At 32.2% G+C, this 122,788-nt stretch overlaps 19 protein-coding genes across 28 annotated transcripts; 9 read left to right on the forward strand and 10 right to left on the reverse strand.

Moving 5' to 3' along the window:
- Positions 1-691: 691 nt before the first annotated feature.
- LOC101203935 (plasmodesmata-located protein 2) lies at positions 692-2,652 on the reverse strand. Its single transcript, XM_031881631.1, has 3 exons — positions 1,589-2,652; positions 1,141-1,248; positions 692-1,034 (listed from the first exon to the last, which is right to left on the reverse strand). Exons 1-3 carry the CDS (start codon positions 2,376-2,378, stop codon positions 1,027-1,029), a joined length of 906 nt encoding a protein of 301 aa, XP_031737491.1. The 5' UTR covers positions 2,379-2,652; the 3' UTR covers positions 692-1,026.
- A 2,051-nt stretch (positions 2,653-4,703) lies between these two features.
- Positions 4,704-7,510, forward strand: LOC101204182 (oxidation resistance protein 1). 2 transcript variants are annotated; one of them, XR_004215227.1, is made up of 9 exons: positions 4,704-5,041; positions 5,513-5,931; positions 6,017-6,089; positions 6,194-6,274; positions 6,392-6,455; positions 6,567-6,639; positions 6,790-6,877; positions 6,968-7,052; positions 7,167-7,510. XR_004215227.1 is itself a non-coding variant. In XM_004133994.3 (8 exons), the coding sequence occupies exons 1-8, from the start codon at positions 4,934-4,936 to the stop codon at positions 7,203-7,205; spliced, it is 957 nt and encodes a 318-aa protein (XP_004134042.1). In that variant the 5' UTR covers positions 4,704-4,933; the 3' UTR covers positions 7,206-7,510. The 2 variants fall into 2 exon arrangements, 1 of the variants encoding a protein (XP_004134042.1); XM_004133994.3 differs by lacking the exon at positions 6,567-6,639.
- A 565-nt stretch (positions 7,511-8,075) lies between these two features.
- LOC101204424 (pre-mRNA-processing factor 19) lies at positions 8,076-16,985 on the reverse strand. Its single transcript, XM_004133995.3, has 18 exons — positions 16,826-16,985; positions 16,646-16,731; positions 14,743-14,814; positions 14,392-14,448; positions 13,632-13,718; positions 13,151-13,298; positions 12,946-13,067; positions 12,679-12,795; positions 11,745-11,840; positions 11,595-11,654; positions 11,002-11,076; positions 10,664-10,768; positions 9,494-9,610; positions 9,333-9,410; positions 9,154-9,250; positions 8,998-9,049; positions 8,788-8,858; positions 8,076-8,643 (listed from the first exon to the last, which is right to left on the reverse strand). Exons 1-18 carry the CDS (start codon positions 16,836-16,838, stop codon positions 8,528-8,530), a joined length of 1,569 nt encoding a protein of 522 aa, XP_004134043.1. The 5' UTR covers positions 16,839-16,985; the 3' UTR covers positions 8,076-8,527.
- Positions 16,986-25,341: 8,356 nt separating this feature from the next.
- LOC101209831 lies at positions 25,342-29,104 on the forward strand. Of its 2 annotated transcripts, none has more exons than XM_004134351.3 (3): positions 25,342-25,923; positions 26,660-28,522; positions 28,649-29,104. In XM_004134351.3, the coding sequence occupies exons 2-3, from the start codon at positions 26,789-26,791 to the stop codon at positions 28,817-28,819; spliced, it is 1,905 nt and encodes a 634-aa protein (XP_004134399.1). In that variant the 5' UTR covers positions 25,342-25,923; positions 26,660-26,788; the 3' UTR covers positions 28,820-29,104. The 2 variants fall into 2 exon arrangements, with proteins under 2 accessions (XP_004134399.1, XP_011650914.1); XM_011652612.2 differs by lacking the exon at positions 25,342-25,923 and adding an exon at positions 26,023-26,498.
- Positions 29,105-30,422: 1,318 nt separating this feature from the next.
- LOC101210075 (acid phosphatase 1) lies at positions 30,423-33,731 on the forward strand. Of its 2 annotated transcripts, XM_031882678.1 has the most exons (4): positions 30,423-32,184; positions 32,258-32,355; positions 32,902-33,127; positions 33,223-33,731. In XM_031882678.1, the coding sequence occupies exons 1-4, from the start codon at positions 31,985-31,987 to the stop codon at positions 33,398-33,400; spliced, it is 702 nt and encodes a 233-aa protein (XP_031738538.1). In that variant the 5' UTR covers positions 30,423-31,984; the 3' UTR covers positions 33,401-33,731. The 2 variants fall into 2 exon arrangements, with proteins under 2 accessions (XP_031738538.1, XP_004134400.1); XM_004134352.3 differs by having other exon boundaries at positions 30,424-32,355; positions 32,918-33,127.
- Positions 33,732-34,013: 282 nt separating this feature from the next.
- LOC101204671 (protein PROTON GRADIENT REGULATION 5, chloroplastic) lies at positions 34,014-34,978 on the reverse strand. Its single transcript, XM_004133996.3, has 2 exons — positions 34,476-34,978; positions 34,014-34,391 (listed from the first exon to the last, which is right to left on the reverse strand). Exons 1-2 carry the CDS (start codon positions 34,752-34,754, stop codon positions 34,287-34,289), a joined length of 384 nt encoding a protein of 127 aa, XP_004134044.1. The 5' UTR covers positions 34,755-34,978; the 3' UTR covers positions 34,014-34,286.
- Positions 34,979-35,528: 550 nt separating this feature from the next.
- LOC101204911 (actin-related protein 2/3 complex subunit 2B) lies at positions 35,529-39,184 on the reverse strand. The gene is made up of 10 exons (XM_004133997.3): positions 38,546-39,184; positions 38,278-38,344; positions 37,988-38,195; positions 37,593-37,759; positions 37,277-37,354; positions 37,048-37,180; positions 36,781-36,872; positions 36,610-36,666; positions 36,447-36,495; positions 35,529-36,133 (listed from the first exon to the last, which is right to left on the reverse strand). The coding sequence occupies exons 1-10, from the start codon at positions 38,602-38,604 to the stop codon at positions 35,940-35,942; spliced, it is 1,104 nt and encodes a 367-aa protein (XP_004134045.2). The 5' UTR covers positions 38,605-39,184; the 3' UTR covers positions 35,529-35,939.
- Positions 39,185-40,612: 1,428 nt separating this feature from the next.
- On the forward strand, positions 40,613-42,540 carry LOC101205158. Its single transcript, XM_004133998.3, has 2 exons — positions 40,613-41,357; positions 42,079-42,540. The coding sequence occupies exons 1-2, from the start codon at positions 41,125-41,127 to the stop codon at positions 42,134-42,136; spliced, it is 291 nt and encodes a 96-aa protein (XP_004134046.1). The 5' UTR covers positions 40,613-41,124; the 3' UTR covers positions 42,137-42,540.
- Positions 42,541-43,401: 861 nt separating this feature from the next.
- On the forward strand, positions 43,402-47,447 carry LOC101210328 (protein unc-13 homolog). Its single transcript, XM_004134353.3, has 5 exons — positions 43,402-44,414; positions 44,518-45,402; positions 45,487-45,930; positions 46,021-46,207; positions 46,333-47,447. The coding sequence occupies exons 1-5, from the start codon at positions 43,854-43,856 to the stop codon at positions 47,304-47,306; spliced, it is 3,051 nt and encodes a 1,016-aa protein (XP_004134401.1). The 5' UTR covers positions 43,402-43,853; the 3' UTR covers positions 47,307-47,447.
- Positions 47,448-47,675: 228 nt separating this feature from the next.
- On the reverse strand, positions 47,676-51,025 carry LOC101210572 (protein NRT1/ PTR FAMILY 5.2). The gene is made up of 5 exons (XM_011652614.2): positions 50,601-51,025; positions 50,282-50,499; positions 49,254-49,822; positions 48,687-48,962; positions 47,676-48,608 (listed from the first exon to the last, which is right to left on the reverse strand). Exons 1-5 carry the CDS (start codon positions 50,746-50,748, stop codon positions 48,014-48,016), a joined length of 1,806 nt encoding a protein of 601 aa, XP_011650916.1. The 5' UTR covers positions 50,749-51,025; the 3' UTR covers positions 47,676-48,013.
- A 1,141-nt stretch (positions 51,026-52,166) lies between these two features.
- On the reverse strand, positions 52,167-55,943 carry LOC101221882 (protein NRT1/ PTR FAMILY 5.2-like). Of its 2 annotated transcripts, XM_031881929.1 has the most exons (5): positions 55,658-55,943; positions 55,359-55,576; positions 54,244-54,812; positions 53,610-53,885; positions 52,167-52,946 (listed from the first exon to the last, which is right to left on the reverse strand). In XM_031881929.1, the coding sequence occupies exons 1-5, from the start codon at positions 55,794-55,796 to the stop codon at positions 52,349-52,351; spliced, it is 1,800 nt and encodes a 599-aa protein (XP_031737789.1). In that variant the 5' UTR covers positions 55,797-55,943; the 3' UTR covers positions 52,167-52,348. The 2 variants fall into 2 exon arrangements, with proteins under 2 accessions (XP_031737789.1, XP_031737790.1); XM_031881930.1 differs by lacking the exon at positions 55,658-55,943 and having other exon boundaries at positions 55,213-55,492.
- Positions 55,944-57,330: 1,387 nt separating this feature from the next.
- On the reverse strand, positions 57,331-62,444 carry LOC101210814 (protein NRT1/ PTR FAMILY 5.2). The gene is made up of 5 exons (XM_004134355.3): positions 62,181-62,444; positions 61,825-62,042; positions 59,060-59,625; positions 58,585-58,851; positions 57,331-58,214 (listed from the first exon to the last, which is right to left on the reverse strand). Exons 1-5 carry the CDS (start codon positions 62,305-62,307, stop codon positions 57,644-57,646), a joined length of 1,749 nt encoding a protein of 582 aa, XP_004134403.1. The 5' UTR covers positions 62,308-62,444; the 3' UTR covers positions 57,331-57,643.
- Positions 62,445-66,313: 3,869 nt separating this feature from the next.
- Positions 66,314-70,028, reverse strand: LOC101211063 (protein NRT1/ PTR FAMILY 5.2). The gene is made up of 4 exons (XM_004134356.3): positions 69,606-70,028; positions 67,863-68,428; positions 67,202-67,477; positions 66,314-67,097 (listed from the first exon to the last, which is right to left on the reverse strand). Exons 1-4 carry the CDS (start codon positions 69,975-69,977, stop codon positions 66,440-66,442), a joined length of 1,872 nt encoding a protein of 623 aa, XP_004134404.1. The 5' UTR covers positions 69,978-70,028; the 3' UTR covers positions 66,314-66,439.
- A 2,386-nt stretch (positions 70,029-72,414) lies between these two features.
- On the forward strand, positions 72,415-74,716 carry LOC101205401 (cyanate hydratase). The gene is made up of 4 exons (XM_011652615.2): positions 72,415-72,776; positions 73,060-73,131; positions 74,084-74,192; positions 74,348-74,716. The coding sequence occupies exons 1-4, from the start codon at positions 72,505-72,507 to the stop codon at positions 74,390-74,392; spliced, it is 498 nt and encodes a 165-aa protein (XP_011650917.1). The 5' UTR covers positions 72,415-72,504; the 3' UTR covers positions 74,393-74,716.
- Positions 74,717-75,452: 736 nt separating this feature from the next.
- Positions 75,453-78,426, forward strand: LOC101205637 (multiple organellar RNA editing factor 2, chloroplastic). The gene is made up of 4 exons (XM_004134000.3): positions 75,453-75,940; positions 76,041-76,138; positions 76,228-76,293; positions 77,838-78,426. Exons 1-4 carry the CDS (start codon positions 75,516-75,518, stop codon positions 77,978-77,980), a joined length of 732 nt encoding a protein of 243 aa, XP_004134048.1. The 5' UTR covers positions 75,453-75,515; the 3' UTR covers positions 77,981-78,426.
- Positions 78,427-79,152: 726 nt separating this feature from the next.
- Positions 79,153-80,128, forward strand: LOC101205872 (50S ribosomal protein L28, chloroplastic). Its single transcript, XM_004134001.3, has 2 exons — positions 79,153-79,438; positions 79,672-80,128. The coding sequence occupies exons 1-2, from the start codon at positions 79,219-79,221 to the stop codon at positions 79,902-79,904; spliced, it is 453 nt and encodes a 150-aa protein (XP_004134049.1). The 5' UTR covers positions 79,153-79,218; the 3' UTR covers positions 79,905-80,128.
- Positions 80,129-80,795: 667 nt separating this feature from the next.
- LOC101206105 (protein NPGR2) lies at positions 80,796-85,915 on the reverse strand. Of its 6 annotated transcripts, XM_011652616.2 has the most exons (7): positions 85,680-85,914; positions 85,165-85,395; positions 84,359-84,639; positions 83,716-83,968; positions 82,401-83,611; positions 81,665-81,818; positions 80,796-81,411 (listed from the first exon to the last, which is right to left on the reverse strand). In XM_011652616.2, exons 3-7 carry the CDS (start codon positions 84,614-84,616, stop codon positions 81,089-81,091), a joined length of 2,199 nt encoding a protein of 732 aa, XP_011650918.1. In that variant the 5' UTR covers positions 84,617-84,639; positions 85,165-85,395; positions 85,680-85,914; the 3' UTR covers positions 80,796-81,088. The 6 variants fall into 6 exon arrangements, with proteins under 6 accessions (XP_011650918.1, XP_011650921.1, XP_031738456.1 ...); XM_011652619.2 differs by lacking the exon at positions 85,165-85,395 and having other exon boundaries at positions 85,680-85,915; XM_031882596.1 differs by lacking the exon at positions 85,680-85,914 and having other exon boundaries at positions 85,165-85,456.
- A 22,284-nt stretch (positions 85,916-108,199) lies between these two features.
- LOC101206345 (phosphate transporter PHO1) lies at positions 108,200-114,906 on the forward strand. Its single transcript, XM_004134003.3, has 15 exons — positions 108,200-108,491; positions 109,133-109,222; positions 109,344-109,572; positions 110,240-110,582; positions 111,244-111,292; positions 111,403-111,474; positions 111,739-111,868; positions 112,539-112,659; positions 112,747-112,996; positions 113,084-113,188; positions 113,280-113,324; positions 113,417-113,569; positions 113,699-113,977; positions 114,057-114,202; positions 114,331-114,906. The coding sequence occupies exons 1-15, from the start codon at positions 108,291-108,293 to the stop codon at positions 114,419-114,421; spliced, it is 2,304 nt and encodes a 767-aa protein (XP_004134051.1). The 5' UTR covers positions 108,200-108,290; the 3' UTR covers positions 114,422-114,906.
- Positions 114,907-115,003: 97 nt separating this feature from the next.
- LOC105434388 (long-chain-alcohol oxidase FAO1) lies at positions 115,004-119,861 on the reverse strand. Its single transcript, XM_004134357.3, has 3 exons — positions 119,550-119,861; positions 119,193-119,465; positions 115,004-116,937 (listed from the first exon to the last, which is right to left on the reverse strand). Exons 1-3 carry the CDS (start codon positions 119,757-119,759, stop codon positions 115,204-115,206), a joined length of 2,217 nt encoding a protein of 738 aa, XP_004134405.1. The 5' UTR covers positions 119,760-119,861; the 3' UTR covers positions 115,004-115,203.
- Between the last annotated feature and the right edge of the window lie 2,927 nt (positions 119,862-122,788).

A 122,788-nucleotide genomic window follows, 5' to 3' on the forward strand; every position in this document is an offset into this window, starting at 1 on the left:
ACAAAATTATACACGTAAAAACTATATAATGTCTAAATTTTTCCTGCCCAATTTTCAATATGTTACAAAGTTTTAAGTTTTAATAAAAACTATAGGTAGGTTCTACAAATTTATACGTCCTAAGTTCACTAGGCTTATTAAGATTTTATATCAAATGCCCACTTAAATTATAGGTCTGAAAAAAAGTACTAAATAAATAAATAAAAAGAGTACATGAAATTTTGGAATTTTTGTTATTTAAAGCTAAAAAGATATAGCAATAAGTTTATAAAGAGAAGAAGAGGAATATTTTCTTTTTCTATGTATAAAACAAACACAAAAAGTAGTACATTTATTGAATTTATGTAATATAAATTTCAATTTCTTTTTTAGCTCACCAAACGAGTTTGAAGATTTGAATATCAAACCTTTTGAAAAATCATAATTTCATTTCATTCATTACTCATTTTGAAATAATTTTAAACATTTAAAAAATAGTTTCCTCACTAATTTTATGCGTTTTCAAAATTGAAATTCAATACAAGATTAAAATCAAAATTATTAGATCATTCAATTCATTAGTGTCATTGTGAACCCCAACTTAAGAAAGAGGGCTCAAAACAGAACAATGTGTTGGGGGGAGACAGAGAAATGGAGCAACTTTGTGAAAAGAATAAAAAAGTAATGTGAAAAGAGAGGACAGTGGCCTAGATTCAAGCAAAAAAAAGAGATATATAATCTCCATTATAGATAGATTATGTATATAATAGAACCAAATAAGTTCAAAAGAATGAATGGGTTACCACCATTTTTCATTCCCTACATTCTTCATCTTCACTTTCTGTAAAAATTATTTCAGTTTCATACACATCATTCATTTCATTCTTTCAATTTTGAACAAAATCCCTATTCACCACCAAAAAAAATCACATTCCTTTTTAGAGAAAAAAAAGAAGGGGACATTCTGTTCATTAAAAAGGAAAAAAAGAAAGAGAAAGAAAAAAGAATTGTTTTTGCATCTTTGAAGATCTTCTCATCTTGCTTCTTTCAATAATCTGCACAAAAGAAGATCATCCCAATTCTCAATACTCACAGAAATTCAGAGAAGAAGATTTGAAAATAACAATATAACAAAGAAAGAAATCTTATGTGCTTACTTACCATCATGTTTTTTCATTAACCCTCTTGCAAAAAGCAAACAAATGACAACAAATGCCACTCCTGCTGTTGATCCAAGAATTATAGCCACTGTTTTCCCTATATTTCCTCCTGTTGTTTCACTTCCAATATTAGACAAAACCAAAATCTCTTTGCTTTAAAATATTGATATAACTAAATTCGCCATAACCCAATGCTAGTTTTTGGATTATTTAGCATTTAACATAGTATTGAAGTGGAAGTCTTGTATTTGAACTCCTATAAACGTTGTGGGTTATTGATTGATTTAACGTAGTATGTGGAGGTGTTACACGTAATATTCGAGCTCCGTTTTCTTCTCAACTAGTAATGATTTTCATTTGTTAGGTGTCGAATTTTCAGACCCAAGTGGGTGAGATTTAACGTTTGAGTGTTGTTTAAAAATGGAATATACAGGCCATTGGAGCCTTACCTGATGAGGAGGAAGATGAAGATGATGGTGATGATGATCTTGTGGGCACCCCATTTGGGTAATAACTGTAACTTATAAAGCATCTGTGGAGATAAAGTTGGCCTGAAATTGAGCTTCCACATTCAACTTGAGCTCTTTGAACAGCATTTTTAACACATTCGCCGCAATCTGAATCCCCCAAATCCCCTTCACATTGCCCCAAAACATAAACAGATTGGTAATTTGTGGTGTAAAATCCATGGCCACTCACAACACCATTCTCCAAAACAGACAGAGCAGTATCTCGACGCTCTTCAAACCCACTTCCAGCAACATTCGTAGAGCCACAAGTTTTATACAGCATTTCAAACCCTGAAATTTGAGCAAACCCAGAAACCTCATACAACAAATAGCAGCCATAGAGTTGAACTCTTGCAGCTATGGTTTTCCCACACAAGGACTGAACGATTTGAGGGATTTTACTCACACAATTGTAACAATCGCCATTGCTAAGGTCCCCTCTACATTGGAAAAGACCATTAATGGTGGATTGACCACTTCCAGAGCTGGTTTTGTAGAATCTGGCTTTGGTGGATTGTGAAACTAAAGAGCCAAAAAGGGCTGAAAGTGCTTGGGTGTAAACCCCAGTTGGATCTGAAAGAGCTTGCTTAGCACAGCCCTTATAGACCAAGGAAGTGTAATCAGAACCAGATTGTGCAGGTGGGATTAGTGTGAAAATGGAGAAGAAGGCCAAAGAAAGAAGAAGAGTACAAAAAGGGTTGAAAGAAGAAATCCCCATTTTCATTTCCATTGAAGACTCAAAACATGGGAACTGTAAAAACCTCAGGGAATTTAGGGGAAATGGAGGAAATGAGGGAAATGGGTATTGTTCTAAAGAGAGAAATGAGAATGGGAAATCATTTTTGCAAAAAAACTTGTAGTTTATTTTGTACCTCAAAAATGGAGAAGGGTTTTTGCTCTCTTTCCTTCTTCTTCTTTGTTTGGCTGGATTTGCCTCTTTAGATGTGCAGAGAAGGCATCTTTTTCTTCACTCCAAAAAAGAGTACAATTCACATTTGATAAGAGAAAACAAAAGAAAAATATATATATATAAAAAAATATATATATACACAAAAATTGAAAATATAGATATTTTTAACAGAAATAGTGAAATGGGTTTTCTTCAAAATTCAACTTTTTTTCCCCACTTCAAATATTGTTGTGATTATTGAAAATAATTTTATAACATTGAATGCTTAGAGGAGATAGGTATGGAAGAGACTATGAACAAAGAAGGAATCTGCTTTGATGAAATGTACAAGAAGAAGTTTGACCATGAAGAACATTTTGAATGAGATTATTTAATAATCACTTTTCAGAAGTTTCAAGGTTAGAACTTTGGAAGAAAAAGCAATAAATTTTGAATTGGGTCCAAGAAGAAATAGGTGAAGTTCTTCAATTTTGAAGCTTTTTTTTTTTTTTTCAATTTAAACTTGAAGAAACATCATGCTTCACTCATGAATCATTTAAAGTTTCCTTCAAGTAAGAAAGTTTTTGCAATAATTATCAATACAAACAAAGATATTTGAGTTTTTTTTTTTTTTTAATTTAATGAAAGTTGTTTTTGGTATTTTTCATTAATAGTTATGAGTAATTATTGAGTGTGTGTTAAAGTTGGTGGAAATTGAAAGTTATTTTGTCTCCTATTGTTTAAAATTTATTGTTTTCATAAATGAGAGTTTTAAAATATATTCTTCTTAATATGGAATTATTTACATTTAATTCCAACACCTTTATCTATAATGTAAGCATTGCCCATTTTTCCCCACACACATCTTTATGATTCTTTTTTCTTTTTCTCTTTAGAAAAAAAAAAAAACAAGTAATACATCAATTTTTAAAAAATTAAATAGTTCGTTATCTCATTAATTTAACTTTAGTTCATGAAATTTAAATTTGGTCTCTATTATTAAAAGTTATGTTTTGTATAATAAAAAGGAAATTGTTGGTTGAATATTCCATATACCTCTAAATTCTTCAAAATTAAAGAATGTGGAGAGAATATGATTGAATTGTTTTCATGGGTCAAAATGGAAATGACAAATCCAACTTTAGCCCTATGATGATGTAGATTGCAACCTATTTGAATGAGACATTAGGTATATAATTTCTAATATTAATGAATGTAATTTGAATTTAAAGTAACTAATTGTTTAATGGGGAAACAAACTTGGTCAACCCATGTGGCTCATTGGCTTTTCTTCTTCTTTTTTTTTTTATAGTAAACGACCAATCAATAGTTAAGTTTGAGAATTGCTACGTTGCTACATGACAAATAGACTATGATAAGGTTATTAAGTTTGGCTAAATTTTGATTCATGTCTTTATATTTGTGTTGTTTTTGATATTTTAGTCCTTTGCAAGTATAAACACAACTAAATTTTATGTAATATCTAAGTTTATTATAAATTTAAATTAAAGCAATAGTATCACTTGATTTTAGGGAAAGAAATATCTTTAAAAAAAGATTCCCTATGAAAAAAAAAAAAAAGCATTTAACTTGAAAATAAAATCACTTTTTTATTGGGTTGAATTCAAGCCTCCATGTTGTGTTTGTTATTTTAAGTCAAAAGAAATGAAATGAATAGTTTTTGCAAATGTTAGCCATCAACTTCAACATCAAAATATTATTATTATATATATAGCAATATTTTGATTTTTTTTGTTCTAGATGTCGATAAAAATAAAAATAGTAAAAAAAATTGTGATAATAATGTCCATGTAACGGCATATTTTAAATTACAAAAGTTTTCTGGTAGATGTGTGATAGTATGATATCAGAAACGCAATATCCAAAAAGAGGTGTCATTGGTCGTTTTTTTCTAAATGTTATTGTCATTCGATGTAATTTTTCATTTTTGTAACTATAGTAAAATAGACCTACGTGGTTAGTAGAGTAATTATGAGGTATTAGACGTTTTTACATATGAATTTAATTTGAAAAGGATAGGTTTTGGGTTTGAAGTTGAAAGTGTATGGTTTAGTAATGAATTAATGTTGGATTAACCATATTTAAGGTGCAAAAACAGCCAATAGTTATGATGAGGTATTAGCAATTAGCATATAATACATAGAGGAAATGAGTTGTAGTAACCAAACTTCCTTTTTCCTATTTTTAATATCAAACAATCGCTTTCCTTTTTCTTTTATTTACCCTCACATTTCTCACTTCCTCGTCGTTCATCTTCCTTCCAATTTCTCCGGCCATTTCTCTCCGCCGACACTTCTCCTTCATTCCAAATTTCAAGCAAAGGGGTAGCTGAACCCACTACTCTCTCTTTCTCTCTTCTTTCATCACTCTTACCCATGTTCGCCCTCAAAGACAAAGTTACCGACACCCTTTCCCGTCTTTTCGCCGATTCGCCTGATTCACCTTCTCATTCCTCAACTCCACTCCACGGTGACCCTTCTCCGGTAATCTTCTTATTTGCTCCGTTTCGATTTATTTCGCTTATACTCTTTCCGCTTTATGATCTTGCCGTCATTGCTGATCTGGGTTGTTTTCAGATTTGAGTCTCAATTTCTGTTCTTGCATTGGTGCTGATTGAGATTCGCTTGTTTAAGGGTTGGGATTTCGGCATTTGATATGTGTTGGTTCTATTAATTAACATGACCCATACACATTAACCCCTTTTTAGTGGTATGTCAATCAATTAGTAAAGTTGGTACCAGCTCGTCGTCAATAGATTCAATCTAAATTTTCTACGAGTAATAACAGTTGCTTTGTTACATGATATCACAATGTGAGGTTGTATTTCATTCTCCTTTCTTTGGAACTACAGTAGCTCAGCTATGGTATTTAGATGGAATTTATGTATTTTTTGTGCTATGGACTTGTATTGAGTTCTAAGCTGATTTTACTATGCTGTTTGTTGTGATACATAGGGCAGCAGGTCATTCTCTAAAGAAGGAAATGCTTTGTCTTCCTACTTTTCCTATATTCTCCCGTTCTCGGGTTTTGAAGGACCCAAATCAACCCAACCTCAGAAAAATTACAAGTTACATCAGCCTCGCCCCGTGCCATATGATATTGTCAATTTTGATTCTCTAGAACCATTAGAGTGCAGTTTAGTGTGTGAGAACAAAGGCATCCGAGACAATGAGGAAGATTTTGATGACTCTTTCTCTGGAAGGAGTACCAGTAGTTCTGAAGTATTTGAAGAAGCAACTTGCCAAAGTAGTCCAGAAAAGATTGTGACAAATCTCACGGTTGATTCTGTTCTGATTTCCACTGACACCTATGATTTCCTGCTACAACGTCTTCCTAATATCGTGAAAGGGCGACAATGGATCTTGTTATATAGGTAATGTATTTGAAATTCAGATATATGGAGACAGTAGTTTGATGCATTGTGACCTTAACTTGAGTTTCTTTCTAATGAAGGGCAGTACATTGAGACATGGCATATCTCTTCGAACACTCATTCGCAAAAGTGGTGAACTTTCTGGTCCTTGTTTGCTGGTATGTTGATTATATGACTTCTCAATGTCCCCGATCTTAATCCTATTAATAGCTAAACCAGGGCTTCACTTAATAATGGTCTTGTGTTTTCCCGCAATCCATAGGTTGTTGGTGATCAGCAGGGTGCTGTGTTTGGTGGTCTTCTAGAATGCCCACTGAAGCCTACTGCAAAGAGAAAATACCAAGTTAGTTGACTTTATGTCTTCTGAGGATGCTTATTAGTTATTTTCACTCTGTGCCCCGATTTTTATTTTGTTTTGGTGTTTAAAGCTTGTTTGTATTGTCTAATTTTATGGTGATAGGGAACAAATCAAACTTTTGTCTTTACCACCATGTATGGTGAACCACAGCTCTTCAGACCAACCGGTAAGTTCTCCTTTTCCTCCTTAGTTGTAAGCCCGTCACTCCTGTGGTTTCTAGTGAATTTAATCGTTTTCGGAAGTTGATGTTTTGTATTAATCACAACTATTTTGCTAGAATGCACGAATAGTGATGGTGAGAAATGGCTGCAGATATCTTACATATGCATCTGTCTAATGAAATTGAGATGGTAGTTATCTATATTATCTATGCCCGCAGAAGTAGTGTATTTGGATGCAACACCCAATCCCTTGCATTGGAAGAAAAGAGTGAATGAATGAGGGAAAGGATTTCCTCTTCAATTTATCTTACTTTTTTCTTGGTTTGGAAATATTAATAGGAGCAAACCGCTATTTCTACATGTGTATGGATGATTTACTAGCACTTGGTGGTGGCAGTAACTTTGCATTACGGCTCGAAGAAGATCTGTTAGTATTTCTTTTCTCATCTACTACTCCATTGTAAACTGCCAAGTACTACTTCTGTCAATAACCAAATCTTATTTCATCTTTAAAAAGATTGAATGGAACCAGTGGACCATGTGAGACGTTTGGTAACTCATGCTTGGCACATACCCAGGAGTTTGAGTTGAAGAATGTTGAGGTAAATTCCAACACTGAAAATAAATGTCATTGAACTTATGATGAAAATCGCTACGTACATCGGTTTTTAGTGATAATATGCCTATGCCTCCATTTCTTTTGCTTATGTATGCAGCTCTGGGGTTTTGCTCATGTTTCGCAATACGTTTCTTGACGAAGATGGGATGGAATGTTTTGCAGTTTGTTAAGCATTAAGTTATTGGTTAAGCATTATTTACATTCTCCAGTATTCTTTTCATTTTTCCACTTTCAAATTTAGATTCTCAGATTCAAATGTCTTTAGCATCTTATAATTAGCGAGAAGGGCAATAATAGATTGGTTCTTTAAATTAACATCATACACAGGCAGTTTCACATTCAATTTTAATTGTGGTTTGTATGTGAACAACAGAATCACTCTTTCGAAATTCATGGACTTTTCAATACATACAGTTCCCTTATCCGGGAGATGATACTAAATTATTTGCTTTGATTGCAATAAAAAGTACTTGAAATGAACACATTTATAATTGTGATTGATGGCAAGGCAACCAGAAAGAGTAGAAAACTTACCATACACTTTTAATTATCAAGTGTTCTTTGAAACATTAGAATGTGAGAAGGTTAAAGAGGTAGTGACTTGTTTGAAGTCCCACGATTTTGTGTTTTCAAGTAAAAACATGATTTTAAAATTACTTAGCACCACATTTGACAATGTTTTGTTTTTTACTTGATTTTCAATAAACACTACTTACTTTCACACCCAATTGTTATCTACATTCTATCATAGGTATAAAAAATAAAACCAAATTTTGAAAAGAAAAAAAAGAAGGTTTTAAAAGATTCTTGTTTTTAGAAATTGACTAATAATAAGAATATACAAATCATGAAGGAAAAATTAGCTAAACAAAATAGTTACAAAATATGAAATTAAATTTCTAAGATCATTCAAATTCTTGAGGCAAGAGGGTACTTAAAGTCCGTGGGTGAATTAAAGCCTCAAAATCATAAAGTTCGAAAGAGGCCATACAGTGGCCTCCCTAAATAAACATCTAATGATCATAACTAGTAATAAATAATGATGATAATAATAAATAGAGAGCCCACAATATTTCATTGGGCACGAAGCGTCGAAAGCAGGAAACTCTAAGAAGGGTACATCTACTACCAAAAAGTAACAGAACGGTAAATGAAAAATGTCAGCCAATATTAACAGTTCTATGGTTACCGTTCTATGGCTACATGAAAATGGCAAAGCACACACCTCTGCAAAATCATGCATTCATAGAAATGAGAATCAAACCTAACTCGTCCAAACTATAACGGAAAAAAAAGAAAATAGTGAAAATATTTAGCTCAACTTGTTGATCTTAGTGTACAGAACTCTCCGCTTTGCTTCGAACATTCAAAACAGGCCTCTGCTTCAGAATCGTCTTGTTGAATATAATGAGAAGCTTGCGTTCATCTTTTCAGGATTTTTTAATTCTGGATGCCAACTCATGTCTCCATGGCGCCATCTTCCCCAGGCACACCAAAAATTCGAAGATTCCGATCCATTGACCCAACGGCTAAGTATTTTGCATCCGGTCCAAATTTAAGACAAGTTGCTTTCCCTGAAATAACGTAGAACCAGAATTTTTATCAACAGCAAGTTTAGATTCTTTGCAAAGTTGGTTTAGTATCTATTCCCCATTTATTAATTAAGGTGAACATATATACGTACACATGTTTGCACATGTGAAAGAGGGATACGTTACCTGTGCCAGACAAATCTGGAAGAGTTTTGATGCAATTCCATTCAGATTTCACACTAGCAACTTGGTAAACCCTGCAAGCTCAAGCAAAGCCTCATTGTTAGACTTTGTAGAAAGTGCTAAGAACAAAGAAAATGAAGTGGTAAATAAGTGAATACACATTTCATCAATGTGAAGGAAAGTTCAAAATGATTTGAAGGGCCAAACGCTTACCTTATGTCTGAGCCAGCAATCGCGAGGTAAGATCCACTATGATCAAAGTCCACTACGGAACAAGAAACAGATGTTCAGTTACACAAAAAAACAAGACATTAGAAATTAGCTTCCTAGTTATGTTACATCATTCAGCATCCACATAAAGCAACGTACCAGAGTTTGTTGGAGTGTCTGAATCATATGGTGCAAATGTACGGAAGTTCTTCAATTTTCGAAGGTCCCACAGCTTTACTCCATCATGAGCTGCAGTCTGCAGTTTAGGTTTTTATTAGTTTTAATCATGTCTATATTAAATTATTAAACCTTTTAACTTTAACCAACTTAACACATACCGCAAGGAAATAACCATTTTCAGAAAAAGATATTGCAGTTACTGCCCCAACATGTCCATCGAATTTGGCCACGTTTTTCTGTAGGCAATAGCATTAAAGCAATTATTGCACAAAATTCGAGATATGGGAATATATCTTTGATAAGTTAGAGAATCTCGCACCTGACTTTTTACATCCCAAATTTTAACAAGGGCCTCTGACGTGCCTGTTCCAAGGATAAGACCATCAGGATGAAAGGCAGCAGATGTGTAGCCCTCTGTTTCTGAATCCTCAGCAACCTGCAGAGGATAAGATAAATAAATTTTCTATAAGCAACATACCCAATTCCAGCCGACCAACCAAACAGGTCATACAAATATAAACGGGTGGCCTTATTTAAAAACTACACCAAGATTTACTGTCATCCATTGTGACTGTAAAAAAAACTGTATCTCAGAAAAGAACCTTGTGATTATCCTAGAAGTCACTTGCGTGTCCTCAAGATCGGATGGTTCACAGCCTTCTTAATGACATTTATCAACCTCCTCTATTATACTCTGCGATGGTCACCCCTTTACAAAGGAAAATATGACCATGTGCTTGCATTTAATTTGTATTTTTTTTATGGATTATTTGGAATGAGAGAAACAATCGCCTATTCTATGATAAGGGAAGCACTTTTTCATGGCTTTTGAAAACTTATTATCCAACATTGTGTAACTTGGTGCAAACGTTTACAATCTTTCTTCTCTGTTGACCAAATGGAGGAATCTTTTGTAACCCCGTTGGATTGGGCTACCAACCACTTATGGTAAATTACATACATCAGCGAAATTTGTTTCTTGTTTAAAAAACAAAACATGGGCAGGTTCATTTCATGTAATTTTTGTAAGTACTTGAAATACACTAGGCTCCTTGCATTTAACATATGAAATCGGACATTTTTAAGATAAATTCTCAACCTCAATAGTTTGATCGATTCTATAACACTATTTTGCTTTGGGTTATCACTGTTTGAATAGGATTAAATGTGGAGCATCAGATTTGAGGAAATATGTTTGAGATTCTTTACTGCCCTTGTATTTGATAAATGCTTGAAATATCTCTATTTATATAAGTTAAATACTCTAAGACCAACTGGCAGACTTGTATCATACATTTGGAAATATCTCAACAACCAGTCGCCCATCTTTGAAAAACAAAACAAAAAAGACCTAGTATCTGAAGTGTATACATAATAGTGTGGCACATTAAAAAATGCAGTCAACTAGAAGAATACCACAACGCATTCAAGACAGTCAATCTCAGAGTAAGCACATATACATTTATGAAAAGTTAAGCAACTTACTAACCTGGGTCAGGCATAATCCTGAAGCAAGTTCATAAAAACACCATGTGTTATCAAGGGAGGCGGTAACAAAGAAGTCATTGGTAGCATGGACGGTAACAGCTTGGACCTGTAAGATTTTGGAAGTTGTCATTACTTTACAGTAGGTTAAGGCATGAAATTGAGTTGTACTAAATCACAACTGATTTGCTCCTATTTTAATCCTTTAGTGTTATAGACTGTCATAAGACTCTTAGCAATAGAGACAACATAACTCACTTGGCTGAGTGTTTGAACCTTATTTCATCTATAACCAGCATTGACAATGAATGATGGCCACTGAAGTAAAAAAAGATGACTTACCTCAGCTGTATGATCCTTTAAAATGTGCCTACAATTGTAGTTCCCATCATCAGATTGTTGCCAAACACGGACAGTCTACACAGTTTAGAACAAGGAGTTATTATTACTCAGATGCAGTGCAGAAAATAGCTACGCTACAGTTTAGATTAGAGAAATATAAAAGACAATTCAAATGATATGAGATGATCCTTCCTTGGTTAAGTTGAAATAACTAAACGTTCATGAGGTATCAAAAAAATTTATTTATTTAAAAATTACACGTTCATGAACCCAAGGTATGAAACCTAAAGCCCAAATTCGGAAGTCAAAACCAAGAATATATGGACAAAGGGAGATGCAGTTCATTTATAAGTTTATGTTATTAAACCTAGCACTTCCTAATTAGTTTCTGAGGACTTTGACACTGGCAGTTCATTTGTATTTCAAAAATTAATTTCATTTGGTAAGACATCAACTATGCTCGGCGAAAAAAGAGAACACGATCTTCAAAAGTTACCTGGAAACCTCAAAAGTTACAAATAGAAAGTTTGAAACATGCTTTCTCAAATAAAAAAATAAAAATGAAGAAGAATAAAGAAAGAAAGAAAATTAACCTTATCAGCCGAACCAGTCAAGAATAGATCATCTCGGCCCACAAATTTGACACTAGTTACCTAAACAAACAATGTTCCACATTCCAATTAGCAAAAAATATCAATAATGCATGTCCCAGGCAGTTGAATGCTAGTATCCAGCGAAGGAACCTTCTTCGAATGGCCACTTAGTGTAGATAAAATCTCCCCAGATGATCGACCAAAAAGAACAGCATTTGTGTCCAGCCCTCCAGTCGCAATGACATCCTAAAACCAGGAAAAGAAAATTTTTTGCCTGAGAAGTAAATTAGTGCAACTATTTTTAGCAACGGCTATATTCATCTAGAAGGAAAATCAACCTTGTCACATGGCACAACAAGCACACAATGCATTGTAGAATGTTTTTAAAGAAAAGGCAAAGTATTATGATATTATCTAGAACTCATTGTGAGGGCATACTAATAATTAGTTAGGAAGTTTAGTAGGGTTTTTAATTACAAATAAAGGAAGTGGTTAGGCCTTAGTGAGAAGGAGGAAGAATTTTAGTAGGAATTTCTATTGTGAGAATATGGGAGAGATGGCCCACGGGAAAGGCTATTCTTATATTCTAATTCCTATTAGATAGCAATATAAGTTGACTGTTCTTGTGTCATTTGTTGCTCTTGGAGTTTCATCGTTACATGGTATCCTAACAAAAATTCACCATATAATTATTAAGCTCTTCTGTTAATTTGCAAGCCACGTAGATACGATCCCTAAGTTTAAAACTACATTCCTAATTCCATGTAAAAATTAATGAGTTTCATTTTTCATCAAAAAGGAGGGGAAAACAAGGATCAAGCTTTCTAACTATTTGAAATATTCATTTTGTGGCTTAGACCTCCAGTTTTCAGACAGTTACCATGGAATGTGAACCAAAAGGAATGAACCGTCAAAAATATTACATGCAAGCTTCGTTATTCACCCAAAAAATCCCATTGGCCAAATTGAATAAAATAGTCCATCGCATTAGCAAGTATGACTTCAAAAAATTGTTTTAATGAGGGCTTAATACATATTTAAGAAAAACTATACGGATATAGGCTGATGCACTTTAGAATCATACCTTCTCATGATGGATGTCAAGAGACATAATGCCCGGTTTGCTTGTTTTATGAAGTGGATGACTAGAAATCTGGGTGTAATTTTCTAGAGCCTCAACAGGAACCAACGTGGCAGGTATCTGAGACCAAAGAATCAATCAACAAATTAATGCCCGTTTATCAGGAAAGCCTGTCACTGACATCTCATAAACAGTCACATCATACATCAAACAATTATCCTTTTATTTAATAGGAAATAATAATATTTAATTGACATTAATTTTCACTACCTGCCGCCTCTTCCTTTGTTGTGATAGAGCAGCATTACATTCTGTGAGCTCAGAGATAACAGCGTCTGATATTCCTGGACGTATTTTCTTCCCATCAGGACCCAATTCCTCATCCTCATTAACTGGAAAAATGAAAAATCGGCTCAAATTAGAACAAAGGAATTCATGAAAATCCATGCCGATATGGGTGATTGAGAGGACAAACCTCTTTTCCCATTAACATTGACAGCAGCAGCATTGGAAGAAAATGAGGTTGATGACAAAGGCATCTGCCTCTCTGCCAGAGCAAGCAGGGACCTAGCCTCATCCCTTTCCTTTTTAAGTCTTGCAATCACACGACATGCAGCATCATGCTAGAATAACAAAAATATATCAAACCAATAGTTAAGCTTGCGAAAAACTAGCTATCTCATCATGACTTCACCACATAGCAAAACATAAATATGCTTAATCTAAGGCTTGGAAAACATTGCTGGATTACAAAGTAAGTTATTAAGTATGCTAAAAAAATTCAAATCTGAAAATGATGAAATCAATTGTCAAAATCGTGGCAAAAATATATAACAAAATCATGGATGGACTAGGGAACAGATATATAGATGAAAAACAGATACACTGTTCTTTACTTTACACCTTCGGAAATTTGGAATTAACAAAACTAAATAATAATAATAATAATAATATACCTGATACAAGGCATGACTAAGCTCCTGTCTAGCTGTATGCAGCTGTTGTTCTAATGCAAAATTGGATAGCACCAAAACATCCCATTCCTATCATTAGAGAAAAAAAAAGTATTTTTTTTTCACTTTGATGAAAGAAACAGTATATGCAATGATGCAAACAAAATGACTAAATAAATAACAATTTGTGTTAAGCCCATATATCTAATAGAAACAACAATGATGAAAATGAAATACATTCTAGAACCTAAAACATGAGAAAGCTTAAATTTTGACACAGTTTCTATAGAAGGATACAAATCAAGAACTCTATAAAATACATTTATATAGTTTAACAACCGAAATGTAAACATGACGTGACACTTGAGCTTGAAGGATACTGATCGTTAGTACTCAATAACCCCATTTTTTCTTTTGTTTTTTCTTTTTTTCTCTTCCCTTTTTCTTTGCAAAATCATGCCATCAATGACATTATTTCCTTTTCCGGTACACAATAACTAAGGATATAAGATAGTAATCTGATAGAGATAAATTACTAGAAAATAAATGCTATAAACATTAATTATACATATATTTCTCATTATATTGGGGTTTAACCTATATCTTACTAAAGAGTTGATGTCCAGTTACACACGTGATAGTAATGCAAGATAAACAAAAAAAATGAAGAATACTGAATTTCCCAGGAGCACGAGAGCATCAAAACAATGGATCAAAAGGACAACTACAGAGGTAAAATAGATTATAGACCATCATTTCATACATTCTGGAACATTCCAAGCATTCCAGGGATACTAGCAGCTTGCCTGGGCTTGACTATCTGCAGAAAAATTGATAAACGAGAGTGAAGTTAAAGAAGGAGAATTGGAAAGGAGGGAAAATTCAGAAGAAAAATGTCTTAAGGCTATCTGATGTCTCTAGCATTTAAAACCTGCACTTTTCAACTTCATCAAATAGAGCTAGGTAGATTACAGACCACTTGACATTTAAATTCAGACACTGCTTCTTCAAATCTACACTAACAATAGCATTGGGCATGCGTGTTTTACAGATAGATCAAAAAGGTCCAAAATATTTAGAATTGAACTAAATAGAATCAAAGACATATCCATACCTTTCCAGTTTTAATTGGAACAATGTCATCAATGGAAAGTGGTTCGCCTGTAACAGGACATTTCCCATAGTCCTGGAGATGCAATACAAACCATTTACACTAATCAAACGCAATATTTATTTTGTTAAAAAATAATTTTAAACACATCTCAACAAAAGCAAGAAAATTTCTAATTTCAATTAAAATCCCTTGGAGTAAATCCCTCGAAATTCAAGGTTGTATTAGACTGAAGCAAATAAAAGCACTACGAATAATTTGTTGAAAAATCAATACTGTATGGATCAAATTATTTGGCGTAATCTTCAAATGATATTAAATAGAGAAAGATCCATTTTACACATTAAGAAGTTGAAATAATACATGCAAAATCACCACTCTTCGTTTTCCCCTACTTGCATTTTCACCATGTCAGATTTATCTGATTCTAATAAGACTAAAATACAAGCATTTACTAATAAATAATATAAAATGCAAAAACTGAGGTCCAATTTGATAGCCAGTGGCCTTTTGATTATTGAAATTTATGGTTATTTTCTAACAATTTCTACTGTGGTTTCGTCTTTTGCAAGTAAACATTTGAATTGTTAACTAAATTCCAAAAACAATAACAATTTTACAAACTACTTTACTGGATTTTGAAGACATATCTAGAAAGTAGATAACAAAAGAAGGAAAGCAATAGAAAAAAATAATGTTTACAAGTTTAAGTTTAATAAACCAAATGTTATCAACGGGACTTAAGTTTTGTCATCTCTGAATAAGAAATATGGAATCTCCAAAGGATACTCTCTCGATGGCTCTATGCTGCCATTCTCAAATTGAAACCAGACAACAAAATTCAAACTTCAAAGTACAAATATCCACGAGATAGTCAGAAAACTTATTGAATTGTAGAATTATAGTTCTAGTAAAAATATATTTTTTCAATAAGACAGGAAAGGGAAACGAATAAATATTTGTAACGAGGCTCAACTAATAAGTAGCAAATCCATGCAACAAAAACAAAGTCCTGTTTAACTCCCTTCCTGAAAAAGTTGGAAAAGAATGTAAAAACGTACTTCAAGTTTAGTCCTTAGACGTGACAAAATATTATTTTTTAGAAAAAATGGAGGTGCATATTAATCTTTAAGTTAAAAATACTTTTGGTCCCTACACTTCCATAAACATAATAGTTTAGTCCCGAACTTTGTTTGTAACGATTTAGTTCCCGTATTTTAAATTTTGTAACAATTTATTCCCTAAACTTCCATATGGAACAATTTAGTACTTCCATTTCAAATTTGTAACCATTTAGTCCCAAACATAAATAAAATTTATCAAAATTAGTTGCCAATTATTAGTATTATGATGTAACCATCTTATTTTATAAAATTAAAAAATCTCATTAATTTCCACACTTTTAGTGGGAACTAAATTGTTACAAAGTATAAATTACAAGGACTAAATTGTCTCATAGTAAAGTTTACAAATTAAATTGTTACAAAATTGGAAGTTAAGGACTAAATTGTTACCAACTAAACCTTGGACTAAACTGTTACATCTTTTAAAGTTCAGGGACTAACAGGTGATTTTTAGTCGAATTTTTAATATATTCCGACCGTGTAAAAAAACAAACTAAAATGGCTCCAAGTTTCAGAATCCGCATCTGCGGAAAATCACCTCGAATAAAATATCCTACTTTTTGAAAAATGAAGGAAGAAACGAATTAAGAAGCCCTTAGACCACGAAGTTCCAGGAAATATAATCCCACGAGCCAAAAGAAGACGGAAAAGGCACGAATAAAGAACCAAACAGAGCCTCACTTTACATTACACAGAGTGAAACATAAGCACAGTGAAAAATGAACCCTAAAAAAGTATGGAGAAACGAGTCGAATGGGAAGGGGAAGAAAAGGCGAACATACCAAAATGTGTCTCTCGATTAACCGCTTCTCGAAGAGTAATCCAGAATTCCTGGAGACAACTGGCTCTTCCGGAATCTCACCGGAGACTGTAGAGCAGCACAAGATATCAATAACAGAGATCAACACAAAATGAATGGAACAGCAAGGAAATTACCAGAAATGAGAAACGATGAGACTTACTGGAGCAGTTCATTTTAGCCGGAGAGATACGGTTTACAAGTCCAGCAGCCGCAGAGCAGGATTTTCCCAGACAGCGGACGGCAACCGGCAGCTGGAGACGAAGCGGAGATAGAGAGATCGGGGGAGCAAAAAAGAGAAGCAGTAAGCTGATACTAGGGATTTTCAAAAGCTTAGTTCTGATGGGCCGGATTTCTTGTATAATTTTAGAATTAGACCCAGCCCATTAACCGAATCCACTTGTAACCTGGGCTGTTTCTTTGCTTGAATGAGATGTGTATAATTAAGTTAGCCATTTATATTCATTTAATGTATTTAGATAGTTTTTTATTAAGAATTCGTGCACTTGATCGACACAATAAACGTACCACTAAAACTCGTTTAGTTTACTCTTTAATTGATACCTTTTGATAGTTGTGTGCAACCCAGGTGTCCTTTACTTTTGTGTGATGATAACGAGTTGCTTTAAATACAGTAAACATTTATAAAATGACTATATTCAAAATTTATAAAATATCGCAATCTATTTATAGTAGACCAACGTATACTACTGCTTTGATTTATATCATAACAAACATAGGGAATAGTCTATCTTACATATAGATCGTAAATTATATTATATGTATAAATGTTTTTTATAAATTTTGTCATTCAAATCAAAGTTTTCCTTATAAAATCCACATTCACAAACTAAATGAATGGCATTTTGATCAACTTAAATAGCCACTAGGGTTTAATGGAATTATTTGTCAACCAATGGTTGCAAGTTGCAACACGTCCCCCACCCCACCCCCACCAATGTATAGTGCTTTTCACTAATGTTAGTGATACCTCCTTACACACGTTTCGTCGCAATTGAAAACCATTTTCATCGAGGTTCTTTGTCATTTACCAACATTCTCCTTTTTCCACTTAAACTACCTTAAATCCACAACCAAATAGAACGAATTAGTGAAATGTAAGTCTCTTGGAATGTTTTAACAATTCAAATTTTCTTTACGACTTTGTTTAAATTGTAATTCTTAAGTAAACAGTAACACTATTCGTATTGATCGATACTGAAAAAACGTGAAAGAGGTTATCACGATAGAGCAGCTAAATTGTTCAATATAAACTTACATTTTTTTTTTATTTCAATAACATAGAAGAGGAGAAGGAATTGAACCTCTAATTTTAAATTTAACCATGTAAATATTGCGTTTGTTGAGTTATATTCATTTGGACATTACATAATTTATCTATTAGAATGGATAGCTAATTGTTTTTATTTAAGATTCGCATGTTATGTTAAATAGATTTTTTTTAGGCCAAACAAAGCATTAATTTGTGGAACCATGGTTGTATATGAAATAAAATTTGGTTTGGCTTGACTCCGTACGATTCATTTTTCACACAAATTTTAAAACTAAAATCAAAAGTAGCAATGGATTTGAATACATTTTCAAGTATTTTAAATGTAAAAGCAAGTCACTTTAGAGAAAAAATTAAGGTACTTCTATTCAATCCACACACAAAAAAAGGTAATAAAATATGTGTTTTGAATTTCACGAACAATTTTATCATAATTCAACGCTAACATCCGATAAGTACTACTAACCAAAACAAGAAACAAAACGATAAATTTCAAAGAAAGAGGGGCCCCAACACAAAGAGCTTAAATCATGTGGAGTGAAGTAGAAAAACAAAGTAGGAAAATAGGGGGAAATGGGTTGAAAAAGGAGTAGACATGTGAAGAAGTTGGGTATTGTAAGAAATGAAGGCAACCAAAGAGAGAAAGCTTTTCAAAAAAATTCAAATATGGGATATGGATTGATTGATGGCTACAACTACGAGGCTACAAACAAAACAACCATTTTTCGCCCTTTTGTCTCTCATCCGCTTGTGTGGGCCGATAGCGTCCAACATAAACAATTCAACCGGTTTTGATTAATAACGGAATAATCACATACCAATTAGATTTAAAATAATTGAGTATTTAAATAATTTATAAATATAGCTAAATTCGTTAAAGTTTATCAATGATATGAGTTCATAGACCATAGTTAAATATTGGCTTGTCATTGGTAAATCATAATAGTTTATTAGCAACAAAAGTTTATTAAACTCGGATGTATTTGCAATTTGTTTAAAACGGTGTTAGATGCTTAATAATTATTCACAAAACTGCAACCAATTATAATTAGAGATTAGGGGCATACTAACCATGCATCATACAAAAACTGGACTCCTCAGCGAGGGCCAAAATCCAAATTAAGCCCATTGGGAACCAACTGGGCACCTCGGTCTCTATCTGAGGCTGAATCGATCAGTCTCGATCTAATTTTTTTATTTACTTATTGACGTTCGAAATTCAATCAAAAGCCAAAAAGTGAAACTTGAATTTATCATTATTATTTTGGTTCGTTCTATTTATTAAAATATCTAAAGAAAATGACACAGTTAGTACATGGAAAATGAATTAGAGAAAGTGAAGGAAAAGGGGCCCATTTTTGCATTGTCATTTTGGAGATCTAATAATTTTTCAATGAAACCACAAACAAAAAGATTGAGATTTTATTGAAATTTTTTTAGTGGGCATAATCTTTTTATTGTTCAAAGTCTATACACAAAGCAATTGAGTAGTGATTTAATTGAAAACTTTCAACCACATGAAATGTGAATTTTGCTTTTCTTTAATTTCAGTGTAACAGTTAAAATACATAAAGAAGGAATAATCAATCAGAATTCACTACTTATGTTAATAATCTTTTGACTACTTTAATTCGTAGATCTATTAGCTAAAATAAAAATTAATTATTTCAACACTAGTTGATTTATTTAGTTACTTAAAGAGAAACCTTAATGTGTTGCTAGAAAATAAATAATGTGATTATTTGAAAAGACATTAGTGTTCATTACTAAAAGAAAGGCACCCTATAATGCTTCTAAGTTCTAGTGAATATCTCACCCCTATAAGCTCAATTCATGGGATAATTATTATATCAACCAAAAAGAAAAGTGGAATAGTTAAATCTTATAAATAGTTATCATAATTAAATTAAAACTAACATTTAATCATCTGCAATGGCTAAAGTGAGTTTAGGGTAATAATTGACATGTTGTTCATGTTTGTTGTAACATTATTTTTATATATAGTTTATGAGCACTTCTGTATGTATAAGAGAAAACTAGTTTCACCCGAAATCATTAGATATAAATCGAACTCAAAATCTCATTATTATATGTTTATAAAGTTTTAAGGAGCATCGAGTAGAAATATATTTTATAATATATTTACAATTTAACTCTAATATAGTAAAACGAACCAAGTAAAATATTACTCATCTATTTATGATCGATCATGATAGAATAAACAGACAAATATTTGTAATCATTTTTACAAGTTGTATTATTTAAAATATTTTTTTATGATTTGTTGGAGAAAAGGTAATTTTATTTGCTACAATTATCGGTCTTTGTTTATTTTTGTTTTTAAAATTTTCTATATAACAATTTCTCCCTCGATTATTTAGCATGCTAACAAGTTTTTTTTTAAAATATATATAAAGGTAAAACTTTGGATTAAAAAAGAAAACAATTTATGTTAGTTAATATTGAACTAAATATAATAAAAAAAATGTATCAAATGTTAGTAAACTATATAAGAAACGAATCATACGACTTCTCGTGTACGACATACAACAATCTATACGTAATAAAAATTGGTAGCTAAAGCCTAACCAATAAACAACATGTGATGTTAAATACAAATATTATTGCAAAGGTCCACCAAAAAATGTGGCTTCTCAATTTACACATTAATTTAGGAGTTTCAATAAAACCCAACCATAAGTTTTATTTTATTAGAGTGTCAATATAAACATATAATAAAGTCGTATAAATGCATTCCATAAATGTATTTCCAAATACCAAACTTATGTAATCTGTTTATTTATTTTGATTACAATATAATAAATCCCTAACAAGGTCTGCTTAATAGCTTTTTCAAATACTATTATATCTAATATGTTTTTATAGATTGATTATTGAATATGACTAGCTATAGCTAAAATTTGCACGGTCTATTTGAGAGTTGTGTTGTTTTCTAGTTGGATTTTTTGGACGGATAATCTGAAATGCTTTAAATGAAATTTAACCTAGTGGTTGAAAATGTAAGTTTTTTTGGACTTAAGCGGTAAAATTATCACTTGAAAAATTAACCTTACACGCTCGTCTCCTTTTGATTGTCTCTATTCTCTTCTCCGTCTTCTTTCACCACCACGGCACATGCACACTGCACACCAGCCCTCTGTTGCGGGTTTACATGCACAAGTCTTTCCTTTTCAACTTTGATGACCCTTCAGCCATTGACCCACGCTATCCTCCGGGACCAGCAGTGAACTTGTGATTACAAGCAAAAACCCGTGCGCACACTTACACCCATAGACGCCAATTCGCTCCTCACATCCACTGTATGGATTTTTTTTTGTAGAAAACAGTAGAGATTGACAATAAGAGAGGGTTGAGAGAAAGATGCTCGAGGAGCAAGGATCGAACTTTTAAACTAAAGGGTGAAAATAAAAATTATATATATAAAAAAAAAAGATTAAGAAAAGCGTGGAAGAGCAAGGATTGAAAGACGAGTAGCGAAGGTGGAAGAGTGAGGGTATTAAAAGAAATGGATTTAAATTGAAAAATAAAAGAGAAGGATTTGCTGATCCAAAAAACAAAAAGAAAAAATTTGTGAAATATATATATGTCGATTGAAATAATTTGTTGTGGTTGGCCATTTGTAAAAAAATAAAAGAAAAGAAACTTGCAATCACCTCACTCATAGGTTCTTTAATATTACAGTCGTCGGTCAAATATTTTTTGCATGGAGCCCAAAGACAAATGGGGGAGGGGAGGGGGGTGATCGTAGAAAGAAATTTGATTAGAAAATGACCAAGAAGTTGATAGAATCGACCAATCAAGGTTAGAGAGACTCAAGGAGGTAGGCAAGCATGAGAGGTTAATTTTTCGATCATTTGGTAATTTCACGTTGTGACAATATATGCAAAAGATCGAAATACTTGAATTTTCAAAGTTTAGATCAAATTTTGGTTTGAGCGTTTGTCATCCGTAAAAAAAAATCTTTTATAGTTAGTGATTACAACTTTGATAGACTAAAAAGGTGAATAATATCAATTCATTATACTTTAATCTAAAAGAATGTAATCGCATGTGAATAACTACTGCCAAGCAATTTCACAAATAAAGATGTGTTTGTTGTTGTAGTTTCCAACTGAGGTGAAATCCTTTAAATTGTGTCTCATGTTTTTAAATCTCTAACAACGTCTAGAATTGTAAGTTACTATCATATGAAATATTTGACCAATTCATCTTAACACGTAGATGTCAAATATCAAACTCAGTATTGGTGACCACATATATAAACTATTTAAAACAATATGGATATAACATGATATTAAAGTGTATATAACTTTAGATTCCTTTGATGCTATAAGTTTATAGCTAATTTTTTAAAATTACTAACTTTAAGTTCCTTCCACGATACATATGGATATAATATGAAATTTTATTATATTTTAAAAACATTTTGGTTTATTTTTTAATATTTAAAAATGTTATATTTGAAGATTAGCAATACACTTGCTTCTTAATAGACATGTATATATATTAAACAACGTAACAATTCCACCGTCCAAAACCAAAGCTCCCAACATAACACACAAAACTAAAACAAAACGTCAAAACGGACGACCCCAAACCTAAACAATCCCATAGAAAATTATGTTTTTTTTTTTTAACATACAAATATATATTTTCAAAACTAAGGGACTAAGTGTTTTTCTTTATTTCTTAAATTAATATTGTTAATTTGACCCAATAAACTTTGAATCGTTTCTTTATTTTCAATTGGGCGGTTGATCGGAACGTAAGCACGAGGTAGCCGCTCGTCGTCAAGTAATTCTTGTCCTTTTAAAATCTAATAATAATAATTAATAAACCATACATTATTTACATAAAACAAAAATAAATTTAAATATGGAAAATAAAGATTAAAATATTCCCGAAATTAAAAAAATGGAGGAATGTTCTGTCTTCTGTGATAAATTATTTGAATAATTTCACACTTTGAATTTTTCTTCTCTTACAGCTCAGCACAATCGTTCGATATAATAATTAATAGAAAGAATTTTTGATTTCTTAAATTCCAGAAAATGAACTTCAATATTTTAAAATCAAATTATTCAACTCAGTTTTTATTTTATTTTATCATTTAAAGTTTGACTAAATTATAAACATTACATTTTTAAATTGATAAAATGCAAATTTGACAAATCATTTATCAATTCAATAGTCATTGAAATACTCCAATATTTATTTGGTTAATTTCAACATTTTTTATAATTTATAAATATTTTACTAATTTTAAATATGCAAGTATGTAAATTAATTTTTAAAAAATTACAGATAAAGCTAAAATTCAAATAATATATTTTAAATTAATTTAAATAGGTTATGTCTAATTTATTATTTTAGATAAAAGAAGGTAGGGGTAGATATTAAAACTTAAGTGGACGTTTCTAGATAGTTATCAATTATTTTTTTTAATCACTATTTTACTACGCATTTATATCATTCACTTCAAATTAGTAGATAAAATTACTCGTAAATAACATAAATAAACTGATAAAAACACATTAAATACAAATAGCAAACATTTCAATTGTGTTAGTGGAGATTAAATAATTTTTTTAATTAAATAAACGACAATAATGATGATTTTTTTCCTCATCGTTTTATGATTTTGTAAAAATTAGTCATTGTGTCAAGTTTCAACTACAACTACTTATCAAATTTGTTTATACGAACAAATTTCACCCTCAATATATATTAGAACAATTTAAAAGTGAAAAGGCAAAAATGAAAAATTTAATTGAGATTGAGACTTATCTTAAATTAAATGTAACTCTATCAATTGTACATTGCATAAATTATTAATTATACATGGGAAAGGTGACGTGGAATTTGATTTTTTATTTTTTCTGACTTGGGATAGATAGGCTTAGGCATGTTGGTTGCTGACTGCTTGTTCTCTCTCTCTTTCACATGCCCAAACACTACTTTTTCTCTTTTCTTCGGTACAATCCAAATCAAAATTTCATACTAAACAACCAATAATATATAATTTTTAGGATTAGGTACCTTTAGTTCTAAATCTCTATAAATATATCATTTTAGCCTTCATATTTAAAAAAAACGTTTTAAAACATTAAATTGATTATTATGATTTAGAGTCGACAGTGTAAAAACAGTAAAAAGTGAGATTTTTAACAAAAATATATCTAAATTCTAGCTACTATTTACAAACAAAATTGTATTATAAAAAACAATTTTTTTTTCATAGGTTAAATTTGACAAATATAACTAGTAATTGACGATAATTAAACGATACCCACTTTAAATTTTTTATTTTTGCAATTTAAAAGTGGTAGGTGATATAGACTATTACCATAACTTTTATTTTATTTTTTGTTATTTTACAAACTCGCGCTATTTACAATCATGCAAAATAATAAAAAGTAAAATAACGATTTTAATAATAATAATAAAACATAAAAATTGTATAAAATATAATATTTAACAAATTATTTACGATTAAGAAAAATCAAATATAATTAGTTTTGTTAGGTCATTTTTTTAAATTTTTTAAAAAACTCCTTAAAAGGAAACAAATATGAAATTTTGTAGCCGATAATTACGATTTAAATTATTTAATTACCATTTTGTACTTTCCTAACAACATATGTCATCTAGCTTTTTGTTCCGTGTGAGAATGGTTAGAGAAAAAGATAACATCACATGGGAAAAACAGTTCTACTACATTCAATAAAGAACAAACATTGTTTTTAAATTTGCCTAATTTGACTATTAACATCTTGAAATAATTCAATTCCATTTTATTTAATTATATATAAAGCTTATCAATTCTCTATTCATTTTTATCAACAGGGATAGCTTTTCTTTATTTTTTTTTTTAGCTCATTCTAATTTCAAATCCGTGACTTATTAGTTGACGATACAAAGTTATTTATAATTTGAAGACCGTTTATGAGATATTTTAAATAATGAGCCTTTTTTATATTTAAGTAAACAAAAGAAACTAACACCACGTTGGTTTAAATTATATATTGATTTGTAAATGCGATCGAGCCTAATTTGAAAAACTAGAAAATAGTTTTTTTAATTGAAATTGAGTCAGCGATTCAATTTTTATGGATAGATTCTTTATTAACAAATTGAGAGATTTTATTTGAAATTATTTTAGAAAAGAGAGGAAAGAAAACATTTTGATGAAACAAATTGGAGGAGCAAAATAAATAGACAGAGAAAGGATTGTTTTGTTAGCGGTGAAACAAATTGATGGATCATCAAAATTGGAAATCCCAATTTCCCACTTTCCACCTTAAAAGGGAACTGTTCTTTCTAAAATCCTCTGCTCCTAAAGAACAATACGCGTAGTGGGCTCCATTTCCATAGTGGACTTATATGCGCACCAGCTCACTAACCCCCATTTCTCCATTTCTTTTCGTCATCATCTCCCTCTCTTCCACCCCTTAATTTTTTTTTGTAGTTTCTTAAACTGGGTCGTCTCTGAAAAATCAAACATTTCTCTGCCTTTTCGGCCATGGCTGTGGGACCTTCAAACACCGCTATTTCTGTTCATTGACTCACACTCGTTCCTCCATTTCTCCATTAAGAAAAAAGAAAAAGGGGGGTTTTGCAGTTTGCAGCCACGCATTATCATCGTTGGCCGTTTTGGTTTTAGGGGGCCATAAAGCTTTTTTTGCTTTTCCATGTGCGAACTTGGTTCTGTTCAGTTCTGTTTTTATTTTCTAAAAAAGAAATTTATTTATTCCCCCCCTCCACTAAGGCATTCGCCTTTCTAGTGTTTTCTTTTCTTTTCTTTCTTGTATCGAATATATGCTCAAACTTCAAGGCTTAGAGGATTTCTGAGGAGATTTTTGGTGCTTCCTATCTTGTGGGTCTCTCTGTTTTTCTCTGCTTCTTTGACTGGACTCATATTTTGCTTCTCCTTGGATCTAATTCTTGAGGCAAGTTGAGAAAAGCTGTTCTTTGCTTTGTTTATTATTATTATTATTATTATTGTTATTGTTATCGTTATTGTTTGTTGTTATTATTATACTTCTCTTTTCCTTTTCATCATTTCATCTTTTGTTTTGTACTTGTTTATTGAGCTTACTTTCTGTAAAAACTTTGTGTTTTGGTTTATGGGTTGTGGGTTTCTCTCTTAATCATGTTTTAGCCTTTAAAGCTCTGATTTCCTTTCTGGGGTTATAGAAAGACTGTTCACTGTGTCTTTTGCCCTATTTTCCCTTCTTTGTTTGATTAGATTGAGTTTCTTTCACCTTCTGGGAAATAATCGGGAGCCATTCTTTATATTGATGGAGATGCTTTCCATTGATTCTTCGTGTGTTTCTCAATCTTTTGATTCTGGATCGCATTTCTCCTTTCATAGTTCAATCCCTCTGAGTAAGTTTCTGATTTAGGAGATTCAGAGCAGGTTCACTTCAGCTTCAACATTTAGCAGTCAATCCAAGACAGACTTCAAATGATTGACCATGGAGGACGAGAGAGAGGATGAAAGTTCCATTTCCTTACATGTTATGTTAGTCACAGCCCAAAACTCAATACCACATCTCATTTTCAGTTCCTAGATTTAAGTGGCTGTTGACGTTGTTGTTTATGAAATTGCTGTGTTACTCTTCTTTTTCAGATTCGATCCACGATTTATGGTCTTACGAGAATACTTTGAATCATTGTGTACAGGTCTTAAAGAGCTATGTGATTTGGACAGGGAAAAAGGTGAGTAGGCGGTGTTTCTCTTGAATCTAGCCTGGTTGTGAAGTAGAAAGATTTTTCAGTCATTCATGATCCTTAATTTACTGGAGATAGGATATGGAACAAACATCTGTTGATGCTCGGAAAAATCTACGAAGTAAAATCGGTTCTTTCTGTGGTAGAAACAAAGACGAGGAGAATTTAGAAAATGGTGATTTGGGTCTGTCAAAGTACTCAATATCAAGAGGGTTGAATAAGAAGTTAATGCTGCCTCATGCATTGTATTTGAAGTTGAAGCAAAACCGAATCAGTAGAAGCTATGTGCATGATTCATTTTTTAACTGTAACATAGGGTTAGACTATAAGGTTCCGAAGTATATGGTGACTATAGATGAGAAATATCTTCGACGATGTTTGGAACTGATTCAGACTAGTGCATTGAAGGCTGCACGTTGTAACGAATCTATAAGCCTTAGCTCTGTGAAGACGGGTGCTTTGACTGAAAGCTTGAGTGTTGATAAATTGCAAACGAGAGGGATGGCTCATATGGAAAGATTCATTATCACGTGCCCTTCAGCAGGCGAGGATAGCAATACAGTCCTAAGCTCGAACAAAATGTGGTTTGTTGGTTCAATTATGGGAAGCAAGAGCATGATCAACATATTGAAGAGTCCTTTATTGCATCAACTCGGTATCACAGAAGAAACTTCAAACTTGATAAGAATGGACCTGAATGATATCAAAGGCTTCACTGGCAGCAATTTTATGGATTCTCCTGGTGATGTGGATATATCTTCATTGAAGAATCTAGACAACACAAAACCGGAAAGCCATCAAGATGGATCTGATGCAGCAAACGAGAGGTTTTTCTCCACACCCAGCAGAAATTCTTTATGTTCTGATCAGTCTTCTTCGGGCTCAGCCTCCACATCACTTTGTCAAGGTATGCTTCAGTTTACATGGAAGGATGGAAGTCCTTATTTCATCTTCTCTGTAGACGATGAGAAGGAAGTCTATGTGGCTAGCTCATCAAAGGTCACATCGGCAGATAATAACGCTTTGGACTATGTTTATTTGTTCTGTTCTGCAAAGAGCGGTCTTAAGGATCATGAGGTTAGAAATAGCAGACCCTGTATTGTTGGCAAGATGACGGTGTCAACTTCCTATGGTGTCTGTTCGAATAATTCGAAAATTGCAGATACTGAATTTGTGTTGTTTGGTGGTATTGAAAATTCTGACTTAGAGATTAGTCCTTCAAACACTGTCCTCAAGAAGAATAAGGTATTTCCAAGGAAGGTGGCTGAAGTATTTAGGACAAGTAACTCATCTAAACATAGAAACATACCCAATTTGAATAGATCTAGTGTCATGAAGGATTTTTGTCCTTGGGAACCATACTCAGATAAACTAAACAGCTCCGATGACTTAATTTGTGCTCGTGATCTTCCTCCCAATCTTGAATTGGCTGCCATTGTTGTGAGAGACCATCTCCCAGAAGATCATGGCAGTAGAGTTGGAGGTTGGGGTTTAAAGTTTCTCAAACAGGCCAAGGCCAAACAAACAAACAATTCACTGGATACTTCAGTGCAGGCTGACTGTTGTGTACGAAACAGTGGAAAATGTTCGACGAGCATGGACATTCTCATCCCTGCTGGTCTCCATGGCGGGCCTAGAACAAGGAATGGAGGTCCTTCCACCCTCAAGGAGCGGTGGAAATCGGGTGGAGTATGTGATTGTGGTGGTTGGGACATAGGATGTCCTCTAACAATACTTGAAGGCCAATCGGTCAACGATGATACTTTACGCCAAGCAGACACGCAAGAGTGCAGGGCATTTAACATACATGCTAAGGTATATAAACACACCTTCTCTCTTTATGTTTTTGTGCCTTTTGGAGTCATTTGATATGTTGCTTCTCGGAGTATGGAAACTGCATTTAGCTAGATTCATGATGAGAATGCAATTGATATGTTTCAGGGTTATGAGAATAGTCCTCCAACATTGAGGATGGTGAACATCCGCGACGGCTTGTACTTTGTTCATTTTCAACCAAAACTATCTTCTCTGCAATGTTTCTCGATTGCAGTGGCGATTGTCCATTCAAGAAGTCCCAGTCTCAAGCCTCGAAATGTACAGGAGTTAAAATAGCTAGCAGGATCAAGGAAAGTAAGTTTAATGTAATAGTTGACCTTTTTTTTACTCTTCATAGCATAAAGCATTAGGCAAGTTTGAGCATTTACACATGAAAATTAGAAGTTTATAACTGAATTGTAATATTGTTTAAACAAAGAAAAAAAAAAACCTCCACAGCTTGTTCCATTTTTGACCCTTACAACCTTTTCATCTCTACGAAGCCCAGAAAACATAAATAGAGAAATAATTCAGTGCAGTTGATGCAATTTGATTTAATGTTAATTTTTCTTCATCTGAAAATCTTTGCTTAGAAAGTTATGGATTGGAGAAGTTCTAAACTTTGTTGTCAAATGTTAGATAAGTTTGTGCTGTCTCCATTCATCTGTGGGCACATGTTTGAAGAGGAATTGGGTTAATGTCTTTTGACATTTTGGTTTTGAAGTTGACATCCATTTACGTGTCTCCAACGTCTATCGTTGAAGACTTTTTGTTTTTATTTCTTGATATTATAGTTTTGTAAAGGCTATTTGTGTTATAATAAAATAATATGATTTGGAAAAGTTATTTGAAATATTTATGCCCTTTAGAAAGTATGGTTATGAGAGTCTCTTTTTTCCAAATACGTTTTTGAACTGAGCTTATATGTTTATTTATTTATTCAAGTTCAACAAGACCTTCCTTCCAACATGAAAAAGCTTACTCTAAAACGTTGTTTCTAATGGCATGGTTTATGATATGAGACTGGTCAAATAGATAAAATAGCAGTGTGATACAATCATATTCAAACAACATATCTCCTAATACCTAACCATTACGGTCCTATATGTCAACAAAGTTTTTGTTTGCTTTTGGCATTAGAGTTGGTAGACCCATTATATATATATATATATGCACTCCTTTTATGTTACATTGTGCTAAATTACTATTACCAATCAAATACTTTTTTGAAATGGTTTGAATATGTTTTTTTTAGCATGTCTTGGGGGCTTTGGACAATACTCTCAAAACCTATATTGTAATATGTAATTTGTAATATTGGACATAGGAGTTGCATATATAAACCCCTATCTTAATGACCTCTTTCAATTGGAATAATTGCAAATTTAGCAATTAGATTCAAAATAATTAAGTGTATAGCACCATATGAGTCTATCAACGATAGTTTTGTCATATTTGTATTTTTTTAAATTGTTGCTACACTTTTAATTATTATTCATAAAATAACTATCAATTACAATTTTTCTTTTGAATTTTATACTCAATTCAAATAATATAATTGTTTTTTCTTAGTATGCGACCATAACTAACACAAGTTAAATAACTTATCATTGTCATGATACATTTAAAATTTAAGTTAAATAAATAAGGAATAAAAAATGATTTTAATTGAAAAGGCAAGTTTGAAAATTTATTAATTTATCATTATTATTAATTTGTTTTGACAAAAGGGAAAATGAGAAATTTGTGATTAAGCATAGGAGATCTTGGATCAAGAATATAGTGGACTCATTACAGTTAGGCCCACAATTAGCCAGCCACTTATTAGGCCTCGATGGACTCTGGGCTTCAAAGCCCACGTCCGTCCATCATCTCCTCTCTAATTGCGTATAAATAAAGGCAAAACCCTAATGCTTATCATCGGGCGGAAGCATTCCATCAGGTAGAACCCTAGTTTCTCTTCGTCTCCTTTTCACCTTCTCCTGTATTCTTCTCCTTCTCTTACTCTATTCCCATTGTTTTCCCCTAATTGCGAAATCGCTGGTGATGTGGTGCCTAGGATTTTCTATATTTTGTTTCTCTGCACCTCCCATGACCAGCTAGATTGCAGACCAACCTTACCCCTTTTCCAGATGGTAACTTTGAATATCATCTCTGTCAAGGTTGGGACATTCCTACATGGATAGTCACTCTCTTTTCTTATGCTATGTTGCATAATGTTAGGTCTAGGTTAATTTGACAGCAAGTGTGTTTTGTGAGGAATGTGGTGCTCCCAGATTTAGTCATGTATCATTTCTTAATTATAATGGTTTGATACAGTTACAAGTCTGGAAAATCGACGTAGTCCATCGTTACAGATGTGTGTAAAATTTCTAGCTCACATCTGTTCCATGTGGTCTCTACATTATGTCTTATTATTTTTCTTAAGCTTACCACGTTCCTCGTTAGAAACCTTCTTGGGTCAAATATATTAAACATATTAATGCGGATTTGAAAGTGTGTATTCAATTAGAAACTATTTTTCAATTTTGGCTTGCTCAAAGTTGCTTTGCACGTTTAGGGATATGATACCGTTGATATGGGTTTTAGACTTGAAGAATTCTCAATAGGATTTTGAATTGGTTTAATAATAAAGTGTAACATTTCTGGATAAGAACGTTTTGATATAAAAGGTCATCTTTGAAGAGAGGTGTGATGGTTGAAACATAAGAGCTTGAAGAGATCGCGTGTTTAAAAATTGGATTTGATATGTAGAAACCTTCATATTAACGTGTGATTTAATCTGACTTTAGGCTGGATAATGCCTGTCATTACGTTTGTTAATCGTAATCACTGAAATAATTTCATATTTCGTTGTTAATAAAATAATTTGAAGTTAGCAGGAAAATCACATGTGATATAGGTTAAAGTCATATTATCAATAAAAATTAAGTCATTGTAACTTAATATGTACCCATTAGCGCGATAATTTACTAACTTTCAATCCATTTTGTTACTAAATACTACTAATATTGAGCTACGAACTAAATTTGTGAGGGCCAATGACATATTTTGGAGACAGCAATATTGGATCATGGTTTTAAATCATTTCAAATTTATCACAAACATGCATGAAATTATTTGATTGCTCACAAGAAGACTTAAATTCGTGTGAATATAACAGTTTTGACAATGTTGATCTAATTGTAAAAATGTTTCATATCCATTTTAGCTACTTAACTGGAATTAATTTCATATGAAAGTTGGATCGAACACTTGGAAATATGAAAGTAGAAAAGCATACATAATTTTGAGTAAGTTTAGCAATAGAAAAGTTCGGTTGTGGTGTCACACTACACCTTACATTCAGGGTCATGTGATCTGATTTTGCTCAAATAGTTGACTCTCACCCTTATGATCATGGCCTAATCTTCCTACTTAAACGCTTCCATATCCCATTTCCATTTCACAATCCAAAACACAATGGCAAAATTCTTATTCATTTTTCTGGCCCTCTTGATCACTGCATCAGCTTCAGACTGGAACATTCTGTCCCAGCGGTCCAAATCTGGCCTCAAAATCAGCCTCAAGAACTACTGTGAAAGCTGGAGATTGAACGTTGAGCTTCATAACATTCGATTCTTTCGTGTGGTACCCGAGGAATGTGTTAGCTACATTGGCAAGTATGTTACTTCCACTCAATACAAAGTCGATTCCGAGAGGACGATTGAAGAATGTGTTGTGTATCTTTCTAAGGGATGTGATCTTAAGGGCGATGGCACTGATGCTTGGATTTTTGATATCGATGATACCCTCATCTCTACGGTGCCTTATTACAAGAAAAATCAATATGGGTATCTTTCTTTTCTTCTTTTCATCATACCCTTTACTTTGTTTTGTGTTTTGAATTGGCTGTCTAGAGATTCTGTTTCTGCTTTTCACTATACTATACATACCCTTTGTTTAATTCGGTGTTTTGAATTGATTGCCCAATGAAAATTACATGTCGGAAAGATGGATATCTTATAATCTATATTAAATACACGATATACTTCTGAATTAGTTATAGGATGAAACTCTATGATTACCTAATATTGTCTGTAGAACCTATTCAATTTCTATTATACCATACATACACCTTATTGGTTCTGTGTTTTGAATCGATCGTTTCACACGTTGGAAGGATGAAGAGCTCATGATCTTTATAAAAAATACGATATACTTTTCTCATTGTGAATTAGTTCTGGTATGTAACTTCTCCATGGTTATCCAATATTGCTTGAAGAACAAGGAGGTGTTTATGGGTCCATAGAAGCTGTTTGTGATTTTTCACGATACATACCCTTTATGTGGTTCTGTTTATGAGTTTGTAGAATCTGTTCTGAATTCTGAATGATTAGAATGGAATTATGATAGAGGTAAGAAATTGAACCTGACGGATTTGGAGGCTTGGATGAGCAAGGCGAGGGCACCAATTTTGGAGCACACATTGAGGCTTTTCAATTTTTTGAAAGCAAAAGGAGTGGACATCATCTTGATATCAGCAAGAAGAGAAGGACTGAGATCAGCCACCATTGAGAATCTTGTTCAAGTGGGTTACCATGGATGGACCAATCTCATCTTAAGGTAAGTCAGGTTCACAGTCCATAAATCAAAATCATCTCTGGGGTTCTTTTTGTGAGTAAGTGATTAGTTTGTTTGTCTGTTCGATTGATTTGTAGGAGCCCTGAAGATGAAAAGAAGGGAGTGGAGCAATACAAGGCAGATGTAAGAAGGAGATTGGTAAATGGAGGGTATCATATTTGGGGGATTGTGGGAGATCAATATAGCAGTATTCAAGGAAGTCCAAGTGGAAGAAGGACATTCAAGCTTCCAAATCCAATGTATTATGTATATTAAGCTATTGAATTTTGACTTGCTTTTGGATTTTTTTCACTCTCCATGAATGATGGTGAGGAAGGGATTGTATTTTTTAATTCGCAGAGAGAGAGGGAGAGGGAGGGATGAGAGAGAGATTTGTTGATGTGAGTGATGTGATGAATAAGTTGATGGTGTATTTCGTTCTGATATTGTTTGGTTTTAAACCATGTTGGATCTTTTCAGTGATGATTTAGATGAGAAGAGGGCGTTTCCTTCATTTCATGGAGGATTGACCCAACTCTGTGTTCACTTCACCTGTATTTGAATATTTGAATTATTCATTGATTAAGATATATATTGAGTTCATATATCTTCCTCTTGAAGACTGCCTGAAACCTCACCCCAGAAGGTTCAACACAATTGTACATCCTATCAATTCAACCAGTCCCTATACATTCAAAACTCCATTTTCTGTAGGGTAAAATTTAATGTATGCTAGTTGTAATGGAATTTGAGAGGAGATTTCTAACTTTTCTTTTAATTTCTGATCGAAAATATATATCTTAATCAATGAATATCCCTTTTTAAATTTTCAATTCTAGCAAGAGTTCTAGAGAAGCCATATCCCTTTTTAAAGAAAAAAGGCATTGGAAACTTCATAATATTGATGAGATGGACTGTTTAGGTCTTCAATCATCATCCTTTAGTAAAAATGGCCTGTCAAGTTGTATACAAGGACGATATTTTGCTGCCAAACTGAAGAATATGAAAGCATAAAGACAGCAGAAGGTAGAGCAAATTTCTCCTTCTCCTTGATTAACAAATGACCATGCCATACATTTGTGGAAGCTCAGACAAATCTATCATCTATAATTTATATAATGCATCCACTGTGATCACAAAAACATGATCATATCAGATCAGATCAAGCAAGAAATCCTAATTTTTCCCCATTCTTCTTAGCTAACCTAATCAATCCTTGCCTTTGCTTTGCATCAGCTCCTATAGATTTGCAGAACTCAGTAATTATCTGTCCAAAAGGAAAAACTTCAACACAACTTTCTCACTAAACCTATAAAGGAGAGAATTCAAGTGAAGGAGGCTAACTAATTACCTGCGAGTGCAGGGCAATGGCCTTGCCTCTCAACTGATTGAAACGTTTCTTCCCAATAATATTTCGAGCAAGAACAACAACAGGTGCAAATAGACCTTTCCCTTCATTAATATTCTTCATCATTGGCCGGAATCTTACCGGCTTTGCAACTCGAACCACGTCCGGAACTGACTTGATCAGCACAATGCTGTTGTCACCACAAATTGAAGTCCCCCAACCTCCATGGAAGGAGGAGGAAAGAGGTTTATGTAGTCCAGTTGCAGAAATTGAAGTTGCCATGAAAAGGGTGGAAGATCAAAGAGCAATTCTTCTAAGTATCTTCAATGATAGCTGAAGGGTTTTTACCAGCATGCTGAAACTTGAAATGGAAACATTGATGATGGGTTTTGTATGATCTGTGAAAATTGGATATTTTTGTGGAGTTGTGTGAGAGATTGGATGGAGCTGAGAGAGAGAGAGAGAGTTGAGGAGTCGTTTTTTAAGCCACACAAATTGGTGGCTTGGATTTTGGTTTAGATGTACATATGGTCCCTATTGGTTTGGAAAATGATCAGAATCTAGACTTCAATTGGCCCTTTTTCCTGATTTCTTCCATCTGTCTACCTTTTATCAACCCATTTCATTACAGACAGCATATTCCTAGCCTCTTAATAAATGTTATTTCTGAGGTTTAATTTACAATTTTTTTATAGAACCATCCAGATACATCTTAAAATCTACTTGAATGTAACACTTTTTGTAATAATATAAAAAAAAATGTACACATTAGTTCATAGGACTGTGTGTGCTTACAAGTTAACAAGTTCAAATGTTCATTAGTTGGAATGGTTATAGTTCGGGGGGTGGGATGAAATGGGTAGAGCTTCTGTAGATGATGAATGGAATGAAATGTTAGTGTTTAAATTGGGCCGATGAAATCCAATGTTATAGACCCATGTACAAATACCAAACAACTTATAGAAGAGAATATTAATTTTTCTTTCACTGACTTAATTATTGAGTGATGGAAAGTAGTATCTTTCAAAATTTCATTTGACCTACCATATTCTTTGATAAAGTACAAAGCAGAAGCCTTTTCCTGTTTTGTTAAGTTGCTTATTCAAGTATAACTTGCTTTCTTGAGTTGATCTGAAACAATACATTTTGGAACCCTTAACAACTCAACACATTAATGAAAATTACAATTAAATTATGAGTAATAGCAATCTTAAACATAGGCTCTCCATGATAATTGAGAATGGCAACATTAAGTGGAACTTTTTTTTTTCTTTTGTTCTAATGAGTACTAAGCTCTAAGCCACCTTGTAAGTAGAAATAAAAGTACCGATCTTGTGGTCATGGTAAAAGAACTCCTCTCCCATGATCTGTATTTCTTGTATTCAGCAACAACAGACCTTATTTCCAAAGTCATTCTATTGATGTCCTTGAGATTTAAACATTTCATATTGTTGCAATATTTTAAATTCAATCACTGCATTTTAATCTGGTGTATTGAATTGAAGAAGAAAACTTTGGGAACTTCAGCCATCTTCGGCGAAACCGTGCAAATCCGGGGATTTTAATTCGAAACCTGATTCTCTTGATCTTCCTACTCAAACTACGACATTTCTGTTTGATGCGTTTAGTTCTAGCTACCAATTTCTTCATATACTTAATGCCTGCATCAGAAATATAGATCATGGAAGACCTGAGATAAATAGTTGGTTTAATCATGACTCACCAAAGGAAGGTAATTCTTCTTTTTCCATAACAGATATAATCCTTACAAAATACACTCGATTCAAGATTAGAGTAAAATATGGTTGGGATCAATTACAATAAAGATCAGTGGACTTCAATAGTGATGGGTGGGGGGATGGGACTCATGGGAGGAACAATTATTAGATGATATTCAATCAACAAACAGAAAAAACCAACACGAATGAGAAGACAATGGTATTCCCATTTCTATATTTGTCAAGAGCACAATACCTTGACCTTTGTTGAGTACAGCAACATCTGAAGATTTCTGATGTAGGATCTAGACATTTGGGAAAATAAACTTAATCATATGACATAGAAACCAAATTATTTTCTTTGTTCTAGAGAAATATCTTCTTCCAAATATCACTGATATTTGGAAAGTTGAAATTACCTCAACAAGCCCTTCTAACCGCCTCCTCATCCTTCTCTGTATAAAACCTCTGGTTGTCTGTATGGAACATTTACAAAAGATGATATTAAACAGTGTCTTATAGTTATTCCCAGAAGAACAAGGGGGGAAGATTGTCATAAAAGACAGGTTTTTGATAGACAAACAGGATACCTTCACATGGTATTTAACATATGCATTAAAGTTCAGCAAACTCCACACAGTATTGTCAAGTCTTTTCCCTTCGACGTGGTGCAGAGAAATATCTGTTGACACATTATGAGTTTGAGAGGACTAGAGTGTCTAGTTTAGTGATACGAATATATCAAGTTGAACTAAGTGACAGCCATCCGTTGTTAATACAAGAGATCTTTTACTTTAATAAAACCAATATCGAATTCTTTACTTGTATGTAACACACATTTATAAAAATATATATACCAAATGTGACAAATCCTCCATTGGTGCTCAATTCTTCTAAAGGTTCGCCTCTCAGTTCTGGAGGGGGTATGGGTGACCAACAGCAGGGAGGCGCTTTTGACCATTTTTCAGAGCTTCCCACATCCATAAGTTCCTATTTCGACTACAGGAATTGTATTATCCAAAATAAAATCATACAGTCATCAAAATAATAAGAACAGATCCCAGCATTACAATGTCAGCAACATACCCGAAAGAAAGCTGTTGCAATGATCACATCTGTATCTTCCTTGAAACGAATGGGGTAGATTATGAGAATCTTTTGAGGCTGAATGCAAGAAATTTGTCTACTATGAGATATGAATATGCACAAGATGAATTAAGAGTGGAACTACTATGTCAAAATTTGAAATAACCCCAATCATATTTCTCTGTTTTCTCAGTCAGCTAGTATTGTTTGCACAAGAAGGGCTTTACAAAGAACGGGCACACTGAATTAAGTCAAAATACTCCCACTGTGGACTTCAGAGTTTCAGATTAAAGGAAACAAAATAATTCTGACTTGCCTGCTTGACGACAAAGAATGGTTCCCTTGGATGATATACAAGCTTGATGGGCCTAGAGATTCCTTGAAATAGAGTCGGTGAATTAACATTTCTCAATACTTCTTTCAGCCGAGAACTTATGATCACTGCTTGAACAGCAGCAATGTCTGTAATGATCTTTTCTGACTCTGCAAAAGGTAGATCCACATCAAGTAATCAACATCATGACCTATGAGAAGGCCCACATTTCAATTTGATACTATAGTTATCAGGACTTTCGGCGTAACAGGACAAGTATGAGCCTAAGCTCAATCTTCTGGAGATTGTCAAATAGTAAAAAAATCATCTTTTATTTCCACTAACTTTTTTCATCAACTAGTTTTCTATTTAATGAAGCTGTTCAAGTGTGAAACTACCTTCCCCATGCAAAATTTTTGCAGAGTTGATTCTTAGAGTAAGTTCGTATCCTTCTTTTGCAGGTTCAATGATCTCAATGGCATGAGAGCAAATTTGTTTTACCATCTCAACGGTGTAGGGTGAGAGCCCATCAGATAAAAGATCCCCTTGCGACAACAATGGAGTGGCAATTGACAAGTAAATGTGCTGTGGATCCGGCACGGAAGACTACCAAACAATCAGCAAGCCATCAGGACATTATTTCAAACGTTCAACATACATAATCCCAGGTGAATGACAATGGCTGTACCTGGATATGGTACTGAACAGAACCATATTCATGCAAGTGATGCTCAATTTCAGTGGGTTTTTCCAAACTGCAATAATATCCAACAAAAATCTTCAAAAGATCTATTTTCCAGCACAACATATACAATTTAATGCCAAACGACTAAAACCTATTTAAAGTTTCAACCAAACTCAATATTTCTCCCTCAAGGAACCTGTAGAGTCCAAATTTCAGCATATACTGATGCTCATCTGTTTACCTAAAATGTACACGTGAACTTGTTTCTCACCTGTACAGTTTAAGGAGGATCTCCTTCAAAGCTGGTGAAGCTCTTTGAAAGCATGCCATCCTCACAAGAACAAACAGCCTTCTCTACCTCCTTTGTTTTCATACTACATGAGAAGAGAGGACTCCAATACATATGCAGTGTAAGACTTCCCCCCTCCTTTTTGCTTGAGATAATGACACTATGAGTAAGTTCTAAGCTCCATATCCACTCAAAGTTTGGTAACAATGGACGCAACCTACCCATTAGACCATTACCACATCTCTTTTTGTCAGTGACTTATCTATAAAGCAATTTTAAGAATTACCCATTTGATGTTCTCCACTTCCTGAAGAACCCTTTGTTTGGTGGCGCTGATTGAAGTTGATTTTGCCGCTAATCCGCGAGCCCTATTTCGAGTTTTAAGTGGGTTTTGCTTCAACCTCATGCCATCGTTTCGATAGGCGTAAGTTTGTAAATTCCATGAAAGCAACAGTCTTTCTAAGTTTCCTTCTGGACGTGAGGCTATATAAAAGGAGGATGCAATAATTGATGACTTCCATTAGAAATGGGTCGGTGGCTTAACCTCCTTTTTGGACTTGGCGTTGTGCTTCTTCTGGATTTCAAACTTAGGTTTTTGCACAGTTCTTTTTCTTCCTTTCAAATAAGAAAACAATCACCTCCAAAACTATGGGTTAACTTTTAATTACATAACTCTTCTAATTTGCTATTAAAACTTTGATATTCATATGTTGACATTCATATTTTCATCATTGCTTTCAAATACTCCTTAACAGTGATGTTGAATCCATCCCTTCACAAACTTGTCCATATATTAGTTCTTTAATGTGCATCAAATCCTGATCTAAACTAAATTACTTTTGATCATATGAAAATGTCTCTTTTAACTTTGTTATTTAATTTAGTTGCATTCTACACTTTCAACTTCATCCATAAATTAGTTTCAAATATTTTTAAATTCTACAAAACTTTTAAACATAATTATAGTTTTAAATGTTTATCAAAATTTAATCTTTATTTTAAAATTTTCAATACTGTTTACAAACAATATTGATTCAACTTTAATTTTTATTTATATATTATATTATAAATTTTGATTTAATTAAAGACAGTCATCAAACAACTAAAAAGTGCACTAAGTACAACTTCAAGTGGTGGTAGTGTAACTATGAAGCAAATACCAACTCATCGGTTTCAAAAATTAAAAAGGCACACAACTATAAACTCAAGTGTCATATACACAATAGTATCTTATATAAATGACTAAAAAAACATAGTTGAAGGAAGATATGTCAAAATCCTATATATTTATTTTCAACTGTTAAGTTACTCACAAATTTAAGACTGGCTCGAGCATCGAGGTGCGTGTTTGAATTTTCATAAAAAAAATTGTAAAAAATAAATATAAAATTTTAAATAATATCAAATTCTTTAGTACATGAGCATCTAGATATATATTAAGTGTATAGTTGGGTAAATCTCATAATCTCTTCTTCCTTTAACAATAAATATACATAAATCTAGATATAGATAAGCTACCTCTTTGACCTAATAAGCCATAACTATTTATTAATAATGTAAACAACATTTGATCGGTAGTAGTTGAATGAGTTGACTTAGTAATAAAACCATCACGTCTCTATCATATTGTATATAAATATACTAAAAACGTGTAAGTGTAAATATTTAAATGAAAAGGAAAATGACTACAAAATTGACATGGTCATGCTCCAACATATACATAAACATTCATATTCATGTGTGTGTATGCAATGATAAAAATGGGAAATTGGGAATTAGTGGGATTACTAAGAACCCAATAATTTAATTGGAAAGAATTAATATTGAGGAGATGAATGGATTGATATTAAAATAACAAAGAAATGTATTATGTAAAAGAGAAGTGATAACCGACAGTTTATCAGCAACGAATTTAACGAACACCCGCCATTGGGACCCTCATATGTCTCTTCAATTCTTGATTCTATCCAATTTTAGCCGTCCGATTCCATATCACTATTCGCCAATCACACCAAAGTAAACGCCTTCGTCTCTCTTTCTTTTAATTGCTTTTTTTTTTTTTTCCTTTTTGTTTTCGCGATCTGTACAACGCATCGCTTCATACCAAATTTCACTACTTTTCTTTTTTGAGTTAAAATTTCGTTCCGTTATGTTATATTATGAAACACCCACTTTTTATTTTTTAATTTTGAAGATCTTTTCGATTTGGGTTTTGGTGTGGACTTGAGTTTCTGTCACTGTCTTTGGAATCTATCTATTCTAATCCCTTCTTTTTTTTGTTTTGTTCATAGCTTTGTTTGCCTGAAATTTTAGATCGGGGGTTTTACTTTCCGAGAAGGGGTTTTTTTTTATGGGGTTGTTGGGTTCATAAGTTTTTGAACCCGTGAGCGTTGACCCAGTTGTGAAATCGGAGTTTCGAGTGAGAATTTTTCATTGGGGGTTCAGATGAATTGGATTTCTGAGATGAGTCGATTCAGAAATCGCAAATCTGGGTCCGATTTTTGGTGTAGTTGATAGGGTAAAATTTCGATTGGATTTGTAGTTAGTGAGAGTTTTGAACTATGGATATTGGCGATTCTAAGGATGTTAATGGCTGTAAAGAGAAGACTATGGACTCTGCAGCTGCCGGAGAAGTTGGGGATCACAGTAACGGCGAAGAATACAGTGAATCGAATGCCCTATTGCCGCCGCGCCGCGGTGGAATGTCGAGGAAATTGAATAAGCCGAGGATGAAAGTTCGGTGGAATGATAGTAATGGTAATAACCTAGCAGAGATTTTGGAGTTTCAACCAAGGTAGCTAAAATGTCTTTTTTTTCCCTTTTTGGTTGCATTTTGATGGTCTTTTTGGGCATGTTTTTTTGTTGTTTAGGGAAGATGGGTTCACCGTTCTTGTTCTCTTTTTTACGTTTAGAGCATTAGAATCTGGGACTCAGAGTCGCCGTTTATATTTGAACTTGAGATGTTGAAGAAGCTGTAAGTTTCCATATTTGGGAACCGACACTCTGGATTTGGAACTTTGGAACTTTGGAACTTGAGTTTACCTCTTTTCAGTCTTCTTCTAGAAATCCTGTTTTGTAATATGCTGCCTCATGGATAGAGCTGATCTCTTCTTTTGGCTTTTTCTAGTTCATTGATGACATTTGATTGCTAGGACAACACAATTTCAAGCATAGCTTAGTTGAAAGAGCACTAATTATCCTTTCAAAAGTTGATGGTTCGATTCCCACCTCTCTATTTGTTAAGCTCAAAAAGAAAATCAATCGTCAGAACAACGGACTTCTCTTATCTCTGCATTGGAGCTTGCATACATTTCTTTAGTATCTACTTGAAGTGGCTTGAATGGTTTGTGCTTCATTTTGGTGATGCTTTCTGACATAATTGGTTGTTCTTAACACTGAAGTTTTCAAGTAGATGAAGTCTGTTTTGAACATGATGAATGGTGTTGTGGATATTGAGAATTTCATTGCTTTTAGATTTGTCATTTATTCTGGTCTTTCTGTTGTCTGTTGTACAGTGACGTGAGCGACTCCGGTGACGAGGAGGCTGATTCTTGCAGCTGTATAATCATGTAGATTATTACATCAGATATTAGTATATAATGACAAGAACAATGTGGTTTCTTTACGACTAAACTGATAATAATTGGAGATGTTTCTGACTTTATACCGGATTGCTTTGCTGCTACGCCCACTGCCAGAAACGTTCAAAGATCGGTTCATTGATATGTCGTTACATCAAGCAGTTTCTGGCGATGTGTCCCAGTGACATCTTGTACTGTTTCGGTTTTTCAAATTAGTAAGATGACCTTCCAGGTGACAATATACTATATGGATGGATGATGCTGATATATATTGATATTATTAAATCAAACATTCAGATTAGTTGAGCTTTTGACAGTGCAAATGATACATTGTGTAATGCAAACACTTGGAATTTTTCATATACCCATCATGAATTCTAGAGCTTCTCTTCTCTACCTTTTCCCTCTCTGCTTTATCACTCCCGATATCGAGATTTTGTGAATGTTCTTGTCAAATCTTCTTGTTTTCATCCCAAATTAACAAAACAACAGTGTTGTAATATAATAAGAAACTCAAAGAACCATGTGTTTCCAACCTTTCAACGATTAAGAGTGTCTCAATCGACTTTCGAAGTGCTTCAAAGACAGAGAAAACTAAAAACAGTCATCGAGCGGTAAATAAAATAACTATATGTTCTTTTAAGTTAAAGCTGTAAGATTGAGCATATATATTGTTCTACTGTACTGATAAAAGAGACAGAATTTAAACTCGATTTTGTTGTATTGGTTAAATTACACACTTAAAATAGCTATACTCCTAAAGAATTTCAATTACACCATTCAACAGTTTTCTAGATAAATAAATAACCTGACATTTACCTTTATTTTGTCATCTTTTATGGATGCTCACTCTACTCTTTCCTCTTTTATGATGGATTCACCAGTTAAAGTAATACACAGACATAAATATAAAAAGGGGTTGTAAATTCAGAATTGTAATGCGATGTAACTGATCTTAAATAATACGAACAAGAAAACTGAGAACTTTTCTTCCTTGCTAAATGATACCAATATATTGAACATTAACAAAAAAAAAGTGTCTTTTTTATTTTATTTCATTAAAAATATTTTCTTTTTTAGTTCTACAGCTCTGACTTGGTCAGTAGCTAGCCCAACTTTGTTTGTGCCAATGAATAATAGATAAAATTGTTTATTTGATTTGAAAACTATCTGTTAAAAAAAAAAATGATAGAAGCAATTCTCGAAATTTCCCCATTTTTTTCTTATTCATACTGACTTATTTTGCAATAACTGGTAGCAGTTTAAGATTAAGCAGAAAATAGATTGAAATGTGAAGGTATGGTTATTTTTAGCAAAAAAGTGTGTTGAATGCATGAAGCATAGAAATGAAAAGAAAAAGACAACTTGATTGAGTTGCAAGAATTAATGGCTGTTTAATCCCCAAGTCCTTGTTTCTCGTATAGTTGTTGTAATGGAGAAGGTTGAATCAGCCACATCTATCTCATGTTGTCCTCTGTCAAATAACTAACATAAGAAAAATAAGAAAAGAAAGAATCACCATTCAACCTCTGTCACCATCAAATCTCCTTAAACCTCTCTGTTTTAAGAGAAATGTTCGCCTCATCTTCCACTTCTCTCCCGTTGAATATCTAAGAGAAGGAAAGAGGAAAGAGGGAAAAAAAAAAAAAGGAAAAGAAAAAGAAGAAACAGAGGAAGAAGTGAAATTCGGATCGTTCCAGTCCTCCCATATGGGGCACAGCCACAACGTCCGCCGTGAGTCCTTGTCAGGTCACTTATCCGTGGCCCGACCGGACTACCACGTCGACGTTTTCGAGAACGATCTAGTATGGCCCTTCAACAAGCTCGACGGAATTGACCGTGATAACGTCCGTGAGACCGCCTACGAGATCTTCTTCACGGCTTGCCGCTCCTCGCCGGGCTTTGGAGGTCGGAACGCTCTCGCATTTTACTCCTCTTCTAATAATGATAATGCCGATGGCGCCTCGGGCCCGAAGCCTAATGGGGTTGTGATGACACCTACTAGTCGGATCAAACGAGCACTTGGGTTGAAGATGTTGAAGCGATCGCCATCTAGGAGAATGTCGTCCGGCGGAAATAGCGGTTCCAATCCATCTTCCCCTAGCTCTCATAGTTCCAGCGGGTCGAGCCCTGCTTTGTCGTATACTCTGCCGTCACCAAGACCGCGCCGGCCAATGACATCGGCTGAGATTATGAGGCAGCAGATGAAGGTTACAGAGCAGAGTGATAATAGGCTTAGGAAGACTCTCATGAGGACTCTTGTTGGCCAAGTACGTTTCTTCTTTCATTTCTAATTTCTTCTTAATGTATAATCTTTGTGCTTGTGTTTAAAAGCTTCTGGCTCTAGTTGTGACTTTTGCCTACTATGAACAGATGGGAAGACGAGCGGAGACCATAATTCTTCCATTGGAGCTTTTAAGACATCTAAAGCCATCCGAATTCACCGACGCAAATGAATATCATTTATGGCAGAAACGACAGTTAAAGATTCTTGAGGCAGGGCTTCTTCTTCACCCTTCCATTGCACTTGATAAATCAAACACATTTGCAATGCGTCTTAGGGAGATCATTCGTGGGTGTGAATCGAAGCCGATTGACACAGGGAAGAACTCTGACACTATGAGAACGCTTTGCAATTCTGTTGTGTCATTGTCTTGGCGCAGTGCTAACGGAATTCCAACCGATGTGTGCCATTGGGCGGATGGTTTCCCTCTCAACATTCACATCTACGTTGCTCTTCTTCAATCCATCTTCGACGTCAGAGACGAGACACTAGTACTTGACGAGGTAGACGAACTTCTCGAGCTAATGAAGAAGACATGGTCAACGTTGGGAATCACTAGGCCGGTTCACAATATATGTTTCACATGGGCATTGTTCCAACAGTATGTTGTGACAGCACAGCTTGAGCCAGACCTTCTATGTGCTGCTCATGCTATGTTGGCAGAGGTGGCCAACGATGCCAAGAAGCCAGATCGTGAAGCGGTATATGTTAAGCTTTTGTCGTCAGTGTTGTCATCGATGCAGGGTTGGGCAGAGAAAAGGTTACTTCATTACCATGACTATTTCCAGAGGGGGACAGTTGGTCAGGTAGAAAACCTTCTTCCCTTAGCCTTATCTGCATCAAAGATTCTAGGTGAAGATGTTACCATCACAGAAGGGGCAGGGAAAAACGAGGGAGATGTATTGGTGGTGGATTCTTCTGGTGATCGTGTGGATTACTACATCCGATGTTCAGTAAGGAATGCGTTTGCCAAGGTTCTCATCTCATCCATTATTAGCTTTAGCAATCATATTTATTCAATCATTTAAGACATTCATTACAATCTCACTTCAATTTAGGTACTTGAGAATGGGAACCTCAAGGAAGTAAAAGGTGAGGTGAGCGAAGCTTTGCTTCAGTTGGCAAAAGAAACAGAGGATTTGGCATTAAAAGAAAGGGAAAGCTTCAGTCCTATACTAAAGAAATGGCATCCAACAGCAGTAGGAGTTGCGGCAGTTACATTGCATAATTGCTATGGTACTATGTTGAAGCAATATCTAGGTGGTGTTTCTACGTTAACGAGCGAGACAATAGGTGTTTTGCATAGGGCCGGAAAATTAGAGAAGGTGCTAGTTCAAATGGTGGTCGAGGATTCCGCTGATTGTGACGACGGTGGCAAGGCTATTGTCAGAGAGATGGTTCCTTTTGAAGTTGATTCCATTATAATGAACCTCTTAAAAAAATGGGTTGATGAGAGGTTAAAGAGACAAAGAGAGTGTCTTAGCAGAGCAAAAGAATCAGAAGTAAGTGAGAACAGTGATAGTGTTCTTCAACTTGTATTTGGTATCAGCAAGTAATCGATCTTTTCCATTTTTTTTTTTTTCTTCTTGCAGACTTGGAATCCAAGGTCCAAAACGGAACCATACGCGCAGTCGGCTGTGGAGTTGATGAAGCAAGCTAAGGAAACTGTGGAGGAGTTCTTTGAAATCCCTATTGGAGTTACGGAAGATTTGGTTCAAGACCTAGCTGCTGGTTTAGAGCATATCTTCCAAGACTATATCACATTTGTGGCATCATGCGGTAACAGTTACACATGTTATTAGTACATTAGTTTATTTTCTTGTTGATCCTCAATGCATTGGTGCAATTGAACAAGATCAACTGTAAAACATGCTTCATTTTCCTAAAACTCTTATTTTTTTCAGGTTCAAAACAGAGTTACCTCCCACAGCTTCCTCCTCTAACCCGGTGTAATCGAGATTCGAAGTTTGTCAAGTTGTGGAAGCGAGCCACTCCTTGTAGTGTTGTTGGAGAAGATATGAATCATATTGGTCCTCATGAACCTCATCATCCACGACCATCGACTAGCCGTGGAACCCAACGCCTATACATTCGCCTAAACACATTGCATTATATATTTTCTCACCTACATTCACTTGACAAAGTTCTTTCCCTTTCTCCTAGAGTCACTCCTCCAACCAGCAACCGTTTTAGCAGTTCTAGATCTTATAGCAACTCATCTTCTTACTTTGAACTAGCCAACTCTGGCATTGAATCAGCTTGTCAACATGTATCAGAAGTAGCTGCTTATCGTCTGATATTCCTTGATTCAGCGTCAGTCTTTTATGATTGCTTGTACGTGTGTGATGTAGCGAATGCACGGATTCGACCAGCATTACGAGTGTTAAAACAGAACCTTACCTTATTATGTGCAATTGTAACTGATAGAGCTCAGGCCTTAGCAATGAAAGAAGTAATGAGATCCGCTTTCGAAGCATTTTTAATGGTTCTTCTAGCCGGAGGATCATCTAGGGTGTTTTATCGTTCCGACCACGAGATGATTGAGGAGGATTTTGAAAGCTTGAAAAAGGTATTTTGTGCATGTGGAGAGGGATTGATAGCAGAGAATGTCGTCGAGCGTGAAGCAGAGCCAGTTGAAGGAGTGATAGCATTAATGAGCCAAATTACTGAACAACTAGTGGAAGATTTCAGCATTGTAACTTGTGAAACAAGTGGAATTGGAGTTATGGGTTCCGGACAAAAGCTACCTATGCCTCCAACAACAGGACGATGGAATAGAGCCGATCCAAACACCATCTTACGAGTTTTGTGCCATCGGAATGATCGACCCGCTAATCAATTCTTAAAGAGAACATTCCAATTAGCAAAAAGAAAATGAAGCAAATCTTCTCTTGTATAAAGCAGAGAGAAAACAGAGGGAGAGACAGAGAGAGACAGAGTATGAGTGTGTTTTGTGTATATACCAACTTTGAATGAAGTTTGGGAGAAATTGAGGGAGGCACATTGCATACATTTTACATACCAAAGTTCCAAAGAATACCAAGTCATCGATTTGGTGGTGGGGGGGGAGAACAATTGGTTGCATTTCCTTTTGTCTCATATCTCAATTAACAAAACCACCTCTTCCAAAGAAAAAAAAAAAAAAAGAACAAAGAAAAAACATACAGCCAACATTCTTTAAAACATATCCATATATTCCTTTCCTTTTTTCTTTGTATAATGTTTAGGTGAAAACCAAATTCATATATTTAGTGAAATGAAAAGCAAAATCTTCAAATGTAACTACTACTACAGCAACAGCAACGCCAGTATTACAATTTTAATGGCATTAATGAACCAAAACAAATGTATTTGTATCTTATAACTTTGTCTTAGGCTCTTAGCTTCGTTGTTTTTTGTTCAGTATAAAGTGTCCAAATTCTTCATGTTTTCTGCTACCTGATCATTAAACTTACATATTTGCCCACTCGTCTATATACAATCAGGAACTTAACCTCCACATCAATCTTCGTTAGGCGACTGATGGTCCAAGGACCATTTACGAACTACACATTACAACTAAAAATCGTAGCTTCATATTTCAACCTAGCTGTTGGTGGCCATTGATTTCTTCTTCTTGAGTTCCTCAGTAAGCAGATTGATGGAATCAGAGACTTCAGCTTTGTAAAGATACAATTTGGAAATGATAAGAAAGAGGAAGAAGTTAACAGCACTCATAACTGCAAGTAAGAGATAGAAGTAATCAAGATGAGAAGCATTCAAGTTGTTCAAAATCCATTCTTTGCCTTGTCTTTTGGTAATCTCAGAAACTTTAGAAACGATAAGACTACTGAGGAAGTTCCCAATTCCAAGTGAAGTCATTGCATAAGAAGTACCAAAACTCTTCATGTTTTCTGGTGCTTGATCATAAAAGAACTCCTGAACAGCTACTTGAAGAAATGAGTCTGCAACTCCCGTGAGGATGAACTGAGGAAGAAGAGTAAAAATGGTTAAGGGAAGTACTTTTTGTTCTTGTGGTGATGATCCATTTTCTCTAGCAGCAACATCAAGTCTGTGCTTTTCCACTCTTGATGCCACTACCATTACCAATACATGACAAATCATTCCAATTCCCATTCTTTGCAACATTGTGATTCCCCTTGGATTTTTTGTCACTCTGCGCACTATCTTCACAAATATCCTGTTTCAACAATCAAAATAACTAAATTAATAATGAGGTTAACTAAGCATCATTTTTTCCAAAAATGATCGAGAAAACCTGTCATAGATGAGAATGCTGAGAAGCAATGAGATGGTGACAAAAGCATATAAACTCGCAGGAGGGACTTTGAAGTGGCTGCCAATGCTTCTATCCAAAGTGGTTCCTTGTTTGATGAAAAGGGTGTGTGTTTGTGCCGTTATTGTGTGTGGAATGAAGGTGCATATCAGAATTGGTATCATTCGCAGCATTTGTTTTGTCTCTTCCACTTCTGTCACTGAGCACAACCTCCATGGACCTCCTGAATCTCTTCTTATAGCAGCCTTGTTCAGAAACCTACATATTATACAAAATTAAATAATTTAGAAGTTTCATAACAAAACGGAGGACTAAGGGCCTATTTAGATTCATATACGAATAAATATAGAGATTTACGTGGTTCACTAATTGTGTATTTACTAACGGCAAAAGAAGAGAAAATATTAGATTATAGAGTCAGAAGGCGCCAACAGAGTTAGAGGGTTTACACAATGCAGACTTTTAAACCATGGACGTAAAATCGTAAATAAAGAAAATAATACAAAAAAGTCAATCCAAATAAAATCTATAAATAGTGATTAATGCCACCTCAAAGATGGAGTGGAATCAATTTTGAAATTTCCAGGCTTGGAGTAGTGTTGAATCTCAAGCTCATATAGTTGATTTGGGTCATTAGGAATAGGAAGTCTCCAATTCCAAGCAGCACCAACGATGACATTAGCGATTGTAGTAAAGGGGCTTCCACTGGGAGGCCTATGCCTATAAAAGGGAGTGCCAACAACAAATATGATAATAGCAACTCCAATGCCAATAGTGGGTATTCCATATCCTAAGCTCCACCCAACATTGTCCTGAATGTAAACCAAAATAGTAGAGGCAAAGAGAATGCCAGAGAATGCAGTAAAGAACCACCAGTTGAAGAAGGACAGCTTTTGGGCCTTCTCTTTCGGATAAAAATCGTCGAATTGGTCGGCTCCCATCGTCGAGATGTTTGGTTTGGTCCCACCCGAAGCAATCACCAACAAGTAGAGGGAGCCAAAGAACACTGCAAGCTGTAATTTGGAGGCTTGCTTGCAGTTTTGTTTAGTAATGGGTTGTAAACACGGTGGAGGCTTTAAGCTTGGCACTGACACTGCTAGTGTTAGAAGAGACATTGCCTGCGGTAAAGAAAACCATGTTATATGTACAAACTTATACATAAAAGGCAAGAGGTTTGGTTAAACATTCCTTGTGTGTAATTTTACCAAGATTCGAATAAAATGAAATCCTTACCAACTTGTTAAATAAAATCAGAAGGTATGCTTTCAGCGTACAATTATAACACTGTATACTTCATTCATTCATCTCAAATTTCTTTTTAATTTCTGCTTTTTTAGCAACTTTAGAAACAATATGGTTATTCTAGCTAAATAATAACAATTTATTATTATTTTGCCAGAAACAAATTATGTTATCTTAAAAATCCAACTACTGAGAATTATTTTAAAAGATGCAACCTTTTCAAACTATGCGTAACACAAATGTTAAAGCATCATTTTTTCTATCCCGAACGAAGGTAAAGAAGTCAAATCTTCATCCTCATAAAAGTTATACCACAAAAGTTCATACGAACATACCGTAAACCAAATGAAGGAGGAGATCAAGAAGGTCCGATAGCGACCAAGATGAGCATCAGCGATGTAAGCCCCAAAGATTGGCATAATCCAAATGGCTCCATTCCAATTGGTGACATTGTTAGAGGCAGTGACAATGCCTTGGTGCAACTTGGTGGTCAAATATATGAATAAATTAGCAGAAACTCCTTGGAACACAATCCTTTCCAGTAGTTCATACACTGTAAATTCAAACAAACATACATGTCAATTACTGCTAAAATTAGCTATGATGACAATATTTTCCGACGACAAATTGAGAGATTTGAATTGGATAGTTTACCGATAATGAAAAAACATGCTTTCCAAGAGCCGGTTTTGGATCGAAGAAGAGGTCTGCCTTTGAGATCAACGGTTCCATCTTGGGTGTAATTGTCAATGACACTTTCTTGATGTGTTGTGGTTGTAACCGTCATTAATAGAGTTTGCATACGTCTTATTACTTCTTACTCTCTTTGCTCTAAGATTTTTGAGGACGGACACTCTGCAATATGCATGCAGTATCAAGTTTGAAGCTTTTTTATATTCGTTTTAATAAAGTTCCAAAGAACAGTGTATATGATTCCTATAAAAAGTCGTTATACTTTGTGATCGAATGGGGAAAATTAGTTAAAATTTAAGGTCGATGTTAGAGCAATGAAAATTTAATGTTGATATTTTCTTGAGATCAGTTTGAAATCGGGTTTTCTCAATGTGTATAGATCAGTAAACCTTGCCATAATCTTCACATCAAACAATAATAAAATCAGTGGAACTTTGTCAACTTTGAGACATTGCTTGAGGAAGAATCAAAGATAATAAATGTCGAAATTAAAGGAATATAACTTATCTCATGAGGTGTTCTTTAGTAATTAAAGAATCTTTACCCACTTGCACCAATCCTACATTAACCACACACTTATCAATCCATCCAAAATATCTCATCTTTTTATAGATTATTATATGAATCAAATACTTTAAGTTAGTAAGATCATGTTTCACATTAAGAGAGTGATTAAGAAATAATATACCGATTGTCACTTTTTAGTCAAATTTGTGTAAATTATTATAATTAAAAATTTAAAAGTTGAGTTTGAAAATTATGAAAAAGTTAACTAAATTCAAACTTTTTTTTTTTTTTTTTTTGTGAATATATGATCTTTTGATGTTAAGAAAAAATGACACTTTTAAAAGAAACATTTTTAAAAATAGCAAAATAAATTATAAATTTTGAATTTTATTGATAGAATTTAAGTATTTGATCAAAATTTACTATTTTTTGAAAATTTCCTTTAAAAAAAAGATCGTGCTATATATATAACACTAATAATAAAGAAAAAGGAACAGCAAAATAAAAATAGAAAAGTAGAATTTCTTTATGACACTATCTCATAGTCTACAAAATGATATGTACAAATAAGATTACTACAAAAAGAAAAGAAAAAACTTTTTCCTTTCTTTTATATATGGTATAAAATTTCAACTTTATTTAGTACTTCCTATTGCTTTTAATTATAATATTATTTTATTCACACATTTTTCTTCCTTTAAGGTATATATTTTAATTTTTATAAACTTAGTACGATTTTTTTATAAAATTTTTTAAAGTATGTACACATAAATATAAAGATTTTAATTTCTCTGATTTCATGGATAAAAATATATGTTAATTATGGTTGAATTATGATGTTAAATTGATGGAGTTGTTAATGATAAATAAATAAATCCATGAATATACATTACATCAAATTGTCTATTTTTGTGTATTTGTATTAAAAATAAAAGTAGTGATACGACTCATATTAGAACTTCAATTATAAAATCGAAGATATCTTTTTGGTTTGATCAAAAGTAGAACTCGACATCCATATTTAAATAAAGATAACTCGAGGTCTTTTTTAATATGGATAAAAATCGCTCTATTTAGCTTCCTTTTTTCTCTGTATACATGAAAACAATACTACACAATATACATCCATTATTTGAAATTATATGCAGGGGAAAAACACAAGGGAACAATCTACAACTTGAATGGAATCTTAGCTTCATATTTCAACCTGTTTGTTGGAGGCCCTTTGATTTCTTCTTCTTTAGTTCATCAGTAAGAACTTGAATGGAATCAGAGACTTCAGCTTTGTAGATATAAAATTTGGAAATGAGCAAAAAGATGAAGAGGTTAACAGAACTCATAACTGCAAGTAAAGCATAGAAATAATCAAGATGAGAAGCATTCAAGTTGTTCAAAATCCATCCATTGCCCTGTCTTTTGGTAATCTCAGAAACTTTTGAAAGAATAAAACTACTGAGGAAGTTCCCAATTCCAAGTGAGGTCATAAAGTATGAACTGCCAAGACTTTTCATGTTTTCTGGTGCTTGATCATAAAAGAATTCATTACTGGCTATTTGAAGGAATGCATCAGCAACTCCTGTGAGGATGAATTGAGGGAGGAGAATGAAAATGGTCAAAGGAAGTTCTTTTTGCACTTCTGCTGATGACCCATATTTTGCTGCAATATGAAGTCTATGCTTTTCCACTTGAGATGCAACTGTCATTACTAAAACATGGCAGATCATTCCAATTCCCATTCTTTGTAACATTGTGATTCCCCTTGGATTTTTGGTCACTCTCTGCATTATCTTCACAAAGATTCTATACCAAGAAATGGAAATGAATGTTTTAGCTAAGGATCATTTCTTACTTTTACCTTTCTAGTTCATGAGGTTTTTTGGCACTTATTCTAAACCAAAAGACCATCAACATCAAGCAAAAACAGAAACGACAAAGTCAATGATATAAAGACTTCGGGTTATAAATGACAACTTAGGACCAAAATGCATGGGCTAGAAAAGGGGTTTGACTTGGCCCAAGCCAACATATTCGACCTCAACCAAGGCCGAGGCTGAGGCGAAGATCAAGGTTGAGGCCGAGGTTGAGGTTGACGCTAACAAAATGTCAAATGTGGCATGCCTCAACCTATTGAATCAAAAGATAACCGTAATGCAATTCTGAAACTCTATCAGAAAAGACTTATGTCAACTATACGTATAAATACAGCATGATAGTTCATGAGAGAAAGTAAATTCATTTTTATACTCAAATTTTCAACTGGTTGCGTAGATATTATTTATAACTTAAGCATCATAACTTCTGTAGCAAGTACCACGTAAGTGTATAGATATAAATTTACGAATCGTTATCACATAAATATCAAGTCTATTTTTCTAATTCAAATTTTGACATCAACAAAGTTTGGACAACGGCATGTGCTCAAATTCGTGCAGTCTTAACCAAGTTTAGAAGATACTCAATTACCTGTCATAGATGAGAATGGTGAGAAGCATGGAGATGGTGACAAAAGCATATAAACTAGCAGGAGGGACTTTGAAGTGGCTGCCAATGCTTCTATCCAAAGTGGTGCCTTGTTTGATAAAAAGGGTGTGTGACTGTGCCACCATTGTGCTTGGTAAGAAAGTGCATACCATAATTGGTATCATTCTCACCATTTGTTTTGTCTCCTCCACTTCTGTCACTGTGCATATCCTCCATGGATCACTTGAAACTCCTCTTAGAGCTGCCTTATTCAGAAACCTACATATTATACAATTCTGAATGTATTAAAACCTTGTTAAAAGAATTGTATTGATAGAATTATCAGATAAATTAAACATAGCATTAATTCAGCTCAAAATTACCAATTGACGATAACAAGAGTAATTGAGATACTACAACCTCAAATACTCGTTTGGGTTTTACAAGCTCTGGTGCCATACTAGAGAAACATGATATTCTAAAGTGGTGAAACCTCCCTATCTTTTCAACTTGGGATCTTCACCAGAAACGAAGACTAAAGGAAATCATTGGATTTCATCATTATAAAAAACACATTATCAAGGCTTAAAAAATCAAACAAAACAGACTTTAAAAGTAGTGATTAACGTCATCTCACCTCAAGGAAGGAGTGGAATCAATCTTGAAAGTTCCATTCTTGGAGTAATGTTGAAGGTCAAGCTCATATAATTGATTTGGGTCATTAGGAAGAGGAAGCCTCCAATTCCAAGTAGCAGCAACAATGACATTAGCCATTTTAATGAAGGGACTTCCACTAGGAAGCTTATGCCTATAAAAGGGAGTGCCAACAACAAATATAAGAATGGCAACACCCAACCCAATAGTGGGAATTCCATATCCTAAGCTCCACCCAACGTTGTCCTGAATGTAAACCAAAATAGTAGAGGCAAAGAGAATGCCAGAGAACACACTAAACAACCACCAGTTGAAGAAGGACAGCTTTTGGGCCTTCTCCTTCGGATCAAAATCGTCGAATTGGTCAGCTCCCATCGTCGAGATGTTTGGTTTGGTCCCGCCCGAGGCAATTGCCAACAAGTAGAGAGAGCCAAAGAACATGGCTAACTGTAATTTAGAGGCTTGCTTGCAATTTTCTTTACTAATGGCTGTTGAACATGGCGGTGGTTTTAGGCTTGGGATTGACACTGTCAGTGTTAGAAGAGACATTGCCTGTAGTTATGTCAAAATATAGTTTTAATATAGACAACAACAAATATAACAATATGTCTTAAGTATTAACATATAAGACACTATGTAAAAAAATTCATGAAATATCTATAAAAAAATGTCAATTTCGATTAATGTTTTTATTTATGTTATATAATTTTATGAATTTTTGTACAATAAAATAAAAATATCAATTCATTACATATATCGATATTGGACTCATTTTAATTGGAAATTGAGAAAGTTATTTTTATTTTTATTAGTATTGAAATCTATGTACGTCAAAAAATTAAATAAAATTAAAACCAATAATTATGAGGTAGAAGTTTTAACAAAAAGGAAGGAAAAGCCTTGGAAAAATAAAATAAAATATAAAGAGTTGGTGGCACGTACACGTTGTTACCTTAACAGTTAACACCCATTGTTTATATTGTATCCTAAGTTCCACTTGGATCTCAATTCCATACCCTCATCTTCACTTTTCTCCAATTAAATTTCTTTTCCAAGTTTAGGAGTACTTCAAATATAATCCTCACATACAGTACATACCATAAAGCAAACGAGGGAGGAGATGAAGAAGGTGCGATAGCGACCAAGATGAGCATCCGCCACATAAGCCCCCAGGATAGGCATAATCCAAACGGTTCCCGTCCAATTCGTGACATTGTTCGAGGCAGTGAGAGTTCCTTGATTGAGCTTAGTAGTCAGATATATAATGAGATTGGCAGCAATCCCATTGAACATCATTCTCTCGATCAGTTCGTACCCTGAAAAAAAAAAAAAACTTAGTTACCATCGGGTGAAGTCAACGGCGGAAATTTAACTGAAAAAAAGAAAGTTATATATACCGAGGATGAAAGAACAGGCTTTCCACCGCCCGGTTTTGGAGCGGAGAACGGCGTTGCCCTTCCAATCGACGGTTCCATCTTTCGTGTAGTTGTCTACGTCGAGTACTCCTGCTTCCTGATCTGCTGCAGCATCCGCCATTACTGGAGAAGGATAAGAAGCTGTAGTGGCTGTTTTTATTTGCTCTATGAAGCAGCTCCAAACACAAGGAGTATTTGTTTATGAAACGTTAGACCACACATCACCATTGCTTCTCTTTTATTTTTTATGATATGATTTAAAATACTACTTTCCTCCACTATTTTTTATTTTTAATTTGTAGGTTATTTGTATCTATATATAACCAATAATCATTTCCATTATTTTTACTTTTTAAAAAATAAAGTCACGTCCATACTCGAGTTCGTTTATTATAGTCCACTTACATAATCAAACTAAAAATAATTTGCATCTCAATACTTCAAAATATCTTTATCCTTCACTGTTAATGGAAATGGAAGGTGTAGAATAATAATGTTAGTATGTAGAAAGTATTATGCTTATGAATTAAATATGAGTTTGTTTCTCTTCCTCACGAGGCCTTAATGAGTATTATATTATAATTGGTGTTCATATCATTTAACATATTTAATCTTTTTTCTTAAGTATATTTAGTCAAATTGAGGGCTATTATATAGTTAATATTTGCATCTGATGTTTGACATTTGGGTTTCCTTTTAACTTTAAACAACATGCAAAATAGTCATAATTCCAATAATTAATTTACATTTCTATATAACATATCTTTGACTAACTAATTTCAAACAAAATAAAAAAGTATTTTAGGGGTTATAATGATAAAAGTTGATCTAATTCATGTATATTTTTAATGACAAAAATTAGAGATAGGTGAATGACGTTAATTATACATAAAATATAGTTTTATAGTATCATTAACAATATCTAGTAGGTTAGTATATTAATTGATATTTACAAGTGGTTTCATAAACAAATGCATTAAAACTTAATTTGAGTTTAATTCAATATTGTGATAATTGATGTATTGAGTACAAACATTTTTATGGTTTTTGTATATCAAAACCCTAATTTTAATTTGGATTTAAAATTCAAAATTATATTAAAAGAATCAAATGTTAATAAATATAATATTATAAACTTAATTATGTTTTTTTTTTCTCTAAAATTAAGACATGTACTATAAATTTTATTATATTACCAAAGAATAATAAATTTTATAAACATAAAACATAGTCATAAATAATTAATTAACAATAGTTTCTTGAGTATGGATACAACTTTATTTTGATTAATAAACTAATTGTTTTAGAACTACCTAGCTATTTTTTCTATATTTTTAGTAAATTTATCATTTGAAATTGCTTTCTTTTTATAGAGTACTATAGTGAAATTTTTATTTCGGTCAAAAATGTCATTGTAAAAATTGTTGACCATGGGCATGATTAGTGGGAAGAAGAATCTTAATCTCCCAACTTCGTCATGGCAAACGTACTTAAATTTTAATTATATTTTATTATTTATAGTTCCAATTATAGATTTTAAATTAACATTAACATTAAAATTTTATTTTTCTATATAATTACTTGATATCAAAATATCTAAAATAAATATATCTCTCGATGCCTACGACAATAAAAAAAACGATCAGTCGATAAAATATGATAAAATCAAATTCCAAATTTTATTCTTTTCCTTTTCTTTTATATCTAAAAGCAATGTTACAACACACCCTTAGAATATTTAGTGAATGGAAAAAGAAAAATACTACATACATATGTCAAAACACAACAAAAGTAAAGCTTCCTAAGTATACATATATATGTCTATATATATATATATAGTAAGAAATACTTACCTAATTCGCTTGTACTTATCTTCTTACTGACCACCATTAAAACTTTGACATCTATATTCATCTTTGTTGATCGTCAAAAACATAATGGTGGTCAGTAAGAACAATGGCGATTCATTCAACCCTTAAATTTCTTGTCCTTGAGTTCATCGGCAAGAACCTTAATGGAAGTAGAAACTTCGGCTTTATAGACATAGAGTTTGGAGATGATCAAGAAAACAAAGAAATTGATGGTACTAAGAACAGCAATTAAGGCATAGTAGTAATCAAGATGAGAAGAATTGAGGTTGTTGAGAATCCATCCATTCCCATTTTTGATAGTGATGTGAGAAACTGTTGAAAGAAGGAAAGTACTAAGGAAATTCCCAATGCCAAGAGAAGTCATTGAGAATGAAGTGCCTAAGCTCTTCATTGTTTCGGGAGCTTGGTCATAGAAAAACTCAATCTTTGCTACTTCCATGAAAGCATCTGCTGTTCCCATGAGCATGAATTGTGGGAGGAGTGTGAAGATGGTTAAGGGAAGAACTTGTGGTGATCCATTTTCTCTAGCTACTTTAAGTCTATGAGTTTCAATTCTTGATGCAATTGTCATTATTAAGATGTGGAGAATCATTCCAATTCCCATTCTTTGTAGTAGTGTGATTCCTCTTGGATTTTTTGTTATTCTCTGCATTACCTTCACAAATACCCTGTTGATTCAAGTGGAGAAGCATATCAAACATCTGCTTATTTTGTTGAAACAAAACAGAGTTATTGAAGTTGCAACTGAGAAATTTGAACAATATAACTACTTAGTTTAGTTTGTTATGTAATATGATTCAAAACTCATGTTTAAGTCAACTCTAATATCCCTATGTACTATATGCATACATTTTTTTTTAAAGTTCTCCACTTCGATTTTACTGTGTCTACGAGTGGGAGCCCCTGATTTACAGTAACAAAAAGTGGGGTGCACTGTAGACAGAAATTGAGGATGCATGATCAAGACACATCAAAATATAAAAAGAACTTTATGAAGTAGTGTAGAAATTGGGGTATCATAATTACTTGTGGATGTACCTGTCATAGATGACAACACTGACGAGCATGGAGATGGTGACAAAAGAAGCTAAACTTGCAGCAGGGATTTTGAAGTGGCTACCAACACTTCTGTCCAAAGTGGTGCCTTGTTTTATGAAAAGGGTGTGTGTTTGAGCCAACATTGTGCTTGGGATGAATGTGCATATTAGAATTGGTATCATTTTTAGTATTTGTTTTGTTTCTTCCACTTGGGTCACTGTGCATAACTTCCACGAACCTCTTCTTACAGCAGCCTTGTTCAAGAACCTACACAAATATATAAATGCACATATATATTATATTTTGTCTCACAAATTCAATCATTAATGAAACATGAAGCTTAAAAAGGATATTAAAAGCAAAATTTCAAGAACTTACATCTAAAAGTTGAATTAATATAATTGCATGAGATCATACAGCAGGAAAAGTGAAAAGTGCAAATAATGCAAAGAAAAAAAAAAAAAAGAGAGATCACCTAAAGGATGAAGTGGAATCAATCCTAAAAGTTCCTTGCTTGGAATATTCTTCAAACTCAAGTTCATGAAGTTCTTTAGGATCATTAGGAACAGGAATCCTCCAATTCCTAATAGCACCAACAATGACACTAACCATTGTAGTGAAAGGGCTTCCATTAGGTATCTTGTGCCTATAAAATGGCGTCCCAGCAAGAAATATCACAATTGAAATGGCAAGGCCAATTGTTGGAAGTCCATACCCCAAGCTCCATCCCACATTGTCTTGAATGTAAACCAAAATTGTGGTGGCAAATAGAGTCCCAAAGAATATGCTGAACATCCACCAATTGAAGAATGACAACTTTTGGGCCTTCTCTTTCGGATGGAAGTCGTCGAACTGGTCCGCTCCCATTGTCGATATGTTTGGCTTTGTGCCCCCGGTCCCAAGCGCTAGCATGTAGAGGGCGCCAAAGAACACTGCAAGCTGTAACGTCGAGGCTTCCTTGCAGTTTTCTTTGTTCACGTCTGAACATGGTGGTGGTTTTAGACTTGGCAATGATACTGCTAGTGTTAGAATTCCCATTCCCTGTCAAAATATCAATTATACCTTAATACTACGTTTTACTGATTAAATAAGTTTAGAGGTAAAGAATCAAATTATATGTAATTACCAAATTTGGATTTTTATTTTCAAGATTGATAAAGCAACTCAAGCTTTATCTAAGACCAAAAAATCTAGACCTTTGAATACAACATGAATATTAAGAAATTTTTTATGTATGTGGATACTTACAATACCATGCATGTGTCAAATTTCAATTACCACTTAATTATGCTATGGTTAGTAACTAAATCAATATTAATGAAATAATATTTGAAAAAATTGGTTGCAACCCAAAGTACCCAAACAAAACATTTCCATGTGCCATTTTTTTTTAAAAAATAATTATTTATTAATTCATATATGTATTTTTTAAAATATTTTCAAATATAACAAAACTTTAAATTTATTAATAATATTGATAGATTGAAGTCTATCGATAGTTATATTAAATTTTGATATTTTAATTCCTCTATGCATTCTAAACATTTGAAAAGTGAAATTGTAAATTATCATAATTTGACCTAACGATAAAAAAGAGATATAGTGTCGTTAACTAAGTAAGAGGTGAATTATCACATATATTTTAAAAAAAATAAAAGGGTAAGGACAAACATTGTGGGAATACATAGAAATGATCAAGTTGTATTACTTTTTAATAATGGACAAAAGCATTCATCCGTCCCAAGAAATTGATACCCATTTCTTGACTTTCAGCCCCCATAATTTAAGACCACAGATGACTACTACTACTACTTGCGCCGAGCCATAGCACACAACACAATATTTCTCTCCAAATTCATTTTGAACTTTTTTGTTTGTTTGTTTTTATCTTGTTTCCATTTCTCAAAATATTCAAAGCTCCAACATCAATTAAATGTATATAGCCTTATCCCATATTCCAGGCATCAATTATAACTTTTATATTATTCCCTTCTCATCTTTTTTTTCTTCAATTCTAAACTTTAGTTTTACCCTCCCAGTTTGAATTATTTGATTTTATTTTAATCCCAAGATTCAAGATCGTAAACGTATAAACATTAATTTTGAAATACAAGTTGGTAGATAGATAAATGGTGTCTCGATATTCCTCCTCGTGAAACCCAAAACTCATCGGAGAAATTAATCCTCGTTTCCATTAATTTTAAGGAATCTGTTTAGAAGATACTCTCTTACCATAATTAAACACACACACACATATATGATTCCCTTCTCAAAGATAATACTACAAAATTATTTTACTCCACATGCCATTATTTTCTTTTTAATTTTTTTTCCATATCTAACATATATTATATAATGAAATTTAACCATGGATATATTTATTGGTATTTATAATGACGTATATATATCATATCATGTTGATCTGATCTCAAAATATTTTAACTCCGATCTAATTTAGAAAAGAGAGATTTAACTATGATTTGTTTTATACTTTATCTTACCTATAAACATATATTACACATATATTAAGTTTACGTTAATGTTTTTTAAAAAGATAGTTGGTTATACAATACTTTAGATAATTGTATGTCTCCTCTCAGGAAACACCGTATAGTGAAAGCTTAACATTCGGATTAATTAGAGTTCTTTTAGACATTTGAAAGAAAAGTTTTTTATCATTAGACTTTTCTCTTATATTTAGTTGATTTCTAAAAGTTTTTAAGCTATATATGTGTCTATCACTTAATACTTGTGTTTATTTATGTTTTATATCTTAAAATTGTTCTCACCAATTTCGATGTTTTCAAATTTGTTTTTATTTGGTTAATTTGGACTTTCAAAATTTTATATATTTCTAAGAATATCTAACATGTTCATATATAAAACCTTCATTTAACTTGCATATATCTAACAATTTTGTGCAACTAATTAATAATTAAGTCTATCAATATAAATTTATATGTCATCGTTATATTATCATGTGTATTATATATATGATCAAACCTTCCTTCAGTGTGTTCAATTCAATAATTAAAATGAACTGAAACACATTATCTTTGGAAGTGTGAACATGAACATCCAAGGTGGTGGGTAAGAAATTAATTTTGCTGTCCCTTCCATATTTAAGAAGAGAAAACAACTCAAAATAGACAGCTTAAGGATTTCAATGGATAAACACCAATGAAATTTATGAGACTCATTACTTTAGGTCTGCAGCCTGAAAGTGATAAGAAAACATACCGTAAGGCAGATGGCCGAGGCGACGAGAAAAGTCCGGTAACGGCCGAGATGAGCATCGGCAACGTACGCTCCCAAGATCGGCATAATCCAAACTGTTCCAGACCAATTGGTGACATTGTTGGCCGACGTGACGGTTCCTTGATGCAACTTCTTCGTTAAGTATATAATTAAATTCGTCGATATCCCATAATATGCCATCCGTTCAAACACTTCGTATACTGTCACATATAACACTCCAGATTATCATACTAAACCCTAGAACGAATTATGACGTACGTGACAAAATAGTTGAATTTTGTTCATCTTAAGTGCTTGAAGAAGTTGAGTAAAAATCTAGAAGGGAGTGAGAGAGTTACCAACGATGAAGGAGCATGCTTTCCAACGGCCTCGTTGGGAGCGGAGGACGGGGTTGCCTTTGAGATCAACAGTTCCATCTTTGGTATAGTCATCGAGGCCGGTTTCTTCAGCAGCAGAGGCAGCCATACGGTTACTACTAGTTGTTGGGTACTTTAGAGAATAATATAATTTGAAGGCTTAGCTTTAGTTCAGTTCATCTTCAAAAGACTCATAAACTATATAAGTAAACACCCAACTCTCACTTCATCCTTTTATATACTACAAAACATATCCTCTCTCTCTCTTTTGTTGGTCAACCCGAAGTGCAATATGGAAAAGTTAAACATTTAAGAAAAAAGATCAAAATTTCAGTGTATGTTGAGCTGTCCACGTTATTGTGTGTAATGTATATAAATCTAAGACGTTTCTTTATTTCTTTACATCAAACAGTGAAAAAATGTCATGTATATCGTTCTAATTAACTGATATGGAAATGGATTTATTATTATTAATTTAGTTTCCAACGTATAATGGAGTGAGAGAATTGTAGAAGATTATAAATATTATCTTGTCTATGTTTTATGTCTATTAAATTTAAATTATATAAAGAGAATCCAGACTAAATTTAAATTATAGGAATTAAAACATATGGAAATTAAAGTTTTTCTCTACTCCATATTTTTTAAGTGAAAAAATAGAAATTAAGAAAAAGAAAGAAACTTTTCAAATTTATATATAGATTTCAATTTTATTTTTTACTAAGAAAATAATTTGGCAAGAATTGAATTTTTTGGATATTTTTTATTGGGGAAGGATCTCCTACCTTTGATTAACATGTAAAGGCATTAAATCTATAAGGTTAGGGTGGTTGGACTACCGCTATGTTAATTTATTTATTTTTATTTTTATTCACATTTTTTGGGGAATATTTTAATTCAGTTATTGGTATTCCATCGAAAATAATAAATTAAAATGTTATACACCAATAGTTTTTTTAAGAATTATTTTAATATAACTAAATATTAGTACATTTTAGTTTATATCATTTACTATATTTTAGTTCATTTAATTATATTTAAAAGAATATTTCAAGATATGTAAATTTGGTATAAAATCATAACAAAATTTAAAATTTGACAATAAGATTGTAAGATTTTCTAACATAAAGACTTTTGTTATAAAATGTAACATCTAGGGATAAAAGTGTATTTTCTATATCATATATATGTGTGTGATAGAAATTGTGTAGTTGATAAGTAAAAGGGAATGGAAGATTGTTATGTGACATAGGGAAGAAAGTTGACTATTAAAGTCTAAAGACAATATAGAAAGTAAAAGTTAGACTGGTCAATGACTAAGACCTGTTGCCAATATTCAGTGCTTTTATTGAATTTCCAAACCTGCCTAATTAATTAGTAATTACTACTCATATCATGAAGAATACTATTAATAATAGTACTCCTCCCCATCTACAATTTTACTCACTTTTCATTTCACACCACCTTCAATTTAATGTTACAACAATCACAATAATGTAGCTATCGGATTCAACTTTGACTTCATACACAATGTATGTGTTAGAGCTCATTTCGTGTTACTATTTAAACTCCAATTCTTTTACTTTTAAATTATTGAAACAAATACCTACTTTTTCTTTGTTCTATACCAATTCAATTTTCAACCTTATATTGGTATCAGTTTTTGTTCTTAGATGATCTTCCTTTAAACCAAAATTATAAAAGAAAAAAAATATATAGAATTTTCATGGTTTTGGATATAGAAAACAAGATGTCACAGAAGTATGTGAGTATAATATAAATATTTATAAAGAAAAAAACTAACACATAGTGGAGGAAAATAAACAATAATACATAATACCCTAAACATTGTAATTAAGAAAAAAAACCTAAGCTCACTAGCTATCACATGAATATATAAAAAAATGTAATGATATATGTTACTAGAACATGAATGATCGTTGGAAAAAAAAAAACATTCACGATTATGAAAATTTTAAATTGTGAAAATCAAATTGAAATTAGGTTTAAACCCTAAATTAAGACTCATTCTTTATTGATAACGGAGTTTACACTCTAAAAAAATCATTCTTAACTTAATCCTAAAAGTAATAGTAAAATAAATTAAAAACCATTATATTTTGTATTTACAAAAACTTCGTCTTAATTAATTTTAAAAAATGTTCTTAATTTACAAAAAAAAAAAAAAAAAAAAAAAAACAACAACAACAACAAACAGTTTATAGCAAGGAAATCGATTTTAGTTTTAAAAAATTATTTAATCATTTTAACTTTTATATTCTTTATTTTAAGAATTTTACTTCTCATTAATTTTTATATATTTATTCATAATTCCCAAAAATATATATATACATATTACATTTTTCTCTTCTCAATATGACAACGGTCAATATCTTTGTAGTCTTTGTCAAACAATAATAATAGTAAATGGCAGACTTTATGACTTCCAATGTATTCAAGAAATTTTATATAAATGTTTATATATATATATAAGAAAGACATTTTTTTCTTTGAGCTTTCCACATTAGAGACTTAATTGGGAAAAGGAGAGCTATGAGTTTTTTCCTAAGAGATGATACAAAAGTGATTTATATAGAGTGCTATTGTCAATATTAAACTTTAATTCATCCACTAAAGTTTGATTGATACTTTATTAAGCTATTAAAACATTTTTTTATATTTGAATCTTCCAGTAATGTTATATTTAAAATTCAAACAAACTAACATATATGAATAAAAGAATGCACATTATACGATATTTCGTCCAAAGGCATGTGATTTGCAATTTGACATTTAAAAATCCTTATTAGGAAATTAAGAGGCTATGGTCCCATTGAGTAGAGGTATAAAGATGGACTTTTTGTAACCCTAAGTTAGTGCAAAAGTCATATATAAACGTAAGAATATATACCTAAGTTTCTTAAATACTGTTCTATATGCATTTATGCATGCTTGACTAATTGCAAAAATATCTTAGATTAAGTACTATGTAGTTCACTTTATGTGAATAAAAAACCATATGCTTTAGATTAGAGTATGTTTGTGAGTGATAGTTGGAGTAATGATTTTTTTCTAAGAAGTAGGAACAATCCGTTTTTAAACTATTAAAAGTAGTTTTCATATATTTAGAATTGATTTTTAATTATTATGTTTGATTTCTATTTTTTCACTTTTAAAAATATTAAATTAAATAATTATGGTAAATATTCATTTCTATCTATTTTATTGTTATTACAAGGGCGCTTTCAAAAATAGCAAAAAAAATATTTATGATAATATGACTCATGTCACTCCATTTTCTAAATTAACGTTTTTATTATTTGATGCAATTTTTTTGATTCTATATGCTTGTTTTTGTAAGTAAAGTGAGTTGGGAAAGGACGGCTTACAAGTCTTTCCTCTCAAAGCAAAGATATGGAAAAAGTAAGTAATGGAAAGCTCCAAAATTAAGTTAAGACTATTAGTTAGAGTAGTTTTGAAGCTTCGAAAATATATATTTCTAAGCACCTTTCTTTTTTCTTTTTTCTTTTATAAAAATATATAAAATTTCTCAATCCTTCACGTAATTGTATGGTTAAAAAAATCAATATTATAAATAAATAAAATAAATTTAACTACAGAATTTATCTAGAAAAATTATTACTAAATTGAAAAAAAAAATGTTTTTTTTTTCTTCTCTCTTTTGATGAGTGTTTAAAAAGAGAAGAGAAGAATAGCAAAAAAGAACCCATTGGAAATTTTCTCCTTTAATGTCACATCTTATATGACCAACACAATTTCCACACACCACCCACGAGAGAGAGTGAAAGATGGATAATGAAATATTTGGTTTTTGCTACTTGTAAAAGAAGTATGAAAGTTCCATCCATTTTGACCTTTTTTTTTTTAGGGTTTGTCAAAGACAGGATATCTATAGTTTAGGAGAAAAGTAAGAGAAAGTTAGTACAACTAATACAACGACAAATGTAATGTTCTTTTATTTTGTCAAAACTACTCTTACCAAATTAATAAAAAGGTTGTTCTTACTAATATATCGTTAATTCTTGAAATGGTATAAATTAAATTTTATTTTAGCTATGAACTTCCTAAGAGTGTTGATGTTTAAAATAGCAAAATAGTATTTAAAACTTTACATTGTCAAGAAAAAAGATATATTCCTATAGTCTTTACATTCCCAAATTTGAAAGGTGTCAAGGCCAGGGAAAACTATAACCTCTGTTTTTCTAGCTAAAATTTTTAATCTACAACAAATTAAAGGGGGGCAAGTGCCCTCTTCCTTCATCAGCTCTGCCTCTCATCATAGCTGGTTTTTCGTTTATGTTGGAGGCCTTAAGTTTGTCACTCAACACTTTTATTGAATCAGATACTTCTGCTTTGTACTCATACATTTTGGACATGACCAAAAAGAAGAAGAAGTTGATGGCACAAAGCACTGCCAAAAACGCATAGTAGTAGTCAAGATGAGAAACGTTTAGGTTGTTCTCAATCCATCCATTCCCATTCCCATTCCCATGTTTCTTTGTAATGTGAGAAACTGTTGAAAGAAGAAAACTACTTAGGAAGTTTCCGATTCCGAGCGAAGTCATCGAATACGAAGTGCCTAAACTCTTCATGTTTTCTGGTGCTTGATCATAGAAGAATTCAATCTTTGCTACTTCTGAAAATGCATCAGCAACTCCCACAAGCATGAACTGAGGGAGGAGAGTGAAAATGGTCAGTGAGAGTTGTTCTTCATTTTTTTCCAACCCATTTTTTCTAGCAACATGAAGTCTATGCCTTTCAACCAAAGATGCAATTGTCATTATCAAGATATGGAGAATCATCCCAATTCCCATTCTTTGTAGCAGTGTGATTCCTCTTGGATTGTTAGTTAGTTTCTGCATTATCTTGACAAAGAACCTTCCAGAAAGAAAACACCAAGTTAATGGTATCACAAAAAATCAATCTTCAAGGCTTCATATATGACTTGACTTGTAGCATTGTACCAATAAGTTTTACCAAACCTGTCGTAGATGATGACACTGATTAGCATGGAGATGGTTACAAAAGCAGTTAAACTTGCAGGAGGGATTTGAAATTGGCTACCAACACTTCGATTTAGCGTCCTGCCTTGCTTGATGAAAAGGGTCTGCGCCTGTGGCAACATTGTGCTTGGAATGAATGTGCATATCAGAATTGGGATCATTCTCAACATCTGTTTTGTTTCCTCCACTTGGGTCACTGTGCATAGCTTCCATGAATGAGTTGAGCCTGTTCTTATGGCAGCTTTGTTGAGGAACCTGCATTTGCAGTCAAGAAATCCCATATATTGTACTCAATACATACACCAATCCAGGAACTCCAAGATTTTCTACATTCATAAACACTTCAAAACCAAGTTCAAACTAATTACTAGGATTCATACATATTGATTTTTATATGAAACATAACTACTAGGACAATAGCTTCCATATTTCATATTTTTACTTGCGTAGATATCTATAGTATACTTTTGCTTTTGGTTTCACCTAAAATGGTTCGTTGACAAATGAAGTAGTTGTGATTTATATACCATGAATCTTTTCTACCTTTGATCACTGTGTGACTGTGTAATTTGGATCCGAAAACAAACGAATGTTGGGTATGACAGCATATGCAAGTGATTCTAATTTTAGAGATAGTGACCTTAAGGATGGAGTGGAATCAATCCTGAAAGTTCCTTGCTTACTATACTCCTCAAGCTGAAGCTCATAGAGTTGCCTAGAGTCATCAGGAATATCCTGCCTCCAATTCCAAGCAGTAGCTACAATGACTTTAGCCATCCTGATGAAAGGGCTTCCAGTGGGGAGTTTGTGCCTGTAAAAGGGTGTGCCAGCAGCAAATATGAGAATGGCTATTGCAAGGCCTACAGTGGGAATGCCGTATCCCAAGCTCCACCCCACATTCTCTTGTATGTAAACAAGAGTGGTGGTGGCAAAGAGAGTGCCAAAAAAGATGCTGAACATCCACCAGTTGAAGAAGGATAGCTTCTGGGCCTTCTCTCCGGGATGGAAGTCGTCAAATTGATCGGCTCCGATTGTGGAGATGTTTGGTTTGGTTCCGCCCGTGCCGAGAGCCAATATATAGAGTGCGGTGAAGAAGATGGCAAGATGTAGCCTGGAGGCCTGCTTGCAATTTTCTTTATTCGTGTCCAAACATGGAGGGGGCTTCAAGCTTGGCATGGACACTGCCAGTGTTAGAAGAGACATTCCCTGTGAAATTAATTGTGTGTTTGTTCCTATTAGAGTTTAGAGTAATGTTGTTATCGAAATGCAGCTCTTTCTTTGTGATTCGTTTTGAGTTTTGGCAAATTGCTCATCAACTCTGTTTTTGCCATTGATTCTATATCAGATTTACTTATGTCAATACTGTCATTTTGTGTATCGGTTCCTATTGGGATATGAAAAACAAGTACTTCGTTCAAAAAACAGAAAACAATTACATTCTTTTCTAGCTTCCTGATCAATGTCATGAAACTTCGTTCATTTTTCTCACCATCTTCCTTTTGAACTCTTTTGTCTCTACTTTTCCTTCCCTGCACTTCATTTTCAATATATTTCTTTCCTCTCTCTTTAAACCTCAACATCAGAAACTTCTTCGTTTTTTACATTGGCAAATTCTTCATGCATGTGTTTATCATCACACAAAGGAATCTAATGGACAAAATTCTTAATTCAATCACAAATACTATCCTACTTTTAAATTCAACAAGGCACCACTTATCTTTATGAAATAAATATTAAATTGTTTTTTCTTCTTTTTTTTTTTTTTTGTATAATTACAATAAATGAGAATAGTGTAAGATCGAAAGATACCTAATTATCGTCTAGAAACAACGGTAAAAATTTTAGTTATATTTACTTTTTGTTTGGTTACTATTTTGTTTTGTAAAATTAAGTCTATAGATACTACTTTTAACTCTCAACTTTTTTTCTCTCTTTATTATCTATAGTTTACCCATATTTTAAATGCAAGTGATGTAACTTTTTTGTTTTTAATTAGGAATTCAACTATTTTACTTGAAAAATATGCAAATTCTTCTAAGAAATAGGTAGAGAAAAGACATAATTTTTTAAAACAAAAATAAAATGATTATCAAACGAGACCTTGAAGATTTCAATTTTAGTTTTTTATTTTTTTTTTAAACTTAGCTTGTTATCTCCAAAATTTCATAATTTGATTTTCACATTTCTACAAAGGTTAAAACACATCCTATTACTTCACAAAGTTGTAATTGTAATATATATCACACACTCAACTTTTGATGAATATTTAGTATAATTGTGATTTAGAACTTGGTTGTAGTAGTGTTGTGGTCTCAATTTCTTTATCACAGAAATGCATTAAATTGTTGAATATAATGAGACTGCTAGAATAGAATATACATACAATTAGGCAGACGAGGGAGGCGACGATGAAGGTGCGGTAACGGCCGAGATGGGCGTCAGCAATGTAAGCGCCAAGGATGGGAGTGATCCAAACAGTTGCAGTCCAGTTGGTGACATTGTTAGAGGCTTGGACAGTTCCTTGATGGAGCTTATCCGTCAAGTAGGAAATAAGATTGGAGGAGATGCCGTAGTATGCAGTGCGCTCGAATACTTCGTAAACGATGATGAAGAAGCAGGCCGACCAACGGCCTCTGTGGGAGCGACGGACGGGATTGCCTTTCAAATCTACGCTTCCATCTTTGCTGTAATCGTCTTCAACCTCACAGCTAATTTCTTCTGCAAAGAGAGATGATGATCTTTGGGTTACTCTCATTGTTATTATATTCTCCCTTTCTTTTTGCCGCTACAAATCCATCAAAATAATACCCACAGCCCACACACATATATACAATAATATTATGGCTTACGGAAGAGTGCTTAATTCTCATAATTTTGGTCAAAGTTTTACCAATTCAATCTTTTCATTTTCTTTTGTTTTCTTCTCTCCACAGTCAACCAAATTACTATTGTTTTTCTTTGGGTAATTAAAGAGAGGTTGGAATTTAGATACTATAAGCTCTTAATTATTCTTTTAGTATATACACATTCAAAATTATATATACACAATTTTGATGATCTCCCATGCATATTTTTATGAACCAAAACATTTTTAGCCATTGGCACCAAATAATGGTGCTACACAAAGTTTTCAATTTTGTCCATCGTTTCTATGATATATCACTAGCTAACTAATAAGGTTATACATACTTTGTGTTTAATTTTGTGGGTTGTTATATATACATATACATCTCTAGCTTTGATTTCCCTAGTGGTTTATTCTCCTTTAAAACAACACATATTATAACCCTAGGTATGATATGTATATATCAAAGAGATGTGGTCTCATTTGAGAACCTAAGTTGTGTAATAGTGTTGATTTTTACATTATAACTTGTTCTATCTCTCCCCCTCTTTTTTTGGGAGGGGGTGTATCATTGGGTATACATGGAAAATAATGATTGACAATTTCAAATATTCAAATAGACTTTTTCCTTGATATATATATATATTAATATAGATGTATTATGTGTAATTTTTAATTTATAAACAATTGAGATCAACATTATAATTAAAGCACAGAAGACCAATGATGATGTAATTGTATTTTGAATCTCTACAAACCCACATAATTGATCTTCTTAGTCAATATGAACTAGCGATCCTTTTTATATATACTATTCTAATTTCAACTCTCCTTTCATATACACTAAGATCAAGATGAGTATAATTTAATAGTTGTCAAATATATGTGTTACTTTTTTTTTATCCTATATTAAGTTGTCCAATTATGAGCTCTATTTTACTGTCAGTGCATATTTTAAAATTGTTTGTTGATTAAATTAATACAAAGACTAATAAGTCGTTGAAACTAAAAATTTGAAAACGTGATACAATACAGTATTTCTCAAACAATAACATAAGGAGAAAATCATCGGATGCCATCCATAAAAATCACCAAAGACACATGCTATTCTTGATCAAGTTAACGCTTAAGATTTTAAGAGATTCATTTAATCTAAAGCGTTTGTTCTAATAATTTGTAAAGTGTAAACAAGTTAAGATGAACACCTTGTCCGATTGACTTTTGAACCGTAAGTTACCTTTAATACTAATTGTCAAATAACGTTGACATAGGTGGGTGTATCCATCTTAATACCGTCCATTTTCATCTCCTTTACATTCTTATTGCATGTCGCATTCCAAGCTATAGTTGACATTTGAAAATTAAACATTTGATTCTATCTAAATGAACGTTTTATTTGTTAAGATGTAAGCATGTTAAGTTAATGATTCACATGACTTGACTTTTCGAACTATACGTTTACATGACATAAATATACCTATAACCATTCAATGCCATGCATTTTCGTCATTCACATCTACATTCTTTTAAATTGTTCTTTTATTTTTTGTCTAATAGTTTGTTGGATGGTAAATTCAAACTTCTAGCTATTTAGACGATGGACTATATATAATATATTTATATTATATGGTGAGTTATACGTGTATTGAATATGTTTTTAAAATGTATTAATATTAATTTGTTTAGCATAAAAGGAAAGACGACTATGTCTTATAGTATACCATTGACTTGTTTTTATTTTATATACAAGAATTTAGGGTTTAGGTGGTGTTTTCCGGCCAGCTGGCTTGACTAATGACAGTGTTAGAGGCCAAAGAAGACATTGAAGAAGGGGAAAAAACAAAAGTCCTAAAGAAATTAAATGTACTAAGAAAAAGACAAGAAATCACTCAATTCTTATTCATGTTTATATGATGGTTCAATATCAATATCAATCTCATATTCTTATCTTTTAGAAAAAATGATACACTTACTTTCATGGAAGCTGCCTATCAATAATGGTTCAGTCCTTAATTGTATTCAAATATTTATACTGTTATGGACAATTTTATAAAGAAGGAGTCCTAAGGCATCAAAATGAACGAAAATGTGAAGTTTGGGCCACAAAGTACATATTAGGACAAAAATAAGTCTTGAGAAAGTTAATACATTTGGGCCAAAGCCCAAAATAAGTTGCCCGCGAAGCCCACCGGTGGTTTTTGCAAGACTCACTGTCACAGAGTGCCGACGATGAACGTAAGAAGGAAAAGGCAAAACTGAACTTTGCTTGATCGAACGGTAAAGCCCCACTACTATGATCCAACGGTGGTAATAAATCCGTGATTTATTTTTTTAAAAATTATATAATTACTCGTAACCTCCACGTGGCGGCAGTCCTCCATCCATCATCTTCCTTCCTTCCTCCGTTACAGAGAGATATCCAGAAAGTTCCATTGAAATGGAAGAGAGTAGCAGAGCCACCGTAGTCCGCCAGCTGCAGAACGCCAAGTGCTCATCCGGAAAATCTTACAACCAGATAGCACAAGAGACTGGCCTCACCAACGTCTATGTCGCTCAACTTCTTCGCGGGCAAGCCCAGCTTAAGCCTGATACTGTCCCTAAGTTGAGGTCCGCCTTGCCTCAGCTCACCGATGATCATATTCAACAGATGATGCGGCCGCCAATGAGGTCTTACGATCCTTGTTTGATTCAAGAACCCACAATTTACAGGTTGTTTGTTTGTTCGCTTTTATTTCTCCTTTTTTTTTTTTTTTTTTTGTGAAACCTGTTCTAGATTTTAATCGCTTTGAAATTTGAATGCGTTTTTTATTTACCTTCTTAATTAGTTGATACTTGAATTCCTGTATATGCTGTTTGGATAATCCCAGCTATCTGATCGATTAATTAGCCTCTAATTTCGATGAATGCTTGGGATTGAGTAATCGGTTGATTTAGCTTACTTCCAGTGGATTTGTTCGTTTCTACTGACTTGTGATCACATCCATGCACTTAGATTGAACGAAGCAGTTATGCATTTTGGCGAGAGTATCAAGGAAATTATTAATGAGGAGTTTGGCGATGGAATGTAAGTTCATTTGTTTTAATTTTTTTTTTTTCTTATCAACCTGAAATCCGTAATAGTTGGTTTTTATTTGTATAGAACTTTAACGTTTGTAAGTAAATCCTGAAATCTCAAGTTTGATAACAACCTTGTTCTAATATGGCTGTTTACGAATACATAATGTTCTGTGTTCTACTGTCTTACGTAACGAATCAGGCGTTGATTTCTAGTTCTTAATATCTTGCTAGAAAGAAAAAATAAGAAATAAGCTTGCCTTGTGAAAGCAAAAGAACTAAAACTAAAATAGCAATGAATTAACAAAAGGAAAAGAAGCACAAAACAAATTCTATTCCTTTTTCCAAGAATTCTTCGTCATGAAAAGTTGAGAATCAATTACATGACAAACATTAATAATTCAAGGACTTAAGACCCTTCAACTGATGCAGGAACAGAAACGTTCTGATATGATTAGTTTGAATTGGTTCCTGGTGGGTAGCACATGAAACGGCATTAAGAAATGTAGAGGTCCACTGAATGTTAGGATATGGAAGTATTGAAATTTTAAACTTATTCGAAAATTTGAAAGTTACCAAACGATGATAGTATAGCTGTTTGTTGCTCATGTTAGTCATCTTGTCAGACTCAGAGGTCTTCAACTGTTCTTTCAGTTTGATGATAGGAATATCAAATCATTATGTAACTTGTGTCTCAACTTCTCGCATATAACAAGTTACCAGTCAAGATTTTCATGTGATTCCTTGTGATTTGTGAATAAGATTTTTTAATGATTCTTTACATGTTTATAAGACCAAACACTTCGTTATAAAACAACCTGTTGTCCTTCAATTCCATAAGCCTCAATACACGTTTCAGCCTAAACCAATGAGCTTTAATTTTTTTCACAGTAGTGGAGACTCTGTTGAAGAAGCTAGTATATTTAACATAACCATTTCGAGGACTAATTTATGTTTATTAGTATGTCAGCCATAGACTTCTACTGCTCAGTTGACAAGGTCAAGGGTGTTGATGGGAAGGATCGTGTCGTGATTACGTTCGATGGTAAATATTTGCCCTACAGTGAGCAGGTTAGTTTACCTTTCAACATCCATGACCATTATTACCCTTAATATTTTTCATGAAATGAGTAAACAACAGAATAGCATCAAATACCTGTCTGTGTTAACTTCTCATGGATTCTCGTTCTAATTTTACCCATCTTGCAATTGACATGAACTTGTAGAAGGTAGAGCACATGGCTTCCAAACGACCGACGCAGGAAAGCTGAACAAGATTCTAAAGCTGGAATCTGTATTGTAATTGCTTTACACCTTTCATCTGAAAATCTTGTATGATTAAATGTGAAGCTGCTTGTTTTTGAGTATTAAAACCGCGCGTCCATGTTTCTTTTGGCTTCCAAGTGTTTGTATGTGATCGAGTCATGACCAAGTTTGTCCTGGGTAATTTTCAGGTCTGCTTGTGCTCGGTGAATAACATGTATTTCACCATCTTTATTTACGTTGTTAGCTCCATAAATCGATTGCCTATCAGGACGTAAGACGTGCAATTGTCTCTTCTACCAAGTCAATAAAGTGTCTTTAATTGTTTAGTAGCTTTGTTCTTCGTTTCTCTAGTTTTTGCCTTCAAATTGTATCAAACAAGAAATGAGAGGGTTATTTAGATCTTGTTTATAAGAATTCAACATGTGTCTCAACTTAAGAACAAGTGGTTATTATTTCCTTAAAACAGTTAATATTTGTAGACAATATTTTTAAATTTAACCTTAATAGTTTAATAACTTTTACCATCTCCCTTACACCTAATCAACTTTGAAAACTACACTAAGAGAGAGATATTATCATTTACCACTGTTGACTTATTAGAATATATGAAGACAATCGACAATACTAATAAACAAATCCAAACAAACAACTTCAATTGTAATGAAATTTTGTGATTTATAAATCATCCTTTAATAAAAAAGTTCATTACACTTAACTAATTTTAAACATGAATCTCTGCTCAAATATTGAAAGAACAATTATAAATAGTTTATAACAATTATATTCAAAATACTTAAAAGAATGGTAACATTTTATAAAAATTGGAAATATAGTTAAATATTGATCTATGACTAGTAACCCACGACTTAATTATATTTGCAATTTTATAAAAATGTTACTGTATAATTAATAATTATTTCCAAAACTACTAGAGAATATTTAATCCAAATATAAATAATTAAGTGAAAATTAAACAATATTGGGCCGTGAAGGTCTGAAAGACAGGCCCAATAAAAAGCAAAGAAACTCCTCACAAGGAGACGGAGCCTTCATCTATTAAAACCCTCGAAACCCCATAGCTTCATCCACATTTCCATTTTCATTAACCCTTTCTCTCTCTCGCCGGCTATGGGGTTATCCCTTCTACGAGCCATGACCTCCGCCTCCGTATCCACCTCCGCCGCTCGCCTCTCTATCCTTCCCAGACGCCTCTTCTCCTCCTCGTCTACTCTTACACATCCTACTTCGCCTTCTTCTTTCACTCTCCGCCGTCGATCTCTCCCTCTGCTTTCCCATGCCGTTCGATCTATCCCTTCCACCTCCAGGTTCGACTCGTTGCGTTGCTTTTCCTCTAGGCCTGGTAACTCCTCTTACTCTCCCCTTAACTCTAATTCCAACTTCAATGAACGTCCTCCCACTGAGATGGCGCCTCTTTTCCCTGGATGTGACTACGAGCACTGGCTCATTGTCATGGACAAACCTGGTGGTGAGGGTGCCACCAAGCAGCAGATGATTGATTGCTATATTCAGACTCTTGCTAAAATTGTTGGCAGGTACTGTTTTTTTTTTATTATTATGTGATGATTTTATTCTTCCTGACTTTTTTGCGCGTGGGTTCTGATTTGATTTTGTCCCTTTTTGTGTTTTGAGCAGTGAAGAGGAAGCAAAGAAGAGGATTTATAATGTTTCTTGCGAGAGGTATTTTGGATTTGGCTGTGAGTTGGATGAAGAGACCTCCAACAAGCTCGAAGGTCTGTGTGATGTTTTGAGGTCAAGTGTAGACAGTTTTCTAAGGCATTGATAAGTATTTGATGTTTTTTGTTTCAATCTTTCTGAACAGGTTTGCCAGGTGTTCTGTTTGTTCTTCCTGATTCTTATGTCGACCCAGAGTATAAAGACTATGGGGGTAAAAATCTTACTAAAATTTTTCATTGTGGAGATGAAACATAATTCCATTCCGGCCTATACTACACTAACATTCATTTGAACATACTATGTTATATTATATTGGCCTGTTTACGCATTGTTGTAACCGTAAAGTCCATCTTGGCAAAACTATTTCAGTCTCTTAGACTATGTTTAGTTTTGAATGCTAATGGACTGACAATAAATGTCACTCTTGACTGTCCTGCACTTTATATTTTTTCTGGAGACGCAGGTCAGTAGAGTTGAAACATTATTTATGTTTAGCACTGCATTGAGATGTGTGTTCTAACTATAATAGTCCTTCTCCTTATTATTGTGTTCATATTTTGTATATATTATCTTGACATGTTAAAAGGTGCAAGAAGCATGAACTGTGGATGCAAACAGGACAAGCTAGGATAAAATCCATCTTAGCATAGGCAAATCTTTCATTTAGGCAGTATTTAGTTTTGAATGCTAAAGGACTCGCATCAACTGCACTGTAGACTGTTGTGAGTCTTACTTGTATTGTGGGGATTCAGGTCAATAGAGACATACATTGATTATGTGGATATTAATGAAAGGGTTACAGTCCATCTTGGCAAATCTAAATTAGTCCTATGGACAATGTTTAGCTTTGAATGCTAATGGACTTACAACAAATGTCTCTCTAGACTGTTCTGTGCTCTTTAATTCTTTGTGGAGATGCAGATCAGTAGAGATGAAACATTAATGTCCGAGTACAATGTCTTTGAAGAATATATAATAATTTACTGTGACAGTATGGAAAAGTTTTTGAAGATAAGTGATTGATTGTTGAACGTGTACAGTCCATCTTGGCAAAGCTAAACTAGTCTTTGACAATGTTTAGTTTTGAATGCTAATGGACTTACATCAAATGTCTCTCTTGACTGTTCTGTGCTCTTTTTACTTTGTAGAGATGCAGATCAGTAGAGATGAAACATTAAAGATCGTTTAAGTCTATATTCACAGTGTTTAGTTTTTATCTAAATTATGCCAAATACAGTTGTTTTCTTGCATGGCATATTCGTTAGTAGTTGAAGATGAAGCTTGTGGTTGAAAGTATGAACGAGAATGAGATCTTTTTCTCCAACTGGTTATTTAATTAATGTATATAGTCCATCTTGGCAAACCTAAATCAGTCTTCAAGACAATGTTTAGTTTTGAATGCTAATGGACTTACAGCAAATGTCTCTCTTAAACTGTTCTGTGCTCTTTATACATTGTAGAGATGCAGATCAGTAGAGAAGAAACATCCAATCTTTCTAATAATGTTTTAAAGTTTTATGATTGCAGTGATTACTTTTCAACGCTGATGAATTGTAACAAATAGCTTTCTAGTACATCTTATATATTTGGTGGAGTTGGGAATATCTTTTTCACCTAATACCATGATTTCGTTCATAGAAACCATCTCAACTCATGGACCCTAATTTTGATTGCTCATATTTCCCTTTGTTAGTAGTTCATATATGATAAGTGTCCTAATGATTATGCTAACCCCATTGATTATGCTGGGTGCAGCTGAGTTGTTGGTGAATGGAGAGATTGTTCAAAGGTCACCGGAGAGACAGAGAAGGGTGCAGCCACAGCCTCAGAGAGCTAATGATAGACCAAAATATACAGACAGGACCCGCTATGTGCGACGCAGAGAGAATATGTCTTGATGCACTTGAGACATTGAGGAAATGTGCACATATGACTTAAGGGAAAGGGAATGTCGAATATCTGGGAAGGCGAAAAGGACAACTTAATACAATTAAAAACATTAAACTGAAAGTTAAAGTAATTTGGTACGTGAAAGAGTGGTGTTCAGTAGATGTTAACTTTTGTGTTAATGAACTGCATAAATGTGTATGTGGGCTTGTCGCAGTCTACCTAGTTAATGTTCATCGACTTTGGTGTAGTTGTAAAACCGTGCACATCTAAATTTGATAAGAACCAATCTTGTTATTCTTTGGCACTGTATGTTTTTCTGTAGTGGGCTTTTGATCCTTTAGGGGAAGGTTAGACATAGCCTAATTCAAAGGCTTTGTACTTCCAGTTTTATTTTTGGTCAAGCTACAATCTAACCTTCATGAAAATTTAATAACGAAATTGTCTTTTATCTTTAGTTTTGAAATTGTCTTTTATTTTAAATCTATTCCCAAGACTATCTTTTTAAGTTACTGCCCCCAAATTTCAATAGTTTTTTTTCTATTTCATATGAAAGATTTGAACCTTTTTTCATTATGTGAGAATAGTATATCTGCCCATGAATTTGACAACCCAAGTAATTCACATTATAGAAACTAAAATAGTTGGATTGGGTTAATCTTGTTCAATGTCTAATGCCATTTATCATAAAATATTGCATAAACCTAAAATTAAAAGAAATTTGGATACTTTTAAAAAATGGCATAAAGTAACATAAAAAAGACTTAACACTTATTTGATGAATATAAACCTAAAATTAAATTTCATGTTAGTTATTTAAGAGCATAATTTGACCTAAAAAGATAAGATAATATTAGTATAGCTAAAATCACTTGCTTCCAGATTCTAATTTTCTTTTTTCTAAGAAAAATATAGAAATCAAAAGTAAGCATAAAATATTGTAATGGAAAATTATCAAAATTAAAAAATTTGAGAAAATATTTACGATAAAAAAATTTCAAATCCAAAATTTTGGTCGTAAATATTTTGTTTTATTTTCTTATTTTAAAAAATGCTCCTTAATTAATCCTTTTTCATTCTATTGAAAATAAATAAATAATAAAATAGGTGGGCTTTTGTGGGCTTTTACTCAGCCCAAACACTATTATCCAGCTCAAGCCCAACAGCAAAAGAAGCTTATCCCCTTCTCCTCACAAAAACTCAACCAAACGCTCTTCCCATTTTACAAAGATAAACTCAATCGGTAACAATGGCAGCTTCTGTTGTCTTTGGCTTCACGCCGGCGGCCACTTGTTCCGGTGTAATGACAACCTCCTCAACCAAACTTCACTTCAGAACTAAACCCAATTCCGATCTAGGGTTCCTCACTTCTCAATTGAGCGGCATCAGAATCTCCTCCAACCACTCACTCATCTCCCCCGCTTCCATTTCTACTGCTCCTCTCAGGCCTTCCCTTCAACCTGTTGCTCGTAATATCTCCCTCTCTTGTCTCTCGTTTATTGTTTTGCTATATTTCATTTGTTTAACTTCAAGCTCTTTTTGGGCTCTATTTGAATTAATTGTATGGCTATGGCTGAAGCATTTTCTATTTCAATTAGGTTTCCTAATTCACCCATTATTTTCTGATTCCATTTTGGGCTATTTATAATTTCTGAATTGGGAACCTTCTCAAACCTTGTGGATTCATTATTTGTTGTTTCAGGTAGAATTTGTCCATTTACTGGAAAGAAAGCAAATAAGAAGAACTTAGTTTCTTTCTCCAACCACAAGACCAAGAAATTGCAGTTTGTGAATCTTCAATACAAGAAGGTTTGGTGGGAAGCTGGTAAGCGTTTTGTGAAATTACGTTTGTCAACTAAGGCTTTGAAGACTATTGAGAAGAATGGACTTGATGCTGTGGCTAAGAAGGCTGGAATTGATCTTCGTAAAGAATGATATGGTAATTCATGACACTCAATCTTAACTCATTTAGAATTTGAGGAAGATTTGTTTGTATTCCTGCTGTTTTTGCCTCTTCTTGTTGTTAGTCATCTGTTTATTTTTCATGGTCACAGTATTCTTGTATCTTTGCTTTCCTTCCTCCATTTGTCAATGAAGCTGAAAAATCCATCCTCTTTCCCTTCTGGGTTTTCTGAATGTTACATTTTCTTAGAAGTTCAGCTAAAATGATCTTACAATTTTCATAGAAAGCTATGAGAAGCCAAGAATTTTAAACTTATTTAAGAAGATACAAAAAATTGTTGGTTCCTCATCGCTTTCTCGAATCATCTCTATGGCTGAAGAAAGGGATTAGGCAAATTGCTGCACTTTATATTGATGTGTGATAATCTAAGAATTGAGAGTTCTTCAAGCAAACAGTTTTATCATTTCTAATTAGGATTTTTTTTTTCTTTCTATTTTTGAAGAAGTCCTCCTTCTAAATGGTTAAATAAATATTTTCTTAAAAAAAGAAAATTCATTCCAAACATGCTTAATAATTGCTTAAGAAAACGAGTTGGAGTTGGATCCAACATTTATTATGTGTATTTTAATGAAATTGAGAGTAATTACGTAAACTAGAGATTAGTAAATGAAAAATATTTAGTATGTTAGATGAGCATAGTATAGTTTAATAGTAATTAGTATGTAGTTCCGTAGTCTCGTTCTTCAAAATAATTGAGCACTACTCCATATTTTGATTATCTTATGTCAAAATGAGTAGGTGTTTTAGGATGGTTAGTTCAAAACTTCACTCAATTTGTTCTACTGATTTTCTTTTTACAAAATTATAATTATCATAAGAAAAATACTAATGTTCGAATCCACAATTGAATTGAGCTTCTCCTATTTACATTGTCAACTTAGGGTATAATATTTCACAAATTCGTGTTACAGATCAAACTACTAAGTTTTAATGTTTATATTTCTATAAAAGAAAGGGGAGAGAAACACAACAGAAGGTCAGCTACAAAAATTTGTTAATATATTTTTGCTCTTATATTTACACACTATTTTGTGAAAACCATCTAATTAATGTCCCTAATCCTGAAAAAAAATGCGGCAATCAAGATGTTGAGTAAAAACTTAGAATTAGGATCGCAAATTCCCAATTATCTATATGTTGTAAAGAAAGCAAGTGTTCATCTTCTGAAAGGTTCAACTGGTGCCGACTCTTCAAGTAGAGTTGCAGCTTCAAAGCATTCAGCAACCTCCAATGCCGATGCTCCAGCGTCAGCTTTATATAGCATCCCAAGACTGTACCATGCAGATGGATTTGCTCGATCTAGTCGAAGGGCATCGGTTAGCAAGCTTCTTACCACAGGAAATGACTGACTACCACCTAGCTGTTGGAGAAGACGGGCAGTGGATATCAAGCTGGGAACATGGCCAGGATCAATGTCCAATGCTTTGTTGTATGCTTGCAAAGCATCTCGTGGAAGACCCTTCGACTCGTAGAGTAAACCTAGCAGATTCATCATTGAATATAGATATCACAGGCTCGATTACATTCTTTATTAACACACTTCAACGGGGCAATTTGAACCAAAACTAAATTGATTACCCGTAATGAATCAAAAAAGGAGAACCAACTCTATGATGTATCAATTTAATTCTTGGTAAATTTCTACGCATCATGGAGAACGTGAATGGAGCAACTGATCTAAAAGTTAACAAATTGTGTGCACGCCAGAAAGTGAACGGAAATAATGTTTTACCTGTGGAATGCCACTTGGAAGCAGAATACGGATCGATTGCTTGCAATTTTGACAGACAGATCTCAGCATCCCGCCACTGAGACAAGCCTGTGTAAATATTGGCTAAGTCATGCCATGTATCTACTTCTAAACTTCTATCGTATTTTCTTACATCCTGCATGAAGGTGAAACAAAAGGAATAAATGAACTAATTACTAACTCAGCTTGATGGTCATAGTTTCTGAAGCATGGATATGGATACAATTTTGTATGGATAAGGGATATGATACATAGATATGAAAGAAACATGGTGACAGCTTCGTTTTTTACAAATCTATGATAAAGATACGTTTGTTGAAATGAGTTTTTAAAGTATACATCATTCTTATACAATCTAAAAATTCAAACTCACTAAGTTCATGGATATACATATATGCTTAAAAAAGAGATTTATGTATTCTAAGCTTAAAATTTACAAATTTTGTCCTCATAAATGTTAACATTAATACGATTTTGTACAACTAATATCTAACTCATATTAATTGTACTACCAAGTGCTCAATTTGTGGCCAACAAATGTCCGAGTGTCTAACAAGTGATTTGTCAACCTAACCAACTAAATTATGGTATAGTTATTAATTCACAAGAACTACAGTGAGATGTTTCTAGACTCTAGATAGAAATCACTAGACTGTGATATCTCATTCAAATATTTCACTTAATAAGATCAGAAGAAAAGGGTCCTAAAAGCCATTACCTTTGGAAGCATCTTTCCACTACTTTTGTTCTGGACTTGAATTATAGCAAGAAGATGACTATATGTTTCTATACCGTTTTTTAACTGGCCTTGTGCAATCTGGAGCTTAGCTTTAGTTCGTAAGAGCTCGCCCTGTTCCCACTTCCCTGTCTGCTCAAGAGCAGCATTGAGAACAGTCTCCGCATCCACAAACCATTTTTGGGCAGACAAGATTCTCGCCAACAATACATAAGATTTCAGGCTAGAGCCTGCCTCGAGTTTCACTAGTTGTTTTGCATAATATAGCGCAAAATCCAGCTTCCTCTGTTCGGCATATTCGATACAAAGATGATATACAATGAATGGATCTCTTTGTCTCATCAGTTGCTCAGCAGTTTGTAGTGCCTTGAGTGCTTCAGATTGCTTCAAAGTTTTCTGAGAATCTGAAGCAACTAACTTGGACATAGCTGACAATAACACACCAAGTAAGCAATTAGCAACAGAAGCCAATTGGATGCATTTTCCATGCAGCTGTGAAAGAACTCTCATTGTGTAGGCCACTCCCTCATCAAGACAAACCAAATTTTCTCCACAGAGCTTAGAAGCCAGCAACAGTTCCAACATGCAGTCCACATTCTCTATGTTACTCAAGAAGTTCTTCAAAAGATTCAATGCAACTAAGCTTTTACCTTCCCCATAGTAACAAAGTGCTAGGATACAGTACTTTTCTTTTCTTCCTATAATTCCAGGAGGCAATTGTTCAACCTCACTAGCTAGAGCTCCAAATTCCCCTGATACAGAAAGTGCAAAGGAGAGATGTTCTATTATTGATGGATCCCATACAATCAATCCAAGTGTATATTTTCTCATCAGATCCATTAACAAAAGAATGGCCTCTTCCATATTATTTCTTGGCACGAACGAGCTATCCATCTGTGAACGAAGATTTGGAGGACTTGCATCACAACCACTATAGAGAAGGAATATTGCGAACTCTTTTTCTATTCTTGCTCTGGCTTCCATTTCTAGATTCCATTGATAGAGAAGCGCACGCCTATACGACAAGATAGATTCTTGTGGAGAACCAGCAGATTTCCACAATTCTGGAAGTAAATCAACAGCCTTCGTTAGTGTCTCTTGCAATTTACAGTCATTAGCAAAGTTTTCAGGTAAGCCTTCTGGGAATGAAGATTCAACAGTGTCTAAAATTAGCTTGCACGATTTTGCGGCCTCTGCAGATCATAGACAAAAAGGAAAGATTATGAATACAGGTTGGGGAAGAAAGGGTGTTTTGAAAACGTTAAATCAGAAGGGGAGAAGAGAAAAGAGAAAATACCGACATATCTTCCTAAACCGTGCAATGATTTTGCTTTCAGAAAAATAGCTTCAAGAAGTAAACTAATGGCATGCATGGACATAGTAGGCACAACATTGCTTTGTGATTGGCGCCTATTTTGTTCATATCTGGTTGAAAAGGAAGCTTTTATCCTGGAAATTACAGCAGCGATATCTATTCCTTCAAACACATGAAGAGCAGCTTCTATGTTACCCTTTTGATACTCCAGCCTTCCAAGTAAAGCACGAGCTTCCTAGAAAATTAAAAGGTGCTGTGGCTCCTCAGTTTCGTCAATACCATAAATCACATTTCAAATATCACCCTCTACAATTTGTTTAGTATTTTCAAGCACTTCAAAATTCATTTCAAACAAATCGTGAACATATCACTAATTTCGAAAACTTCTCCGGATTAACTTTTAGTTGAGTTAATATCTCAATCTTCAAAAACGTGAATACGTAGACATAAATCTTCCAAATGAAGACATATTAATTCATCAACACATCTGCCTCGTGAAAGGACCTTTTCCTGGTGATACCCTCAACACGAAATAACACAATGGGCTAATCCTATACCAAGAACACAAGTGAGTTTCTTGCCACTTTACTTAAAAAAGTAATTCCATAATTGAAGATAGACAAACCTCATAATTCAAATAGCCACTCTCACGAAGAGATGATTCAGCTTCTTCAATGTTCCCATTATCAACCTTTTGTTCCACCTCGCCACCTGTTCGGGATGAAAAACCACTCGCTGAATAGTCTCGAGTTGCCAAAGAATCTGATGAATGAGCCATTTCATCCACTCTTAACTGATCCCCTGAACGAATACAATTTATCATCTTCCTGAATTTACTCTTGAGCAAAAAAATTCGTTCGTCAATCCAGTCTTTTGCTCTCATGCTGACTCATTCCACCTGAAGAACTGCAAAAACAGAAGGAATAAAAGATGGGAAAAAAACAAAAGATTTCCACTTCTGATAAACAAAAAGAAGGCACGCAGCTCGAAATTTGAGCAAATTACAAAAATAGGACGCCCAATTCCCAATCAGTAAAACCTTGCACCACAAGAATCAATTTGAAAAAATGAAATGGTTTAGGAGTTGAGAAGAGTCGACTCAATTGTTTCTCCTAAACTCCTACTAGCATAGCTTATTGGAACCCATCAAATTTAACTACTCCATAAATACCTGTCAAACAACAAATACTGAGAAATGAAGCAAACCCATAACATGGAAAGAAGAAGGATATAATGAGAGTTGGGGAGGAGAACCATAAGCAGTGACAAAATGAAATAGAACTCACTATAAGTAGACATCATAATGCAGGAAAATTCTATGATTACTAAAGGTAAAGAAGATGAAAAAAGTAAGAGAAACACACAGGAGCATCATGAAAGAGAGGTAATGCGATGAGAGCAAACAATCAACAAAAGAAAAAAAGGTTAAACCTTTAACTCAAGAAAAGTCATCGAGTGAGCCCACAAAACATCAACTCCACCGTGCATTCGCCAATTCTCTTAAAAGAAAGAACCCCATCAAACTTATCTTCTTCACCAAGAATCCAAAGTCTCAATGACTAGACTTTCTTTCTGGGGTTTCCTTTTTACACTTTTTAAACTTTGTTTTCCTTACGATACAGTGCAAATTTGTATTCAAAGTCAAACCAAAGACCTGGATTCCTGACAATACACATTAAATCTCCCATCAACGTGTGAACACGCATGGTTTTGTTCTTAATTTTATTAAACCAGTTCAAAATCTCACAAATTTATACCAAAAAGTATTAAAATAATAAGCAAGGGCAACTTCCAATGAGAATTAGTATACAGAGCAGGGCCCAGTATGAAAACCCATTTCTTACAAGTCAACAATTGCCCAAATACAGAAGATATACGAACAAAAATTAAGAGAAAAAGAGAGAAATTTAGGGGGATTGAAAGTAAAACTTAGATAAGTTACTTACGAAAGTGGAGGACAAGCTGTTTCCCATTGAAATGATTAAATGAAAGTAGAGAGAGATGAAAGGGAAGGACATTTGATTCAGACATAGCTACTAAATGCAAAAGCGCTTTAAACAACCCAACTGCTGCCACTGTCATTATTGAATTGAATGCCAATTGAATTCGATTGAATTCGGTATTTGCAATGCTTGTTTGTTTGGTTGCTTTCGAACGGCAGCCAAAACTGAGACTCGGACGAGTGGAATCGGACGGAGTAGAGCCAAAATTCATATGGATTATTCATCTTCTTTTTTTGGTCCGTCTTTTTTTCTGGTACCTTTTGTCTTTTACTCTGAGTTTTAGCTTTTCTTGTTTCTTTGTCTTCAATGGTGATCGTAACGGTGGGAACCAATCCCGATTTGATGCTGCCGCCTCCATTAATTCAAACTTCATTCCAAAAAGCAACCGCTTTCTTTTTCTCAAAAAGTACTTCTATGGATTAACTTACATTCTTAATTTTAGTTTCCATTTTTATTTTAGCTACAAAACTGAACAACTACATTGCTCAGATAATAACAACCAAAACCACTTTCCATCTACTTTTCAATCTATTATGCTCACCTCTAGTTTTTCATTTGATTTTTAAACTTATATCATTTTATCTTTAGATGTGTACTCATGTTCCCTCTTTGATTTTGTTTGTTAATTAATTTCAATTAGCTAACATGTGGATTTGTATAGATTAGGCTCGTTAACTTTTGGGATGAGATGTCAAACAAATTTAGAGATTCGTTAGACACAAACTTACAAGAATGTATTAAACACTCTCATGAATCTATTAGACTCAAATAAATTGAAATTCAAAGCCCAACCGATCTGAATTGTTCAAGATTAGACAATTTCCATATCCTAATCCTCAAGGTTAAGATGAACCCTAACTAGATTTGGGTAAATGAACAAATTAATTAGTTGAAACAATAATTTAAGAGATAAACAATACACACTTTCTAAAAAGAAAAAAGAAATGCCCGTATAGGATCACTATTTGCAATTGTACTATTATCCAAATGGGAAAATGGGCTTCTGGAGCTCTTCTGACTCATGGGCCTTTATCGCCTGTTGGCCCAACATTTATTGGGCTAGCTTCAGTGTCATCAAGACTGTAATGTTTAGGCCCATTATATCCCTCGCTAAATCCATGATGCAATATTGCAATGCAACTTTGATTTATTAAGAAATTAGTCGAATATTACCTATATATATTTTTATCCTCATCACCATCTTATATAACCCATATAAATATTGTTCAAATAGTTTGGTGACAATTTAAATGTAGGTTGGAAATTTATATCCTTCTATCTCATTTATTTACTTAAAAAATAAGAAAATAATTCAATTTTCTTCTTTCTTCTCCAAAAGGAAAAACTAGGATCACACTGGTGTTGTCTGATAAATGTAAATTAATAATCGGTATATGTGTATAAATCTAAGATACTTGTTTCATCATAAGATAATGTGACAGTTCAGATTAACCTTTTTTCTTTTAATTATGTATAATGAAATATAAATTTAATCTTTCCATTTTGGGTTTGTGTCTAATCTATTGTTCAACTTTTTGAAGTTGAGTTATTGAATTTTGATCTTTTATAAATTTTATAGATATTTCAAATACAAAATAAAAAATTCATAAATTTATTGGATACAGTAGATGAAAAAACCTCGATAAAAAAAATGCACATCACCGGCTCAAAATTATTTTGCATTGAAGGAAAAAAAAAACATAGAATACAAAAAGAGAAAACCTACAAACGAATGTGTGACTTATTTTCCACGCTATAGTGCTTAAGTCATAATAAAAGAATGTGAACGTAAGGAGTTGAAGAGTATGATTTAAGTTACCTTATATAAATCTGAAAAATATGTGTTGGAAGACGTTACCTTAAATTAAGAATTACCTTGTTTTCTTTCATAATCAAAACATTTTAATAATTTGATTAGATTATGTGTAGGTTTTAGGCTCCAAACCAACTGAGTGTAATATGTTAATTGGTCATTCTTCCACGAAGGATAAGGTTATCCTCCAACCCTAAAGGTCCAATTCTCCTTTCTTAATCCATCACAATCTTTTCTTAGTATCTCAATTCCATTTATTTTCCATCGTTGTTTAAACTTCATATTTGTGATTGGAGTTAATGTTTGATTGTTAATAATTGAAGAGAGAAATAAGATGATGGTTTTTAAAATAGAAGAAAATAGAAATTTAAAACAAATAGTAAATCTAAAATGGAAAGACCAAAAGAAATAAGAACAAAGAATAGGTCACAGTGGTCACTCATTACGTAAAAAGACGTTCAAAACAATAAAAGTTGTAAATTATTATACGGCGCCAGCCGCCACCCATGCTTTTATATTTGTTTACAAAAAAAACTCCTTCCTCCTGCTTTCTAGTTTCTAATATGTAAAAAAATATGCCCTCCATGATTTCTAAATAGAAAAGGCAAAAAGCTCCAGCAGGCGTTGTCCTTCGCTGAACATCCAAGTTTTAGGCAAAATCCAACGGTGGAGGCCTCACTAACATCGCCTTGGTTCTTACGTGGCATCAACTCTCACAAATTCTCTCTCTTTTCAACAATCGTCCTACTTCATTCATCCCACGTGCCCGTTATTCATTGGGTTGACTACTCACCTTCAAAGCCCAAGAATTATTTTTCCATGCGTCTCGTGCGCATCAGATGGCGTCTATAACTATGACACGTGGAAATGCTTCGGATTTTGCCCAACAAACTGCCGACGCATACTCCGGTAAAGCTCACCAATTTTTCCTTTTTTTTTTTATACCACAAAATTTATGTTATTCTCTTCATTTTCAAAATTAATATTGAATTATAAAAACCAATCCCTCAACTTTCTTTTTCCTAAAAAAAAATGATAATGATTTATACTAATGAAGCATAATGCAAACTAGTGGAAATTGACCATCTACTTCTCTAAACATTTTTTTTTAAAAAGGAATAATTTGATATTGGATTCATCAAACAATAACACATAGAGAGGCAGTTTAAGTGGTAATTAACATATGTGCACTATAGATTAATATATCTATAGTAAACTAATTATGAATATGAGAATTAAATGTCTAACTTTCAAAATATATAATATAGGTAATTTTGTGGGTGTTTGTGTTTGTATTTTGTTGCTTAATGAAGTTATTATTTTGAAAACAATCACATAGCTAAAAAAATGAAAAAGACAAAAGTTACTTATGGATTATAATTGAAAGATAGCGTTTGAGTAATGACATGTCATGTATTGCTAATCCACCACCATACATGCGCGTGGTGCTTCGTTGAACGTGAAAAGACGTTGAAGTCGACACGACTGTCTCTACAAACCTATATTTGGTAATTGTAAAATGGAATAATAGTAAAGGGTATTATGGTCTTTGAAGCAAGCAATTAAGGCAAAATATTTTATTTATTAAGGTAATTAAATCCAATTAAACACAACCTCTCTACTATATTTAGCATCTCGGTTTCGTTTACTACTCTCTTTAATCCTTTTCTCTTTCTTCTGCCAAACAATCTAATTGCATCAAATCAAATTATTACATTTTAATATCAACCAAAATTATGGAGTGTCAATTTCAATATTATAGAATCTCAACATCAATACATGTTTTTCTTTAAATATATTTAAATTAACAAATATATATTTTACGTATAAACAAATATTATAATTATATAAATGACATAATTTTTGTTGCTTATTTTATATATTTCATACATTTTTTGTTATGATATAATATAAATGTTGAATCAACTACTAAACTTGTAACAAACAAAAATTGTGAAAGTTAAATTGACAAAAAAAAAAAAAAAAAAAAAGCAAAAATCAAGTAATAATCCCGCAAACTATCTATAAAATGTGTTATGATATCTTTTCGATAATAAAATATAAATCGTAAAACTCAAATAGCTTTTTCAATATGAAATTACACATATGGGGATCTAACACTCGATTTTCAAGAAAAAATGTCATCCAAGAGTAATTTAAAAAAGATTGAACCTCAGTAGCAATAATGTGTGTGACTTAATTTAAATATATTACGAACGTCTGTTTCTATGTGTGTCATAGTATATGAGTAGTATTAATTAAGATTAGTGTTAGAATGTAAGTTGTTATTGTTGGTAGAGTATTCTAAATTTCTAACAACAACCTATAAATTAAGGTAATTCTAGATTTCTAATTTTGACGTATAGATTGTGATATTTATAATTTTTTGCATTACTAAAATTCCTAAAATCAAATCTATATAATTCAAACTTTCTTTTTAAAAAAATTCTAAAAACAAATCTCTATAATTCTAACTTTCTTTTTTAAAAAATAATTATAATTTTCTTCTTCATGGGATATTAAGCACACAATGTTGATGAAAAAAAAAGGGAATAATTTAACCTCACAATTATATTTATGACTAAGTTTCTTTCTTTTAAGAGAGAAAAGGAATTGGGCAGTACTTTAGTCGTAATATTCTCCTTTTTCCGTTTCCCCCTTTATTTGTAATGAATATTAGCTTTATTCCTCGATGGCCGATTTGGTAAAAAAAGTTGAATCTTTTGGATTAAATGGTAAATTCGTAGCGATTGTGACATTTACATAATAAAGACACTGCCTTCTATTCTTTATTCGTACACGATTTTCTCTTCTACTCTAATCTATCAATTCCCTTTTTCTTCTTTCTTTTCTTTCATTTTTGCAAGAGTTTTTTTTTTTATTATTTATTTTTTGTTATCTATTAGGTGTAATTATTGGGTAATTAATGTATTCATTGTTTGCTTTTTATATCCCAAAATATATCAAAACACATTCAAATTTCCAATTTTATCCCTAATTTATTCTACAATCTCAATTAGATTTTATTCCTACAGAAATTATTTTAAATTTGACAATAAAAAGTGAAGATATTGTTTTATTTTGTTAAATCGCTCGAATTTAACTTAAAAATAAAAATTGAATATTTACGCACAAAATCTTTTTTTTAACTAAAGAAAATTTTATCCTTCAATAGAAAGCACCATTGATACATAATATTTGGTTTAAGATAGATTTATTATATAAAGTATACGGTTGAAATATTTTTTATTTGAATTATATAAGAGATTATAAGCTAGACTTAAAAGATCTAAATGCTTTTTATCAATTAAACTATATATTTGTTGGGTTGGAAAATAAAATTTAAATGGATTAAATTAATATATAGATTTCAATCCATAGGTATCATCTTAATTTTATTAATAAGCATGGCAAACAAATCAATTGGAAGCACAAATCTCTCAATTCGAAATTGTCTTTTTAACAACCAACCAACAATCATTTAAGTTTTGATTTCTAAACAAACAATTGTCCAACCAAATCCTCGAGATTGTCTAACTATTAAATCTTAATTGGATTTAAAAAAATTGATCAATCTTAATTTATACAAAGTCTCAAATTTCGAATTGTATTTCTATCCAGCGAATTCAGTTTGTAAATCTCTCCATGATTAATCAAATAAATAATTTAAATAAATGAAACGTCAATAATTAAAGTAATGAAAATGTCAAAATTGGAGAAAGTTGTCAAATTTAAAATAATAAAATAGCCAACATATTTTATAGGGAGAGAAAAGAAATGTTTTGGTCCCTAAAAGTTTGTTTTCCTATTTGATATTATAGATTATGCTAATATACACTGTTCAATATATAACCAAAAGAGATATAATAACAAATAAATGCATTCTGTTTTTAATGTTGAGGGAACAAAGTCAAATCGTATAATTTTGATCAGAAACATTAAATTTAATCCAATTCTGATTCTAATTTTAAATTAGATAAGCTTCCAAATGTTTGTTTTTTTATTATTTGAATTAAGTTAATTTTCATAGTTTAATTTAGAAGGGAAAAAAAGTAAAAATCTCTCGTTAACTCATTAATTTCATAGAATGAAGTTCTGTATAAATATATTTTAGACTAATGCATAAACTTAATTAAAAATAATACGTCAAGTAACGATACAATTAGCTTCGCATTTATCAAGGCATTTATCTATGAAATCATATCTAAACAATATTTATATTTTACAAAAACATTGAACAACCCCAAATTATCTAAATAAAATCATTTGAATATGTTTGATTAAAAATTGTTACATTTTGGTACTGCACTTTTATGAAATTAAAAGTGAAATAAAAATTTATACTTTACTAGGTGAAGTGCAATGGTTAGTTTTTTGAGAAATTATCATGAATGAAGAAAACTGAAATTAATTTTGCATGTACATATATATATATATATATAAACCTTGAACGAAGTAATAAATTTTACTTTACTTTTAATTGTTAAATAAATTTACTAAATTGAATATAATTTAACCATAGGTAACATGTACTTTACTTCAAGTTCAATATTCGAAATTTCAATTTGTTGGAAAATAATGAAATATTGTCCGACTAATTTTAGTAAAACAATTGAATGAAAGTGGAGTAAGAAGAGTTATCTAATCTCAAGAAACAACTCCAAGTGAGTATCTGAAGAGGAAGGGTGAAAGAGCAATTGGGTCGGACTAACTCAATTTGAGAGACTGAAGAGAAGGTCAACAAATCTTCTAAGAGAGACCTATTTTCAATGGTAACCAAATCATTCCTAGCTTTATTGTTTACAAAGTAGTAAAGGAAGAAATAGTTTAATCCTAAAAGGAAGAAGTAGACGCTGATTGGAAATTAGATTATTAATGGAGTATGAAAACCTAATAGAAACTAAAGTTCTATCTTGTTCATTAGATTATCTGTTGAGGTCTAATTGGTGAGTTTTTATTGATCAAAGTATGTATTTTGTATTGAATTGTTATTTATTTATTTTGAAATCAATAGAACCAAAAGGTTCAAACTTCTAAACGTTTTTGGGCTGAATTATTGGGGTGAAAAATGAAGCACAACAAAAAAATCATAATTATTTTGTAAGAAAATAAAAAAGGGAGTGACAGTTTCGAAGGGTGTTTGGGGTATTTCATTGTAAATGAAGGGGGCATAACTGGAAATATGCACCAGATAAAAACAGGGAATTCGCCTTCGCCTCATTTTCTCCCTTCCCTACTCTCTCTCCTCTCTTTCTTTTCTTTCCTCTCTTCTTCTGATTTTTTTGAACGGTCTTTTTTTTTCTCGCTCCGTCGTATTCCGCCGCTCGCCGGGTGGCGCCACTGGTAAAACATCCCTCCGTACGCCGATCCAATCAGTGTCCTCAGGTTCCATCTGCCACCATCTGGATCCGATTTCACTTAAACATTGACCTCTTTTTTTCTCTATTTTCATTCTCAAACTATTATAAAAAAAACCATATTTTTCTTTCTTTTTTTTTCGTTTCTTTTTTTTTTCCTCTTTCTTTTCGTTTAAAAAATTTAGTCGCTTTCAATCCTTTTCCCTTTTAGCCTTCACTTACGTTATCCCCATTCTTAAACCTCTCCTCTTTTTATTTGTGTTTATTTTTTTTTACCATTCCCCCACTATCACTCATTATTTTTCTTTTCTTTTTTTTCCATTTTTACCCTCTTGCCAAATTCTTCCCGTAAAAGTGGGAAAAAAAAAAAGAAAAAAGAAAATACAATTTCTCATTGGACGATTTTACCCCTAAGAATATCAACTTTCTACGGTTTTGCGACCGAGGAATCCGAGTGTTCGTTGGGGCCTAGCTTACGTGGCATTTAAGAAAGGGCCAAGAAAGAAAAGAAAAGGGCAGATGAGTTTTCATTTCCACAGCCGTGGGCTGTTATCGGCTGGACCGTCCAAAAAGCGTAAGGAGCCATCCACGCCTTCGGCTTCTAAAGCCGGTGAGCCTTCGGTTTCATCTAACCGGCTTCTAGCCGGGTACATGGCTTATGAGTTTCTAACAAAAGGGACTCTATTTGGGCGGAAGTTCGACCCGCCTCGAGACGAAGCAACCCCATCCGCCGCCTCCGCCGCCGTCATCCAGTGGAAGAAGCCGAAGTCGGATGCCGCACCGCCCGAGATCTTGAAGAAAGAGCATCAGATTCAGAGTTACGCCGAGGTGGCAAACATCCTCAAGACTACTGGGTCCCACATATCCGGAATCGTTAACCCGACCCAACTGGGTCGGTGGCTTCAAAAGTGACCCAACAAACGGAAAAAAAAAAAACGCTGTCCACATGGCGAAATCCTATTGGCAGTGCTAGCGTGAATTGCTTCCTCCACGTCATATTTTGACCCAGTCTTTGAGGTTTCTTGACCTTTTAGAAGACACGCGGCTCTCACTGAAAAACTCTCCCTTATGATTTTCCGATTGTCGGCGGCCCGGAAAATCTTAGGAGCGGCGACGATAGATTAGTTAGTTTTGTTGGATCAAATTTATCTATGTTGCGTTCTTCTGTTTATTTTTGTTGCGTTTTTTCTTTTTAGAATAAACGAGGATATAATTATAATTATGAGCTGTGTGGTGTAATTACATTATTTATAAATCCTTCTTCTTTCTCTTTATATAATATATATATGTATGTAAATAGTTTTATATTTGATTTATAATGTGTGGAAATTTGAAGGGTATCTCTTATTTGCATGGATGACAAGCGGCAATTGTTGATGACAAATACAAGCAGATGGACATATATATATTTTAGGAATATATAAAATAAAAAGTGAAGCAAAGAGTTGGGTTTTTGTCGTTATGTAGAATGGAACAACGGAAGAACATGCATGCATGGTGAATCTCTGCCTGTCGCTCTTTTCTTCTTTTTCTTTCTTTTTTTTTTTTTTTTTTTTTTTTTGCTTTTGAATTTTTCTTCTTCTACCAAAACCCAGTCTTTTTCCATCTCTCACAAATTTGATCTGAGGAAGTAGGAAATCTTATAACAATATTTTGGATCTCAGGTCAAAATTTAATAAGTTTTTTCTCCTATTATCTATGTTTGATGTGAAAATCTAACCAGAAGAAAAGACTGTCCGCGTAAATGTATCCATAAATCTAAGAGTGAGAATTGACTTCTTTTCTTGTCAACATGATCAAGGTTTCGAAATAGAATTAGAATTACGCTGGATGTTGAGTGTCCATTTACCAAAATGTGAGCCTATGTATGAATCTAGTTTCAACGTAGGTCTTACTATTTTCTTGGTTTAATTGCTTCTAAACTTGGCAATTTGGCTAAATATGTGATTATTGAACTCAATTGAATTGGAGTACTTGAATAGAAGCCTTTTCATTGAAGCTTTATTCTAAGGATCATATTCGATTCGGGCCATGAATACGTTAGAGAGAAAGAAAAAAAAGAATCACCAAGTTTATATTTCAAAATGAGTAGCCCTCCAAATAGAAACCATATGATGTGAACAATTATTACACACTACATGGAATATTCTCCCCAACCCCATCACCTCCTCGAGATATATTCCCAATAATATCTCGATAATACGATATTGTATATTTCATATATGAATTCTCAAGGCCTTGTTTAAAAAACCACTCAAAACGTCTTAACCAAATTAGATAATTATTGTTAGTGTGCTATAAGTCTCTTTTTTTTTTCTCTCTCTCTCTCTAGATAATTTATTCCTTAATTTTCTTGAGATGGAATTGGATAGTCAAATAAATATGATTTGGTAAATGGGTAGATTTAATTGCAAGAAAGATCATATTATAAAGAAAAAGACTCGGATATTAATTGTGATGAAAAATCTATAATTGAAAGAGAGAAAATACTTGAGAATTTTATTTATGTTTTCTAAGTTTCATAGTGTTGTAAAAAGAGATATATGGTTCTAATTCTCCAATCCAATCGACTAAAGAAGCGAGAATAAAAAAAGACTCAGTAAAATCCTTGTTTTAAAAACATTTTTGTTTGAAATAATTTACATAAATAATTTTGAGTGTGTAGATTGTGCAAATCAATTATAAGTAGATAGCGTTTTCCTTACTCATATTATAACTAACTAATTGTTATAATTGCAAATCTTGTAGAATATCATTATACGTTCTTTCATTAATTAAGCTTCACCTATCTTCAACTCACTAATCATATTTCCCATGACCAACCATTTGCTATTTATAAAAAAAAATCTACAATTTATATACATCAAAATAACCCCTTTTTAATGATAAACTAATAATATACATCTTGATTAGACATTTTTAAATAAGTGTATAAAGACATTTTAAAAGAATTACAAATATAACTAAATTTATGTTCTTTATGCATCTAATTTCTATATTTGCAATGATTAGAATTGAAGGCTTTGTGTGGGCTATTTGTATTAAGAAGCCCATAATGAAGCCCCCATAGAGTACTGGGCCGTCATTAAAATTGGGCCATTAATATCACAATAACACATGGCTCGCCCAAGCCCACGTATATGAAACATTACATTTCAGTCTCCACTGATGCTCATCATTTGCCATTTAATAAGAACAACAATGAACAAACAACCCACTATATAATATATGTATATATTTTAAAACAAAGTATCTATAAAATTAAAACTGCATAATTAAAGTTCAAAGTTCAACTATTTTGATCACATCATGATTACATAATTATTATGTATGCCCTTCACATTATGAATGAAAAATATGAAATTGAAGTATATACTCAATGAATAAAGCTCAAAAGAAAAGAAAGATGTATATATATATACATATATATGCGTGTGTGTGTAGAAGAGGAGATGCTACAATGAGTACCACTGATTAAAGTTGTAGAAAAAATTGAATGGAATGCACTATTAAGTTGATTTATGTTATGCTTTTGATATCATCACCACATCCAAGAGTATTGGTTTTTAATTTTCAACTGTTCTTGAAACCATAATTGGAAATCATCATTTTCTTCTTTAAATACCCAATCATCTTCTCGTTTCATTCGCCATCCCTCCTTTTAATTTTTCCTTTTAGAGGGTTGAGGTTTCAAAAGGATATCTTATAAATCATATTCATTGAACTATATATGTATATATCATAAAATTTGAATCCATGGATGGATTAACAAATATAGATCCATTGAATGAAGTTCTATTAAAGCATTTAAGTCCAAAGAGAGCATATAATTCTTTTTTCTTCTATTTTTGGAATATAATGACATAAGAGATTTTAATGATTCTTGATGATAATAGACATACCGTATATATATATATATAAAAGATGAATGGTGGTTATCAGAGAAAGTATGGAAGTGCACTCACTAAATAAATTTAGTAATATTAATGCATAAAAGCACACCAAAATTTTCCAATTGTGTAATGAATGAATTGTGTAATTGGGCTTCAATTATTTGCCACAGCTCATATTTTTTTCAATGTTCCCCACTAAACACTTTAGTTATCAAGTTTTTGTATGTATCAAACTTTTAATTAATTCCTTCTCTTTCTTTTTTGTTTTTGTTCTCAACCCTAAACCCTAATTGGTTCTTGCTTTGATTTTAAAAAACTTCAGCTAAAATAGAGTATAGTACACAACCCACTTCTTTCAATTGTCCATAAACTGCCCCACTTCATTTCATCTTTCCCTTAATTATTACCATTTTTTGGCTAACAAGTATTTGACATTTTCAGTAACCCTATCCTTTGCTAAACTTTAGTTTATAAGACATTCAAACCTAAACCCTAATCATGTAAATTGATTGAACTAAAAAATATAAAAAGAAATGCTTAAGTACTTTCTACGAGTACTCAACCGATCAATCCATAATTTGATCGAGGTTCTAACTTTTTTCTTTTGGAACTTGGATTTCTCCATGTTGCCTCCCAATTGTATTTTGCTTTGAGTCGATCGTAGGCTTTGAGACTTGTTTGGGACACCCTTTAACATACTGTATTCCCATTCAAAAGTCAAATCATATTAGATTTAGACTAAGAATAGTATCACATATACACTATATCTATATATTATTGTTGTAATGATATTAAAAGTTGTATGTGTACTGAGATTTTGAACCATTGAAAGGGGAAAATATTCTTTATGCTTTTAGACCACACTCAATTGGAAAACATTATTCAAATGATCATTAACCATTTATTATCCTCTTTTGATAATGTGTTATATATTACTAGCAGCCCTTTGTCATGTCGTTCAATATACTTTCTCCATATTTCTCCCTTACTTTCTTACACAAAAGAATCCAATATGTTCTTGCCTTCTTCTTCAATATAGTTCTAATTTAATTAAACTTAATCCAACCATTGTTTTCCTCTTTTTTTTAGCTTCATTCTTTTTTATAAAAAAGCTAGCCATCCTTAGTTTTTCCTTATGGAGCCATCCTAAAAACATTGTGCACAAAATGGGGCAGCTGTAGTTTGTAAAGTGATTGAAAAGGATATTGTAAAGGCATTAATGGATATGGGGGATTAGTCAATTAACAACATATAATTAATCCTTCCATTATCAAATGTGGAAGACATTATGCAAAAAAATTGATCATATTATAAATATATAATAAGATTACTCAAATCAATTATTGGATATTTGGAATGAAGTTTCTATTGGAGATTAAAAAGACGAAAAGAAAAGGTTTTGGAATTTGAAAATGAGTGTAGCAAATTGAAATCCAAGAATATGGGGATGTTTGTACAAATGGCTCAATAATATGGAAATGCATAATCTTTTTCTTGAGAAAAAGAGGGGTGTGGCTTCCTACTAATTTATTCACCATTCAATAATAATCTTATTTTATTTTACATTATTTCTTTTGAGCTAAATGAGGTTTTGTTTATGACCCTTTGGGATTCCAAAAGCCTTCTAAGATTTTGTTTGAAAGAAGTCAAATATGTTATTATGGTTTAATGTGTCTCTTATTAATCATCAACACCCCCTTACTATACTATTCTTCTTTCATTATACACAACATAGGTATAATAATGTGTGTATTAGAATTATAAACTTATGAATATTTTGTGGTTCCAATGGGTTATTATGCTATTACATTATTCACATTTTTCCTAATATCGTTATCTACTCAATTGACTTCTTTTAGTGAAAAACATATATTTGATTTTGAAATGTGACTAAAATTTAAAATTGGTTATGAATTATGGAAATGTAGGTTTCAATTATGTTTTGAAATCTATTTTAATAACTTATTTTGAATAAGATAAATGATAACAATATATTATGATGTAAACCTTAGCTTCTATATATAATTATAGATAATGTTATGTACACACATGCACCTAATTTCCTTTCCTGTCAATTTTCATAAAGAGAAAATAAATTGAAAATTTTGAAGAAAATGTTTGAATTATTTTCTTCGTACTTTCTATTTTTAAAGACATAAGACAAAAATATATCACAAATCAAAGGAAACATATTGGTTGCTTATTGAACAAAATCTCATAAAATAATGATCACTATTGGACATCCCAAAAAGATATTTGATTAAGTGATATAATTAAACATATTCAAACTACCATACTTCTCCAGCTTTCATCTCATTCTCTCTTAAAAAAAAACTATATAAAGTTAAATCCAAATCTGAAAGAAAGACAAGAAATAACCTAAGTATATGGTTTTGGGCTGTAAAGTTGATGGAGATGACTGTGAAAGGCAAAACTTATCTAATTTTAATGAATAACATTATACAATTATATACCCATAGGCTCTCCATTTTGACTGTTTATTCAAGTCAAATACTATTTATTATTCTCTCTCTCACAACTTATCCCATATTTAATATTTATCAAAACAAATATTCACAAATCACCTCTCTCTCTATATATATATATATATAAACTTATAAAATATACCTTTCAAAAGTTGATGATTCCATTACCATATCTTAATCTTAATTGTGTTAAACTCAAATTTTTAAAAAAGATAAAAAAAAAAAATACAACTCTAAATTATTCATTACTTTTTATTTTTTAACAAACAAATCAATCTATTCATACCAATTTGAAATTTAATTGATCTTCTCAAAACATTCTTTTTATGTATAGGTGTGACAGTGCATTATTAATTGTAAACTAAAGCCATCCTCTACTATACCAATAAATCAAAAGGAGATCAATGGGCTAAAAACCTATTTACATTTCAACCCATGGAGAATATACAATGCCTTTGTGACAAAAAGATAACAATACATCAAATTAAATTACTTATACCACATGTCCCATAAGATCATAGTAATTTGAGAAATTTTTATTTAATAAAACCCAACAAACCCCAAAACTTTGAAGTGATTTTTATACACTTCCATGATATCCAACATAATAACTACTAGATATAAACAATACTATTATTTCTTTTTTGATAGTTTTTTTTTTTAAATTTTATTTTGGAGAAGATGTGAATATTAAGAGACCAATGAAAGAAGAGATGGGAAATTTGACACCCACTAACCAATACAAATGCAGCTTTATGTAGATAATGAAACATATAATATATAGATATATAAATAAGTGTTAGATAGTGGAATACACCAAATATATATTGGTATGAAGAAAACAGTGGGTTAGCCTTAGGGTTGATAATGTGTTAAATTAATAATTAATCCCAATCTAAAAACAAGATTAAATTAAAAAGAAAAAAGTTAAACCAAAGAAAGGTTAAGTAAGAGGGGAGTAGTGGAGAATGCATTATATTTTTGATTGGTTAGTCCTAAAAGTAGAGTTCAAAATGGAATTGTGACAAAGAAACAATTCCCCTCTCATCTCTACCTTTATTAATGCAATTCCCTCTACCACTTTTTTTTTTTATGTGTCTTAAACTATTTTCATATACACCAAATAAATAACTCTCAAGAGTACTTCTTTTTTATTTTTTATTTTTTTAAAAATGATATTTCTTTCATATGTCTATGAACATAAAATGAAGTTTTTAGGTCAAATTTACAAGGATTTGCTTATAGTAGTCTTATATATATATATATATATAACTTTAGTGTTTTAATATATAATCTAATTTTATTTTATTTTTTCTGTGCTTCAATTAAGAACGATATTTTCATTTAATTTCTTAATACACGACACAAAAAAGATTATGTTTTTCTCTCCAAACCTAGCTTAGATTTTTTTTTTTAAAGTATTAATCTAGAATAGATGACAAAACACATAAACTTATAGGTACGTATAAGTAATGTTTATCAAACTAGACATTGATTTGTTTTGGCCTCATTTTTTTAATCATTTGGTCTTGAGAATTAATACTTTAAACACTTATTTCACCTATATTTTTTTATTTGTAAAATACTTTTTAATCGTTGTTTTAAAAAATCAAGCAATTTTTTTTAAAACTATAAAAAAACAAATTTAAAAATTTGTTCATATTTTTGGAATTTGGATATAAGAAACTCAACTATTTTGTATATATAAAAAAATTTAAACTATGGTAAGAAATTGATAGCCTTAATTTTACAAAACAAAAAAAAAATGAAAGTTTTTGGATTTTGATATTTGAAAAATTAAGCATATATTTGCTTTTAATTTCTTACCATGATTCGAATCTTTCTAAAGTACAACAAAGTTGAATTCTTAGTCAAATTTTAAAAATACTAATAAATATTTCAAAACGACTTTTTAAGTTTTCAAACTTGGCTCGATGTTTGAAAATCTCGATAAAAAGTAGCTAGATAAAAAAAACAAAAAGTATATAAGTAAAAAAGATGTTGGGAGACTTAATATTTAAAAATAAAATATTTATGTAATGAATACCAAACAAAACTATCTAAAATGTGGAGAATTATGAACATGTACCCATAAAAAAAAAGAAGAGAGAAAGGTCAGAGTGTACATCATTTCACTTCTCATCAAGGGAAATAGTAGAGTGTGATTGGTGACAAATGTTTGAGTCACATTTCCAAAAACGAAAAACAAAAAAGAAAGAAAAATAGGTTATGAAGATATTGGAGAGGCCTGCAAGTTGAGAGAAGATATAGAATAATTGAAAAAAATTGTTGGTTGTGATTTCATGATTCCATAACATAACATAACAGTGTAGATCTGAATGATAATAGATTCCCCCAATTGCATGCACACATTGTACTTTGAGATTCTCATCCACTTCCTCCCCTATAACCCTAATTAAACCCACAATTTTTATTTAGGGTATCCCTTCATTTTAAGCCTTATTTTCCCACAACTTCCCACTTTCTTTTTTCTCTCTTTATATATTTATCAACACACATCTCAATAAAGTTTTGTTACATAATAATCGTTTGACTCTCTTTCCTGCTGCTAGACGTTTGGTACATTATACCTTGTACTTTTGACTACCAACAAAATGCCTAAATTATGTTTCAATGGTTTTTAAAAGTATTAAATATTTAAATAATAATGGTTGTAATTTCCTTTTTGTTTTTGGATAGATTGAAAAATCCAATTCCTAAATGGAGTTGGGTGATTGATTAGATTTTGAGAGTAGTATATATATATGGAGAGAGTGATTTTAAAAAGTACTAAAATGAACTTTGTTATATTTTCAATCACCCAATTTCAAACCATTATTGATTAAATTTGATCAAAATTTGGAATGAACGAATTAATTAGGGAAGAAAGCCGATTTGAATAGAAACAAAAGAAGAAGAAGAAGAAGAAGAAGAGATAGAAGAAGTAATGTATTGTTTGGAGTGTGTGTTAGTGGGTGAACACAAAGAGGGAGCATATATCCAACGTCATCCACACTCACATCCAAAAAGGTAATGTATATATGGATAAATTAGATCCACATTTCTTACAACCACACCATACACACCTCTTCTCCAATATGCATATCATCTTATGCCACCTTTTCTTTTTTTCTCTCTTTAATTTAATAGGAATGAACAAGTAAAGAACACCCAAAAAATACTGTTGGTTTTGTAGGGTTAGGTTTTCCCTTCAAACCAATTGTCAAGGTCTTGGTTAGTATCATTTGTTGGACCTTCAAGAATTTTTTAAGCCACAAGTGGGAGAAGTGCTATAGTATATATATGTGTGGATATAATATTAAATTTAGGTAGAACCCTCATGTTTAAGCTTTTTGGTTGTTTGTACGTGTTTTATTTGGTAATCATTTTGGTTTTTGTAAATTTAAGTCTATTTCACTCAATTTCTTACTATTGCTATAGCTAGTAGCATAAACAAGGGTTGGAATTTTAACCAAAGTTACAAAAGAAAATAAAAAAAAGGTTAATAAGAGCTATTTTTTTAGGTTTTAGAATTTGACTTGATTTGAATAAGAATTGATTAGAAAAATGAGAAAAGAAGAAATTTAATTATAAAATAGAGGTGGAACATAAACCCTAAAATTTAAAAATAATAAAAATAAAATAGTTACTAAACATGAAGTTAATGAATTTTCAAATCAGTAATTTATCTTCCGTAGTATACAAACAATACTTCTAAATAGTCTTCTTTCACATCCCACCAAATCAAAAGGTTCCTTTCACCAAAAACATGTTCTATTTTAATTCGTTGTCAAACGCTTTTTTAATCCTCAAATTAAGATTCGAATAAGTTGTAAGTTAAATTAATTTTAAATACTCCACAAAATGTTTAATTAATTATTGTCCTTGTTTAGATTCCTTGTTATCAAGATGTAGTCATGTTTATATCATAATTAAATATAAACACATACACATTCTTCTTTCTCTTTTTCTTTTTCTTTAAGCCATCAAAGAAATATATTAATAAATAGTTGCAAAAACCTTAAGTTGTTTAAAATACACGACTTTGTTGTATTATAATAATTATATCTCAAACCTAAGTGGTTAATTAGGTTATCTTAAGAGATGTCTATTTGAGATTTAATCTTATCATAAAAATCATATAATTAATCATCCTTTTAAAGAAAATGAAATTGAACTCCACATTGTAATCCACATTCATATTTTTTTAAATTTATTTCTTACCATTTGTAATCAACCTATAATTTATCAACACAATGATGTAACTATATATATATTGAAAAAAATAATCTGTAATATGAGTTTTCTTCTAGTTAATTTTTAGGGTTAAATTGAAATTAAAGGGGTTAATTTGCAGTCGTAGAAGCTTATATTATCCGTTCATTATTACGTCATGAGTTAATTATCTTATATATTAATCTATGTTGCTCTTGCAATGATTAATTAATTGTTTGATTATTTTAGGTAAGTGAGCATATTATTATTGTCGTCTAAATGTTCATGTTTTTCATAAAATACTAACCTAATCTAAATTTATGATATAAAATAATTTAAACTACAAAAGTTGTGTTATAAATTTTGAAGTTTATATTAATTAGTTCTTAAACATTCAGTTTCTTAAATTTTAATTTTAAATTTAATACATTAATTAATTTTTAAATATTTCAATTTTCTTAAACAGCATATTAAATAGTTTAAAATTTTACTATAACTTTTAAAAATCCAAAAATTCAAAGGAAATTAAACTTTGTAATCTAATTTATAAATTATGATTACTCTCAGAAAGTCTTTCATTTTGTTTTCCTTCTTTAATCAAATTTCCACTCATACTAACAAAAACTAAACCGATTGATTTCCTTCTTTTTAGTTTATCGATGATGATACTTTCTACGAGGCTTATGCCTTAAATTCTCATACTTTCATCTTTCTAATCGTATTAATTAAAAAATATCATATATATATTTCTTTCGAAATCGAAAGTTTCGAATTTCTCTGTAAAATTACAATAAGAAAAACATTAAACTATTCTACTTCCGTGGTTATAAATAAATCTTCAAGCCATTTTTTTTTTCCTTTTGGGGATAATATACATATATATGAGTGATATAATTAAGCTATGACGATTAGCATCTAATTTATTAAAATTGTACTTACTTAGAGTGTACAAACATAACTGTAGGTAAATGTCAAAAAGATTTTTTTTTTTTTTTTTTGTGTGATTGAAATAACATATTCTTATTCTATTTTGAAGTATTATTAACTCTATTTAAAGGGTATATTTGCATATCTTTTTACATTCAATTCTTAAGTAGTAATACTGTCTCAAGGAATTTTTTTTTTCTAATAAAAGTATCATCTATCATATCAATCCTACTGCTACCTTGAACCCATAAAAATTAATAAACAATTAATAAATGGTGCTAATTACTAATGTTTATCAACATTATTCTCAACTAGAAATTATATTTTCAAATGTAGTAAAGTAATAAAATGACTATATATATGTGTGTATATGTAAGATAAGTGTAAACAATCAAATCTTTATTTTTTTTAAAAAAAATTAAAAACTATATTTATTTTTTTGCACGATTTTTAATCATAATTAAACTATTCTAAATAAACACTTAAAATTCCTATCTATTAATTTATATGTTTGGTATACGAAAATATTTATGGATATATGGAGACTTTTAAAGATGGAGCATTGATTTTTAATTTAGTAAAATGATGCGTATGAGTCAAGATTGATTTCGAAACCCATTTGTAAATATCAATAAGTAGTTAATGACAACCTAAAATAGAAATGAATAAGTGGAAGTATTTTTTTATTTTTTTGACAAATTTCAATTCTCTAATTAAGATAAAATCAAAATGTTACCATAAATTAAAATGTAATACAAGGAATTATTCTTTCTGCATCTCCTTCTAGGTATTAAATAATTCTTCTTGAACAAGGATTATTGAACATAGAGATGACAAAGTTGATTTTTTTCAAGTTTTAATACTGCCTCCCTTTACTTGTATCCTTCAAATTCTTTTCATAACTTTTCATGAGATTTACCCATTTATATTTCTTTTTCTTTCAAATTATTAAATTAAACAATATTAAATTTACTTGCAATTTAAAAAATAAATCAAAATAATTGAGATTTTGGTCTAATCTCACGTATAAGTGGAAATATTCAAACCACAAAACTCTTAGTTAACGTTTACTTTGGCAATGCATTTCACCTCATTTTCCTTTTTAATGTATACATTTATGATGCTCTTTTTTTTTTTGTTGACCTTAATCATCATAATTTACTCAATTAAATGACACATTTTGTATGACATTAGTACTTGTTGATTAGTCTAAAAAAGAGTATTTGTTGATTATTCCTCATCTATTGTTTTGTAAGAAGTACATGCATGGTATCATCATATCAAAATTAATGATTAGGATATGATAGGGTTGATGATAGAACACATCACATCACAATTTTATTAAAATTTAATAAAGATCTAGTAATATGAGTTTGATACAAACTTCTACAAGAATAGATAGACAAATTATAAATCTGAACTCAATTAATTTAGGTAAAAATCTTCAATCAAGTTGTAGAAATTTTGAATAATGCAACTCACGTAAGTTTGAAAAAAAAAATGTGTTTATAGTCTTCCTAGTTTCTAGTTGGTAAGGTCTACATATTATATGTATTTTGGTCTTTATATATTTCATTTTTTTTTGTACATAAAATGTTCATTTTTTCATTATATTTTTTTCATTCTTTATGATTTCAAAATGTAAACTTTTGGTCTCATACTTCTAAAAACGACCACACTTCTAAAAGCATTGATGGAGAAATTTTATATCAAAGAAGAAAAAAAATACATAAGATGGGACTTGAACGTTGATATAAAAATATCGAGACATGCATTTAAATTATCACTATGCTAACTATAATTATTGATTTTTCTATATATACTATGTTAAGAACATAAAGTTGAAAGGGAGACCCGAACTCCATTGGACCCATACTAAATCCGTTGATGACTATAATGAAAATGATTTTTTTAAAAAAATACAATAATAATAAAAAAATAGTTAGATAAGTTAAACAAGTTGAGATAAAAATTTGGAAGAATTTACATAGCATTTATGTCACATTAAAGCAAAATGATGGCAACATATATAGGAAGGTGCGAAACTATATGATATATAACTCTAATAGGGTTATGTTAAAAATAAAATTCATCACATGTGTTTGTCATCAACAAATTACTACTCAAATCTATTTAATATGATCAATCTTCAGTCCACATGTGGAGTGACAATCGAAATATATTTAAAATATAATGCTTTTAATTACGTAAAATCAATTTTTATCTGATTTTCATAGGATCAAAATTAATAATAATAAAAAAACAGTTTCGAGAAATTTTAAAACATAATAAAATTTATGATGTTAACATGAAAAATTGTTTTGAAATATTATTTTTTTCCCTTTTGTAGAGGTTAAAAATAAAAATATTGAATGATTAATAATCTATTTTGGTTCCAACTAGAAGAAAAAAAGATATAATTCCTTTTGTCAAAAGAAATATTATTTCTGTCAAAAAGTGGGATCCAGTTAAGAGATTTATTTTGTATAGAATTTACCTTAGTTAAGACCTTTTGTTTGTAATACATAATTAATAAGCCATAATTTGTGGGTCTCCAACTTTTAATTAATTCCAATTAAGAAAGTTAAAATAAAAAGATTAGAAAGAGAAAAAAGTGAATTTTGTTTGAATATCTAAAAAAGCAATATGAAAATAAAAAAGATTATAAACACAATCAAATTCTTAAGAACATGATCTGGAATCACTATTAACTTTTTTTCTCATGAGATAATAATTGCAAATAACAAGATTTACAGCTTGAATTAATTAAAGAAAAAAGTATTTTTTTAAAATCAAATTTTTATTTAAATCCTTTTATTAAAAACGATTTTGAATTATTGCAAAAAAAAAAAAAAAAAAGAAAAGAAAACACTTCAATCTCTTTCACAAAATGGCTTTACTTTTAAAATTAAAGACTTAAATTCCAAAATTAGAAGAAAAAAGAAAAGTAAAACAAAATCATTAGTTTGGATGTACCTCAAACTTTTCATTTTCTTTGCAATACAAGGCTATGAATTTGCATAGTAATTACTTATAATTTCAACTCAATTCAAATCCACAAAAACAAATCAATTTGCATAGTAACTTTTAATTTCAACACAAATCCACTAAAGAAGGAGGAAAATATGGATTAGTTGCACAACTTGCACTCTTTTCTCTTCCCCTCTTTTTTCATTCTAAACGAACTCAAGCAAAACAAATGGTAAAGCTAAGTTTTCTAATACTAAGTACAAATCAAATAAAGTCTCAATTAATTATTATCACCCATTCTATTAATCCAAGACCACTCTAGAAATTTAAAAAACAAAGTCATGAAATGAAATGAAAAGTAAAAAAATGGAATAAATTGTGAAAATCATCCTAGGTTATAATATTATATAGTGTTGCAATTATATAGTGTTTAGTAGTCGATCGAAGTCATTGTTATGTTGGACTATGGGGTTGGTATGAGTGAATTGAGTTGATTTTTGGGTTCATGGAGTGGATCTCGGTAGCTGTAGAAGTGGTGTTGGGAGGAGGAGGAAAAACTTCTGATAATTACAAGGGTTGAAAAGAAAGAGAGAAAGTGGTATATGTTTGCAATATTGAGAAAGGTGATTAAGAAAGAGGGAAAGGGTTATTTATGTTAAAAATTTGTCCCTTGCACGCTTCCGATATAAATTATGAATTATAAAATATAATAAAAAGAAAAGAAAAGGGGGGTTTAGATTATTTTTCCAAAAAGGCGAAAATCAGAAAGGCTATATAACCAAACCCATCTCCATTTCCGCGCATTCTAATCTCTCTCCATTTTATTTCTCTCTTTTCACATAATAAGAGAGAGAGAGAGAGAGAGTGAGAGAGTATTTATTAAAAAAAGAAAAATGGTAAAGTTCTCGAAAGAGCTGGAAGCTCAACTCATTCCTGAATGGAAAGATGCGTTCGTTAATTACTGGCAACTCAAAAAACTGGTTAAGCGAATTAAACTCTCTCGAATCCCTAAATCTCCTCCCCCCTCCGCTACCTTCCCCCTACTCTCTTCTCTCGCCGATAACTTCCGCCGCCGCCGACGATCTATCTCTCAGGTACCATCACCGATCATCTCTTTTTTCTTTTAAACGCCTTTTGTTTCCCGTTTCCATTCATTTTACGATATGTATCCAATATTCATTATAATTTGTTCCATTTCATTCATTCATTAATGCTTATACCGAATTCCCGTATATCTTGGTTTCCGTTTTCCTTTTTTTTTTTTTTTTTCTTTTCTTTTTTGTGAAATTCCCTAACAGTACCCAAACTTTACTTCGAAGAATATATAATAACTTTTAAAAGAATAAGGTTATTAAAAAAAAATGAGTTATATCAGTTGGGTTTTGGGCTCCCATGCTTTTTGTATTTTGCTACTCAATCCACGTATTATAGTTTGTTGTTTTAGTTTTGAATTGAATTGAATTGAATTGGAGTTGTTAATTAATGGTCAATTTTCATTGTGAAAACGGTTTGTTTGAAGTTCATGCATGTCCACGGAACCATCGTGATTCATTGGAAAGAAAAACCAAAAGATGTATCAGATACTATTTGAAAACGACGTTTTTGTTATTATAATGATAAAAATTAAACCCTGGCCAATTAGCCATCCTAACAAATGAGGCTTCTTTTCTCTAATCACTTCTTTCTATATTTGTTTTTCTAAATTAAGAAATTCAATCTTATTTTTGATTTGTAGGTGAAGAAGAATGAAAGCCTTGAGGATGGGAATAGTAATAATGAAGATCGTCAAACCGAACTTTCTCAGTTTTTCTCCGAAGAAGACGAAGTACAATTTTCAATTTTATTATTCTCTTGTCTAAAAAATAATGAATGAATGAATTCGAATACAATTGCATGTTGTGGGGGAAATTATCTTTATGACTTTAATTTTGGTAACTTATTTATAGGTGAAGATATTCTTTGAGACTTTGGATGAAGAATTGGAAAAAGTAAATGAGTTTTATGGAAGTAGAGAGAGTGAGTTTGTAGAGAGAGGGGACAGTCTAAAGGAACAACTAGCGATTTTGGTTGAATTCAAACGCATTCTTGAAGATCGCCGCCGTAAATCTTCCCCCTCCTCCGCCCCCACATTCTCCCGCTCCTCCTCCTTCTCTCCCCGTCACTCCAACTTCTCCGGTAACCCTTCCCTTATTTATTTACACGTAATTAAAATAAAATAAAATATTCTTGAAATTAAATTAGTGTTTCATTTTTAATTAATAGCAGGCTATAAATTCTAAAAACATAATGGTGTATTTATTTAATCAGTTTGGATAGAAATTAAATATAAAGTTTTATTATTTGAAACGATATGAATCAAAACGGAACCTAAATGGATTGGAGGCTAAACTAAAAATGTTATTTTAGGCCAAAATGAATTTAGAAAGAGAGGGAGATCTAATTTTGGTTGCTTTGGTCAATTACGTCACTCTATGCTTTGCATTTTCTCCTGCCAATTATTATTACTTTTTGTATCTTTTTGTTTATGGTTGACAAGTGCTCCATGCTGATTCGTCATTTTTAATTTTATATAGTCAACTATTTGTTTTCTAATTTCTATTTCTAATCCAATGAATTTTACCATAGTATATTTTTCCACTAAACTATCTTATTCACACAAATTAATTATTTTGGTCCTTCCTAGTTTTAGTTTAATTTTAAAGAGCTGCTAAAATCAACTTTGTCTTATGTATTAAATCTTTTGAGCTAATAATTTTTATTTCTTAAAAAAAAAGAAAAAGAAAATTAGATTAAAGAAATTAAACTAAAATAATTATAATAAGCCTATATGTGTTGAATGCAGAGAGGTCGGAATTAAACGAAACGTCGGCCGAAGTATCGGAGACGGATGAAGCAATAGCGGCATTGGAGAGGCACGGGGTTACGTTCATAAATGCGGCCGTGAGAGGGAAGACAAAGAAAGGGAATAAGCCCAAAATGGCACTAAGAGTGGATATTCCAGCCACCACTCCGTCGAGGACAATCTCTGCCGTGATGGGAATGCTGTGGGAGGATCTGATCAACAACCCCAAGAAAGATGTCTCCGGCGACTCCATTAGCCGGAAGAAAATACAGTGGGCGGAGAAGATGATCCGAGGCGCCTTTGTTGAACTTTACAAAGGCCTTGGCCTACTCAAAACCTTCAGGTTCTCACTACTTTTTTTTCAAATATGAAATTATGTCTATTTACTTTATAATATATATTTTTTGAAGTACACAAAGAATATAAAAGTTTGCAATATTTGATATATCTAAAATTGTCCTTTTCATCATATAATTTACTATGTTTTTCTTTAAAATCAATGATTGTATTGTGTAAGGACTAATTAAGCTCAAATTGGATGGTCAAATAATCCTTAAATAAGACACAATTGTTTTTCTTGAAGGAAAAGGAAAAAAACTGTTTTTTTCCTCCCTTTTTACACTTTATTAAGGAAATAAAAGTTTAAAATTAATTGAAATTTGAATTTTTTTATTATTAAATGATAAATGAATAGTGAAAAAAGCTAATTAATTACAGTTATTTTAATTCTCTTAATTTTCATTACTGGCATTAAAACCAAATGACTAAAAATGTGTATTTAGTGAAACCTACACCTAAAATCTAGGGACAAAACAGTATTTTTTTTTCCTAAGTAGAAAATAATACTTATGTTTCTTAAAGATTAAAACTAAAAGTTAAACAGCAAGTAAATGTTGAAATGAATGAAGACTCATAACCACAGATGAAACTTATATTAATTAGGTAATTATGTTATTAATGCATATTAACAGCAAAGCTTATGGGTTTGATTTCTTTATGAGCAGTTCACTGAACATGAAGGCATTCGTAAAGATTCTGAAAAAATTCGACAAGGTGATGAAAACATTAAATTATTAGTTAAATAACAATGTTAATTTTGTAAGATTAAAGCAAAAACAATGTTTGATAGTAACTAATATGGTTGTTTTTGGTGAATTAAATAGGTGGCGAACCAAAAATCGTCGGTGAGTTATCTTCAAGAGGTGAAACAGTCACCCTTTATCAGCTCCGATAAGGTACGCATTAGTTAAAGAATTAATTAATTAAAAGATTAACTTAAGCCATTTAATTAAGTAATTCAAATTTCTTCAAATATTAGAAAATATTTTATGAGACAACGATTTCCTGGCTGGCATGCATAAACACAATAAGAAGAATAAAATGAAGAAATTTAGTGGATTTTGAACTTTTGTAGAAAATGGGTGAAAATTAGAAAAGGAATGAATGAATGAATTAATATTAAATTTTTAAATTTGGGAAAAATGGTTTGTGTAATGAAGGTGGTAAGATTAATGGACGAAGTGGAATCCATATTCACAAAGCACTTCGCCAACAGTGACAGGAAAAAGGCTATGAAATATTTGAGGCCTCAGCAGCCTAAAGATTCCCACATGACCACCTTCTTTGTTGGTAATTTTTCTAATTCTTAAATCTACCTTATGTTGTCTTAGTTCGGTTCGACTTTTCAAATACTTAAAAATATTCATATATGTGCATTATCTATCTATATATGCATGCATGCATTTTTTTTTCTTCCAACTTTAATTCACCTAATATTCAAGGTTGTGTTTTGACCTAATTTTCTTGGTTAAGTTGTTGAGAGGTGATAAAAGTGGTGCTGTTGGCCACTAATAAAGCTGACTTTTAGGAGTGAATTTAGATTATTGAATACACAAATAAAGTTTAACACAAACTCTAGAAAATAAAAAATAAATAATTAGTCTAAGTAATCATAATTTATTTGTTAAAACGGACATGATATCTTAGCTTTTTCTTTAAGTTTAGTGGCTTGAATCTCCACTTTCACGTTTTGTATTTACAAATATTGTACCTACAACCCAAAAAGTAGATTACAAGAATGGTTGATTATAATCTTACTCAATTGAATATATAAACATTGGTCAAAATGAATCAATATGGTTGTATTTAAAGATATAAATAAAGTCATTTCGTTCAAAAATGAATTTGATGTTCAACACAAGGCGCCCACCATGGTCAAAAAGTTTTTTTTTTTCTTTTCTTTTTGATCCTTAAGAAATTTGAAATCAAAGTGGTGTTTATTTTCCTTTTCTTTCTTTAGGTTTGTTTACAGGATGCTTTGTATCATTGTTTATTGTATATGCAACTTTGGCCCATTTGTCTGGTGTCTTTTCTCGTCCAAATGAAGTCTCTTACATGGATGCTGTTTACCCTATTTTCAGGTACTTTTCCATATTACTAATAAAAAAACTCTCTACTTGTTTTTTTTTTTAATCTTAATTTTACCTTAATTCACTCTTCTTTTGCAGCATGTTTGCATTGCTAAGTTTGCACATGTTCATGTATGGCTGCAATCTCTTCACTTGGAAGCAAGCAAGGATCAATTACAACTTCATTTTCGAGTTTCATTCGAGCACCGCACTCAAGTATCGCGATGCTTTTCTTATATGTACGACTACCATGACTGCTGTGGTTGGAGCACTCGTCATTCACTTGATTTTAGGACTTACCGGTTTCTCACCTGTCCAAGTTGATTCCATTCCTGGTCTTCTCCTTCTTGTTAGTTCTTCAATCCCTTAAATCACATTGCATCATGTTGGATTTTACATAACTTTGACAATGATGGTTTGAACTTACTTCTTTCAGATCTTTGTTGTCCTTCTTATATGCCCATTTGACATATTCTACCGACCTACACGCTATTATTTTCTCCGCGTGTTCCGTAACATCATTTTCTCTCCTTTTTACAAGGTAGGCATCAGCAGTGTCTTTATTGATACATTATGGGATTGCATTGTAAGATTTGGTTTGTTAACAACTTCGAAATGTGTTGTTTCTTCAGGTTTTGTTTGTTGACTCTTTCTTGGCAGACCAACTTACAAGTCAGGTATATGATATTACGTATATGCACACATTGAGGGGGAAAAAGCTACTATTGATGCAAATTCTTAATCACTTTTGGCTTGTTTATGTTCCCAGATCACTCTGTTGAGGCTTGTGGAATCTGCCGTCTGCTACTTTACTGCAAGTTTCTTTGGAATGCATCGTGGCGATCTTTGCAAATCCGGGACATTGTACTGGGAGTTGGCTTACCTCATTTCATTTTTGCCATATTATTGGCGAGCAATGCAGGTGATTTTTGAAGTTCAATCATCATTCTGCTTTTCGATTTTTACGGCAAAAGGCCATATGTTAGATCAATAATTCGACGTACTCAAACTGACACGTGATCTTACATGTTCTATGCTCTGCATTCTCAAGTGTGCAAGAAGATGGTTTGATGACAATGACATAGACCATTTGGCTAACATGGGCAAGTATGTATCAGCCATGGTAGCAGCTGGCGCCAGGCTTACATATTCTCGGCAAGACACCCGCCTTTGGTTTGTAATGGTCTTGGTCACTTCCTTTTTAGCGACAGTATATCAGTTGTACTGGGATTTTGCCAAGGATTGGGGAATCCTCAACCCAAAATCTCGAAATCCATGGCTCCGAGACGAGCTCATCTTGAAGAACAAAGGCATCTACTACATGTCAATGGTGAGTTCTATTAGCTATAAGATTAGAAATCTATATTAGCCAAAAGAGCACTAAAAGTGATAAATGAAATTATTTTCAGGTTCTGAATATGATCCTGAGAGTTGCTTGGGTGGAGTCTGTGTTACAGTTGCATAAATTGCACATTAGAAACGTCGAGTCGAAAATGCTAGACTTCTTGCTGGCATCATTGGAGGTTATCCGACGAGGGCATTGGAATTTCTACAGGTATAGCATCTATCTTGTGTCCAACCATCTTGAAACATCAGTCTCAAGAATTTCATTCATAGGCTTCATCTTTCATATTTGACTAACCACATATTTCTCTATTATTATAATTCTCGATTACACTACAGATTGGAGAATGAACAACTACACAACGTTGGAAAGAATAGGGCTGTGAAGACAGTTCCGTTGCCATTTCGTGATGCTGACTCCGATGGCTAAGATCGATTCTTGAAAGTACAGGTCTGGTCCATAACAAAACTGACCTGAAAGAGAGGATGATGATGATCAACATAATACTACTAACGTATAATTTGAGATCTTTCTCATTCATCCGATTGTTCCAATTCACACTTGTGAAAGTACAAAGTGTAATTTCCGACGCATGGTCCCAAGCGACGACACTCTCGCTCGGCTCCTCTGACACGTAGTGATTCGATTGGTAAAATGTAACGTAATCCTATTTTCTCAAATTGTAAGGAATGCTTATTTCTAGTGAAGAATTAGTTGCTTGAATAGCAGCCAAATCGAAGCCTCCACAAAATTTGCCCGTGTGTGTATAGTGTACGTGCTCATGATTACTCCAGAACATACCAAGATACAGTTAGCTTACAATTGCATCATCCTTAACAACAGTACCCATGTACCTTGGAGAGTGAAATTAAAAAACAACGAACACCAATTTGGGAACACTGTTTTCTCCTAAATTTCTTTCGTTCTCTCTCATTTACTTTGTATACAAATGGAAAGTTGAAACCATCGCATGACTAGTTTGAAAAACTTGCTCAGATCATTAGAGAAAAGTCACAAAATCTCGCAAGATTAATCACAGGGTTGTTGAGGAAAGAGTAAAAAAAGACCGAACAAACAAATAAAAAGCATATCAGGAACCAACTTCACTAACAATGGATGATCTTAACCTCTAATCAAACTTGTAAATACATCACCACTCTTGTGTAAGAATACAAGACTACAAACAAGTAAACAATAAACATCTTAGGAACCTACTTCCTTAACAATGCTGCTATTCTGTTTGAGATACAGTAAGCAGTGGATTGGATAGTAATCATGGGATTGACACCAACAGCAGTTGGAAGAACACTAGCATCACAAACAAATAGCCCTTCAGCTTCCCAACTCTCTCCATTTTGGTCGATTGCGCCTTCTGTTTCTGAAACTCCAATTTTACAGCTCCCCATCTGATGAGCTGAGGTATAGACATTCCAATCTTTGGACAATGATAGTAGGCCACCCTCTGCAGATACACTATCCAAGAACTCTTCCAATTCCTCCTTCCCAATCCCTTTACATTCAAGTCTCTGTCCATCACTCCTATGTGTGCCAACCTCAGTAGCTCCTGCAGCAACCAAAATTCTCAATGATTGTCTCAACCCCTTCTTGAGGTTTTCTCTGTCTTCTTCACTCAAATTATAACTCACCCTTCCCTCTGACCTTACTGCCCCGGATCCCGAATCCCGGACTATCGTTATAAAATGGGCAGTTCTTGAATACTTGAGCATTCTTTGCTTGATGTCAAGTCCAGATACCCAAGGAACCAACACAGCACATGATCCTGGTCCTAATAAAGGAGTCTCTATGATGGTTTTGGGATTTGATTTGGATTCTTCAGAAACAACTTTGTGAACTGATGTGATTATCCCACCCTCATAAGATTTTCCCTTGAACCCTGAATTAGACTCTGGAAAGTATCCCCAAGTCATCAAAACGGGGTGGAGATGAAGATTTCTGCCAATGTGTTTGTTCCTCAGTCCACTTGATATCATCAATGGTGGTGTTAAAAGAGCTCCACAGGCAGAGATAGTAGCTTTGGCTTTGATATGCAGTTTCTTTGTAATGTTGTCACTCCAAACATTTGCAATGACTCCCAAGCACTTACTCTTCTTCATACTTCCATTTTTGTTCCTTTCTAATATGAATCTCTCAGCTTTGCAATTTGTTATTATTACTGCCCCATGATTGACAGCATCAACTAGCCAAGTAGAATCAGTCCCTTGTTTCTCTCCTTTTCTACAACCATAGCCACAAGATCCACAATAATGACCTGTTGTTGAATTTCTTGGTACTTTTTCAACTTTAAGCCCCAAATTTTCACACCCTTTTCGAAGAACTTGGTTCTGAAACCCTTCTTCTTCACAATCCTCTGAAACCCCAATTCTCTTGCAAACAGCATCCATCGCAACCTGATATTCAGAGGTCCCAAAGAATGGAATCTTGTGGCTCTCGGCCCATTCCTGTAAAACGTGATCTGGAGTTTTGATACTTGCTGACCAGTTCACAGCGGAGCCACCTCCAACGGTTGAACCAGCCAGAATCAACACTTTCCCATCATCAGTTGCGAAAATCGCACCGGCTTCGTACAATTGCTCGAGGGAAGGGCCTTCTAAAGATGAATAATCAGATGCAATGAAATAGTTCCCTTTTTCGAGAATCATTACTTTCTGGCCGGAACTTGCAAGAATTGCCGCTGCAACGCCGCCACCACAACCTGATCCGACAACCACCACATCACATTCGACGGAAAGGGTGTGGCCATCGTCTCCGGCAATTCTGATACCCTTCTGTAAGAGGGATTTTTTAAAGGATGATTCGGTTTCGTTGTTGGGTTCTATAATTCCCTTTTCGAGAGGCCTCGCATCGGAGGATTTGGAGGGATGCTCATCAATTTCCGGCACGTATTTTATGGCTTCCCAGCTTGGGTTGTCACCATTTACATCAACCTGTGTCAAAGCAATAAAAGTTTATTCAATGATTATGTCATTCGCCCTCAAATTAAGATTTTTTTCCTTTACTAAATCCACTTTGTCAACTTGAGTTCTTGTCAAATTCCCTGTAAGACAAGTCTTCATGTTGTTCCACAAATTACAAAATTACAAAAAAAGAAAAAGAAGTACAGAGTTACCATGGTACTCTAAACAACTTTTGATCCAAAAAATTAGCTGCCAAATGTATACATAACGTTAAAATTAGACATTCAAATTATATTAGTAGACAGATCATATAAATATAAGTTTAGATGAGTTTATATAATATTCAAGCTATGTAATATTGTCAAAATATCATATACAAAATGGTGGCAACTCTTAAATTTTATGCTAGAGATCACAACTTCATATAGTTAAAATTTTAGCTCACTAAATTTTAGTTTATAAATTTAAAGAATAGATAGTAGATCAAGAAATCTCTTTCAATATGTAGTAGGAAACATTTTTTCTGAAAAGATAATATTATTATTGACTATAAAATTGAAAATTTAAGATTTAACTAGGAACAAACATAATTTTCTTTATCTAAAGCTTTTGTTATATTTAAATTTATACTAACTCATGTAATTTTAAAATAATGATAGAGTAATTAACCAAATGAAAGAAATTATATACCAGAAAAAACATATAACCAAATAGTTACTAAATAAACATAATATTTAAAAATTATTTATAGCTAAACTATTTTTTAGAGAAAAAAAGAATTTCTTTACTATTTTTTGAAAATAAATAAAAAAAATGAAACTTAATTAGCAATAAATGAATGGATACAAAAGGAAAAGAAAGAAAGAGATAGAATAAAGGACTTTTTTTCTTCTTTTTTTTGGTTGAAACAAACCCTACTGAATTAGAGACTGGTGACTGGAAAGGGAAATACATTAAATGCAAAGAAAAACTGATCCAGACAGCATAGAAATTGAATTGCAATAAGAGACCAGTAATATGAAAACTAAACACTTTTGGTTACTTACCCTTGAACCCAAATAAACTAAACTAAACTAAGCATTTAATCATTTTTAAAATTACTTTCCTTAATTAATATATCAAATATTGAACTAATTTTATTAACAAAAATGGATTATTAGTTTAGAGTTTTTAAAATTTGAATGAAAATTTTCCGTTTTTGATTGAGTAAATATAAAAATGGGCAAAGAAATAGCACGTGCTATGGGTGTGATTCTTGTCTTGGGCAAGGGTCCTACCAACTACAATGATGTTTCACTCAACTTTATGATCTCTTCGATTCTTAGGTATCTTCTGAATCTTTTTATACCACTTTGAATAATGTTTCCCATTTTTTTGTTTCTTTTTTCTCTCTCGCAACAATAATCATTTTTTAAAATCTTCTTTTTTTAAATTATGATATAACGAAAACATTTTCAAATTTCAACATTAGTTCACATTACATGTTGAATAGAAAAACTGTTGCATTTAATGAATTACTTTAAATACTTCAACAGCTTCCCACTCATATGTTAGGAATTAAATAACAAAAATGCTTTACTCCCCAAGTATTTATTTTACTTTTCTCTCCATTTTTCTCTCTTTTTTACTACGTCGCTGTCCATCTTTATTGCTCTTTTCTATTTATTTTTTCTTCAAAAATTCACAATCATATAAATGTAAGGCTGAAGAATTTCATCTGTTTTATATAAATCTTATACCAATATAGTTTTTCCTTTTAAGTTATAGCAAACAAATTTGTTACAAAAGTGAAAGCTTAACCATTTATGAAAATTAGACTACAAATTCACTAAACAATCACAAAAATAAAGCTTTTCTCTTTTTCTTTTTTAAGTATGTCCCTAAAGCTAAACAACTTTTTAATCCAACTCTTTTAATAATATTTTTAATTCTAATTATTCAAACTTTAAATATCAATATAATTATTTTAATCCCTCAAATGATACCCATAATCTATTGTCCATCTCTCTCCCTTCCTATATCAATTTCAATATTTATCTTCAAATAATAAAAAAGAGAGAAAATAAATGAAGATGTTAGAATCACATTATTATAAGAGTTATTTTAAGTGAATAGACTATTATATGTTATAGTCACTCTTGTAAATAAGCTAAGTTATTGACCAAATAAAGTTGTAATTTCCAAATTTCATGACAAAAATATTAAAATAATAATAATAAATAGAGCAATTGAAATTTTGTATTAAAAAAATCATGAGTTGTACGGAGAGGAGAAAGTGAAATTACCCGAGAGAAGAAGACGTAGAGAAAAACAAGTTTGATGAGCGCAAGAGCAGCTCTAACGGGCGTGAAGACCTTATTCTTAAACCATCTCCTCAAAGCTTCCTCTCTCTTCTCCAATGGCATCTCCGAGAATTTGCAAACAAAAGGCCATTTCTCGCAAAAACAAAGCGAACCACAAAGCAACAACGTTCCTAACCTCGTAGCCAGAATCCACAGCACGACTCTCACCAGCAACACAATTTCAATCAATCCTCTCTTCCTCGCTGTCTCCGCAACCTAATTTCGGTTTATTGAAATCAACGTCAAATTGAAGAAGGAGAAGACGAAGGAATTGTTCATTCAGTCGACAAATCAACTTACCTCCTCAGGAATTGGGGATTGCGCACCGGATACTTGGTAAAACGCCTTCTCGGCGGGGGTGGTGGTGGTTGGAGAATTGAAGGGCAGAGGAGGAAGTAGAGTGTCGCAGATGGAGGTTAAAGTGTCCATCTCCGCCGTAGAGAAGCCGTGGGTGAACTTTCCGGTTCCTGTTCCTCTTAGGAGAGGATGGCATTCCGATCTCCTCATCATCGCTCGCACTGTATTTTGATTGAATATGAATATGAAATATTATTAATTTGTCTGGAGAGGAAGGGTGTTTATATAGGGAGGAGTTGGGATTGGAGGACTATCTGGTAATTTGAGGTTAGTTTTTGTGGATTTGTCCATTTTCTCTTAACACGCTGAGGCCTCAGTCCGTTTGTCAACGTTAGTTGTTTACCATTATGCCCTCAAAGAGAATCAGCAAAAGACGAAAATGACTAAATTGTTTCTTTGCTATCCTTTTTGTAACGTATTGTAGTAATAGTTTGTCCTTGTGCATTATATTATTCTACTTTCATTATTATAACATATCTTCTAAACTCTTTTAGTTTCATCAATATTTAAATAAATAATAAATGTAAAACAGCAATTAAGTGTTTTAAAATAATCTTTTATTATACCACTTTTAAATATTATTTAGTATAGCAAAATATAATTATTATAATCGTCTAGATGGTTGTTGTTTAAATAGTCTAAAATTATCTTAATTTGAGTCATTGTAACGTGGAATACTAGTTTGAGTCAAATTTAATACGTATGTTTGGTGTAAATTGTCTGAATGTATACTATTTTTGTTCAAGAAGACATGGTCAACAACTTAGCAAAGAGAAAAAATAATTGGTAAATAGTAAATAAATATTTTAAAAAAGATAGATTTTAAATTATGGTATTGTAGTTAATTATAGATTATTATAATAATTGAAAAATCCAATTATTATAATTTAAACCAAAACATCATTCCAACTTAAATAGTTAATCCGCAAAGTTTAGGGTCAAATGCGGATTTTTATTAAAGTTCACGAAGCAAAAAAAAATTATATTTTTTAGGTTACAAAATTATTTTAAAATATTTGTAATACTATTTTAACTTGACATGTATTTGTTTAGAAAGACGAGAAGTTTCAGATTTAAATCTTTTCGGTAGGATGACAACAATTATAATCATAAATATGTAACTCATCAATATTGAAGCTTCTGCTAATTTTTGTTTATGTATAGTTGAGTTAGTTTATTTGATTTTAGATATAACTGTATTTTGTTGTCTTTACCTTTAGCCATGAAGATCTCTTCATCATTATTGCAATTCACAACCTTAAAAATAGATACCCATTACTAACTTTTGGATGCACATTAACTTTACTTCCAAAAACTCTCTTTTCTACTCTCTCTCTCTGAACAATAAAGAAAAGAACATCAATTTACACCTCTGATTATTGTATCATTTCAAACCTCAATTTAATAGATAATGATATGAAGAAGAAATTGTCTTTGTCATCCTCATCGTCACTTTATGCTTTAACTGCTGCAGTATACAGATGGGTTTGGGACTAAATATGAAGAAGAAGAAAAAAAAGTTTTCCAAACCCCAACAGCTGCATTTAAAGAACAAAAAGAAAGAAAGAAAAAGAAACTAAATGAGGGGACCGATAAAGACAGCAATAAAAAAACCTCAAACTTTAACAAGTGAATCAAATTTAAAATCTTTTGTTAAAGATATAGCATGATTTTTACATATGTCAAATTTGATCTTTAAATACGTAGAACTAACATATCATTAATAATTAATATACTATTTGTGGCTTCTTTCATCTACTCATTTAAACAATTACTTGGCAATTTGGTAAATCTCAAAATAGTAACATGAGGTTGGAGAAAATAAGAAAAGGGGACCTCTAGAAACATTACATTTACACACATCTCTAAATGTTACATAATTTTAAAATTAATTAGAGGGTCCAAGAAGCCAAGTTGGGGAAGGGGTAGTTAGGAAAGTAGAAGAAGAAGAAGAAGAAGAAGAAGAAGAAGAAAGGATAGGGGGAGATGTGGAAAAATAGTATACATAGTGAGGGGTTGTTCTTGAATGCTCTTATTTGCTAGAGGAAGTAGACTCGTTTTCATCACAACTCCTAAATATTAAGAGAAAATAAAGTTATATTTGGCCCACACATTTATGTGAAAGGGAAGTTGTCTTTTTAAGAGCTTAAAATATTGATAAAATTAATATTCTTGTTTGTAAAAACTAATTAAAAATAGTACACATATTATTTATATTATATTATTCTTATAGTTAATTGATGCAACTCATGCTGTTAAATTTTGTCACTAAATTTTAATTTGTTTTATCTAAAAAATCGATTCCATAAAATTAAATGTGGTCGATCTCATCAATTAAAATTATAAATTTGCTTAAGTTGTTTAGGAATTTCGAATAAATTGTAAAGTTGTATGAAGTGAGGATATTTATTATGGTTGTAGGTCACGGTAAGAAAAATATTTTAATAATTTAGTTGTATATTCCACTATATAACATAATGCATTTCTTTTTTTGAATTAATGATTATAAATATGGCATATTTATTGTGTCAAAATAAGTTATCAATAATTTACTAGATCTAGTAATTCAAATTCTCAACCACAAAATAAGTATTGTATAATTCATTTTTACACATGAATAACTAATTTAAAGGTTCTTTTATTTGTGCTATATATTATCATAATTAAAGCTATTAACATACATACCTCATAAATTTAATAATTTGTTAAAATAGAAATAGTATCACATGTCACAAAATAGGAAAAAATGAATAATTTACTTTATAAGATAAAAATATAATAGCCCTAAAAGAAATTAGAAAGAAATATATTCCATAAAATATATTAGGTCAATACTAATTGTGTATAATTCATTGAAATTGTTATTAAATAGTCTATAAAGTTTGACATACACTGCATCGTTAATGTATATAAATTTTGAACCTTTTTTTTTTAGTTCAAAGTAAAAATTGAAAAATAAAAAGTAAAAAATTAAAATTAAAATTATCACAATTTATATTATATACAAAACTTATTTCCTATTGTTGCTCTTTTTTTTAGGAATCTTTTTGCAAAATAATATTGTATCGATTCTTTAATGTCATCGAGGAACTTGTACTATTTCACCTTGATTGATTTCTACATTAAAAATTATAAAGTATTTTCGTCCTTATATTGTTAAAGTTATTTAATATATTTGTCGA

Source organism: Cucumis sativus, chromosome 3 (genome assembly GCF_000004075.3).
Source record: "Cucumis sativus cultivar 9930 chromosome 3, Cucumber_9930_V3, whole genome shotgun sequence".
Taxonomy (NCBI): Eukaryota; Viridiplantae; Streptophyta; class Magnoliopsida; order Cucurbitales; family Cucurbitaceae; genus Cucumis; species Cucumis sativus.

Excerpts from the sequence above, each read along its gene's own strand:
- LOC101206105 (XM_011652619.2), bottom strand. The coding sequence starts at position 84,616 with ATGAGAGCAAAAGACTGGATTGACGAACGAATTTTTTTGCTCAAGAGT. Across the intron at positions 83,612-83,715 it reads CGGTTTAGGAAGATATGTCG|AGGCCGCAAAATCGTGCAAG; the intron begins GTATTTTCTCTT and ends TATGATCTGCAG. Across the intron at positions 81,412-81,664 it reads TTCCAAGTGGCATTCCACAG|GTTTACTCTACGAGTCGAAG; the intron begins GTAAAACATTAT and ends TGAATCTGCTAG.
- LOC101210814 (XM_004134355.3), bottom strand. The coding sequence starts at position 62,307 with ATGGCTGCCTCTGCTGCTGAAGAAACCGGCCTCGATGACTATACCAAA. Across the intron at positions 58,852-59,059 it reads GATTCCACTTCATCCTTTAG|GTTCTTGAACAAGGCTGCTG; the intron begins GTGATCTCTCTT and ends ATATTTGTGTAG. Across the intron at positions 58,215-58,584 it reads AGTGTTGTCATCTATGACAG|GGTATTTGTGAAGGTAATGC; the intron begins GTACATCCACAA and ends TTGAATCAACAG.
- LOC101203935 (XM_031881631.1), bottom strand. The coding sequence starts at position 2,378 with ATGGAAATGAAAATGGGGATTTCTTCTTTCAACCCTTTTTGTACTCTT. Across the intron at positions 1,249-1,588 it reads TTCATCTTCCTCCTCATCAG|GAGGAAATATAGGGAAAACA; the intron begins GTAAGGCTCCAA and ends GTGAAACAACAG.
- LOC101211063 (XM_004134356.3), bottom strand. The coding sequence starts at position 69,977 with ATGAGAGTAACCCAAAGATCATCATCTCTCTTTGCAGAAGAAATTAGC. Across the intron at positions 67,478-67,862 it reads GATTCCACTCCATCCTTAAG|GTTCCTCAACAAAGCTGCCA; the intron begins GTCACTATCTCT and ends CTGCAAATGCAG. Across the intron at positions 67,098-67,201 it reads AGTGTCATCATCTACGACAG|GTTCTTTGTCAAGATAATGC; the intron begins GTTTGGTAAAAC and ends TCTTTCTGGAAG.
- LOC101205637 (XM_004134000.3), top strand. The coding sequence starts at position 75,516 with ATGGGGTTATCCCTTCTACGAGCCATGACCTCCGCCTCCGTATCCACC. Across the intron at positions 75,941-76,040 it reads CTTGCTAAAATTGTTGGCAG|TGAAGAGGAAGCAAAGAAGA; the intron begins GTACTGTTTTTT and ends TGTTTTGAGCAG. Across the intron at positions 76,139-76,227 it reads GACCTCCAACAAGCTCGAAG|GTTTGCCAGGTGTTCTGTTT; the intron begins GTCTGTGTGATG and ends CTTTCTGAACAG.
- LOC101204911 (XM_004133997.3), bottom strand. The coding sequence starts at position 38,604 with ATGGCATGCTTTCAAAGAGCTTCACCAGCTTTGAAGGAGATCCTCCTT. Across the intron at positions 37,181-37,276 it reads TTGCAACAGCTTTCTTTCGG|GAACTTATGGATGTGGGAAG; the intron begins GTATGTTGCTGA and ends TAGTCGAAATAG. Across the intron at positions 36,134-36,446 it reads TGTACTCAACAAAGGTCAAG|GCATTAAGTATATGAAGAAA; the intron begins GTATTGTGCTCT and ends TTTCTGATGCAG.
- LOC101205158 (XM_004133998.3), top strand. The coding sequence starts at position 41,125 with ATGGATATTGGCGATTCTAAGGATGTTAATGGCTGTAAAGAGAAGACT. Across the intron at positions 41,358-42,078 it reads ATTTTGGAGTTTCAACCAAG|TGACGTGAGCGACTCCGGTG; the intron begins GTAGCTAAAATG and ends TCTGTTGTACAG.
- LOC101209831 (XM_004134351.3), top strand. The coding sequence starts at position 26,789 with ATGGAACAAACATCTGTTGATGCTCGGAAAAATCTACGAAGTAAAATC. Across the intron at positions 28,523-28,648 it reads CATTTAACATACATGCTAAG|GGTTATGAGAATAGTCCTCC; the intron begins GTATATAAACAC and ends GATATGTTTCAG.
- LOC101221882 (XM_031881929.1), bottom strand. The coding sequence starts at position 55,796 with ATGGCGGATGCTGCAGCAGATCAGGAAGCAGGAGTACTCGACGTAGAC. Across the intron at positions 54,813-55,358 it reads CCTCCCTCGTTTGCTTTATG|GCAATGTCTCTTCTAACACT; the intron begins GTATGTACTGTA and ends ACATAACTACAG. Across the intron at positions 52,947-53,609 it reads ACCATTCTCATCTATGACAG|AATCTTTGTGAAGATAATGC; the intron begins GTAATTGAGTAT and ends TTCTTGGTATAG.
- LOC101204182 (XM_004133994.3), top strand. The coding sequence starts at position 4,934 with ATGTTCGCCCTCAAAGACAAAGTTACCGACACCCTTTCCCGTCTTTTC. Across the intron at positions 6,275-6,391 it reads CTGCAAAGAGAAAATACCAA|GGAACAAATCAAACTTTTGT; the intron begins GTTAGTTGACTT and ends TTATGGTGATAG. Across the intron at positions 6,878-6,967 it reads TTACGGCTCGAAGAAGATCT|ATTGAATGGAACCAGTGGAC; the intron begins GTTAGTATTTCT and ends ATCTTTAAAAAG.
- LOC101204424 (XM_004133995.3), bottom strand. Across the intron at positions 12,796-12,945 it reads AACAAAGGAAGAGGCGGCAG|ATACCTGCCACGTTGGTTCC; the intron begins GTAGTGAAAATT and ends CTTTGGTCTCAG. Across the intron at positions 9,611-10,663 it reads CAGGATTATGCCTGACCCAG|GTTGCTGAGGATTCAGAAAC; the intron begins GTTAGTAAGTTG and ends TATCCTCTGCAG.
- LOC101204671 (XM_004133996.3), bottom strand. The coding sequence starts at position 34,754 with ATGGCAACTTCAATTTCTGCAACTGGACTACATAAACCTCTTTCCTCC. Across the intron at positions 34,392-34,475 it reads CCATTGCCCTGCACTCGCAG|ATAATTACTGAGTTCTGCAA; the intron begins GTAATTAGTTAG and ends CCTTTTGGACAG.
- LOC101206345 (XM_004134003.3), top strand. The coding sequence starts at position 108,291 with ATGGTAAAGTTCTCGAAAGAGCTGGAAGCTCAACTCATTCCTGAATGG. Across the intron at positions 109,573-110,239 it reads CCGTCACTCCAACTTCTCCG|AGAGGTCGGAATTAAACGAA; the intron begins GTAACCCTTCCC and ends TGTTGAATGCAG. Across the intron at positions 113,189-113,279 it reads TTTTCTCTCCTTTTTACAAG|GTTTTGTTTGTTGACTCTTT; the intron begins GTAGGCATCAGC and ends TTGTTTCTTCAG.
- LOC101210572 (XM_011652614.2), bottom strand. The coding sequence starts at position 50,748 with ATGCAAACTCTATTAATGACGGTTACAACCACAACACATCAAGAAAGT. Across the intron at positions 49,823-50,281 it reads CCTCCTTCATTTGGTTTACG|GCAATGTCTCTTCTAACACT; the intron begins GTATGTTCGTAT and ends TCTTTACCGCAG. Across the intron at positions 48,963-49,253 it reads GATTCCACTCCATCTTTGAG|GTTTCTGAACAAGGCTGCTA; the intron begins GTGGCATTAATC and ends TATAATATGTAG.
- LOC101205872 (XM_004134001.3), top strand. The coding sequence starts at position 79,219 with ATGGCAGCTTCTGTTGTCTTTGGCTTCACGCCGGCGGCCACTTGTTCC. Across the intron at positions 79,439-79,671 it reads TTCCCTTCAACCTGTTGCTC|GTAGAATTTGTCCATTTACT; the intron begins GTAATATCTCCC and ends TTGTTGTTTCAG.
- LOC101210075 (XM_004134352.3), top strand. The coding sequence starts at position 31,985 with ATGGCAAAATTCTTATTCATTTTTCTGGCCCTCTTGATCACTGCATCA. Across the intron at positions 32,356-32,917 it reads TACAAGAAAAATCAATATGG|AGGTAAGAAATTGAACCTGA; the intron begins GTATCTTTCTTT and ends GAATTATGATAG. Across the intron at positions 33,128-33,222 it reads TGGACCAATCTCATCTTAAG|GAGCCCTGAAGATGAAAAGA; the intron begins GTAAGTCAGGTT and ends ATTGATTTGTAG.
- LOC105434388 (XM_004134357.3), bottom strand. The coding sequence starts at position 119,759 with ATGATGAGGAGATCGGAATGCCATCCTCTCCTAAGAGGAACAGGAACC. Across the intron at positions 119,466-119,549 it reads AATCCCCAATTCCTGAGGAG|GTTGCGGAGACAGCGAGGAA; the intron begins GTAAGTTGATTT and ends AACCGAAATTAG. Across the intron at positions 116,938-119,192 it reads TCTACGTCTTCTTCTCTCGG|GTTGATGTAAATGGTGACAA; the intron begins GTAATTTCACTT and ends GCTTTGACACAG.
- LOC101205401 (XM_011652615.2), top strand. The coding sequence starts at position 72,505 with ATGGAAGAGAGTAGCAGAGCCACCGTAGTCCGCCAGCTGCAGAACGCC. Across the intron at positions 72,777-73,059 it reads CAAGAACCCACAATTTACAG|ATTGAACGAAGCAGTTATGC; the intron begins GTTGTTTGTTTG and ends CCATGCACTTAG. Across the intron at positions 74,193-74,347 it reads ATTTGCCCTACAGTGAGCAG|AAGGTAGAGCACATGGCTTC; the intron begins GTTAGTTTACCT and ends ATGAACTTGTAG.
- LOC101210328 (XM_004134353.3), top strand. The coding sequence starts at position 43,854 with ATGGGGCACAGCCACAACGTCCGCCGTGAGTCCTTGTCAGGTCACTTA. Across the intron at positions 44,415-44,517 it reads TGAGGACTCTTGTTGGCCAA|ATGGGAAGACGAGCGGAGAC; the intron begins GTACGTTTCTTC and ends TACTATGAACAG. Across the intron at positions 45,931-46,020 it reads GCAGAGCAAAAGAATCAGAA|ACTTGGAATCCAAGGTCCAA; the intron begins GTAAGTGAGAAC and ends TTCTTCTTGCAG.